The 136,631-nt window shown below is 54.0% G+C and overlaps 6 protein-coding genes and 2 long non-coding RNA genes across 33 annotated transcripts; 7 read left to right on the top strand and 1 right to left on the bottom strand.

Moving 5' to 3' along the window:
* Positions 1 to 3,327: 3,327 nt before the first annotated feature.
* LOC125964867 (uncharacterized) lies at positions 3,328 to 9,505 on the top strand. Its single transcript, XR_007478151.1, has 2 exons — positions 3,328 to 4,346; positions 8,284 to 9,505. It is a non-coding gene; the product is annotated as an uncharacterized LOC125964867 (long non-coding RNA).
* Positions 9,506 to 33,561: 24,056 nt separating this feature from the next.
* EEIG1 (estrogen-induced osteoclastogenesis regulator 1) lies at positions 33,562 to 69,764 on the top strand. Of its 2 annotated transcripts, XM_004269174.4 has the most exons (11): positions 33,568 to 33,827; positions 57,173 to 57,293; positions 57,487 to 57,516; positions 60,143 to 60,259; positions 62,004 to 62,050; positions 62,207 to 62,361; positions 64,457 to 64,561; positions 64,650 to 64,845; positions 65,310 to 65,431; positions 65,527 to 65,596; positions 66,978 to 69,764. In XM_004269174.4, exons 1-11 carry the CDS (start codon positions 33,682 to 33,684, stop codon positions 67,021 to 67,023), a joined length of 1,155 nt encoding a protein of 384 aa, XP_004269222.1. In that variant the 5' UTR covers positions 33,568 to 33,681; the 3' UTR covers positions 67,024 to 69,764. The 2 variants fall into 2 exon arrangements, with proteins under 2 accessions (XP_033283015.1, XP_004269222.1); XM_033427124.2 differs by lacking the exons at positions 57,173 to 57,293; positions 57,487 to 57,516 and having other exon boundaries at positions 33,562 to 33,827.
* On the bottom strand, positions 56,975 to 59,187 carry LOC125964866 (uncharacterized). The gene is made up of 2 exons (XR_007478149.1): positions 58,570 to 59,187; positions 56,975 to 58,382 (listed from the first exon to the last, which is right to left on the bottom strand). It is a non-coding gene; the product is annotated as an uncharacterized LOC125964866 (long non-coding RNA).
* A 154-nt stretch (positions 69,765 to 69,918) lies between the features above and the next one.
* On the top strand, positions 69,919 to 74,737 carry DPM2 (dolichyl-phosphate mannosyltransferase subunit 2, regulatory). Its single transcript, XM_012532835.3, has 4 exons — positions 69,919 to 71,978; positions 72,265 to 72,354; positions 73,166 to 73,268; positions 74,058 to 74,737. The coding sequence occupies exons 1-4, from the start codon at positions 71,976 to 71,978 to the stop codon at positions 74,114 to 74,116; spliced, it is 255 nt and encodes an 84-aa protein (XP_012388289.1). The 5' UTR covers positions 69,919 to 71,975; the 3' UTR covers positions 74,117 to 74,737.
* A 1,907-nt stretch (positions 74,738 to 76,644) lies between these two features.
* Positions 76,645 to 85,628, top strand: PIP5KL1 (phosphatidylinositol-4-phosphate 5-kinase like 1). 2 transcript variants are annotated; one of them, XM_004269175.3, is made up of 10 exons: positions 76,645 to 77,772; positions 78,592 to 78,795; positions 80,017 to 80,067; positions 80,264 to 80,418; positions 80,639 to 80,763; positions 81,280 to 81,314; positions 81,405 to 81,460; positions 82,246 to 82,358; positions 82,871 to 83,024; positions 85,025 to 85,628. In XM_004269175.3, exons 1-10 carry the CDS (start codon positions 77,482 to 77,484, stop codon positions 85,290 to 85,292), a joined length of 1,452 nt encoding a protein of 483 aa, XP_004269223.2. In that variant the 5' UTR covers positions 76,645 to 77,481; the 3' UTR covers positions 85,293 to 85,628. The 2 variants fall into 2 exon arrangements, with proteins under 2 accessions (XP_004269223.2, XP_033283013.1); XM_033427122.2 differs by having other exon boundaries at positions 82,793 to 83,024.
* A 4,922-nt stretch (positions 85,629 to 90,550) lies between these two features.
* ST6GALNAC4 (ST6 N-acetylgalactosaminide alpha-2,6-sialyltransferase 4) lies at positions 90,551 to 100,265 on the top strand. 12 transcript variants are annotated; one of them, XM_049711555.1, is made up of 8 exons: positions 90,654 to 90,688; positions 91,113 to 91,199; positions 91,283 to 91,477; positions 92,775 to 92,960; positions 96,321 to 96,599; positions 96,693 to 96,763; positions 98,551 to 98,658; positions 99,561 to 100,265. In XM_049711555.1, exons 3-8 carry the CDS (start codon positions 91,433 to 91,435, stop codon positions 99,748 to 99,750), a joined length of 879 nt encoding a protein of 292 aa, XP_049567512.1. In that variant the 5' UTR covers positions 90,654 to 90,688; positions 91,113 to 91,199; positions 91,283 to 91,432; the 3' UTR covers positions 99,751 to 100,265. The 12 variants fall into 12 exon arrangements, with proteins under 12 accessions (XP_004269224.1, XP_033283017.1, XP_049567514.1 ...); XM_049711554.1 differs by having other exon boundaries at positions 90,659 to 90,688; positions 96,351 to 96,763; XM_049711553.1 differs by having other exon boundaries at positions 90,661 to 90,688; positions 96,321 to 96,763.
* A 1,396-nt stretch (positions 100,266 to 101,661) lies between these two features.
* On the top strand, positions 101,662 to 122,579 carry ST6GALNAC6 (ST6 N-acetylgalactosaminide alpha-2,6-sialyltransferase 6). Of its 11 annotated transcripts, none has more exons than XM_033427136.2 (7): positions 105,563 to 105,747; positions 106,900 to 106,954; positions 108,630 to 108,720; positions 110,732 to 110,911; positions 112,379 to 112,785; positions 120,299 to 120,406; positions 121,105 to 122,579. In XM_033427136.2, the coding sequence occupies exons 2-7, from the start codon at positions 106,929 to 106,931 to the stop codon at positions 121,427 to 121,429; spliced, it is 1,137 nt and encodes a 378-aa protein (XP_033283027.1). In that variant the 5' UTR covers positions 105,563 to 105,747; positions 106,900 to 106,928; the 3' UTR covers positions 121,430 to 122,579. The 11 variants fall into 11 exon arrangements, with proteins under 11 accessions (XP_049567508.1, XP_033283027.1, XP_033283028.1 ...); XM_033427137.2 differs by having other exon boundaries at positions 105,564 to 105,747; positions 106,900 to 107,084; XM_033427134.2 differs by lacking the exon at positions 105,563 to 105,747 and adding an exon at positions 105,787 to 106,085.
* Positions 122,580 to 127,504: 4,925 nt separating this feature from the next.
* Positions 127,505 to 136,324, top strand: AK1 (adenylate kinase 1). Of its 3 annotated transcripts, none has more exons than XM_004269179.3 (7): positions 127,505 to 127,600; positions 130,546 to 130,584; positions 132,114 to 132,149; positions 132,304 to 132,467; positions 133,272 to 133,388; positions 135,647 to 135,838; positions 136,084 to 136,324. In XM_004269179.3, exons 2-7 carry the CDS (start codon positions 130,578 to 130,580, stop codon positions 136,150 to 136,152), a joined length of 585 nt encoding a protein of 194 aa, XP_004269227.1. In that variant the 5' UTR covers positions 127,505 to 127,600; positions 130,546 to 130,577; the 3' UTR covers positions 136,153 to 136,324. The 3 variants fall into 3 exon arrangements, with proteins under 3 accessions (XP_004269227.1, XP_033283033.1, XP_004269226.1); XM_033427142.2 differs by lacking the exon at positions 127,505 to 127,600 and adding an exon at positions 128,930 to 129,047; XM_004269178.4 differs by lacking the exons at positions 127,505 to 127,600; positions 130,546 to 130,584 and adding an exon at positions 131,751 to 131,808.
* The last annotated feature ends 307 nt before the right edge of the window (positions 136,325 to 136,631 follow it).

The raw sequence follows: 136,631 nt of genomic DNA, 5'->3' as shown, positions 1-136,631 counted from the left end.
GGCAGACAAAAAAGTATCCACACTGTGTGATTCCATTTTATAAAATCCCAGAAAATGCAAACTAATCTATAGTGACAGAAAGTAGATCAGTGTTTGCCTAACAGGGTGGGGCGTCAGGGAGGATGGGAAAAACAGGGTTACCAAGGGGAGTGAGGAACTCATGGGGGTAACAGATCTAGTCACTGTCTGGATTGTGGTGATGATTTCACGGGTGGTCACATAGTGAAACTTGTACCTTTTAAATGTGCAGTTTATTGTTCATCAATTATATCTCAATAAATCTGTAATAAAAAGTAATTTTAAAAATTTATTTATTTTGGCTGCACCGTGTCTTAGTTCCGGCACGTGGGATTTTTTTTTAGTTGCGGCATGCGGACTCTTCGTTGCGGCATGCGAACTCTTAGTTGCGGCAACTCTAACTGTAGTTCCCCGACCTGGAATCAAACCCAGGCCCCCTGCATTGGGAGCACGGAGTCTTAACCACTGGACCACCAGGGAAGTCCCCAAAAGTAATTATTAACTTCAGGAAAAACAGTAAGAAAGTAAAGCAGTGCTTAGCTATGAATAATATTTACAGTAAAAAAATCATGTAAACACTGAAGAGTGATTTTTTTTTTTTTTCGCGGTACGTGGGCCTCTCACTGTGTGGCCTCTTCCGTTGCGGAGCACAGGCTCCGGACGCGCAGGCTCAGCGGCCATGGCTCACGGGCCCAGCTGCTCCGCGGCATGTGGGATCTTCCCGGACCGGGGCACGAACCTGTGTCCCCTGCGTCGGCAGGCAGACTCTCAACCACTGCGCCACCAGGGAAGCCCTGAAGAGTGATTTTTCTAAATTGAGGTATTAAATATGTTAGGTGAGTTGCATATAGAAGTGTATAAATCTGAAGTGTGACTAGTGATTTAACCCCAAATTGCAATGACCTTCCACAGTAGATGAGGGAGGACAGGAAATGGGGTGGTGGTGATGCAGGAGAGCTAATTCCTCCTTTATCATAACAGGTAGTGTAGGTAGTGTAGGGTAGACAGGTAAATGGGGTAGGTAGTAAATAATGGCTAAAAGGTAAGTATCAAAAGACAGCGGTATGTGCTTATTACTTAGAAATATGAGATGTGTAAGTGCTAGGAAAAAAAACGAGCTCAAAGACTCAGAAGTGGTTGCTTCTAGAGTGGGGTGGTGTGGGGAGACGAAGGAGGGGCAGACAGGAAACTGATGCATGTTGTTATCTTCCTTTTAGCACAGGTTGGTTTTGCTTCCCATGCCCAGACAGAATTGCATCAATCCTAAGATGCCTGTTTATTCACATGTTTAAAAATTGAAGTATCGTTGATTTAAAATATCGTGTTAGTTTCAGGTGTACAGCACAGTGATTCAGATATATATATATATCTATATCTTGTATCTATCACTTACTGGCTGGGTGACATTAAGGAAGTCACTTAGCCTCTCTGAGGCCCAAATTCTTCCCTAAAAAATGTGATAATACTCCAGAATTGTTTAGAATACTAAGTAAGCACATGGGCAGGAAACCCAGTTCTTGACCTACAGTAGGAGTGCAATAAACAGCAGCTGTTCCAATTAGCTCTTTTTTTATTTAAAATAATTGTTATTTTATCAAAATAATGCCATACTTCAATGAATCTAAGACATCACCAACTGTAACACGCACCATTACTTATGGACCATCAAGAAAAAAACACTGCCAATTATAGCTGTCAGGTGCACCACTGATTGTGAAAAGATTCATCTTGATTTTAAAGATGTTAAAATGTGAATAAATGAAATTATCATACTAAGTGAAGTAAGCCAGACATAGAAAGATAAATATCATATGATATCGCTTATATGTGGAATCTAAAAAAAAAAAAAAAAAAAAAGCAAATGAACTTATTTCCAAAACAGAAAGAGACTCACAGACACAGAAAACACTTATGGTTACCAAAGGGGAAAGCGGGGGGAGGGATAAATTAGGAGTTTGGGATTAACAGATACACACTACTGTATGTAAAATAGATAAACAACAAGGACCTACTGTATAGCACAGGGAATTATAGTCAATATCTTGTAATAGCCTATAATGGAACAGAATCTGAAAAAGAATACCTATATATCTATCTATATCTATACCTATATGTCTGAATCACTTTGCTGTACACCTGAAGCTAACACAACATTGTAAATCAACTATACTTCAATAAAAAAAAAAAAAATTAGGGGCTGCCTGACTCCTGAGTATGTTACCTCTGTTTTGGTTAGTTTGAAAATGCTCCATCTATGGTCCCTTCAGTTGTAAGACCCAGAGAGAGACAGGGGTTGGCTCAAAATCACACAGCGAGACAAAGCCAAGTTAGGTCTAGACCTGGGCCTTTAACCCCCAGTCCAGTGTCCTTCTCTGGAATCTGGTCTCTCCCTTACTGTTACCCTGATACTCAGGACCCCACTGAGAGCTTGGATTGCAGCTCCTAAATGCAGGCACCATTTAAGGGGCCCAGGGAGATCCCTGGGAGGGCAGAACAGGGCCTGGTACCTGGAGGGGCTCAACAAACTTGTCACATGAACATGGCAGTGAGTTCCTGGATCAGCAGCAGGGCCAGGCTGGCCTCAGGACAAGGCAACCCCACAGGAGGAGCCTCGGGGCACCAACGGGGAGGGACATTGTGGGCGGAGACCAGGGCTTGTCTGGATTCCGTAGCAAGCTCACTCTTTTTGGGCAATGGTGTGCTTGTTCAAGGTCTCCGGGGCACAGGGCTGCTGGTGGTTCTCACGACGGGGAGGGGGATAAAACCGGCCAAGCAGTCCTTCGGCTTTGCCTCCTCTTTTGGCAAAGAAATTGCTCCCACCTCCCAACACCGAAAAGAGCCCTTGTCACTATTTACTGAGTGTCTCACCAGCTCTCCTAACAGAGGCCCAGAGAGGTCAAGCCAGGAGTCTGCAGTCACACAGCCAGGAGCCTGTCTGACTCCAGAGCCCGTGCTCTAACCCTTAGCAGCACTGCCTCTCCCACGGTGTTTCTGTGTATCTGATGGTACAGGTCCATCTGGGGCATCAGCCTCTTAAAGGGCAACGTACATCCTGTTTCCGGTTCTGCCTCAAAGATATGAACTGTCGATAACAGTGCCTCAGGAGCTAATCTCTCATGCGAAGCCCTGCCTCCTCTTTCCTTCCTCTCTCCTCTTGTGCCCTTTGCACAGACCCCCGGCAGCCCCCAGCCTGCACATGGCCATGGCCTGCCTGCAGCTTTTGCAGCGTTTTCACACCTCGTGGCTTGGAGCCTCATTCTCCTCGTCTGTCAAATGGGAGGAAGAGTAAAACTGACCTCATAGTTCTTCTTTAGAGACTGGAGGGGTTGATGTGTGTTCTGTGTGGTGCACGGCACCTGGTGGGAATCTAGGAGGAGGGTCTAGGAGTCCGGGGACATAGGTGTGACCCTTGGGTCTGTCACTGACCAGCTGTGCAGCCGGAGGCAAGTCTCTGCCTCTCTGAGCCTCAGTTTCCTCATCTGTATGATGGGGGTGGCGGCCTTGCTCCCCTCATCATTTATCTACAGCAGGTCGAGGGGTGAGACTGATGTTACTGTGGTTCACGGTCATCTTCACTGTTCAGCTCCATTGACCCTCTTCTCGCATCAAAAGAGCCCATCTAGAAACCTCATCCCAAGACTCTTCTGTTCCCGAGGGTGCTGGGAATCCTCATGGGACCGAGCTGAGGGACCCCTGTGAACATCGGATCCTTCATCTGTGAAATGGGCACAATGACGGTATCTGCCTAACTGCCGTGTGGGGAGAACTTGGTGAGTTAATACGTGTAAATTGCCCAGCGGATCTTACCCGATGGAAAACCTCCCTTCCACAGGCGTGCAAAGGGAAACAAACAAGGAGGTCCGTGGCAGCAGGATTTGGGATGGAGAGAAGGGGGGCATCTCCATGTTCCATCTCCCATATAGCCTCAGAGCGCCTGGATTCCTGGGGTTCCACCTTGGGAAGCCCCTCCCACATGCCAGAGTTGCTCTGAGTGACAGAGGTGGGAGAGTGGCCGGCCCTTGCAATATTATAACCACTTCCGAGGTGAGGTTGTAAAAGACTGTGGCTTCCATCTCGGGCTCTTTCATTACTCACTCGGGGGCAAGCAGCTGTCACATCATGGGGACACTCAGACAGCCTATGGGGAGAACTGAAGTCTCCAGGCACAGCCAGCAAGAAACGGACGTCTGCAGCAATCACAGGAGTGAGCCTGGAAGCCGATTCTCCAGTCCCTACAGAAGACGGCAGCTTGACTCCCCAGCGACCCGGAACCAGAACCATCCAGCTGAGCCACTCCCGGATTCCTGACCCCTAGGACCTCTGAGATAGTAATGTTTGTTTTTTCTTTTTTTTTTTGGCCACACTGGGATCTTAGTTCCCCGACCAGGGATGAACCCGTGTCCCCTGCAGTGGAAATGCAGTCTTAACCACTGGACCGCCAGGGAAGTCCCTAAATATTTGTTTTTCTAAGGTGCTGAGTTTTGGGGTAGTTTGTTATATAGCGGTAAATAACTTGACACAGGGCCCCATTAGATCCATTTTCGTGTACACGTGTTACGGAAGGCTAGACCAATGTTAAAAAGAATGAGGTGGATTCCTGTGTTGAAACATGGAAAGATATCCAAGGTATGCCACTAAGTGAAAGGAAATCTTGCAGAACAATTATGTATCATGTGATGCTTTTTGTATAGAAATATGCTGTCATTGCATAGCCAAAAAATCTGGAGGAATTTATCCAAACTACTAATAGTGGTGTTCTCTCTCACTGCAAAAGCAGGGAGGGTGCACAGGAGACCTTCACTCATTATTTACTTCATGTTTGAACGTTTTATGATGTAACCATCTTAGTTTGGTAAACTGGTGGAAAAACAATATTTTTTTTACAGATTTGCCTAAAATGAGCCTGGTAGGAAAACATATTAGAGTAAATTGGCTTCAACAACAAATAATGCTTGAAATCTCAGTGTTGAACAGATTAGGAGTTAATTTCTTAGTCTTGTAAAGTTCAATCAGCAGCAGTGAGGGGTGGGTGGGAAGGACTTTGCTTCACGGAGCTGTCAGGGGATCTGGCTGGCTCATGGGGCTCTGTGTTTTCACACGTGGCTTCCCAGGCGGCCCTGGGCACAGACATCCAGCTGGCTCACGGGGAAAGAGAGGGTAGAGGATGAAGTGGGAGAAGTTTTCATGGGTCAGATCTGGAAATGATGCTCAGTCACTTCTGCCCACATTCCTTTTAGCCAGAGCTCAGTTATCCTCTGGCTGTGGCTCCGAGTGCGTGACCTCGGGACCATCTACCCTTCGGCCGCCCAAGATGACTGTCAACTTTCATCGTGCTGTCCCATCCGAGAACCTCAGCCACAGGAATAACAGGGCAAGGCCCTCCTGCTGCCCCCAGATGCTACCGGCCACCCAGAGGAAGGAAGTGCCGATGCGCCACATTCTAGAACTTTACCTCTCCTCTGAGGGGGGCCCAGCCTGTCCGGTGTGGTCTGGTCCATCAGCGAGGAGCACAGCCTTCTGACCTGGTGCCCCCTCCTGCCTCCCCTCCCAGGGGCAGGACCCATCACCTAGGGTGGGGCTGTTTGAGCATGAACCCGGGGTCATGGAGCCCCAGGAATTGTTTGCAAACTGCCATGTGCATCCGCACGTATCTGCAAGCCGGCAGCACCAGGCTGACCAAGGTCAAGCAGCATGTGGCTGCTGTTCCCTGTTCCCTGCCCGCACCCCAGGCCCTGTGCTGAGGGCCCGCCCCGCAGGAATGTGCAGGACCCTTCCCGCAAGTCTCTGAGGAGCCCCAGATGGGCAAACTGAGGGTCAGAGAGGGGACATCACTCACCCAAGGTCACACAGCTCCTAAGGGATGAGGCTGAGAAGAGAGTGAAAGCAGGTCTGCTGACTCCAAACCCAGTGTTCCTCATCCTTACTCCACTTCATTCATTCATTCATTCATTCATTCATCCCTCTACTGTGTGCCAGGCTCTGTGTTAAGGATAGAGTAGTGAGCAAAACTCCAAACTGACTAAGTCCTTTCCTTCATAGAGCTTATGCTCAGGGGTGGTAGGAGACAGAGAAGAGTAATAACAATAAAAATAATGGCAAACAAGAGGTTATCAGAAAGTAGAGTGTTCCTATGAAACCTTTCATAAGCTGAAACGGCATAAAGCAAAGAAGCAATTGCTTTAGGACACGTCTTGCTAATGGATGCACAAAATAAACCGAGAAAAAGCACAGATGCTCACAGACACAGTTCAAATCTTTGGTGGCTTGATGCTGAGGTGCTGAGTGTATTTCCCCGGTAAGGAGCTTGGCGGCGCCACTCTTGCTGCATGGGGTGCGCGCTGCCTCTATAGCGGCTTGCTGCAAGGCAAACACTGAATGCTATTTTTAATTTTCTCTTTCGTCTTTTTTGTAAAAACGAAAATCCTCTTCGGATTTCTTTCAGTTAGGGAAAGCAAGTACTAATGTAGGTCTTTTGCCAAAGCAAAGTGGCGTAGAGTGAACTTTCAAAAAGTGAGGGATACCTATATGCAGGGCACTTGCGATGTGCCAGGCACAGGCCAGGCATTTTACATATTCTTTAAATTCGTCCAACAGTCCTTTTATCATTACTCCAATGAGGCAGCTGAGACCCAGAGAGGCTAGATAACTAGTTCCAAGGCAGAGCTTGGTTGTGGTGGAGGCAGGGTTCCAACCAGAGTCCAAGGCTCTTAACCAGCACACTCATGAAAACAAAACAAAAAAACCCACAGAAAACATGCACATAAATAAACAAGATAATTTCAGATAGTGATCAATGCTATGAAGCAAGGAACGTAGGGAGATGTGGTTCAGAGCGCCAGGAGACGCAGGGGACAGAGAGAGAGACGATCATGGTCAGTCTCTCCCAGCTGGTGACATTTGAATGGAGGCCATGGGAAGTTGTGGGGAAAGACATACCAGGCAGAGAACATGGATGTGCAAATGTCCTGAGGCAGGCATGGACAGGGACAGGGAAGCCGGTGATCAGGGGCCTAGGAAGCAAGGGGGAAACATAGAAAGTGAGCTCAGAGAGTGGGTAGGCCCCAAGGGCCTTGCAGGCTACAGTAAGGATTTTGGATTCTGCTTGAAGAACAGTGAGATAATATCGGAGGACTGAAGCAGAGGAGTGGTATTTTTCAAACTGCGGTCCCTGCACATTTTCAAGTTATTAATTTTTATTTCACTAATCCAGTAAAATCGCCAGCCTCCATACTGGACTAGGGGGGAGGCTGGAGCCTGGCCTGTGGTAGCATTTCTGCTTGTGTCTGAGCCAAGTAGAGCTATGTCAAGGACAAGGAGAAAATAACGGAGAAGAGAGGGGAGCTGTATTAGTTACCTACTGTTATGTAACTTATCACCCCCTCCTCAAAATGCAGCACCTTAAAACAAGAAACATTTACTATCCCAGAGTTTCTGCGGGCCAGGAATCTTTGACTCAAGGTCCCTTACAAAACTGCAAACAGCAGGGGCTGGGGGCCCACCTCAAGGCTCAGTTGGAGGAGGATTTGCTTCCGACCTCACTCACCTGCTTATTGGCAACATTCAGTTCCTTGTGTTCTGTTGGTCAGGGCCTCCCTCAGTCCCTTGCCACGTGTGCTTCTCCATAGGGCGGCACAACATGGCAGGTGGTTTCATCAGGGCCAGCAAGTAAGAAAGCAAGAGAGGGCAAACAAGATGGAAGGCTGTGTCTTTCTTTTTCTTTTTTTAAATATTTATTTATTTATTTTATTATTGGCTGCATTGGGTCTTAGTTGCGGCACGCGGGATCCTCTGCTGTGGCATGCAGGCTCCTTGTTTTGTTGCGTGGGCTCCAGAGTGTGTGGGCTCAGTAGTTGCGGAGCACGGGCTTAGTTGCCCCACGGCATGTGGGATCTTAGTTCTCTGACCAGGTATTGAACCCGCGTTCCCTGGACTGGAAGGTGGATTCTTAAGTACTGGACCACCAGGGAAGTCCGCAAGCCTGTGTCTTTCTATAACCTAGTCTCAGAAGTGACATCCCATCACATTTTTTCTTTTCTTTTTTTAACATTTATTTATTTGGCTGTGCCAGGTCTTAGTTGCGGTACTCCTGCTGGAGGAGTATGGTAAATTAGTTGGAATTCTTCTGTAAAGATGATTTGTCCCTTCTCTCCCATTTATTCTTTATTCAATTATTCAATCAATTTCTTATATCAGTATGGACTTGTATACTTATTTTATACTTTGAGTTGTAATCCAATACTGTTATTTATTTTGTTGCTCAAATAGTTCCAGCTTTGGGCTTCCCTGGTGGCACAGTGGTTAAGAATCTGCCTGCCAATGCAGGGGACACGGGTTCGAGCCCTGGGCCGGGAAGATCCTACATGCCGCGGAGCAACTAAGCCTGTGTGCCACAACTACTGAGCCTGCGCTCTAGAGCCCACGAGCGACAACTACTGAAGCCCGCGTGCCACAACTACTGAAGCCCGCAAGCCACAACTACTGAAGCCCGCAAGCCACAACTACTGAAGTCCACGTGCCACAATTACTGAAGCCCGGGTGCCTAGAGCCCATGCTCTGCAACAAGAGAAGCCACCGCAATGTCAAGCCCACGCACCGCAACAAAGAGTAGCCCCCACTCGCCACAACTAGAAAAAGCCTGCGCGCAGCAACGAAGACCCAACGCAGCCAAGAAAAAAAAAAGAAAAAAGTTGCTGTTATGCCGAGTGAAGGACAAAAAGCTGACAATTTCCCTGTGGTTTGGAAAGGAAAATCTAGCGGGCAGGCCAGGGCCCCCGGGGAACACAAGGCCTGAACTCAACACGGTGGAGGGGCAACCTCAGTTCCACAAAACATCATCATCTGTCACACTCAGTTTGTCCAGTAGCTTGAATGCTGATGTTCTTGTAGTTTGTTTTGTGCTTGATTTGTAGCTGTGTGGTGTAGTGGCCAAGAATACAGGACTCAGGACCCTGACTGTGTATGTCCAAAGCCTGGTTCTCCCAGCTGGGTGATTATGGGCAAATGACTGAGGTCTCTCAGCCTCAGTTTTCTCTTCTGTATAATGGGGACAATAACAATCCCTATCTCGCAGGTGGTGGTAAGAACTCGGTGAGTTAATACATGTCAGGGGCACAGAGCAAGGGCGCAATAAACGTGAGCTAGTACAGTTATCAAGTTCATAGATATTTAGGGAAGAGAATTACTGAAGTCATCTGTCACCTCTGGGGCTCTTGAGGTTTTCCCCCTTTAAATGGATGTTTTTAATATTTGAGCTGGAGGAAGTTTGGGCTGCCATGAGTGTACGGCCCATGTCCAGCCCAGCACTGTTCACGTGTGGTCTGGCATTGTGTGCCCCATCCCCGATTCTCTCCCCTCCCCCAATCCAGACTGAGATTGAGCTCTGCAGGGCAGGGAGGGTCTGTTCACCCCACATCCCCTCCGTCCAGCCTGGTGCCTGGCACAAACTAGCCTCCAGTAAGCGCTGGGTGAATAAATGAATGCAAGCAGGCATGAATGAATGGAAAATCCATCAGTGTGCATGTGACTTCGTTACTGAACTTCCTCTCAGGTGATCAGGGAAGACTTCCAGGAGGAAGTGGCGTGGGGTGGGAGTGTGGTGAGGGGGGTATTCTAAGCAGAGGAGTCAGCCTGTACGAAGGTTTGGAGACCAGGCAGCATTTTATTCCTTCTGGGAAGTGAAAGCAGATTAATCTTGGTGGAGGGAGAGGGTGAGGGCGGGAGGTCATGCGGGAGGAGGGGGCAGGCAGGTGAACAGGGCCCAGACCACTCACCGTCAGGAGCGGGTAGACTTTGCCCTGAGCAGGAGGGGAGACAGGGCCTGGGATGGGACATCAGAGGCTAGGTGGGGAGCAAAGAAATCCCAGCTGGGCTGGTGCCCCAACCCCAGGGCTGCATATTGCTGTGTTGGCTTTGGGAAGGCTGCTTCCTCTTTCTGGGTCACAGTTCTTCCATCTGTGAAATGGGCACTGGGTTCTTATGAGGGTGGACACCAGACTGGACCACAATGTACACTCCCCTAGCCTGCTGATGGGCTGGGAGAGTCTGTCTGCTGGTTGGCAGGACAATCTGGCTTAATGTATAATTATATCCTTACAATGTTCCTAACCTTCAACTCAGCAGTTCCTTTTCTTAGAACTTATCCTGAGATAATAATTTAGGACTTGTGAAAAGATTTGGCTCATGGGATGTTCATCAGAATGTGCCTGCGATGGCAGAAAAATTGGAAACAGCCTAAATGTCCTGCATTAGGGAAATGAGCATGATGCTATCAAAACTGGTGCTGAAAATTTTCATCTAATGCAAAGGTTTTCATTGTACATTATGAAAAATTTTTACTGCAAAAATAACACATCTCACTTTTAAAATATTCAAATCCTGGGCTTCCCTGGTGGTGCGGTGGTTGAGAGTCCTCCTGCCGATGCAGGGGACACGGGTTCGTGCCCCGGTCCAGAAAGATCCCACATGCCGCGGAGCGGCTGGGCCCGTGAGCCATGGCCGCTGAGCCTGCGTGCCCGGAGCCTGTGCTCCGCAACGGGAGAGGCCACAACAGTGAGAGGCCCGTGAACCGCAAAAAAAAAAAAAAAAAAAAGAACATGCAGAGTTTCGTAAAATATTATCTAATTACGTATATGGTGCTACATTGTTATTGTAATGGCCCCCAAAGCATCTTGCCTTCCAGCATCCATGCCCTAGTGTAGGCCCCTCTCATGTCGAATTTGGATCTGATCATGTGACATCATGATCAGGTCCAAGGGACATTAGCAAGCAAGGGCTTGATGAGGGCTTGCACTCTGAGGCTTGTCCTTTTGAAATACTCATTCTTGGGATCCAGCCGCCATGCTGCAAGAAAGCTCAGTCTAGACCGCAGAATGATTAGCAGATACGTGGAGAGAGGCCCTGGAGGATGAGAGGCCACCTTGGAAGTTCCAGCCCAGCTAAGCTCCCAGGTGAAGGCATCCACATGAGTGAGCCCTGCTGATGCCTTGTGGGGCTGAAGAACTGCCCTGTTTCGGAGTGGTAACTAAGCAATAGATGACAGAAACATGGATTGTTCTGCAACTTTTAAAAAATCTTAACAATACATATATATATCATGAACATCCTCCTAGGTCGGTTCATATAGATCAGCTCATTCTTTTTTGTGACATTTCTTTATTTTTTTTTCCTTAATTAATTAATTTTTATTTTTGGCTGCGTTGGGTCTTCGTTGCTGTGCACGGGCTTTCTGTAGTTGTGGCGAGCGGGGGCTACTCTTCCTTGCGGTGTGCAGGCTTCTCATTGCGGTGGCTTCTCTTGCTGCAGAGCATGGGCTCTAGGTGCGTGGGCTTCAGTAGTTGTGGCACACGGGCTCAGTAGTTGAGGCTCGCGGGCTCTAGAGCGCAGGCTCAGTAGTTGTGGTGCACGGGCTTGGTTGTTCCACGGCATGTGGGATCTTCCCGGACCAGGGCTCGAGCCCATGTCCCCTGCTTTGACAGGCGGTTTCTTAACCACTGCGCCACCAGGGGTGTCTTTAGGATAAATTCCCAGAAGCAGAATGGCTAGGTCAAATGGTATGCACTTGAAAAGTTTTCACAGATATGGTTAAACTGCCCTCCAGAATGGTTGTACCAGTTTGTGTTCCTACTCACAGTGGGTAAGCGGGCCAGGTCCCCAACCCTTATCCAAGCTTGAAAAGCCACTTAAACAGCATCATTAGGCAGCATGAGTGTGTGAAAGTGTCACAGAAGTGGCGGGGGGAGGGCGGTGATGTGCCGGACCGTGGGGAAGATTCTGTTGCAGCTGCAGGGAGCAGGGTCTGGGGCCCCAGCCCAACCCCACCTCAGTTCCTTCCTCTTCTGCTGGGGCAGCTGTGCTCAGCACATCCTCTTTCAGTGCAGCCCTTGAAGGCGCTTCCCCAGCAGACGGGCTTCACGGGTAGGCTCAAGTTCCTCCAGCCTTGACCCCCTGCTCACTGTGACCCTCTGGCTCAGAAGGGGCCCAGCCCCAGTCCCCACCTCCTGCAAAGAGAGGAGCTTTCCAGGTTTGCTTGTGACTTTGGACAAACCTCTGATCTTTTCGGAGCCCATAACTGCTTTTGAAAAAATGTGGGGACTTCCCTGGTGGTCCAGTGGTTAAGACTCTGCACTCCCAGTGCAGGGGGCCCAGGTTCAATCCTGGTCAGGGAACTAGATCCCACATGCCACAACTAAGAGTCCTCATGCCACAACTAAAGATCCTGCATGCTGCAACTGAAGATCCCTCATGCTGCAACTAAGACCCGGCGAAGCCAAATATATAAATAAATAAATATTAAAAAAACAAAAAAGAAAGAAAAAATGTGGATGATAACAATACCAGTCTTTGGGTACTGTTCTTTATTCCTTCACTAAACATTTCTCTCTCTCTCTCTCTCTCTCTCTCTCTCTCTCTTCCTTCTGAAAACATCCTAAAGAAGCATCCTGGTCTCTTGGTCCCCATGGTCTAATGGGAGGCAGAGCCAGACCAGGTAACTGCATAGGTATCTATTTGTATGTACTTGTATGTGGGGAATATGTCATCTGAAATCAAGTGCAAGTACGCAGGAACCTGATTTAGGTAGAGGGTGGGCAACGAGACAGCCATTGAGTTGAGACCATAGGATGAAGCTGCTAAAAGAGTGGAGAGCAGGGTAACTGCATTCCTGGTGGGTGGAACGCCTTGTGCAAAGGCCCCGAGGTGGGAGGGACATGTCACATTCATTTCTGGGACTGAAAGAACACGAGTGCAGAGAGTGAAGGGGAGAGAGGACTCGGATAAGACCCAAGGGGTTAACAGGATCACACTCTCCTTATGGACCAGTGTTGACCTTTAAACTAAGAACACTAGGGAGCCATTGACTGATGGTGAGAAGATTAAACGAGATAACATCTTGTAAATTTCTTAACCCATGGTTAGGGCACAATAAATGTTGTTATTATTATTATTAGTTTTAACTTTCTCCACCCTCCGGGGTATCAGGCCAGAAAATTCTCTTTGATCCCAAAAGGCCCTGACTAGTCTGGGTCAGCTGTGTCCCTTGACTGGGAAGGACCCCAGAAATAGCCCTAATGTTTTCAGAAATTGGAGTGCAAATCCAGAAAGCATCAGTAACTGGTCCCCAAGGTCACTCAGGGAGGCAACGTTGGGAACCCAGTTCTCGACTCGACGCCCAGTGCTTTTGCCAAAAGCAAGTTCTCATCACCTCCCTGCCCTGCTTGAAACCCTCAAGGGCTCCCCACTGCCTCCAGAAAGCCCACAGCCTGGCACTCAAGGCCCCCTGCTTGGGGTTATCTCTCCCTGGCATGAACCCACACCAAAGTGAAGGGCACTGTTCAGTGTTGCCCAGAGGACGCCCGAGAGCCTGCTGCCCCACATTCACTGGTGCTGTCCCTCCGCCAGGAATTCGGGGAGTGCAGGTGCTCCAATCTCTTCCCCAGTCATTTCTGCAGCCCATGGGGGCCCCCTGTCCTATATTAGTTTCCTACGGCTGCTGTAACAAATTACCACTTAGTAGCTTAAAATAACACAAATTTATTACCTTACAGTTATAGAGGTTAGAAGTCCAAAATGGGTCTCACTGGGCTACAATCAAGGTGTCAGCAAGGCTGAATTCCTTCTGGAGGCTCTAGGAGACAGTTCCAGCTTCTAGAAGTTTCCTGCATTCCTTGGTTCATGGCCCCTTCCTCCATCTTCAAAGTCAGCTGTATAGGTCTGAGTCCTTCTCATGCTGCCATCTCTCTGGTTTTTCCTTCAGTCTCTCTCTTTCTCACTGAAGGATCCTTGTAATTACATTGGATGTAATCACACTCAGATAATCCCGGATAATCTCCCTATTTTAAAGTCAGCTGATTAGCAACTTCAATTCCATTTGCAACCTTAATTCCACTTTGCCAGGTAACCTAATGTATTCACACTAATCACAGGATTGCAATGTGGACATTGTGGAAATTCCCTGGCAGTCCAGTGGTTAGGACTCGGCGTTTTCACTGCTGGGGCCCGGGTTCGATTCCTGGTTGGGGAACTAAGATCCCACAAGCCCCCAAAGCAGTTGCCCCCAGGTAGGAACCCAGGAGGGAGTGGGTGCTCCCTACATTTCTAGAGAGGAAACAAAGGCTCTTAACAGCACACCTTTGTGGAATGTGTTTGAGTTGGTAACTGAGCTTTCACATACTTGGGGGTAAGTCGTATTTGTTTTGCTCCACATCTGAGAAAACTGTGGTTAGAAAGGTCAAGTGCATGACCCAAGGTCACAGGTAAGAAATGAATATTGCAGGGCTCACCCCCAGGCCTGACCCCCAGCTCCTCCCTTCTTCCCCAACCCTCCCTGAATGGTCTCACCCTCCCCAGACCATCTTAGTGATTTTCCAAGTCTGCTCCAAGGGAGTCCTGTGGCCAATTCACCCTTATTTCTGGCTGTTGGCCAAAAGTCAAGGGGTCATACTTGAAAGACTTCCTCAAACCCTGCAAGTCATGGCTCTGGAGGTTTCCGCCTGAACTGGAAGCAGGACTGTTTCCTACACACTGCCAACAGGGCTGTAATGGGTGCAGGTTTCCAGGGGAGCTTTTTGTCAATGTGTTTCAAAAGCTTTAAAAATGTACATTCCGGGGCTTCCCTGGTGGCGCAGTGGTTGAGAGTCCGCCTGCCGATGCAGGGGACACGGGTTCGTGCCCCGGTCTGGGAGGATCCCACGTGCCGCTGAGCGGCTGGGCCCGTGAGCCATGGCCGCGGAGCCTGTGCTCCGCAACAGAAGAGGCCACAACAGTGAGAGGCCCGTGTACTGCAAAAAAAAAAAAAAAAAAAAAAAATGTACATTCCGGGCTTCCCTGGTGGTGCAGTGCTTGAGAGTCCGCCTGCTGATGCAGGGGACACGGGTTCGTGCCCCAGTCCGGGAGGGTCCCACATGCCGTGGAGCGGCTGGGTGCGTGAGCCATGGCCACTGAGCCTGTGCGTCCAGAGCCTGTGCTCCACAACGGGAGAGGCCACAACAGTGAGAGGCCCGCGTACCGCAAAAAAAAAAAAAAAAAAAAAAAGTACATCCCTTTTACCCATGATGTCACACGAAGGAAATGAACAAATGCAGAAGGAAATGAACATCTAGGTTGTGCATCACAGCATTAGGGAGAATAGCGAAAAATCAAAGCCAACCTAGATGTCCATCAATCGTGTCTCGATGAACTAAAAGGATGGATCCAATATTGTGGTCCCACCTGGTGATTAAAAATGACAATGTACTGGGACTTCCCTGGTGGCACAGTGGTTAAGAATCTGCCTGCCAATGCAGGGGACACGGGCTCGAGCCCTGGCCCGCGAAGATCCCACATGCCGCGGAGCAACTAAGCCCGTGCTACTGAGCCTGCGCTCTAGAGCCTGCAAGCTCGTGTGCCACAACAAGGACGCAATGCAGCCAAAAATAAATAAATAAAAATGACAATGTAGGACCCACCAAGGTCATGTGACTTTTCTGTACAGTTAAACTTCATTGTAATAAAATGAGAGGAAAAAAAATGACAATAAAGGTGTACGAAGATGGCCTTGAATAAGCACATGAAAATATGCTCTGCTCCATAGTCACTAGGGAAACACAAATTAAAGCCATGACATGATATTACTACACATCTATTAGAATAGCCAAAACTAAAAAGATTCACCATATCAAATATTGGCAAAGATGTAGAGTCATGGGAAATCACATACACTGCTGGTGGGGGTGTAAAATGGTATAACCATTTTAGAAAACACCCTGGTAGTTTCTTTTTTTAAAAAATAAATTTATTGGGGCTTCCCTGGTGGCGCAGTGGTTAGGAGTCCGCCTGCCGAGGCAGGGGGCGCGGGTTCGTGCCCAGGTCCGGGGGGATCCCACGTGCCGCGGAGCGGCTGGGCCCGTGCGCCATGGCCGCTGAGCCTGCGCGTCCGGAGCCTGTGCTCCGCAACGGGAGAGGCCGCGGCGGTGAGAGGCCCGCGTACCGCAAAAAAAAAAAAAAAAAAAAAATTTATTTATTTTTGGCTGCGTTGGTGTTCGTTGCTGCACGCGGGCTTTTTTCTAGTTGTGGTGCACGGGCTTCTCATTGCGGTGGCTTCTCTTGCTGCAGAGCACAGGCTCTAAGGCTCTAGGGCGCCCAGGCTTCAGTCGTTGTGGCACATGGGCTCAGTAGCTGTGGCACATGGGCTTAGTTGCTCCATGGCATGTGGGATCTTCCTGGGCCAGGGTTCGAACCCATGTCCCCTGCATGCGCAGGTGGGTTCTTAACCACTGCGCCACCAGGGAAGTCCCACCCTGCTAGTTTCTTAAAAAGTTAAACATACACTTATCACATGATTCAGCCATTCCATTCTAAGGTATTTACCCAAGATAAATAATAGTGTAGGTCCATACAAAAACTCATATATAAATGTTTACAACAGCTTTATTTGTCATAGGTCCAAACTGGAAACAACTCAAGTGTCCATCAACAGATGAATGGATAAGCAAACTGTGGGGTAGCCACACAATGGAATATTACTTAGCAATACAAAGAAATGAACTATCAATCCATACAGCATGGATGCATCTGAAGATAATTACGCTAATTATTTAGAAGCCAGATAAACAAGAGTACATACTGTATGATTCCATTTATATAAAATACTACAAAATGCAAATTCATCTGCAATGACAAAAAGCAGGATCAGAGGTTGCTGGAGTGTGTGCTGAGGGGGGCGTCTGGGAAGTGGCCGGAGGAATTACAAAGTGGCACAAGGGAAGTTTTTTGGGGGGGAGTATACGTTCATCATCTTGAATGTGGTGATGGACTCGTATACATATGTTGAAATCTATATCATACACTTTAAATATGTGTAGTTTATTGCATGTCAATTACTCAGTAAAGCTATTTTTTTAGAAAAGATGCCCTCCTCCCGGTTTTAAATGATCACTAGGGACGTAATATACAACATGATAAATATAATTAATACTGCTGTATGGTATATATGAAAGTTAAGAGAGCAAATCCTGAGTTCTCATCACAAGGAAAAAAAATTGTCTATTTCTTTAATTTTGTAACTATAGGGATGCTGGATGTTCACTAAGCTTATTGTGATAATCATTTCTTTTAAAAAAATGTATATTTTATTTTATTTTTTTTGGCCGTGCCCCGTGGCTTGGCTGGGGAGGATCCTAGTTCCCGGACCAGGGATCGGTTTGGAGTCCTAACCACTATACCACCAGGGAATTCCCCAATCATTCCACGATGTATGTAATTCAAATAATTATGCTTTATACCTTAAGCTTATACAATGCTGTATGTCAATTATATAATAAAACTGGAAGAAAAAAAATGCGCTCTTGATACATTGATAAATTTTTTAAAAAGGGGGCGGGCAGGTTCCAACGGTATACATAGTCTGATTTTCTTTCTGGGAGAAAAAAAGGCGTTTGCTTGCTGTGTACATTTCCTGGGTGATGGAATCAGAAGTGGAGTAGACTTTTTTCTTTAAACTTTTCTGCATTTGCGTAACGGTTTTTAACAACCACACGTTTGCATTTATATTTTGTAATAAATAAAACAACTTCCATTTTGCAGGAGGAAAATCGACTAAGCAGGGTCTAGCCCCGCCCACCCCCGGAGGCTCCTCCCCCTGTCCCGTCCGGTACAGCTGGAGGCTGGGAGTTGACCGAGACTCAAGAGCTGCCTGCGAGCTGGTCCCCGCGCGCAGCGGTCCCCAGGGCAGTGACGAGAGCAGCCCTGCAGCTGCTTCCCGGAAAGCCCAAGGGTCAGCCTGGGCTAGACCAGTAAATCACCCCAGGAAGGGGCCCGAGCATTTCCTCTGCAGAGGGAGGGCAGCGAGGCGGGGAAATGTGTACAGGGTTTGGATGAGTAAGGGGCCCCCACACATGCTTGGGTGAGGGATTAAGCTGGTGGGGATTTAGAAAGAAGAGGCAGTGCAGCTCAGCTCCCAAGGAACCAAAACAGGCACCTGGAAAACCAGCAGGACCTTCCTGAGTTTCCGGTGCCAGGGGCTCCCCGCTTCACTCTCTGCTTCCCTGGGCCTGTGGCTGGTGGGTAATTCACCGACCACCGAAGAGTAGTTCTGAGCCAATTTCCCAAGACAGAACTTCATTGGCCCACCTTGGGTCACGTGGCACACAGTCTTGATCCAGCCAATGGGGAAGGGTCAAGTATACTAAGATGCCTTCCAAAGGGTTCTCAGGGAAAGGGCAGGGGCCAGCTGGATGGCTCCTCAAAGGCTGTCCACTACACTCCAAGAGCACACACGAACACAAAAAATCTGACTGGGTGGTTTAGCCTCCAGACAGCATGGTGCCTCCCCATGTGGCAGCTGTCCTGAGGGGCCCAAGTATTAGAAGGACAGCCTGGTCCAAGCCCCCTCCCATGGAGAAGGTCCCCACCCAGGTCTGTGCACATCCCTGGTGACAGCTGCTAAGTCACCTCCCCCAGGGCAGCAATGGCAGAAGTCCTCTGAGGAATCTGAACAAGGCTATGTGGAGAAAGGTCAGCTATGTCAGTAGGAGCAGGTATGAAAAGATACGCACGGGGTGGACAGAGGAGTCAAGATAATGGTGATGGGGCTTCCCTGGTGGTGCAGTGGTTGAGAGTCCGCCTGCCGATGCAGGGGACACGGGTTCGTGCCCCGGTCCGGAAAGATCCCACATGCCGTGGAGCGGCTGGGCCCGTGAGCCATGGCCGCTGAGGCTGCGCGTCTGGCGCCTGTGCTCCGCAACGGGAGAGGCCACAACAGTGAGAGGCCCGCGTACCGCAAAAAAAAAAAAAAAAAAAAAAAGATAATGGTGATGGTTCTTGACCATCACCAGAGCTGCAGTGTCATTGTGGCAACGCTGATGCAGCAACCACCACAACAGAGCACAGCAAGTCATACCTTCGACAGGCTAAGCAGTTTCCGCGCAGGAGGACCCCGAGTAGGAAGCCACCAGTGCCTGCTACACACAGACGATCAGAGCCCCTTGTCTAACTGCTAGCGTTTAATGCTAACATTCACACTGATCCAGCACCTTCAACAGGCCAGGCACTCATTCTAAGCACCTCGTATATTACATCCTCTCGTGCAGCCCTCCTAACAACTCCAAGAGGCAGGTACTATTACCCCCATTTTATTTAGTTATTTGGCTGCGCCATGCAGCATGTGGGATCTTAGTTCCCCAACCAGGGATTGAACCCGTGCCCCCTGCAGTGGAAGCACAGAGTCTTAACCACTGGACCTCCAGGGAAGTCCCCTATCACCCCCATTTTACAGATGGGAGAACTAGGTACAAAGAGATTCAGTAAATTGCCCTGGTTCACAGGGGTGGGATTCAAACCTGGGCAGCCTGGCTTTGATGTCATGCTCGTAACCACTGCCCCTTCAGGTGCTGGCATGTGTCTGACACTGTTCCAGGCACTGGGATACAGACGTCCTCCTTGTGGGCCTGGGGAAAATGATGCAAATAGCAATGACCCACATCAGGAGCTGTCGCTGTTGTTTTAAGAGCTGCAAGCTTGGTACTCTAAGAGAATCTAGAAAGGGACCATCCTTGCTTGGAGGGATCAGGGAGGGCTTCCCTGCAGAACTGATGCTGAAGCTGAGGTCTACAGAGTGACAAGGAGTGAGGGAGGCAAAGCGGAGAGGGCAGAGTCTATGGTAGGAAGAGGTCCAGGTGAGAGGGAACCACATGTACAGCATGCCTGAGATTAGGTAAGAGCTTTGCTGAGGGTCACCCCAGGCAAAGGTGAGAAGGCATGATAATGACCCTGCCCTGGCCTCTAGGTGACTGGCCCTGCCTCTCTGTGAACCTGCCTCACCTCCCCAGTCACCGTCAAATGCCCACAGCTGTCCGAGGTGGCAGCAGGACAAACCCGTGGATGTATTCAATCGCTGTTTGCTAACAAGTGGCCCGGAAGGACGTTAATCACTTTAGTGCCCAGTTTGCGGGAGTCATGATGATTCAGGGAAAAAGCTACTTGCTGGATTCTGGAAGGGTATTCAGCCGATCCGGCTACCCAAGCGTAGAGATGCTAATCAGACGCCAGTCTGGCCACTGGTCACCTCGAGAGTGGGGCCCCAGTGGTCTATGGAGCAGCCCTGGAGTCTTTCCAAGGGCTCACTGTGGTCACTGGGGCTTTCCTAAATGAGTTCAAGAGCAAACGCTGGGGTTTTCGAGAAGCGCTTCAGCCTCAGCATCTGATGACATTCTCGACAAGAATGGTCAATTTCTGGACCCCAACGGCACAGAGGGGCTGTCAACACGGGAGGCTGGGTCACTCTTGAGGGTCAGGCACCACTCAACAGGGCAAGATGATGGCTTGGGCTCATACTAACCAGCTGGGCAGAGGTGGCAGCAATTATGTGAGGGCAGGGAACTCACCGTCTCCTGCTCTTCAGGCAAAGCTGGTTTTGCCTTCTTGGAGGGAATGTTTAAAATGCTCTTGACTGTTGGCCCAGAGATTTCACATCTGGAAATTTCCCCTCCTGGGATCCTCCATCAGCACACAGGGGGCATTTACAAGGGTGCTCACTGCAGTGGCTTGAAGTAGTTAAAAACTGCAAGGACTGCAAACATATCCTGGTGGAACTGGCTAAATCTAGTGTGGATGTCCTCACCGTGGACAACTGTGGTCCCCAAAGAGAGTGTTCCAGCAAGGGGAAACCTCTAAGAGTCACTTTTAAGTAAAACAAACAAAACAACCTAAAAGTGACAAAACAATGTGTATTGTATTATTCCATTTTTCTTTCTTTCTTTCTTTTTAAGATGCCAGTATTACAAGCTTTAAAAAAGCTACCTGAAGCATCTTAATGGAGGTCATCTCTGGGAGGGGGCATCACAGGGGACTGTCACTTTTTAAACTTTCACTTTCTAGAGCATGAAATTGTGCTGCTTGAATTTTTTTTTAACATCTTTATTGGAGTATAGTTGCTTTACAATGGTGTGTTAGTTTCTGCTTTATAACAAAGTGAATCAGCTATACATATACACATATCCCCAGATCTCCTCCCTCTTGCGTCTCCCTCCCACCCTCCCTATCCCACCCCTCTGTGTGGTCACAAAGCATCGAGCTGATCTCCCTGTGCTATGTGGCTGCTTCCCACTGGTTATCTATTTTGTGCTGCTTGAATTTTTCAAAGATGAGCATGTGTTACTTCTGCTTTGAGATCGTTTTTTTTTTTTTGGCCATGCTGTGTGGCTTATAGGATCCTAGTTCCCGACCAGGGATTGAACCTGGGCCCCTACAGTGAAAGCACCGAATCTTAACCACTGGGCCACCAGGGAACTCCCTGAGATCTTTCTTTTTTAATGTAAGCATTGACCACTGTAAACTTGCCTCTTATTACTGCTTTCATTGTAGCCCATAAGTTTCGGTATGTTGTGTTTTTGTTTTCATTTGTTTTCAAGATAGTTTCTCATTTCCCTTGAGATTTCTTCTTTGACCCATTGAGTGCTTAAGAGTGTGCTGTTTAATTTCCACATATTTGTGAATTTTCCAGTTTTCCTCCTGCCACTGATTTCTCGTTTCAGTCTGCTTCAGAGCATGTGCTACATTTGAGATCAGCAGAGCAGTGACTAAAAAGAGAAAGAGAAAGTCTGGATAACACGGTGGTGAAGAGCTCAGGCCCAGGATCCAGACTGCCTGGATTTGAAGTCAGCTCCATCATCGATTACCCGTATGACCTTGGGCATGACATCACCTGTCTGTGCCTCAGTTTCTTTATCTGTGAAATGGGACATACCTCGTGGGACTGTTGTGAGGATTGAAAGAGTTCATCTGCTAAAAACCTTAGATCAGTGCCTGGAGCACATACTAAGGCTCAGGGAAGTGTCAGCTGTGATGATGGGGGGAGGACGGGACAGTGACAACGGCACAGTCTAGAGGATGTTTCCGCTGAGCCTTGTATGGTGGCCACAAGCATGTACAATGGAGCTCCCTGCCCTCCAAGAGCAAGAGGGCTCCTGAGCCCCAGCATGATGCTTACCCCGTGGAAGGATTAGTGTCAGTAGTGTTCTGTGTTCATTTGTTCCTTTCTTCTTTCTTCCACTCACTCACCAGCCCCCTGTTATGTGCTTGGCCTGGGAGGGGCAATGGACATGAACTCTTCTGTGAAATGGGGATAACGACTGTCTTAGTCTGTTCTGGCTGCTATAACAAAAACACCACAGACTGGGTGGTTTACAAACAACAGAAATTTATTTCTCACAGTTCTGAAGTCAGGGAAGTCCAGGATCAAGGTACTGGCAGATTCGGTGACTGGTGAGAGCCTGTCTTCTTGCTGTGTCCTCACATAGCAGAAGGGGCAGGGGAGCTCTCTGGGATCTCTTTTATAAGGGCGCTAATCCTATTCATGGGGACTCCACCTCATGACCCAAGCACCTCCAAAAGGCCCCACTGTCAAATACAATCACGCTGGGGGTTAGAGTTTCAACATATGACTTTGAGGGGGTGGAAACAAACATTTGGTCTATAGCAGTGATGGAATCCCCTGCAGGCTGTTGGCTTTTGAGGAGAACTTGGGAGCACAGGGCTTAGCCTGGGGCATGGGCCCCCAGGGCGAGGTCAATACACAGAAGCTGTTGCTTAGACAAAGAGAAGTGACAGCATCAGAGCATCAGGGCCTCCCTGAAAGCCAACCCCTTGCAGGAGAATGGTCAACACTGCCCTGCCTTGGGGCCGCATCACTGTATCGCCGTGCTGATTTCAACCCTCCCCGCCAACAAAACCTCAGTGAGATCACCACTCTTACCCAATTGTTCACACTTGTACCCCCAGTGCTTACACCACTGCGTGGCACAGAACGGGCACTCAGTTTTTGATCTAGTCGAACAGGCACTATTCTAAGCACTTTACAAAAATCATTACTCATAACATCCCTGGGAAATAGGTACTATATTTCCATTTTAGAGATCAGGAAACAGAGGCATAAAGAGGTTACATAACTTGTCCAAGGTTACACAGCCAAGTAGTGGCAGAGTTGGAATTTGAACCCTGGGAGGTATTTGTTGAAGGAAGGAAGGAAGGAAAGGGTGAGGGGCAGGGTCTGGGGTCTGTAGTTCTGAAACGCAGAATCAGAGAACAGGGCCCTTAGCAAACATCAACCTCTACCCCACTCCCCTGCTGTTCTACAAGTGGGCAGTGGGGACTAAGGTCTGGGAGGGTGGGGCCCTAAAGCCAAGCAGGAGAGTAAAATGCGGGATTCCCAGTTCCCAGTCAGGAGTTTGGGATGCGTTAGAAAATCCCAAGTGTTGAATTCCTCACTGTCACTGGAAAGAGTTTCATGGTGAGTTGAGTGGAAGGGACAGGTTACAAAACACGGTGTGATGTTAATAGCTAACATTTGATGAGTGCTTCCCCTGTGCCAGGTAATTTACAACACCCTTTATGTACATTACTACCTTGTAGAATCCTCAGAAGAATTTCATGAGGTAAGTATGGTCACTAAACCCATTTTACAGCTGTGAAAATTGAGGCTCAGTGTCTCCAAGCGACTGGCTCCAGGTCATGGAGCTAATGAGTGAAGGAGTCTGGGACTCATACCCTGGTCCCTGCTGCAGCCCCTGTCCCCCACTGATCCCCCAGTGCCTCACCACTAAATGGTACCACTGATGATTTTCACATTTAAAAATAATAGCTGTTATTATATATAGAATGGATAAACAACAAGGCTCCACTGTATAGCACAGGGAACTATATTCAATATCTATATCTATATCTATCTATCTATCTATATATATATATGACTGAATCCCTTTGCTGTACCACAGAAATTAACACAACATTGTAAATCAACTATACTTCAATTTAAAAAAAATAGCTGCTGCTGACAGTAACACCAGGCACTGTGACTAAGAAATCATAAAATAAGCAGAGCTCAGCAAGGGCTAAAGGGCTGTGTGTATGCCTAAGAGGTAGGGAGTTACCTAAGAGGACAGGGAGGTGACCTGGGAACACCTCTTCTCAGTAAACACAGCCCTGATCACTGGGTGAAAGGTGTCGGACTCCTGACCAGTTATGTAAGTTCAGGGTCCACCTGCCGACTCCTGGTCTGCTGGGTGGGGGTCTGAAAAGGTTCAGAAGACCAAGCCTAGCTCTGGAGGTCCCCTTCGAGGTCGCCTAGCACACGGTCAGTCTGCCTGAGAAAGGCCTCAGCCAAATCCCTCCCTCTACCCTGGTCGAGGCCAACAGGGCCACAGTGACACTTCCCAGAAATGGGACTTCTGCCTGCCCTTTCAGGAAACGCTCAGAGGCCCCCTCCATGGCTTTCATTTGACTTTGCACAGAAGGAATTCAACTGGACTCTATTTCCAGAGTGGCTCTGTGCCATACACTTTCCCCTCATAACTTGTATAACTGTGCAAAGGTGTCATTATCTCCATTTTATGGGTGAGGACACTGAAAGAGGCTAATAACTTGCTTGAAGCGATAGGTCTGGGATTTTTCTTTTCTTTTTTTTTTTTTAGGGCTGGGATTTGAACCCAGCTTGCTTTAAACAAAAGGAAGGCCCCGGGAACTGTGTGTTCATGATGTATCTTGAGATACAGGTGGCAGGCAGAGAAGGGAAAGTTAAAGAGGCTAAACTCCCTTTTTTTTTGGCCACACGCTGCTTGTGGGATCTTAATTCCCCGACCAGGGATTGAACCCGGGCCCCTGGCAGTGAGAGCACCAAGTCCTAACCACTAGGCTGCCAGGGGATTCCCGAAATTCCTGAATCTTCCAGGCCACGTAGGGAGCTGGCCTGGAATAATCACATCATCCTCTCTCTAAAACCTTCCATGGCTCCCCTTTACCTTTAGCATAAAGCACAACCTCATTAACACGGCCTGCAAGGCCCTCCTGTAGGATGGGGCCTGCCTACCTTTCTAGGCCTGCCCTCGCCTCTCACAGATCCTGGGCTCCTATATTCTCTCAGCTTAGTCTTTCCTCTCCACCAACTCCCCTCTCTCCTGGCTGACTACTACCCATTGCTCAGGCTCAGGCTTACATGCTACTTCCTCAGAAAAGTCTGCCCTGACCACACACACCAGGCCAGGCCTCTTCTGTGTTCTCACTTCCCCCTGAGCTCCTCCTGACCTCCAGGTGTATCACAGCTCTCATCACTTGGGCCACATCTACATGCCTGCCACTATAGCCCCAGTCCCAGAGCAGATGGCGTGATAAACATCTGTGAATGAAAAATGAATGAATGAAGTGCTTGGCAGACCTTGGAAGGCCGGGGTAGGCAACAGACAGAGGGGGAAGGTGGTGAGGTGGCTGGGCTGACCTGCAGGTTGTATTAATGACAATACTGCAAGGGTAGGGCCAGCGCTCAGAGGTGGGAACACAGGCTGAAGTTTGGACTTTGTCCCATCAGTGATCTGGAATCCTGGGCTGAAGACATGCTGGAGCCGAAGCCCTGGTTCAAGAAAATAAGTCTGGCCTTGAAGCTGTAGGGGAAGACGGGCAGCTCTGGGGAAAGCCACCCATGGGTCTCTGGACACGATGAAAATGGGGTAAACACACTCTCATGTTTCAACCTGGGAATCTGGCCTGATTTTACACAGTGTCGGGTCAGGCATTGGGCCTTGGCCTTCACCCACTCACTAATCAAATCTGTCCAACAACCCCAGGAGATAGGGACTGCTGTGGCCCCACTGGACAGATGGGAAAACTGAGGCTCAGAGAGGCTGAATGACCTTCCCCAAGTCAAACAGGGACTCTCCATTGCTGCCTTAATTAAACTGTATTACAGCATACTCAGAGGTGGGGCATCTAGACCGTCCGGACTTGCACTGTGTAATACGGTAGTCATTAGCCACCTGTGGCTATCTAAGTTTTTTATTTAAATTCAATGGAGTTTAAAATTCAGTTTCTCAGTCACACTAGTCACTTTTTTTTTTTTTTTGTGGTACGTGGGCCTCTCACTGTTGTGGCCTCTCCTGTTGCGGAGCACAGGCTCCAGACGCGCAGGCTCAGCGGCCATGGCTCACGGGCCCAGCCGCTCCGCAGCATGTGGGATCTTCCCGGACCGGGGCACGAACCCGCGTCCCCTGCATCGGCAGGCGGACTCTCAACCACTGCACCACCAGGGAAGCCCTGGTCACATTTTTAAGTGCTCAATAGCCACATGTGGCTAGTGGTTACCATATTGAACAGTGCAGAGATGGAACATTTCCATCATTGCAGAAATTTCTATTAATAGTGCTTGTCTAGACCACAGAGGTGGACAGGTCTACAGAGACCACTCAATTCAATGCCCTTACTTAGCAGATAGTGAAAGAGAGGTCAGGGACTGGTTCAAAGTCACACAGTGAATCAATGACAGAGGTAGAACTCAAAACCCAGGTTCCTGACTCCCAATCCAGTGCTCTCTCCACTGAAGTAGGTGGATTCCTATCTCTTAGCTGGGGTTTGGTAAGAGCTGCTGTGAGGCAAATGGACACCATAAACAAAGTCCAGTGACCACTGATTAAGTGGAAATAATACTTTAACATTTATAACAGAGGTTGATATCCAAATATGTAATAAGCTACTACAAATAAATAACAAAAAGATGACAACTCAAATTTTTAAAAATGGACAAAGGATACGGCCAGGCAATTTACAGAAATTCAAATTGCCAAAACAAGATGAAAAGATGCTAGTGCAAGAAATGCAAGCATGGTAGTAGAGGGTGTTTTGTTTTTTTTGTTTTGAAACAGATTGGTAAAGATGGAGAAAGTATGGGAACGGGCACTGTCTTATACTGCTGGTGGGAGTATAAATGGGTCCAACTTTTTGGAAGGCAGTTTGGCAGCATCTCTCAACAGTAAATATGTAAATACCCTTTGACTCAGTAAGCCTTGGGCTGGAACCCAGGCTGCCTGACTCCAGATCCCGTGTTCTGAACCATGACTACTCTCCGCGAGTGATGGTCAGGCTTGGGTTGGAAAGGGCAGAGTTGGCTGATCAATGGGGAGACTTGTGGACTTGGCCGTGGGAGGTTTAAGCAGGACAGATCACCGTGGGTGGGTTCTTTGGAGCCTTTATCTTCATGTGTGACTGGCTCAGATATTCGCAAGGAGCCTAGCACAAATTGATACGCCCTTGGTCAGCTGCTGGGGTGGCTCAGCTGTCATTCCAGTTCTGCAAATAATTGGAGCCGAGTCACCACTGAATCAGCACTGAGCGCCTGTGGCAAGCAGCGCTGGGAAAACGGCTTGGCGTGGCGCTCTGTGCTGGCTGTCAGGTGACTGAGAGAGCAGGCCAGCTGGGTAGCTGCCTGCCCTCAGGGTGATTTGGGCAAGTGGCATTTTCCATCCCAACCTCAATTTCCCCTTTCTTTCTTCCTTTCATTTTCTCTTCCTTTCTTCCGTTTATTCCTCCCGCCCTCCCACCTCCCTTCCAATGAATGCCAAGTACACACCAGTTATTGTGACAGAAAACAGAAGGCCGAGCCCTCATTTCTCTGCACACAGATGGTTGGTAACTTGGGGACACAGAGCAGGGAGTGAGCATTGTGCCTGATGTGGGGGAATGGGGTGGGAGAGGATGCTTGAGCTGAAGCCTGACACTGAGTAGGTGTCACCAGGTGGGCAAGAGGACAAGGCCAGGACCTTTGAGCAGGGCTGCAGGGGTCCGAGCAGGGCAGGCAGGGAGAGGCTGAGCAGTTGATTCCAGAGGGGACTGAATGCCTGGCTAAGAACTTTTTTTTTTTTTTCTCTAAGAAACTTTGACTTTCTCTCACCTTCTGAGATGGCCCACACTCTGTCTGTGAAGTGTGTTTCTCCCAAGGCCGTTCTCACCTTTTGAGATGGACCGCATTCTGTCTATGAAATGTGTATCTCTCTAAAGAAATCCACTTCTTACCTAAAAAAAAAAAAAAAAGAAAGAAAAAAGAAAAGAAACTTTTACTTTATCCAGAGGGTGCTGGACAAGCATGGAAGGCCTTTTGTTAATAATATCCTTATAATTATATATTATTAAATTATAAAATAAATCTAACATATTACAAAAACCAAACAATATCCCAGAATATTCATTAAAATAATAAACATTTCCCCCCCAAACCCCCTCCTTAGTTGAAAGCCTCCGGTAACAATTTAGTGTATCCTTCAAGATTCTCTTCTATGCACACATAGGTCTATTTTTCTTGACAAAAATAAGCTCATCCTAAAAAAAATAAAAACAAACAAAAAAATAAGCTCATCCTTTATATATTGTCTGTGCTTGCTTTGCCATGATAGGGTGGACATCTTCCACCTTGGCACACACATCTCCAGCATCCTTCTCAATAGCTGGATAGCATCTCACTGATGATGCTTCCCTTCATTCCACAAATATGTATTTATTTAACCCTGTTGGGTACTGGGTATTATCCCAGGTGCTGAGGATGGAGCAAGGCACAAAACACAGTCCTTCCCCTCAAAGACCCCCTCTTCCTACTGTCAGACATCAGGCTGCTGCCAATATTTTCATATAATATATAATGGTGCAGGGCTATCTTGCACATAACTTTGTACACATGTGTGAGTATTGCTATTGGGTAACTTACTTTTTTTTTTTTTTTTGCGGTACGCGGGCCTTTCACTGTTGTGGCCTCTCCCGTTGCGGAGCACAGGTTCCGGACGTGCAGGCTCAGCGGCCATGGCTCACGGGCCCAGCTGCTCCGCGGCATGTGGGATCCTCCCGGACTGGGGCACGAACCCGTGTCGCCTGCATTGGCAGGCGGACTCTCAACCACTGCGCCACCAGGGAAGCCCTGGGTAACTTACTTTAAATGGACTTGTGCATATTGAATTTTGATAGTTATTGGCAACACCAAGGAGTTTTAAAATAGGAGGTGACAAGGTTAAATCTACAGTCATCCGTCCACCCACCCATCCGTCCATCCACACATCTATCCATTCATATATACATCCATACATATGTATGGTATATGCATATGCATGATATATATGCATCCATCCCTTGGACAGCCATTTATTGACTGTCTATCATGTGACAGGCCATGAACTGGATGTGGGGACACCATGGGTGAGGTGTCTGATCCTGTGAAGCTCATGCTGTAACGAGAGAGAAGAAGATAGCATCACAGGAGTTTGTCTAGGGCCAGATAAAGGTAAGGATTCTCTAAGGGTACCCCCACTTTCTCCAGCTGTGATTCTGTTCTACAGGCTGATGTCCCACGCAGTTCCTCCATTCCCCTCTACTCCTCCCTCACTCCTATTCCAGTGCTTAGTGCTCACTTACCTCCTGACTAGGAGAACCTGGTGCCATTCAGTCAAATTCAAAATCCTGGGAATATTCAAAAGTTCTAGTGGGTAACTATTATCACTTCTCCACAAGTGTTCCCTCTCTCTTCCCATTGTTCTGGCTCCACCGTGGTCTGAGCCACCAGTTTCCCGTTGGAATGGCTGTAATAGCCTCCTCACCTGTCTGCCTGCCTCTGTTCTCGCCTGCTGTCGATCAATCCGTTCTCCAAAGAACGGAAAGAACCGGAAACAACCTTCCAAACAACTGGAAAGCACTTTCATAAAGGTATTTTGGATCTTGTCACCAACCTGGTTACATCCTCCCATGGTGTCCTTTTGGGCTTCGACTAAAACCTAAACTCCTCCCAGGCCCAGAGGGTCCACGTGAGCCGGCTCCTGCCTGACTCCACGCCTCTCTCTCCTCCCTCCACACACTCCCCTCCAGGCACACAGAGTCCTGGAAACATGCCAGCTCCTGCCTCTGCTCCCAGAGCTTCCTGTGCTTGGGGCCCCCTTCTTATGTAGGTCTGGGCTGAGATAACGCCTTGCAGAGGCCTTCCTTGATCATCTAAATCAGGACTCCCAATCCGATCATCCTCTCTCAAATTCTCCTGGGATTCCTTTTCCAGACCACTTACTTGTCTGAATTATCTTATTAGGTACTGGTTTCCTCATATGTCCGGTCAGGGCCTCAGGGAGGAAGGACAGGCTATGCTTGGGAATTTAGGGGGCTGGGGAAGTAAGGAAGTACCAGCCTGGAGCTCCCTGCTGACTTCTCACTCAGATCCCCGCGTCCCTCCAGGCCTGAGCCTTTTGCAGGCACAGCCTCTTCTGGAAAGGTTGATATTCTTTTTTTTTTTTTTTAAATATTTATTTATTCTCTTTCTTTATTTTCTTTATATTTTTGGCTGCATCGGGTCTTCGTTGTGGCACGCAGGGTCTTCGTTGCGGCGCGGGCTTCTCTCTGTTTGTGGCGTGGACTTCTCTCTAGTTGTGGTGTGTGGGTTTTTATTCTCTCTCTAGTTGTGGCAGGCGGGGTCCAGAGTGCATGGGCCCCGTTGTTTGCGGCACGCGGGTTCTAGTTGTGGAGCACGAGCTCAGTAGTTGTGGCACCAGGGCTTAGTTGTCCCGTGGCATGTGGGATCTTAGTTTCCTGACCAGGGATCGAACCCCTGTCCCCTGCATTGGAAGGTGGATTCTTTACCCCTGGACCACCAGGGAAGTCCCAAAGGTTGATATTCTTATTCCTAATTTACAGACGAAGAAACTGTGGCTCAGAGATGGGAAAGTTTAGAGTGTCTCCTTCAAGATTCCTTCCTATGCATGCAAAACTATACCCAAAGTGTGTGTGACACAGGTGTCGGTGTTGTGTCAGCCAGATTTCGGATTCCAGTTCTGTTGGCTCCAGGGCAAGCGATCCTAGCCAGACCATACTGAACCCCCTCTCGGTTTGGAGTCCCTGAGCCTTGGTGTTTCAAACCAAGGCCATACTACCAATATGCAGCAGAACCAGGATCCTAACTCAGGCTTGTCTCACCCCAAATGCGGCATCCTGTCCTGGCACCTAGCTCTCTCCCTTAACCAGGACCCATCTTGGAAATGAGGGAAGGGAAACTTCCTGGGTTCCCAGCCCAGAGGCTCAGAGAGATAAATACCCCACCAGAGCTAAGTCTGGCAGCCAGGCCCACCCTGCTTCCTGTTGGAGAGGCCTGGGGTTACTCACGGTCACAGCTGAGAAGTCAGCCGGGCCTTGGGACATCCTTGGCTGGCTCCCTCCTCTGAAATCCCCTTCTGGGGTCAGATAGCCACAGGCCTTTCCCCTGTGGAGCAGGTCCAGCCAGGATTAGTGAGAACCCCCACTCCTACCCCAGCGTGAGCAGCACAGCTTAGCACTCTAATGCCTGTGCTCCAGGGTCAGGACCCTAGTCAAGTAATTTAAACTCTCCAGGCCTCAACTTCCCTGGCTGTACATGGGGATACATAAAAGTACTGGGAGCTGCTATTATCATTCTTCTCCTATCTGGCTAACTGTGTTTTTCAAATTATGGGACAAACTGGAGAGAAGTACAGGTAGCCACCCATTTTATGGCTGGGAATCAGGAGGGAATCAGAAATCTGAGTCCTCAGATACATGTCCCAACCTAACTCATCCCCAAGTGCACTTGATTCTGTCTTTCAAGTGCTTCTCGGACTCCAGTTTTCCTGCAGTGCTGTGGTTCTGCTGTCATCATCTCTGGCCTGGATCACCACAACAGGCCCCTCACCCCTGTTTCCCATCTTCTCTCTTCCACACTACCTGTAGTCAGAGCAACCTTCTTCTAACAAAAAGCAAATCTGTCTGGGTCACTCTCCCGCTGAAAACGTGTGCGTAGCTCCCCTCCTTCCTCTGATCTACAAGACTCTGCAAGATCCAGCCATTACAGGCCTTCCAGCCATACCTCTCGCCTCCTGCATCTCTCAAAGAGCCATAGTGCAGGAGCATGGAGGTACTCACAGCTTTCTGTGGGCATTGCACTCTCTGGTTGCCAGGCCTCTTGAGGCTCCCTCTGCCTAGACCCTGCATGACTCAGGGTATGCATCCTGCCAGTGGCTTGGATAACTTTGTGAGGCATTCTCTCTGAGTCCCCTCCCCTCCACCCCTGCCTCCACTGAGCTCCCTGTTAAGTCCCCCATTACAGTCCTCATCCACCAGATTTGTCTCTGCCTGTGTCCCTGTCTGCTTCTCCACCTGATCTTGAGCTTGGCGAGGTTGGAGATGGCAGGCCCACCAGTCTCACTCCTAAATCCAAGCCTGGCTCAGGGGCACCTAAACATTTGGGGACTGAATCAATGAACTGCAATATGTTGAAGGCCTGGGAAATAAAAAGCTCCTGAATTGGTCTCTGTGTCCAGGGCAGTTAATGCAGTCAGGGAGACCAGCCATAACTAGGTAAGAAGCTAATCAACAACAAAAGGCTTTGATAGAAGCTTGGAAAGGGAGAAGATGGTTCTATCACAGGTTGCGTGATGAACTGCTTTAACTCAAGCCCTGGCGAAGCCTTTGCAGGCACTTTCCTCCTCAGTGCTGAGAAATAGAGATTCGAAACCAAACACCTGCATGGTCTAGTTCCGGCCACCTCTCTTGGGTGTGTTTTCTGAAAAATGGGACTCGCTACCTTCCGGGCCTGATCTACTCGTCAATGAACTCAAATCTGGAAGGACACTGGCGGGCCACTTCAGCCATAGTGCTCATATTGTTTCTTCTCGTCATTGTTTCTCCTTTTCTTTTGCTCGCGCCCTCCTCTTTGCCGGCCTGCCGGCCCCGGCTTTCCGCCCCGCGACCTCCCACTGCCTCCCCAGGGCCCCTAGCCTTTTCTCTCCGCTCCGCCCGGACCGAGGAGGCGGGCCCAGATGGACGACGCACCAATCCGAACGCCTCGAGCTGCCGCGGCCTCCCGCGAGTCCCGCCCCACGCCGCCCTCCGCCAATCGCACTCCGCTCCCGCCCCGCCGGGCCGCCCAATCGTGGGCGGGCTGAGCCCCCGGCGCCCCGCCCCTCCCGCGCTCAGCGGCGGCTCCGCGGGCGGCCGCGCTGGGCCTCGGCGTTCTCCGAGCTGGGCCGCGCAGCGTCTGGCGGGCGGTGGCGTCGGGATCGCAGGCGGCGGCGCTGCTGCTCGCGGGGGTGCTGGCCAGAGGCGGCGGGTGAGGCGGGTGAGGTGGGCGCCACCGGCCGGCCGGAGGGGCGCCTCAGCTCCGCCGGGGCCCGCGGAGCGGGACCCGCGGAGCGGGACCCGCGACCGAGGAGGAGGCGGCGCCCCTGCTGCCTGGAGCCCGGCCCGGTGCCCGCCGGGAGGGGGCAGTGGCCTGACGTTCCTGGCCCGGAGCGTCCCCGACGCGCCTCCCGGAGAGGCCCCCAGAGCTCCCGGCCGCCCCCTGGGGGTGCCCTCAGCCTCCCCGGACTTACCTGTGCGGCTGCCTGGCACCCAGGAGCGGGAGCGTGGGCGCGGCGTGGGCGCGGCGTGGGCGCCTACCCCCGGCCGCCAGCGGGGCGGGGGCGGGGCCGCCCTCGGCCTCACCGGGCCGCCCATCGCTCTCAGTCTCACCGGTCCGCCCGCCGCGCGGCGTGAGCTCCCCAGGGACCGCGGCTCGGGATGCTGTCCGCCAGCGCGGCCGCTTGCGCGCCGCCTGCCACCCCTTCCCTTGACTCCTGGGCCATGCCCCAGTGTTTACATGCCGGTGAAGCCCCCGGCCACTCCGAACCCCTCCAAGCCCCAGCTCCCCGAGGGTGAAGCCAGCCGGCCTGCGAACTGGACTGGTAGTTCAGACCAGGGCCCTCTGGACTCAGATCCCCATCCGCTCTGCCGCCTCAGCTACCATCTGGGCGGGATCCGGCTCTGGTGTTTTGAGGAGGGGGTGTGGTGTAGGGAAAGGAATCCTGGGGATTTCTGGCTCCCCCCCTTTTTTTGGCCTTCGGGGCTTCAGACTCAGGGAACTCGCTCATGGCTTTTTTGATGAAGAAGAAGAAATTCAAATTCCAAACCACTTTCACCCTGGAGGAGCTGACTGCGGTCCCCTTCGTGAACGGGGTCCTCTTCTGCAAGGTCCGGCTGCTGGATGGCGGGGATTTTGTCAGCTTGTCGTCAAGGTAGGAGCTGGGGCAGGCCTGCCTCCAGGGAAGGGGGATAATGAGCCAGATCTAGTCACTTGGCGAGTGTGGAAGTGCCTCTTGGGGTCCAGAGAGTCCTGGAGATTATGTGTGTCTGGGGCAGGTTTGCACAAGGCAGGACTGAGTGATCTGAGAGGTCTGAGGCCTGAGGAAGCTGGCAGGGTGCTGGGCACCCATCTGCAGGTGACCAGCCGGATACCTGGGGGTCTGTTGTTTCAGCCCCCTCATGGGGCCTTGCACACAGCCCACAGTAGGCCCATTCTGCAGACTTGTATGAAGAGCCCAGTGGGGTTTGGCCTCGAAGGGCTGAGAAGGGGAGGAGTGTTCCAGGGCATCCTGCACCCAGCTGGCCACTCGGGCTGTCATATGATTTAGACCCCGGGCCAGCCACAGCTTCCCTGGCACTCCCTGGCTCCTGGGAAGGTCCAGTCCCAGGCACTCCTGGTCTGGCTGGAGGGTGGTGGCTGGATTTTGGCCTGCCCAGCCCCCTCTGAGTCACTGCCCTCTTCTGGCTGGAGCTGGACTGCTTTGCATTGCAAATGCCCTTGTCAAGGAGGCTGCTGCCCTCTCTGAAAGAAAGAGGCTCGGTCAAGTTTAGTTTTTGTGTTCTTCCCCATCCTGCAGGTCCAGCTGCCCGGCTCATTGCTGAGGGCGGCTGAGTTCCCAAGCTGTGCCCACTGCCTGGGCCCATCTGGGGTCACATAGTCCTGGAGTGTGACAGATGGGAGTTTGAGTCCTAGCTCAGCCACTTTGTGGGCCCAATACAGGTCTCTCTGTCACAGTTGTGAAGAAGTTTCAGCAGAGAGAATGCGGTACAGGGCCTGGCCCAGTGCCTGTGACCCACTGGCTCCCTTCCTTGGTCTGTCCCTTTGCTCCTCAGGCCTCCTTGTGGGCCCAGTTAGCTGGAGCTGCCTCACAGTTCTGAGATGGGGTGCCTGTTACAGATGGAGAAACTGAGGCCCAGAAAGAGGGAGTAAGTGGCTTGCAGTTGTCAACTGAACTTGGCCTGTTTGGAGACCTGTTGGATGAATCTGGTGGTCGAATGTTCTGCTGGGAGGAGGGAGAGGAGGCATACAGCCTAACCCAGATTTAGGAATCTCCAGTGTGGGACAGGGTGGGGTGTCTTTTCTGTGCACTTGGGTCCGCTCAGGCTGGGAGCTGCTTATCTGAGGAATTCAGACAAGGGCTGCCCTTTGCTGTGGGGGTGGGAGGCTGTCCTCGTTGCCTGGGAAGCCTGTGATCCCGTGGCCACCCACAGAGTAGCCCAGCCTTTCTGGGAAAGGGCTGTGGTGCTCAGAGCTAGGGCCTGGGGTCAGCCAGTGAGTGGCCGGGTGACCTAGGGCAAGTTACCTAACCTCTTTGATTCCAAGAACCAGCAATTACTGGTGCTTTGCTCCCTGTTTTACTGGCACCTCTCACTTAACCTGTTGACTATGCCATGGAGCAGAGTGGAGGTTGGGGGAGGCCTGTAGTGTTGTTATTCCCATTTTATAAAGGGGGCTCAGTGGCTCAAGGAGGGAGTGATTTCTCTGCGTTAATACAGCAGAGCCCAGATTCAAACTCAGGATGTGCTTTTAGCCTGTTCTGCCTTTGAGCCTTAGTTTCTTCTTCTGTGAAATGGGAGAAGTCATACCCACCCCTAGAGTTGTGATGGGGAATGGGTACTGTGTATACCATGTCTGACCAGGCAGACTGTTGCAGCAGCTGTTGTTACTATGGTAGAGGGGCCCAGGCCCCAGCCCCTCCTAGGTCTTGGGCGGACCAGGTGGAGTCAGCAGAGGGCCTACATCTGACCTGAGGGCTGGGGGCAGGGTCTTGGATCCTACTGAAGAATTAGTATTCAGCCCCAGGCTGAGGTCTCAGCTGGCTTCCCAGGCCCTGGGGCCACTGTCACCCTACCTGTCAGCCTTTCAATTGCCCTAAACCTGCCCCCTCATCCGGGAAAGTCTGGAAATTTCCAGGTCTCAGCCCACAGTGTCTGGATTTCACCTCTCTCTCCCCTTCTTCCCTCTTGGCAAGGGGCCATGGATTCCCTGAACCCGGCTGAGCCTGCCTAAACAGGCTTTCCCAGCCCTCATCCTGGATGAAACCTGAGTGGCATGAGGAGGGAAGAGCTGACATTGAACCCCACACAACTTGGCACTTATGGGCTCTGGGTACCTGTTTGCTGCTGGGCATGTGTGTCTGGAGGGAACACACACGTTGGGACCTGAGGCTGCTTTACAGCTGCTTTGGCTTTTGCCCAGCAGAGGGGGGTTCCTGGGTTCCTACCCTTCCACTCCCATGCCACACACCCTGGTCTGCAGCCTGGGAGCCCCTCCTCACAGCCCACCTCTCCAGAGGGCCAAGGCCCTATTGTTTTGGAGGTGGGGTAGGGTCAGGGGTGACGAGACCTGCTTAGTTTATTAGCACACTGTCCATAACCCCAGAGACCCCTGACATGTCCCAGGGAGTGGGGGTGGTGGCAGCATGGGTGGTGTCTGAGCAAAGCAGGCCCAAGCCTCCACTCCTGCAGCAGCCACCCTCCTAGCTAGAGTGTTTCCCTGTGTGTTGGGTGCCATGGCAACAGCTGGGTACACAGCTCCAGCCTGACCCAATTTGAGCAGGTAGAACAGGTGGTACATTGCACTGTTCCCCAGCCTCATCTTTCTGAGGCCTCCTTATGAACCATAATCCTCACAGCTACCATGTTCAGTGCTACGTGCCAGGTGCCGTGCTGAGTGTTTTTGCACGTGCTGTGTCTGTTCATCCTCTCGGCCATCCGGCGAGGTCATCTGGCTAGAAATGCAATTGGGAAAATAACCATTTTATCATTAGGGTTTAAGCTGCCTTTGATTGTGCATAATTAGATGCCAGGGACCTGCTGAGCACCTCGAATGCATGATCAGCTGAGTCCTTGAACCACCCCGTGAGCTGAAGAGGAAATTGGGGTCAAGAGACCTAAAGTGATGGACCCGTGTCACTCAACAAGAGAGTGGCAGAGCTGTGATTTAAATGTGGGCAGGTCCGGCTCCAAGGCCCTGCCTTGCCTTGGTGGCAGAGGGCTTGAAGCAGCTACAGCCTCATATCATGTCCTCAGACCTTTGAAGGAGGTTCTTTTTAGTGGGTTGGGTGGTACAGGGTAATCCAGATTTGGATCATTTCAAGGCACTGGGCTACATCCTGTGAGATCTGAGGAAAAGGGGCCTCTGGGCCACAGGTGGGGGTGGGGCTAAAGTCCACTGCTGTGGAGTTGGTGCCAGGCACGGGCTGGCACTGGGGCACAATGGGCATTTGTCAATGTCTCTGCCTAGAGGCCTTCCAGCAGACGCATCCAAATGGCATCTGGGAGGCTTTCCTAGGGGTCCCAGGAGGGATGCGTCCCAGCCAAGTCTAGTGAGTCGGGAAGCAGTGGACCAGGCTGTGGTCTCCCTAGGGCAGGCTGGGCACAGGCTTCCAGCCTTGAGCCAATCTGTCTTTCAGGCAGGAGGAATCCCAAACATCCTGAGAGGTCTCTGTGCCCAGCTGGCACTGGTCCTGTGGCCTGCCCCATGCACGTGGCTGGTGGCGGGAGGGAGCGAGAGGGAGGCGTTGATTTACCTTACAGCAAGTCCTCTCTGGAGGAGACAGGCAGAGCGAGCCTCCTTGGCCAATGGATGGGGAAACTGAGGCTGGGGGCAGAGAAGTCACTTGTTCAGGGTCACTTCGTAGGAGGAGCTAATGGCACAGCCGGATGGGCTCTGGTTGGCCCCGACTTCTGCCCGCTGTGCAGTACCCCTCTTTGCTGGGCCAGAAAGAGAAGAGGGGCCCCTCCGATGGCTCTTGCTGCTCTGCACTTGGGTGCCAGGCTGTCTAAGAAGCAGACTGTGTGACTGGGGCAGGCTCCCACCCGTCCTTTCTTTTTGGCAGCTTTGAATTCTCAACTGTCTCTTCAGTGGGGTTTTTATTTGGGCAACCTTTTGAAAGAGGGCATGCCTGCTCAGAATACAGGTACTGACTTCTCTCTGTGGGCCTGGCCTTGAGCAGGCCGGGACGGGAGACTTCCGAGGGATGTTTGGGATTTGTGGGGGGCATGAAGAAGACCTTGGACAGGTCAGCTCTGCAGCTGGAGGCCCTGTGCCCGGGCCTGGGGAGGCCAGGTCTTTGCACACACACACCACAGGCTTGGCTGGGCCTCTACTTCCCCGAGGCCCTCTCCCTCCCTCCTTGGAAAAGGATGCAGCTGCCACTTGAATCTGCTGCCCTGCGAGGCCTGCTGTCATGCACATCTTAATGTGGAGGGAGGGTCGTGTGGAGATGGACACACAGTTCTGTCTCTTGGGCCCGAGGGTGCAGGGAGGTGGAGGTGCAGTGGGACCCTAAGGCAGGCAGGGCATCCACTTCCCTTCACAGATCGGGCGCTCTGGAGGCCGAGTGGGGAGGGGGCAGGAGGAGGAGGGGGAGGAGGCTGGCAGGCGCAGGTCCCTTTTCCACATTTACCGAGCACCCTCTTGGCCCTGGGCTTTCAGAGGTGACCGGGACCAGACAGCCTTGCTCCCATGGAGCTCCCCATGGGGTGGGGGCAGTGTGCCTGTGGGCATCACAGAGGAAGGGCTTCCCTGAGGAAGGGACTCTTCATGGGAGCCTTGTGGGCCAAAGGGAAAGCCCTCCCTATCACAGTGACGTGCCCCATCCTGAAAACATAAGCTCCATGAGTTTGGGAAGAGGTCAGGCAGAGGCCCCCAGCTGGAAGGCACTTGGTCAGTGATCTAGGCAAGGGGCTGGCGTGGTTGGGGTATGGAGAGGGGCAGCATGGGGCTGGCTGCAGTAGATGAAGATGGGGGTAGCTGGGCTGGACAGTTCCTGGCTTTGGGGGTCCAGCCGACGGGCAGGGGGTCAGTGTGCCCGGTTTGCCGATTAGGATGCTGGCTCTTGGCTGCCAGGTGGAGAAGATGCCAGGGTGCCTCACCGGTACTCAGTAAGGGAAGTTGGAGTTGTGGCCTGGCTGGGCCGTGGCAGGCAGAGGGAGAAGAGTGGGCACACTGGCGAGAAGGTGGGCGGGTAGAGCCGGCAGGTGGGTTTCCTTGTCCTCAAGTTCCTGGCAGCACACCCAGCACTTAGTAGGTGCCGGAAGATGGAAGTTCAGAGAGTGCACAGTGGCCAAATGCGGCTGGGGTTTTGTTGCCCTATACAGTGCTCTAAGAGTTTTTGACAGCATAAACAAAAATCTTTTAAATAAGAAGATCGAGCAACGGTGTCACATGGCAGCATGTGGCCCAAGGGGCTTTGTGCTGCCTCCTCCGTGGGCTGCCTGCTCTGGGCTCCTCCTGACCCCCTGCATGCCCTTGGATCCCTGACGGTGGTCTGCCTCCCTCATTGCTCGGGCCAGCCTGCTCCCCGGGGCCCCTGTGGAAGGCCTTCCGTGCACAGGCTGGGGCCTGAGGAGGCGGGTGCTTGTGGAGAGAAATCTTGCTGGCAGGCTGCAGAGACCACCCATGGCAGCCAGGCTGTGGCACCAGGCCAGCTGCGGGCTCCCTCGGGGTCAGCCTGTGCATGGCCTTGGTGTCTGCTCCTTGAGCCCAGCCTTTGCCGCCAGCTGGCCACACCATTGGCAGGTGCCACCCTGGCAGCCCCTGCCACCTGCCTGCCAGCCTGGCATTGGCAGAGCCCTGACCCGAGGTGATCTGGCCCTGTGGAGCCAGGGCTGTTCCCCGAGGCCTGTTCCCTGAGGCGTGTTCCTCACTTTGATCTCTGTTCTGGGAGCTGCTCTGGCCAGGGGTTCTCAGTAGCAACCACACCGTGTGTCGGAGGGCCCCGAATGCTTTTGAGCTCTGCTTCTTCAGTACCTGGGAGTCCTGACTTGCATTCGCGAAGCCCTGCCTGGACCTCGTGATAGCTGCTAGCATGTCTGCTCACGGGCCTCGCGAGCCTGGGGACTCAGTATGTGGAGTCTGGTGACTGCTGGGTGGTGACCCTGCGGTCACTTGCCCACTGCTGGGAGGAGCAGTATAGCACCCGTGGCAACCGATATAGATTTATCCTCATCTCATCAGACAGACACAGAAAGGTTTGAGCAGGGGAGAGACATCAGATTTGCTTAGAACGAGACCTGGAACTAATTTGGGGCGAGGGCGAGGGCTGTCTCTCTTCATTATCCACTTGGCCTGGCAAGTGCTTTGGGTTCTGGGGCTACCAGACCTGCCCCCAGGGCCTCAGATGTGCTCTGTGAGGTCTGTCTCCCTTGGGCCTTCTGGCTCTCCACGAGGTCACACTGTGCCGTTGGTGGCCTTGGTGAGGCCTGAAGCTGCCCAGCCTGTGCCTGACCTTGGTGTCTGCTTAGGACTGTCGTTGCAAACCCTCTGTCTCTGCTGTGAGCTTCTTTTGGTGGCCTGGGCTTGGAATGGCTCTCAAATGCAGGCCTGGAACCACCCAACCCCCCATCTGCCCAGATGTCAACTGGGAGTGGCCAGCCCACAGTTGGGAGGAAAGAGCCCCGATGGAGGACGTGCTGCCTCTTTGGTCAGGCTGGTGGCTTGCCCTGCACAGGCCTGGGGAGGACATTCCCGTCCTCTGCCTCTTGTCACCTGTTTGACCTTGGGCAAGGGGCTCAGTCTCTAAGCCTCAGGGGCGGCTGGTGTCTGCCTCGCAGTGTTCTGGGGAGGACCAAGTGAGATAATGCCTGTCAAACGTCTAGCTCGGCTCCTGGCACGTGGTCGAGGCACTGGATGTGCTGCCGCCCATCCTTCCATCCCTGGCTGAGTCAGGGTGGTGGGCTGGATGGCGCACCTCAGTTGCCCTTCTGTGGCAGCTGGAACTTCCCTGTGGGCCAGGACTGACTGGGGTGCTGTCTCTGTCTCATGATTCTAGGGGTGCTGTGGGGAGAGGCTACTTCCGAAGGGGTGGGAAGCAGGTGAGGAGCACACCTAGTGTCTAAGGAGCTGGGCCTCACGCTGGAGCTCAGGGTCCCCAGTGGGGCCTGTGCACTTTCTTGCCTCTGTTGGCTTGAACCTGCCCTGTCTTGGGGCGCTTGGCTCCGAGCCAGTGAGAGCTGGAGTGCTCCCGGGGTGGGGCGGGACTAGGGTGTAGGGGGCTTCTGCCTGCGGGAAGGGGCCCTCTGCACAGCCAGTTCTGGGACCCACTCTGGCAGGCGGAAGACCGCCCCCCCACGTGAGGCAGAGGGCAGACTGCTGGGGGATGGGGGAGCAGGGGAGAAAGCCAGGGGCCCTCGGTGGGTGGCAGGCCCCTGGTGCTCCCTGACTTTTACCACACCTTACTTTTCTAGTTGTTTGCTTCTGCAGTTGCCTTGTCCTCAAGCTCCCTTCCCCCGCTTCTTCACCTGGCTGACCTCCTGCTCGGCCTGAGAGCCACCTCCTCTGGGAGGCCTTCCCTGGCCTCTTTTGGCCTTGTACACCCCTGTGGGCCAAGTGTCTTAGCACGGAGTGGCCTCTGTTGCATCACGCTCCTGGGGCTTCCTGCTGAGGGTTGGCGCTGGCGCAGGGCTGGAACTTTTCTCCCTTGGACCTGAACCAGTGTGGGCGCTGATGGTGCCGGACCAAGTGCCAGTCACCACCAGTTGCTTGGGCCCAGCCCCTCCCCACCCTGGTGCGGGAGGTATCAGCGCGTGTCAGGAGCAGCCCTCGCCTGCATACCATGCAGCTGGGCACTGCCTTGGGCTCAGAGGCTGCGATTGAGAGGCAGCTGGCCGCACCGATGGGTTGTGTCAGGTGGACCCTGTGTGTGGAGTGGGGATGCTCCTAGGGGGATGGGGTGGGGGCAGGGGCTGGTGCCTGCCCCGGGAGGCACCTCGGCTGCTACTCACTGGCTCTGTGACCATGGCCAACAGCCTTGTCCTCTCAGCCTGGGCTTGCTCCTCCATCAAATGGGGTGCGGGTGCCTACGTGGAGGCGGGAGGGCTCCCTAGATCAGGGCGACCTGCTCGCACAGGGCCCTGCACCCGGCAGCTGAAACCAGACTAAACCTGCTGGGGAGGGCGCTGGGGAAGGCAGAAGTCTGCGCCCTTTTTGCACGCAAGGCGCCCTTACTTCCCACCACTTCCTCTGAGCGAGTGCTGGACTCTCTGCAGACCCACAGAGGCAGCACACCTGCGGCTCCCCAACCCCCAGTCCCTCAGGGACAAGTTCCTGCGCACCTTCTGTGTGTGGGGCCCCCGTGCAGCTTCCCGGGGTTCCAGCCCCGCCCCGCAGTGCCCTGCCCTGCAGTGCCGCGCCCAGGAATGGATGCTGGGCTCTGTCCCAGGGACAGTAGGTGATTAGGCTGGGGGAGAGGGGAGAGAAGAGCAGCACAGGGCAGAGGGAGGCAAGGGCAAGAGTGCTGAGCAGGGAAGAGCTCGTGGCCTGGGGGCTCGGGGTCGGGGGAGGCCACGGGGAGGGGCTTGGACTTCTCTGACCAGGGATCCACAGAAGGGTGTGAATCAGAGTCGGAGTTGTATTTTAGAACCCCCAAGGGCAGCCATGGGGTTGACCACTTGGGACTCCACATTGTAGGAGGGGAGGTGGCTGTCAGCTGAGAGGAGCGGTTTCCCACCTCTGTCATCATGGAATGATTAAAAACAAAACTCGAGCCTGCTACGCAGCAGCCGTTGCTACTCACGACAAGGACAGTGTCACAAACAACCTCGAGGGAAGGAAGCCAGACACAAGAGCATGCTGTGCGGTGCCGTTTATATGAAGTTCAAAAGCATTCTGATTAAAAAAAAACCCATCCTGATACGAGTCAGGATGATGTTGTCTTTATTGGGGTGGCAGTCATGTCTGGAGGGGACTTCTGGGACCTGTAAAGTCCTGCTTCTAGGAGGCTGGTTACACAGGACTGCTCTGAGAGCCAGCCAGCCGAGCACTGACGTGCGCGCGTGTCTGTGTGAGAAAGGCCTTGAGACACCCACACCTTTGGTCGTGCTGGGCACCTGAGACTGGAGGAGGTCCTCAGGTCTCTCCAGGGTCTTTCTGGCAGGGCAGCCTGAACCGTCGCTACACAATAAGCATCACTTATGAGCCTTAACTCAGCAGTTGCCAGCAGTCTTCTCTGGCTGGGGATTTTCCTTCTGCCTCTTGCAAACCCTGGCAGGGGCTGCTGGGTGTGGGGCTTGGCGGTTCAGAAGGAGGGCAGGCTCCCAAGGCTGCCAGACCACCGGATCTCTCTGAGCCTCGCTTTCCTCTTCTGTGAAATGGGGTGATAAGCTCCTTCTTGGTGCTTGGATTAAGTGGGTTACCACCCCCCTGCCCCCACGCCCCCGTTAGGTACCCAGCATAGCCCCCGGCACAGAGTAAGTGCTCAGGAAAGGCTAGTAGTGGTTGGTATTAATGCAGGGCAATCATTGGAGAGGATCCAGGGGTGGGAGCAGGAAGGAAAGGTTCACCTTCCTCCTGCTCTCCCCTTAATTGTTTCTCTTCTCTCTTCCTGTGTTTCACCCATTCAGCAAACATTTGTGATTCGAGCCAGGCTGCTGCCCTGGTCCTGCACTGGGCACTGGGTCCAGCATTGGCCGAGACAGCCATGGCCCCTGACCTTGGGCGCATGAGCCAGGGGAGACCATTAGACACGTCAGCTCTCCAAGAAGTGCTGAGCACGGTGCGGGAGGGGAGGCATCAGCCACTCCTGCCTGCTCTGGCCCTGACCACTGTCTTTGGGGATGGGCCTTTGACTGGGTACTCTCCCTGAATGCAACAGAAGGCCTGACCCAGGGCTCCAGCACCTCCTAAGGGTTTTCTGTCGGCTAAAGAGGAATCACATGGACCTGGGTGAGAATGGCCATGCCCCTTTTGGATGCAGACAAGACCAAGACCCAGGTTTGTTTCCCAGTGTCCCACTCAGGCCTGGCTCGTAGTAGGTGCTCAGTTAATGTGTGTGGACTAAGTGAATGGCAGGGGCAGCGATTAGCCCAGGGTCAGTCCATGAGTCTGCAGGAGAATCAGCTGTCTGGGCAGGACGTGGAGATTGGTGAGTCAGGGCCTCCTGGTTCCACCTGACCCCGAGCCCTTTGTCTTGTGGTTGGAATCTCAGAGAGCTGCTGAAGATGGCCAGCAAAGCAGGTCTTAGTCTTTGCTGGTTTTGTGAGGAGACGTGACTCTGGCTGAGTGGTCCCTGATTATTCCTCGGTCACCTCAGAAGTCCAGGGAGCCGTGGGGAATGCGGTGTGGAGCAGTGGGAACACGTGGGGGCAGATCCAGAGATGGTGATGACCTCTGACCCCTCAGTGACTACAGAGACCTGGAGAACGTGACCTGACCACAGCTGGAGGCCCCTTTCCTGGAGGTGGAAATATCAGTGCAAGAAGGTCTAGGGTGGCCCTTATTGGGAGCAGTGCTGTGAATATCACTAATTTAGTCATCAGAGGCTTACTGAGCACCTCCCATGTACCAGGTGCCATCCTTAGGACATGGGAAGCAGCAGTGAGTGAAACAAAGGCCCTGCCTCCAGGACCCCTGCGCTCTGGGACATGGAAGCCTCCTTCCATTTTCACCATTAATAAGACCCATGTCCAGAAGAGGAAGTAATTTGTCTGCAGTCGTTGTGGTGAGGGTGCTTTCGGGAAAGGCTATGGGGGTTGGGTAGGGGTTCAGAGGATAGGGACATCCCTGTGACTCACTTGAGTCCAGCTATTCAAGGAACTGGGCTCCGGGGATGGGGATACCTCCCTCCTGTTTCTTCCCTTCCTTGGGTGATTCAAACACCACCCAGGCGTGAGTCAGCCAGGAGCGGCCTGAGTATGCCTGGGCTACCTGCCCGTCCACCTCCCAGGACATCCCAGCCAGGTTCAAGGTCTGGGGAAGTGTCCTGATCCATGGTCCTGGGGTGGGGAAGTGGGACCTGCATCAGGGCCCTGGCTTCCTGCTGGACCGTCTATCTCAGAGTTACTTTCGATGGTAGCGGCCATGTCCCCCTTTCAGTGTGAGTGTCCTCTGGGTATGTGCCAGGCCCTGTTCTCTCATTAGGCCTTTTAGCAAACCCGTGAGACAGGGCAGGGCAGTGACTGAGGCCCAGAGAGGTCCTGTCCAGTGAGTGGCAGATCCTGGCCTTGGTCCCCAGCCTATCTGCCTCCTGTACCCTTGCCTTGTGAGTGAGTGGTCCCGCTGGGGATCTCAGGGGCTCAGGAAGGGAAACTCCCTGTGCACAGCCAACCCCACAGTTCCGTGTTTTACAGTTGTGGGTTCTGGAACGGAGGAGGGAACGTAGCTACTATAGCCCAGCTGTGGCTTCTTGCTTTGAATTTCTAGGGCCTGGGCCCAGTTTAAGATTCTGAGGTCAGACAGCTATGGGTTCAGATCAGATCACGGCCCTCTCCCAGCCAGACCTGGGGTCGGTGGCTTCTGTGCTCTGAATCTCAGTTTCCCTGCCTGCGACGTGGGGATGATGGTAGCTACCTCCCAGGCTTGGGGTGTGGACTCCAGGAGGTCAGGCAGGGAGAGCTCTCAGTTCAGTGCCCGATAAGTAGGAAATGCTCAGGAGGCAGGAAGCTGACCTTATGGACTTTTATAGGAACATTTCCCCACTCTCCCTTCGACCCTGGATTGACCAGGCTTGGTCCCCAACACCAGCAGGTCTTGACGAGTTTGGCCCAGTGCCATGCCCCACTGACCGTACACTTTGACCTCATGACCACCCCTCCTTTAGGACAAGACTGTTCTCAAGGCCGCCTCTTCCCTGGTATTGAGACTCGTGAAGGTTCAGCCCACAAGGCGCAGGGACACTGACGGCTGCTGCTGTCCCCTGAGAACAGCTTTTCTATCTTAGAGCATCTTCCCAGCGGTCCTGCAGGGCGGGGGTGGGCAGTGGGCTCCTGAGGTAGGGCTTGGAGGTGCAGTTCACCCCTCACCTCTTGAGTGACCTGCGGACTCCCTGAGTGTCCATCTGCTCATCTGCGAAGTGGGTGCTGACCGTGTCTGCGGAGGGTACGTGCTTGAGCAGCACCTGGCGCACAGAAGGGTACCCGGGAAACAGGAGCCAGGCTGGGCCACATTTGGTGATGGGGCACCTTCGCCCAGGTGCCTGGGTTTGGACCAGCACTTGGTCAAAGCCAGCAGTTCACTCCGGATTCCTTTCGATGGCCTGCCCTCCTCTTGGGCTGTGTGCCTCAGTTGAGAATAGCATGCCCACACGTTCGCCTGGGTGATAGGGAAGCTCGAGCTGCCTGCAGAGCCTGCCTCTGGGTGCAGGCACCTCTGCGAAGGCAGAGCCAGGGAGGCAGCGTGCCTGTGTCTGTAAAATGGGGAAGCCAGCGTCTGCCCACTTTGGGTTATTTGATGCAGTTCCAGGTTACTGGGCTGGTGAGTAGCAGGAGTGGAACGCAGGTGCCTCTGACTCCAGAGTCCTCACTCCTAACACTGATGCCCCTCCACCAAGCCCGAGTGGCTTGACTTCTAGGAACTTCTTGCTGCCTCGTCGTGTCACAGGAGGAGGGGCTGGCTGTGTCAGAACTGCAACAAGCTGCTTCCCCTGCGTGCAGCCCTGAGTTCCTGGCAGGGGCCAGATGCTGCTGGGCGGCCACGTTGGCCACGTCACTGGAATGGAGGCTCTACCGCCCTGCAGCCCCTGGACAGATGCCTTGCCTGGTCCCCGGGGTGGGCCCCTCCCCAGGCGGCTGTACTCTCTTCTCTTCAGGGAAGCACAGGCAGATGTTGTCAATTTAAATTGTTTCCTTATTAGACTCTCGGCTTTCCCAGGCTGGGCTGGGTTTCATCAGCCGGGAACTTTGATTGCATCACTGTGACTGCATCACTGTGACTGCTCGTCCTTCCAGGGACCCGGCCAAGGACCAAGGTCGGGGAGATCACGGAGTGGGTGTGGCTGAGGAGGTGCAGGCTGGATGTTGTGACTGCCAGCCCAGCGGGGAGGGATTCGTGCGATGGAGCCTTGCTCTGGTTATCTCTCATCATGGGGGCAGAAGGGGAGGAATCCGGGGACCAGCCCTTTCAGGAACACAGGAGGGCAGTGGGGCTGGGAGTCCCTGGGGTCCTACTCAGTGCTCATGGATATGCCCTCGCTTAGCCAGGTGCCCAGCTCCTGCCTCAGAATCACCTGGGAGCTTGTTTAAAAAGTCCGGTCCAAGGCCTGCAGCAGTGGTTCTCAACCAGGGGTGACTTTGCCCCCGGACAGCTGGCAATATCTGGAGACATTTTGGGTTGTCACAGATGGAGTTGTGCTACTGGCAGGATGCTGCCAAACATCCCGTAATGCACAGGACACCCCCCATAAAGTCCAGAATGGCTTAAAATGTCAGTAGTGCCGGGGTTGAGAAACCCTGCCATAACGGAGTCTAGTTCTGGCAGGGCCTGGGAATCTTCATTTGTGACAAGCCACGGAATTTTCAGTGTTGACTTGAGGCTGAGAAGCTCTGTCCTCCCAGGCCTCATCACCCCCACCCGTAGGTAGTGGCCACAGTTGAGCTGCCCCCTGCCAGGCAAGCTCTGTGCTGGGTGTACGGTGGTGACCAGACAGGTGTGCAGACGAGTGCTTGCAGCCAGGCTGCTGGGGAGGTGAGGGGCTGAGGGTGGAGCCCCTTCCGTGGCTCCCCACTGATAGCCCGGTTTCCCTTCTCTCAACTTCCTGCTCTGAGACCACTGCTGGCTGTGCCTTCACTCCGACTCCGGGGAGGGGCCCCAGATGGTCTCTGTCTGTGAGGACCCTGCGGGCCGTGGGCAGCCTGTGGCCAGGAGGTGGCTCCCATGGAATTGCCCCTCATCACCTGCGTGATGGAGACTGGGGGGTGCTAAAGCTCTGAGATCTTGCTGCATTTCCTGGGCAGTGAGGCTGGTCTGGGCCAGGTGATAGGGATGTGGCAGTGAGCCACCCTCGGGGAACCATGGAACCTGGACTCTGGGGTGGCCTTTTGCTGGGAGTCCCAAACCTCCCCATCTGAGAGACCGAGGATGGTGGCTCACTTCAACCTGGTCTGCTGCTCTTCACAGCCTTTGAGGCATCTTGAGTTGTTGGGGCCCTGAGAAGAAGCATTCCCTCCTCCCAGGTGTCCACTTACCTTCCTGCTTCTGAAGGGAACCAACATGGGGAAGAGGTGAAGGTGTGGCTTTGGGTCAGCATCCAGCCCTATTGTTCTGTCCAACCTTGCTTGGGCTTGTTCTGCCCTTCTCTGGACCTCAGTTTCTTCATCTGTAAAATGGGAATGATAATGGCACATACCTCCTAGGATTGTGGTAGTTGCTCATGTCTATAAAACACATGTTCTGTAGAACAAGCTCAATGAACAGGACTGGGTTTTACTGTTGATTAATTGAAGATGAACCTGGGAGGCAGGAGTGAGTGTTCTAGAGCGAGGGTCCCGCTCTGTGCAGCTCTGTCTTGAGCTGTGGGGAGGCAGTGGTGGCAGATAGGTGCCATCTGTGTGGGGCCCCGACGGCGGCCAGCTGCCTTTCTGAGTCACTGACACATGGTAGGGCAGGTGCTAGAAAGATGTGGCTACTACACACCCATCGTGCCGGTAGAATTCTTTACATTGCCTCTCTGGGTGAGCAGTGGAGAAAGGAGCTGGACACGGCACCGCAGGGTCATGCGACAGCCCCACGCGGTGGGCAGTGTCACCCTTTCACAGATGAAGTCCAGGCTCCCGGTGGTGGGCCTCCGGGTCACTCATGCAGCCCTACCCTCACCTGCCTGATTACCCCCCTCCCCCCGGCCTTCTCTTGCCTCTTCCTGAGAGCCACCTCCTTCCTTCTGGGTCTTCCCACCACCCGGGCCATCTCCCCGCGTCTTCACCCAGCCAACCGCAGCCTAGAGGTCCCAGCTATGGCGTCACTGCCCTGACCAAGTCAGGCCCCCAGTCTGTTCTGCTTCCTCGCAGCCCCTTCCACTTCCTTGGAGGCTGGCGGCAGTTGTCAGTTGCTTTTTGTGTGAGTCTGTCTCCCCACTCAGCCGGGGGCTCCTGAGGAGGTCTGCTCCCGTTGTGTCCCCACACCCACGTGGGCCTGGCACCGAGCCGGCATCCACAGTGAGGCTTTGTGGATGCATCACAGAGGCCCTGGTCGGGATCTGGGGCCAGGGGAGCTCCGAGGGAGACACCAGCCTGGTAGGATGCTTTGCTCTATTTCAGGACAACCCAGAAAGAGCCGAATTCTGCCAGCGGGCTGTGGTGGGTGGAGAGGGCTCGCCCTGCCTCTCTGGGATTTGGACATCTAATTGTGTATCTTAAAGCTAAAAACGAAACTCCCCTGAAAACCCAGTCTCTGTAATTACCTATCCCTGGCAGCATGGAGCTGGGGACTCAAGCCCTGAAACCCCAGGCTAGGGAGGCCATCTTCATCTCTTACCAAGGGGCGCCCGGTCCTGCCGGGAGGGTGAGTGTGGGCCCAGGCCTTGAATCAGGCAGATGGGCATTCAAACCCCTTTGCTTTTGACCAGCTCTTCTAACCTCACACCCTTTTCTCATTTTTCAGTTTCACGTTCAATTACAGAAACAGTTCTTGGACAGACACAAAGACAGTGGCCCTGCGAACGGTTCTTCACCCTACCTTAGCCAGACCCGCTCCGAGCTCCCTCCTTCCTTCAGCCATTGTCTGCTCCTGCCCCTTTGCAGGTGGAGGAAGCCGCTCGGCTTGGGAGCCCGGAGTCCAGGGCTCTGGACGGTGTCCTCTTTGGGCTTGGTGCCATCGTCTTTACATTTCAGTTCTCAGCGCATCCTGAGCCACATTAGCAGGGCAAGCGGGGGCTGGGGTGGGGGGCGGATGCACAGTCCTGTGTGTTCTTAATGAACATCTTCTTTATGATTTTTCGTCAGAGATGCTCATTCGTTGTAATTTTTTCACGCTCTTCCTCTTTCTGGCTCACTGCACCTGGGGAGTTGGGGAATGTACGCAGAGATCCACATGTCCCACACAGGCCCTGTCCCTGCCCCCGGGGCCACAGTCCGTCGAGGTCACGGCTGGTGCCAAGCGGTGCTCAGCTTTCAGGATCCCGGTCACCCTTCAGGGCTCTTGGCAGCGCTGCAGTGGGCCTTTGCTGTTCCTGGGGTGGCTTTTTGGCCTCTAGCCTCCTCGTGCCTTCTTTTTTTAATAAATTTATTTATTTATATATATTTTTGGCCGCTTTGGGTCTTCGTTGCTGCGCGCGGGCTTTCTCTAGTTGCGGTGAGCGGGGGCTATTCTTTGTTGTGGTGCGCGGGCTTTTCATTGCGGTGGCTTCTCTTGTTGCGGAGCACGGGCTCTAGGCGCACAGACTTCGGTAGTTGTGGCGCGCGGGCTCAGTAGTTGTGGCTCGTGAGCTCTAGACCGTAGGCTCAGTAGTCGTGGTGCACGGGCTTAGTTGCCCCGCGGCATGTGGGATCTTCCCGGACTAGGGCTCGAACCCTGCATTGGCAGGCGGATTCTTAATGACTGCGCCACCAGGGAAGCCCCTCCTAAGCCTCTCCTCGTGCCTTCTTAAACATGTCAGGCATATTCCCACCTCAGGGCCTTTGCACTGACTGTTCCTCATGCCTGGACTGCTCTTCCCCCAGGTGTCTGTGTGGGTCACTCTCTCACCCCCTTGGGCTCTTTGCTCAGATATCACCTTCCCATTAACACCTTCCCTGGCCATCTTTCCCTCAGGCACCCCCAACCCAGGCACTGCCTGCCTCCTTCCCTGTTCCTTTTTCCTCCATAGCACTTACCACCATCTTGTGTTTTTGCTTTATTTTGTCTGTCTCCTTCCTGCTGCCAGACTATAAGCCCCTTGAAGGCAGGAATTTCTGTTTTGTTCACTATTTATGTCCCTAGGGCCTTCAGTAGTACCTGGCACCTAATAAGTGCTTAGTAAAAGGTTTTTGAATGAATCAATCCCCTGAGATTCCCTCAAACCTGGCCCGGCAAGCTCCCACCTGGGGCTTGTGGTCCCCTGCTTGGCATCTTAATTTCTGTCTTTTTTTTTTTTAATGAATGCCCCCTCACCCCGACCCCTGAGCCTGTGCTCATCTTTCATCTCCCCCCATTATCCCTGCCCTGTGCCTGAGACCCCATACCACCTGACTGAGGGTGCCCAGCTCCCTCTCTTCCGAGGGCTCTGGAGGCGGCTGCAGGGCTGAGTCCTGGCTGTGCCATCTCTGGCTCTGGACACAGATGGGCCTGGAGTCAAGACCGGCCTCTTCTCCTCACCACCCTGTAGCTGTGAGTGAGTTTCTCAGCCTTTCTGAGCCTCATTTTCCTCATCTGTAAAGTGGGCCATAATAACACCCAACTTGCAGCATTCAGGAGTTCCAGGCAGCACACAGTAGGCCCACAGGGAATGGCCACTGCTGGGGTGTTTGTTTTTATCCTTGCTGTGACCTCCTGGGTGGGCCAGGGCGAGGCTCTGAGCTTCTTCCCATGGGAGTGGTGGTATTTAAGAGCGTGTGTTTAGAGCCCTGTGGAAACATGAGGGAGGCCCAGGGCTGATCCCGTGAGCCCTGCCCTTGCCCACCTTCCCACAGCGGGAGAGGAAACAGCCTGTTACCTGAGCCTGGGAGGGCTCCGCATGGCTTTCTCTGGCCAGGCCTGCAGGAACCACGGTCAAGCAGGCTTCCTGGCCGGGTGTTCCCATGGCAGACTCACAAAGGGGAAGGGAGAGAGCCCACAATTCGATATCGGCTTTTGTTCCCAGACACTAATCCTAATTCTTCTGGGTGTTTCAACACGCCCAGCACTGTGAGCTTCCTCCTCAGGCTCCAGCAGCTGCTTCCAACTCCTGGCTGGCTCGAGCAAGTGGAGGGGGTGGGCGGAGATCTGAGGGTCCACATGGGAGCCCTGGCCGGCCCCTAGCTTTCCCTGCTTTCAGGCTTGGTCCTTCGGCTGCTTGGGAAGCATTCTGCTCGTTTCACCCTTCCATTCACCTCCTCAGGGCTGCTTTCAGCCTCTGCCTAAAACCGGAATCCATAATGGCGAGACAGACGCACTGTCAGAGGAAGATTCAAAGTTCTCACCATGGTCCAGCATGACCTACCCCTGTTCCCTCGACAACCTCGTCCCCTCTGCTCCCCTCCCCAGCCCCATTCAGCCGCTGGCCCCCATGCTGCTTCTCCACTTGCCAAGCTTGTTTCTACCTCAGGGCCTTTGCACTTGCTGTTCGTGCATCAGGACAGCTCTTCCCCCAGTCTTTGCTCAGCCCACATCCTCACTTCACTCCAGACCTTGCTCAGACGTCACTGCCAAAGGGCTTTCCCTAACCACCTGCCCAAAGTAGCAGCCCCCACCTTCTCATCTCTATCCAGTACTCCCTACCCACCTTCCTTGTTCTGTTTTCTCCATTTTTCTCTCTTTATTTGAACTACCATGTTTTCGTTTTGGTAACAGCTTTATTAAGACGTAATTCACAGACCACACAATTCACCCATTTAAAGTGTACAATTTGGGGGCTTCCGTGGTGGCACAGTAGTTAAGAATCCGCCTGCCAACGCAGGGGACATGAGTTCAAGCCCTGGTCCAGAAAGATCCCACATACCGCAGAGCAACTAAGCCCGTACGCCACAACTACTGAACCTGCGCTCTAGAGCCCACGAGCCACAACTACTGAGCCTGCACGCCACAACTACTGAAGCCCGCGCGCCTAGAGCCCGTGCTCCACAACAAGAGAAGCCACTGCAATGAGAAGCCCGTGCACTGCGACGAAGAGTAGTCCCCGCTCGCCGCAACTAGAGAAAGCCCGTGTGCAGCAGCAAAGACCCAACAAAAATAAATAAAATAAATTAAAAAAAAAAAAGTGTACAGTTTGGGAGTTTTTAGTGTATTCACAGAGTTGTGTGACCATCACCACAGTCAATTTTAGAACATTTTCATCACCCCAAAAAGAAACTCCATACCCATTAGCAGTCGTTCCCATTTTTTCCCAGCTCCCCATCCCCTGGCAGTCATCAGTCTTTCTCTTATGGGTTTGCCTATTCTGGGCATTTCATAGAAATGGAGTCGTACAATGTATAGTTCTTTGTGACTGGCTTCTTTCACTTAGCGTAATGTTCTCAAGGTTAATTCACATTGTAGCATGTTTAGGTGCTCACTTTCTTTTGATGGCTGAATACTATTCCACTGTATGGATATACCACATTTTATTTATCCATTCACCCGTTGATGGACATCTGGGTTGCTTTCACTTTTTGGCTGTTATGAATAATGCTGCTGCGTACATTTGTGTACAAGGTTTTGTGTGGGCATATGCTTCATTTCTGTTGGGTATATACCTGGGAGTAGAATTGCTGAGTCATATGGTAACTCTATGGTTAACCTCTTGAGGAACTGCTAGACTGTTTTCCAAAGCAGCTGCACCAGTTTACGTTCCTACCGGCAGTGCGCGAGGGTTCCAATTTCTCCCCATCCTCATCAACACTTATTATCTGTCTTGATTATAGCCATTTTAGTGGGTGTGAAGTGGTAACTTGTTATATAGTTTTGATTTGTGTTTCCCTGATAGTTAATGATGTTGAGCATCTTCTCATGTGCTTATTGGCCATTTATATATCTTTTTTGGAGAAATGTCTGTTCAGATCATTTACCAATTTTTAAATTGGGTTGTTTGTCTTTATTATTGAGTTGTAAGTGCTCTATATATTCTAGCTACAAGTCTCATATATATGATTTGCAAATATTTTCTTTCATTCTGTGGGTTGTCTTCACTGTTTACTTATTTATTTATTTATTTATTTTGCGGTACGCGGGCCTCTCACTGCTGTGGCCTCTCCCGTTGCGGAGCACAGGCTCCAGACGTGCAGGCTCAGCGGCCATGGCTCACGGTCCCAGCCGCTCCGCGGCATGTGGGATCTTCCCGGACCGGGGCACGAACCCGTGTCCCCTGCATCGGCAGGCGGATTCTCAACCACTGCGCCACCAGGGAAGCCCGTCTTCACTATTTTGATGGTGTTCTTTGAATCACAAAATTTAAAATTTTTTATGAAGTTCAAAATATCTATATTTTTCTTTTGTTGCTTGTACTTTTGGTGTCGTATCTAAGAAACTGTTGCCTAATACCGGATCATGAAGAGTTACCCCTATGTTTTCTTCTAAGAATTTAATAGTTTCAGCTCTTAAACTTATGAATTACTTATTGTATACGGCATGAGAAATGAGTCCTGCTTTATTCTTTTGCACGTGAATATCTAGTTGTCCCAGCAACGTTTGTTAAAAAGGCTGTTCCTTCCCCCATTGGCACCCTTGTTGAAAATTAACTGACCATAAATGTGAAGGTTTACTTCTGGACTCTCAATTCTATTCTATTGATCTATGTGTCTATCCTTATGCCAGAACCACTCTTTCTTGATTATTGTAGCTTTGTAGAAGTTCTGCATTCAAGACATGTGAATCCCTTATTTTATTCTACTTTCTCTAGATTGTTTTGATTATTCTGGTCCTTTGAACTTCTAAGATTTAGGATCAACTTGTCAAGTTTCTGCAGAGGAGCCAGCCGAGATTTTGATAGGGATCATATTGAATTTTTAGATCAATTTGGGTGTATTATCATCTTTTTTTTTTCTTGTGGCTGTGTTGGATCTTCGTTGCTGCATGCAGGCTTTCTCTAGTTGCAGCAAGCAGGGGCTATTCTTCGTTGCTGTGCATGGGCTTCTCATTGCGGTGGCTTCTCTTGTTGCGGAGCACGGGCTCTAGGCGCGCGGGCTTCAGTAGTTGTAGCACGCGGGCTCAGTAGCTGTGGCTCGCAGGCTCTAGAGCGCAGGCTCGGTAGTTGGGACGCACGGGCTTAGTTGCTCCGCGGCATGTGGGATCTTCCCGGACCGGGGCTCGAACCCGTGTCCCCTGCATTGGCAGGCGGATTCTTAACCACTGCGCCACGGGGGAAGCCCGGGAGTATTATCATCTTAACAATATTAAATATTTCAGTCCGCGACTGTGGGATGTCTTTCCATTTATTTAGATCTTCTTGAATTTCTTTCAGCAATGTAGTTTGTAGTTTTCCAGAGTATACGTTTTGTACTTCTTTTGTTAAATTTATTCTTTTTGATACTCTTGTAAATGAAATTGTTTTCTTCATTTCATTGTGGATGTTCACTAGTACTGTATATAGAAATAACTGATTTTTGTATATTGCAACCTGGCTGAACTCATGTATTCTAATAGTTTTTTTACTGGATTCCTTAGGATTTTCTACATACAAGATTAAGTCATCTGCCAAAAGAGGTAGTTTTCGTTCTTCCTTCCCACTCCCAGCAAAATGTAAGCTAGTCATTGCTGTGGCCCCAGTGCATAGAACAGGGACTGGCACACGACTGGTGCTCAATTATTTGAATGAATGAATGAGGCTGGGTCAGATGATGCTCCAGCCCAGCGTTCCCACTCCTCCTTTGGCACCTGCTTCCTGAGGGTCCCTGCCCATGTCCACTGGCGGGTTGGGAGCTCTCTCTTCCTCCCCCTCATCTCTAGCCCTGACCTTTTCTGTTTGTCCCCAGTCTGCGGGGGTTGCTGGAGCTCACCTTCCTAACAAGGTCAGAGCATTTTGGTGATTGGCCCCAGCCCAAGTTGCACAGTGAGTGTGAGGCTGCGAGCCCAGGTCTGCCCGACGGAGTCCTGTTGCTTCTTGTCACAGCCCTGGCAGGATGTGGGGAAGCCTTGGTCCCATCCTCAAAGACCTGTGGGGCTAGGAGGGAGCTCCTCATAGAGGCTTGGCTCCGGCGCTTTCATTGGCCGAGAAACCAAGAGTATGTTTGCTCCTCACTCATGCGATCCCCTCTGCCAGGAACCGTCTCCCCAGCTTGCTACTCCCCCCTCTTCATTCGGGTCTGAGCCTGAATGCCACCTCCCTGCAGCCAGTCACCTTCCCTGACTCACCCCTTCCCCCACCCTGTCCTGGTGACACTGAGTCATCAGTGGGGTGACTGTCAGATGTCAGTCTGTGAATCAGGTCCACCACAGCATCCAGCACCTGGCACATACTTGGGACTCAGAGACATGGGTAGACGCCTGGGTGCAGATTAGGGCGCTGCTGGCTCCACAACCCCAGGGGGTTCTGTCTGCCAGGCTTTCCCGAGCCCCTGACCCGTGAACCACGGTGATGGCTGAGCGCTCTGACTCTGCAGTTGGACCGTCCTGAGTTCAGATCCTGCTTCGTCCATCCCTGGGGGTGTGACCTTGCATGGTCTCCGGGAGCCTCAGTGCCCTCAGCTGTAGAAGGGGTGGCACAGAGTCTCCTTCCAGGGTTGCCGTGGGAAGCAGGCCAGCCCGTGTTCAGGAGATGCTCAACCTGTGCTGACCCTCCGCCCACCGGCCCCCGTCTGGCCATTAACCCGAGCCCCTCCGGTCTCCAGGGTGTGGAGCGGTCACTTCCTCAGCTGTCCACTCGCTGTTCCTGTTAGGTGGGATGAGGCTGGAGATCATGTCTTGTACGCCTGCCCCTCCCTTCCTGAGCGCATCCTGCCGTGGCAGGGGGGCTCATTTCCACCACGTGCCGCTGCCACCCCCGGGGCCCACCGGCCCCTGAGGCAGCTGGAGAGGCTCGATGGACTGCTCGCACTGGCTCCCACTCACCCCCAGGGCACAGGGCGCCTCCCCAGTGGGGGAGGGGGTGCTGAATTGGTGGGCTTGGTCGTGCTCCTCAGGTCCAGGAGGCGCTCCAGGGGCTGGAAAGCCAGCACCCCCTCCCCAACCCTGCCCTGACCCAGCGGGGAGGGTTGAGCACGTGGCACCAGAGCCAGGCTGCCTGGGTTCAAGTCCCTGTTCTGCTCTGCCAGTGGTGGGCCTCGGGCCGGGGTCTTAGCCCTAGAGCTCCCGGTTTCTTTGAACGTGGGCTTGGACTACGGGTAGCAGCTGCCCCAGACGGTGCGTGACCTTGGATCGCCAGCACTTGGAGAAGGCTCCTGTGGCAGCTGGTTTTGTGAAGTGCTTTGGGTGGTGCCTGGCGCACAGAAGTACCGTATGAGCGTTAGCTGTTCTTGTTGTTGTTATTATTATCATTGTTATTATTGCTGGTGAAGAAGGGGGCTCTGGAGCCAGGCGGCACTGGGCTGAGGGCCAGCTGTTTCTTGGCTGGGCAGGACTGGGCAGTTTATCTAGCCTCAGTTTCTTCATCTGTAAAAAGGGCCGGGAGTCCATCTTGGGAGCACCGTTGTGAGGCTCACTTGAGATGGCCAGTGGCAGTCCAGCTGGAGGGAGGTAATGGCAGCCGAAGGAGCTACCCGAGACCCCAGAGCAAGGTTGGGGGTGGGACAGGCAGTGCTGGAAACAGACAGCTGCCCCCAGCCTGATCTCACCCTCGCCTTGTGTTTTTTCATTTTAATGTTTTTGTTGTTTTTTTAATAACACGTACACAAGCAGATTCTTGTTATGAAAATACAGTCACTTTGTGATACAAAGTGAAAAGTGAGAGTTTCCCTCCCCGTCCCAAAGGTAGCAGGGCCCTCACGTCCCTAAAAGTGGACCCTGCACCCTTGCACTCACTGTCCCTCTGACCTGCAGGGAGGAGGTGCAAGAGAACTGTGTGCGGTGGCGGAAGAGGTTCACCTTCGTGTGTAAGATGAGTGCCAACCCGGCCACCGGCCTGCTGGACCCCTGCATCTTCCGTGTGTCGGTGCGCAAGGTGAGAGGCCAGGGGGCGCTGGTAGGGCCACTGGGCTGCTGGCTTTAGGCCCATGCCCTGAGTGAGTCAGTCAACCCCTTTTCTTGTCCCCGTTCCCTGGGAGTCAGATTGGGGGATGGGGTGGACTGGGGAGACCCATGAGGTCCCTGGGATCCCCTAGTCATCCTGCTGCCTTTGTCTGTTTCCCATGCAGGAGCTGAAAGGTGGGAAGGCTTACTCCAAGGTAAGCGGGGCCATGTGAAGGGGCGGCGGGGTGGGACGGGATGGGTGGATGGGACAGGCATGAGAGAAGCTCCTAGACTAACCTCCAGCCGCGTCTCTTGCCCCAAACAGAAGACGCCGTGCCCTCCATGAGATGTATTATTTTTTTGAAATATCTTTTTTTTTTTTAAATTTATTTTTGGCTGTGTTGGGTCTTCGTTGCTGCACGCGGGCATTCTTTAGTTGCGGTGAGCGGGGGCTACTCTTCGTTGCAGTGCGCAGGCTTCTCGTTGCGGTGGCTTCTCTTGTTGCGGAGCACGGGCTGTAGGCGCGCGGGCTCAGGAGCTGTGGCTCATGGGCTCTAGAGGGCAGGCTCAGTAGTTGTGGTGCACAGGCTTAGTTGCTCCTCGGCATGTGTGATCTTCCCGGACCGGGGCTCGAACCTGTGTCCCCTTCATTGGCAGGCGGATTCTTAACCTCTACACCACCAGGGAAGTCCCTATTTTTTTGAAATATCTTTATTGATAGTCTTTTCACTTAACATAAAGGCAGTGGATGTTTGTTGCAGCACAAATGGGACAGAGGTTTTCAGAGTGAAAGGGTGGTTTCCACCCTAGTTCTCTCTAGGCCTCCTCCTCAGACTCCACCATTTTGATTTGTTAGGGTCTTTCCAGACCTTTTTTTTTTTTTGTGGTACGCGGCCTCTCACTGTTGTGGTCTCTCCCGTTGTGGAGCACAGGCTCCGGACGCACAGGTCCAGTGGCCATGGCTCACGGGCCCAGCTGCTCCGCGGCATGTGGGATCTTCCCGGACCGGGGCATGAACCCGTGTCCCCTGCATCGGCAGGCGGACTCTCAACCACTGCGCCACCAGGGAAGCCCTCCAGACCTTTTAAGAAAAAAAAAAATGCATGAAATATATGTCCAGAGCCTTGAATAAAACGTGTGCATATGGTTTAGAGGATCCTACAAGGCTCACCCTATGTGTGTACTTGCACACATGCAGGTGATATGATATTTAAATTCACAAGAGGGACTTGTTCTAAACAGATTCTGCAACTTGGTTTTTTACTTACCAATACATCATGGGCATGTTTTTCTGTCATCACAAATTTCCTTTTGCTATCTAACAGCGGCGGGGCCCATCGTTTGGCTGGGTGAAGAGGGCTCGGCCAGGCCCCGCTGTTGCACATCTGTGTGGTTGCCGGGCTTTCCCTGTGCCCACAGACAGTTCAGGCCTACGCATTAAAACCTTTTCCACTGGGGAAGGTGGGGGAAGACGGCTCTGGAAGGGTTACCTCTGGCTTTGAGTCAGCCTGCTCTGCCCTAAGCCCCCTTCTCGTGGGGACTCTCGCCCACCCTCTGCGGCCTGGGGAGGCGCCCGGCAGCAGGGGATGGGCTCAGTCAGTCCAGAGGGGACATGCCTCTGCCTCACCTCACTCTGCGTGGAGAGCCCGAGGGAGGTGCTGCGCAGGGCGTGTTCCTTCCCACCGACCAGAGCCCAGGAAGCTCAGTGGACCAGGCCTTGTACTCCGCCTTGGCCGGGGCGCTGATGCCCTCTCCAGAAGCAGAGGGCAGGGTGGCTAGAACCGGGCTGTGGAAGATGCTTCCGGAGTGGAGATTTCTCCTCCTGTTGATGCATGTGGGTGAAGGACAGCCAGGAAAGAGACTGCCAGCCAACAGCCGGAACTCCCACCTCCTCCCCCTCCCCCCACACACCTGCTATGTCACATGTCAGACCTGCCAGGCCCTTCCCTTCCGTTCTTTAATCAAACCTCCACCACAGGCTCAGCTCCCCTTAATCAGAGGAGGAAGCTGAGGCCCAGAAAGGTGGTGAGACTTGACGCTGATCAGGCCTAATGTCAGCTCTGGCTCTGCCGGTTAAGGTGTGTGAGCCCCTGAGCAAGTCACTTCCCCGCTCTGAACCTTAGTTTCCTTGTCTGAAGCATGCACCCTAAGCTCTGCAGTAGAGACTTGCATGCAGCAGGTGCTCAATAAATGTCCCTGATTGGCTTGGTTCGTCTTCCAGGTCGCCAAGCCCAGCATCCCTCCAACCTCAACCTCCAGGTCTGGCAGACTTGGCTTCCACCCAGGAGGCCTTCTCAGCTCATACACCATGTTCTCACACTTTCTCGCTTCCCTCCGCATCCCTTGCTCCCTTCTGCATTGCAGGAGCAGCTGGGAGTTCCCACCAGCCCCTCACTCCAGCTCCCGCCAGGGTCTCCTGCTCACCCTGCAGTGCCCTCCATGCTTGCAGCCCAACGCCAAGTTCCCACGGGCCTTCCCTCCCCTCCTGTCCGCTGGCCTGGTGGCTCCCACAGCACGGCCTTGTTTCCCAGGGAACAATGCGTCTGTGTCACAGACAACAATGTCCTTTCATCTCGGGCGCTGCCCTGGTGCACGCTGGGACACGGCACAAAGGGTGCTTTGTGCAGCTCAGGGATGTGAGCTCCTGGCTTTGCCACGTTGGAGCCGCCAGCCTGGGCCTCTGTCCTTGGGTGCCGGTTATGCAACAGTCATTCTGGGCCGTGGGGCGGGCCCGAGGGCTCTGCCTCCCCTCCCCATCCCACCTTGCCAAGCTAACCCTTGGGCTGCCAGCCATGCGCCCGCACTCCCCTCAGCCTCCCACCCTCTCCTCTGTCCCCACAGCTGGGCTTTGCCGACTTGAACCTGGCGGAGTTTGCAGGCTCGGGCTCCACAGTGCGCTGCTGCCTGCTGGAGGGATACGACACGAAGAACACCCGACAGGACAACTCCATCCTCAAGGTACCAGGGCTCTACTGCCCCACCCACCCCCTCCCACCAAGGGGCGGGGGCAAACGTGCTCCTTGTCAGAGTCCCCTGAACGGTTGTTAAGAATACAGGTTCTCACCCCAGACAGGCAGTGAGAGACACTGGGAAAGACGTGGGCCCTGGGGTCAGGAAAGCACCATCGAAGGCCTGACTCAGGCACTGGCCTCAGTTTCCCCATCCATAATCAGGGTCGGGGGGGACCCAATAGTCTCTTTAACGCCTTGGTGAGCACGTGCGGTGAGCTCATCGTGGCTGAGTGCTTACCACCCGTTATCTCGTGGTTTCTGACAACAGCCCCGTGGGGTGTGGTATCTATTATTGGCCCCAGTTTTGCACCGCAGGGGGCTGAGACGCAGAGGTTAGATCATCCGCCTGGGTCACAAGCAGAGCTGCCACTTGAGCCTGCGGTCCAGCTCCTAACCACTGCCCACACGTTATGAGGCAGCCTGAGCTCCCAGAGCATCAGTGAGCAGATGGACTGCCATCCCCGGACCTGGCAGAGCCGGGCAGCTGCTCAGAGGGCCCAGCCACGGGAAGGCTTCCAGCCGGGGCATCACTCTCCCCCCAGGCAGCTGCCTCTTTGGCCTCTTGGGACAGAGATATCTGGGCATCCACTGCCAGCATGCCTCTCTTCCTCGTCCCCACACCCTTCCACCTGGCTGAGAAAACAGTCTTGTTGTAACCACACCTCTGCGAGCTGGCCCAGCGGGAGCGTGTTATGCCTGGCAGAGCCGGGCAAGAGGTGGCAGGCAAGGGCTCTGGGGCGTCCTGGGCCTTTTGCCAAAGAAACCAGAGGCACCTGAAAAGGTCCAGGCTAGTTGTTGTGAGAGCCAAGCCCTTTCAGCCTTGCCCCAGTGGCCCAGTGCATACTCAGGCCAGATCAAGGCCCCAGGGGCAGGTGGCCTCCAGTTCAAGGCCATCTCCCCCACATCCTGTCTGCAGGGCCTTGAGCAGTCCCTTCCCCTGAGTCTGAGTCTCAGTTCCCTCGTCTACAGCTTGGGGCCATCACGTACTTTGTGAGTTGCTATCATGGCCAAATGAAACAATCCATTAAAAACAAAGCCTCACCCCAGTGGTCAGCATTTTTGTCAGAGGTGTCCCTGTGATCTGAGCACCTCTTTCCCACCCCATCACCCCTCTGCCTGTCGCTCTGCCCCAGCCCAGATCTGGGGACCCAAACCTTGCCCTGTTTAGACCATTGCCAAAATCTTTGCCCGAGTGGATGTTACATTTCTAATGGCTTCTTGCTTTACTTTATTCAACAAACTTTCACAAGCCCCTGCCCTCTGTGTTGGAATCTGTGAACCCCTCCCCACCGCGTAGGCATCGAGAGCTTCCCTCCCACCTGCTCACCTGCTCTGAGGGCTGCGAGGGGCGCAGAGGATAGAGAGTGTCTGCGGCTCCTCCCTTGAGGGCCTCACAGTCTGTTTGTGGTTTTGCAATGACAGTAGCTGACATTCCCTCCTCACTCACCCCGTGCCAGGTGCCCAGCATCCTCTCCACTATTCCACGAGGTAGGCGTTAGGATCAGTTTTGTCCTCTGCACGAGGAAGCTGGGCTTCACTGAAGTTTGGTGGCTTCGCCAGGGCCAGCAAGGGACAGAGATAGGATCAGAGTCCAAGCGCATCTGAAGCCAGAGCAGGGAGGCCACAGGGAGGCCAGGCGCCTGGGTGGGGGGGTGGATGGGGCGTGGCTGATTCCTCCGGCTTTTGCACAGGTCACCATTGGAATGTTCCTGCTCTCTGGAGACCCCTGCTTCAAGACGTGAGTGCTGGTACAGGGCGCCGGAGTGGTGGGGGCTCTGTCCTGGACACGGGGAGGGGGGACAAGGGACTGTCCCCTCCTCCAGGCTCTTGGGTTCCCCTGTCTTCTCCAACCCCAAAGTGGGGCACTCCGGTCACACCCATCTGTCTTCCCAAGGCCGCCGTCCACTGCCAAGTCCATCTCCATCCCAGGCCAGGATTCCTCCCTGCAGCTGACGTGTAAGGGTGGCGGGACCAGCAGCGGTGGCAGTGGCACCAACTCCCTGACAGGGTCCCGGCCACCCAAGGCGCGGCCCACCATCCTCAGCTCAGGTACTGTTCCTCACCTGCCCTCCCTACCCCTCCCACGGCCGAAGGCTTTTACCTCCCCATATCGCTAGGTCCCAAGGGGGATGCTTGCTGAGAAGGGAAGGCTAGTGGGATGGCGTGTACCCACCCATGCTTCCATTAGGCAGGCGTCTGAGCCCCTCCTGTGATCTGGGCTCTGTGCGTGGCCCCAGGACAACAGCAGCGCCCTGGACCGAGACTAACCGGGTCCCTGGCCTAGCAGGAGAGACGGGTGTCAATGAGACAATAAATATGTCAAATGCATGTCCACCTACAGCTGTGACGAGAGGTGTCAGAGAGACACAGAAGGTGTCCGCCTGGGGACGACCGGGGAAAGCTCCCTGAAGGGGTGTCATTTGAGCTGAATCTGGGGTGTAGTGTGCAGTGTTCCTGGCAGAGGGATGTCCTGTGAGCTCCTGCTCTGCGACTGGCTGCGTGACCTTGACTGGCCGTTTTGCCTCTCCAGGTCTCAGCGTCCTCCTCTGCAAAATGGGATCAGCAGTAGCAATCACATCTTGGGTTGCTCTGGGGATGAACTGAGCAAACGTACGTGCGCGCCTTGCCTGGCCCATAGTGTGTCCTCTATTTCCCAGCACGTGTTTTGTTAAATTATCATTATTACTAATATTATGAAAAACGCAAATGAGCTTGAATCCCCAGAGGAATCAGTGTGGCAATTAAGAGGGGGAAGTGATACCAGGAGAGAAGGCTCCAGCCTGCACCACCCCCCAACCCTGGGTGCTGTGCGGGGTGAAGCAGGCGCCTCCGAGCATGAGCCTTGGCCTCTGCACCCCTTCCCTGGGGGTGAGCTCAGGGCTGGGAGGAGGACTGCCCCTTAGCTGATCAGTAAGCAAGGCGGCACGCGGCGGCCCTGATTGGTGCCGCAAGAGCAATTAGGGCACAGGGCCTCAGGCCCTGTTTGCTGGGTGATTCTGCCCCCAGGGGATGGGAGCTGTGAGGGACCCTCTGACCCCAAGGGCCAGCTTCCCTCCACTCCCGTTTTTCCTGCACACCCAGCCTAGTGTGGCCCAGAGCTGGGGGCTGCATGCAGGAATGGGGGCTCGCCAGCTCCATTGCTCTCTCCAGCTTCAGGGTGGGGGTCCCCAGAGGAGAGATCTGGGGACCAGGCCACTCCAGCAAATGTGGGGCCTTTTGTGCAAGGTAGAAGAGGTGCCTCTCCCACGGGGGGTGGGATTTGAGCCCCCACAGGCCTCTATAGCTGGTTTTCTGCCTCTCGCTCTCCCTCTTCTGCAACCCCTCAGATGCGGAGAACCTGCTGACTTGAAAAGCCATGTGGCTTTGGGTGGGGACACAGGCAGGCCTGGGGTCCATCCTATGGCCTGGGTGTGCTCATCTCCAAAGAGAGGATGGATGAGTCCTTGCTTCCTTTGTGGGTGGGGGGAGGGGTTACTCATGGAGCGCTGGGCAGACCCCGCCTGGTTCTCTGGAATCTCCTGCTGTCACTGCCTGAAAGTGTGTTCCCCGCCTTCTGCACCCCCTTATTCACTCCACTCCAGCTACACAGACCCAAGCCCATTCAAGCCTCAGGGCCTTTGCTTATGCCGTTCCCTCTGTCTAGAAGGCCCTTCCCCTGATGCTGCTTCCTTCTGGCTTGCTCCCTTCCACGCATCCTGAAGGTTTCGCATTAAGGCCACCTCCTCAGAGAAGCCTTCCCTGATGCCAGACTGGGTCAGAGCCCCCCCCCCATACGCTCCCTACTCTGCGCCATTAGCCAGTTGTGGTTAATCGTGGGTCATTTTTGTTCAACATTCTTCTTTCCCACCACTGGTGCCTGTGACACCACATCTCCTGTTCCCAGCACCCGGTAGAGCGCCCAGCGTGGAGGACGTCCCCAACAGATATTTGTGGAATGAACGCATGACCCGGGGTTCGAGTGGTGACCTGCAGCCCGGGGCAGGTTGCTGCTTCCCTGGACCTCAGCTTTTCAGTCTCTCAAATGGAAATACATAATGTGCTCTCCACCCCCCCCACCCCCCACCCACCCCCCCACACTCAGTGAGAGGAGGAGCAAGGGCGAGGGCGGGCACACTGGTAACCCCTGCCCCTACCCGGCTTCCAGGGGTGCCAGAGGAGCCGGACCAGAACCTCTCCAGCCCCGAGGAGGTGTTCCACTCCGGCCACTCCCGCAACTCCAGCTACGCCAGCCAGCAGTCCAAGATCTCTGGTGAGTGCCCGCCCGGCCCCTTGCCCTTGGCCTTCCATCTTCCCCGGCCCCCGGCTCCCCGTAATCAGCGTCCCCGACCGCCCCCCAGGCTACAGCACCGAGCACTCGCGCTCCTCCAGCCTCTCGGACCTGACGCACCGCCGGAACACGTCCACCAGCAGCAGCGCCTCGGGCGGCCTCAGCATAGCTGTGGAGGGTCCCGAGGGCAGCGAGCGTGAGCACCGGCCCCCCGAGAAGCCACCGCGGCCACCCCGGCCCCCACATCTGTCGGACCGCTCGTTTCGGTAAGTCTCACCATACGTGCTCCTGGAGAGCAGACCCCGCCGGTGGCTCCCTGAGCCTCTGCTTCTCTACCTGTAACAGGGGGACAAGGGGGCCCCTGCCGCAGTGGTGTGGGCGTGGCTACTCAACCAGCTGATGCTCACAGGTGCGGCGCCCCGGCCTGGCACGCATGCTCAGTGAGCGGTTGCTGCGTGCGGTTTAGTGTCCCCTCTGTCCCCGCCTGCTCCCTTGCTCTGCAGCCTCTCAGAGGCTGGTACTTAACGTCTCAAGGCCTCCGTGGCCTCCTCTGTAAAGCCAGGTCGTGGCAGCATCTGCACGTAGGGTTTGACGTGAGGGTTAAATGAATACAGTCTGGAACAGCTCTCACATGCACTTTGAGCATCCTGAGTGCTGCGGGTGCTTGGTCCTCTCGTCGTCGTGCCTGTTGCTGCCCTGACTGTCGTGACTCTGCCCCGCCCCGCCCCAGGAGGAAGAAGGACTCCGTGGAGAGCCACCCGACCTGGGTGGATGACACGCGGATTGACGCTGATGACATCGTGGAGAAGATCATGCAGAGCCAGGACTTCACGGACGGCAGCAACACTGAGGGTGAGCTGCCCGCGCCGGCGGGCCAGGGACGATGCCCAGGGGCTCCCTGGCGGCGCCGCTCCGCTCAGCCCCCACCCTTCCCTGTGTCCCCACAGACAGCAACCTCCGGCTGTTCGTGAGCCGCGATGGCTCCACCACCCTGAGTGGCATCCAGCTGGCCAACAGGTAGGGCTGAAGGTTCTGGGTGGGTCACAAGTGTGGCTCTGGGGCATAGTGGTGAGAGGATATGGCCTCTGCAGCCCACTGACCTAGCTTTGAATGCCAGCTCTTGTCAGTGTGACCTTGAACCAGTCACTTCTCTCTGAGCCTCAGTTTCCCATCTGTCAAATGATGTGGACCACACCACCTTACCTGGAAACCTGGGACAAAGGCCCTGGGTTTGGTTTTGGGGGTTCTGAGGAAGCTTGGTAAGTGCCTAGCACAAGGCTTGGCACATAGTAGGGGCTTAATACATCTTTACTTTGGATTCTACTTTTCTTTCCCTTCCTCCTGGATCTGGGAACTCCTAAAAAAATGATGATGATGACTCGTTTATTTATTGAACAAATATTTATTGCACACCAGCTACACACCAGGTACTGAGCTATCCCTAGGTGCTGGGGCTACGGCAGTGAGCAACACAGATTTCTGCTGCATGGTGTTGAGACGAGGAGGTGGTAGGATCAAACTTGGACTTGAACTCTACAGTTTTAGAGTGCCCTCCCATGATCATTCACTTACAGCATGCTTGCTGTGTGCCTGGCTCACTGAATGAATGAATGAATGAGTGGTAGAGATTCCCACCTGCGGGGCTGTGCTGAAGCCTTTTCCCCTGGTTCCTGTGGGCCCCATCTCCAAGGGGTCTTTGCTGGGCCATGCAGGGTCTCCAGACCTGCCCTCTGGTGCTGCTCTGCTGACCCCTACTGGCTGAGGCTTGATATTGCAACTGCCATCTTTCCATGGTCGCCTCAGCTGCCCCGGGTGGGGTGGGCAAGAAGGAAACAGAGGGCACCTCCTTGGGGCTTTGTGACATCCCTCTCTAGCCCCCTCTGAGGATGAGGAAACTGAGATGCAGGACGGGAAGAACCGATCTATTTGGCAGCAAGATCATTGCAGAGCTGTATGCTGAGCCCTGAATGTCCACAATCCCAGGGGTGGCCCTGGCCTCCCTCAGTGGGGAGAAGGGCCGATCAAGCTGCCCAGCCTTCTGCTGCGCTTTTAGCAAGCCTCGTAATCCCTCTGAGCTTCAGTTTCTTCACCTGTCAAGTGGGGCTAGCTGCAGGCCCTCCCTGCCAGAGTTGTCGTGAGGATGGGCGCAGCACACCCCAGCGTGAGAGCTGCCGGTGCTCAGGAGGGCTTGAGGCATGGTCTGTGCCAGCTCTGCACTCCTACAGACTCCGGTACTTAACATCTGTGTTGCCCTGGGCAAGTGATTCAACTTCTCTGAGCCTCAGTTTCTTTCTCTGCAAAATGGGGCCTGCTTGTGAAGCACTCCCAAGGGCCTGGCCCAAAGGACCTGGCGCAGAGGACCATCAAGGATGACAAGCTGACCTGTCTCTCCCCGCAGGGTCTCCTCTGGGGTCTATGAGCCAGTCGTGATTGAAAGCCATTGAGGAGCAGGCGTCCAGGCTGGAGAAGGACCCTGCCTTCACAGGCGTCCAGACCCAAGTCATTCCACAAGGGACCTTCCCCTTCGGATCACCATCCGTGCCGCATTTCATCTGTGCCTGCTCCATGCACTCCAGCCCCAAAGCATCATTCCATTGACCTCCCATCATTGCTGGGACGCTCATGGTCCGCCAGGGCCCCGGGCACCACTGTGAATATTCTCCTCTGAACCACTAGAGGGCTGGACACATGGGCCCGTGAAGCAGGTGGGCCAGACAAACGCGGCGGGGACTGCCCCTCTGGACACCCACCTGGCCCCTCGGCGAGGACATGCAGCAGCTCCTGCACATGCAAGGATGCTTGTGGCTGAGGGGCCTCTTGTTCTGTGTCCCTGCTCACTCCAGGAGCACTGGCCCAGCCAGTGGCCCTGGCAGGGCCTTGCTCCATTGTTCCCTTGCCCTTGGGGGGCCAGTCCACCCCTGGAATCCTGCCACCATGGCCCTCTGACTGCTCAGTGCTTCAGCTGTCCCTTCCCTGTGTCCCAGGGGACCTGCTGGCGGCCTCCTCCTGGGAACCAAGACCTCAAACCCCACCCACACTCCAGATTGAGACCCCACCTCCCCCTGCAACGAATGTTCTCCTGCTGCCCTGGCAGCCTGCACTTTGCACACGCTTGTCTCCAGCACAGCGCCCTGGCCCTCACCTGCCTGTGCTCTGAGCCCTTCCCAAGGATTCCTGGGCGCTGCCTGCTGTGCAGTCAGCAGCCCAGCCCTAGCAGCCCGGCTGGAACGTGGCACTGCCCCTCCCCACTCCAGTTAACTCCAGCTCAGGCCCGAGCCCCATGCTGAGAAAGGTCTGAGCGCGGACGGTGGTTCCCCTCTGCCCGGGACTGGGTCCTGAGCAGCTGGCTTCCAGTAGGAAGCCAGGGCAGGTGCCTCCCAAGCCCTTGGAGGTCAGTGGCCTGGCTGGGCTGGGCTTGGCAGGCAAAGCGCCCTTTCTCTCCCTCAGGGTCAGCTGGCCCAGGCCGGGGCCAGTGCTGGAGAGGCAGGTGGGCTGTGACTGGACTGGCCTGGAGCTGGCTTCCTGGCCAGAAAAGCCTCAGCCATCCTCTGAAAGCATCCCCTCTCTGGGCAAGGGCGAGGTGGGGTCCATTAATGGGGTTTTCCCAGCGGGGGGCAGTCTGGCCCCGCCCCCCTCCCTAAATCCTCTGCTCTCAGCACTTTCCCGTCCTAGTCCTCGTTACTTGCTTGAAGGTGGGTTCTGACTGCCAGCCAGTCCCTGGACAGACCCCCTGCCGCTCTTAAATTTCACTCATTTTGTATAAACCCAGCAGGCTGGTGTTTACTTAGCCCTATACCTTTTTCCTTTTCTTGCCTCTTTTTTTCCTCTTTTTTCCTTCTTTCCTTCCTTCCTTTCTTTTTCTTTTCGTTTTTAGAGTTCACAGTTTGGTATCTTCTCCTCCCCCAGGTGAGGGGAGGTGGTTCTGTTCTCTCCCTACCCGCTGGCTGGGTCCCAGCAGGGCTGGGGATCTGGGTGGGGGCAGATGGGGGTGTCTCCTCCCCAGGCTGGGAGGGGTCCTTGCCCTTCTGCCCCACTGGCAAGAATTGGAGTCTTGGTGTTGGAACCTCCTGGCGTTGGGACCAGAGCATTTCTAGGATTTTTGTTGTTGTTTTTAATTACCTAACTTTTAGAAAATGAATGTTCGAAGGTGCCTGCTGAGGCAGGACGGAGCATTTGCTCTGGCTGGAGAAGGCTCTGGTCAGCTCTGCGGGTCCCTTCCTGCCCCACAGACACCTGGCACTTTAAAAGGGAGCTGGCCGCACTGTCTCCAGTTGAAGTGACCCCCAGAAGATGGGGGAATGCTGTCCTTCCCTTCTGTATCTTCATGACCTCAGCCCAGTGAGGAGATGCATTCAGGGTATATTTGGGGTCTGATTCAAAGTTCTGGGGCTTTAGACATAAAATAGCTGGCTTTGGTGCTGTTGGGGAGAATTCCCCAAACCAGGAACCCCAGCCCCACCCTATGCGAGGTCTGAACTTGACAGTCACCCCAGAAGGAGACAGAGCCTGCCACACCCTCCCACGCTAGGCCCTGGGCCAGGGTAATTGGACTAACAGAATTCGGCCACAACCAAATTAATGCTGGCTGGAGCCGGAGGCCTGGAGCCCCTGGCCTCATCCCCACGTGGGAGCTCATTCTTCGGCCCTATGGTCCCCTCAAGCTCAGTGAATTCCCATTAGGTGCCCACAGCTCTGGACTTAAAATCCTATATAGAGAGAGATAGAAAGAGTATATTAGAGATATTTTTGGAAAGGAATTGGTCTATGCAATGCCAGTTTGGAATCTTCTTGAAAGACAGTTTAACGTTTTTACTAGGAGATTTAAAGAAAAGAAATAAAGGTCTACAATATTTTTAGGTGTTTTTTTTTTGTTTTTTTTTTTTTCTGGTCACCCCACAAACTGACCACATGGCATGACCTGCCAGGACGGAGAATGTCCACGGCTTCCTCTCTTTAGGGAGGTGAGCAGGGAGATGGGGGGAGGGGAGGTCTTTTTTTTTTTTTTAACACCCCTCCTTTCTAACAGAATGTTATACCACCACCCCCTGATTCAGTGGGCTGTGTTTGTATCTCTGTCCCAGCTTCTATTGTAGAAAATAACATTGTAAAGGGAAATCAGCCTAGTGTCAGTGTCTTGGTTTGGGGGGGAAAAAATTAAATGTTGCAGTTTTTGTTTGTTATGGCATGTTGGCTTTTGTTTGTTTTACTGAGTTGAAGTCGGGGTCACAGACGGCATCAGAAGGAAGCAGGATGTATAAGGTGACATGCTGGGGGTGGGGGAGATGTCAGTGGCCAGGTTCTCAAAGTCCTGACTGTAGTTATCAGAATTACCACCAGTTATTACTCCAGATTCCTGGGGAGGAAACGGATGCCCAGAAGGGCAGTTTCCTGCCAGTCTCACACCTACGAGGTGGCAGCTCTGACCTCAGAGCCCAAGTTCTAACCTCCCTAGAGTCAGGTAGCCTCTAACAGGCATGCCTGAGGACAAACAACTGTGCCTCAGTTTTCTCAGCTGCAAATGGGGTTGTGAATCAAATGAGAAAGTGGGTATACAGGCCTTCCTAGGGAGCTAGACACTGGGAGGTGCCGAGCGTTTCCGCAGCCTCTCTAAAGCCACAGGCCAGCACCGTCTCCAGGCCGGGACCACCCCTCACTCTGCCCCTGACTCAGAAGAGCTGACTTAGCCAGGCTCTGGGAAAGGCAAGTCACCCTGGGCCTTTAATGAACTCAGAGGAGGCAGGAATCCTCAGGGCTTTGGACAAGCCAGAAGGGACCAGACTACGAGGCCTTGTCCCTGCCACAGCACCGCATTGTCCCCACCCTTTCTTAGTGCTGATGCCCACTCATGGCCCCTGTAAACCCTGGAGGCTGATTCTCAGTCCCTTCCTCTGTTCTGTGCACACATGGGGAGGGAAAAGGTGGCTCCTGGCTGAGCTCAAATTCTCCTGAGATAGAGAGGGAAGGAATTGGGCTGTAGGCTAAAAAAAGGTTGCTCCTTTGGAACAGTAATGCTTAGTGAAAAATCAGTATACAGAGTGGTAGGGGGAAAAAAGTCCCTCTCAGCTTTGTGATGGGCTTGGACGACCCAAGGAGACAGATGCTGCCAGCAAGAGCATGTCATGCCCGGTTCAGACCTGATCTCTGTGTGCCCCCGCCCCCCAAGTGAAGATAACACACGGAGAGCCTCCACACAACCCCTCAGGAGGCCTGGAGTCTCCACATGCTGTCCTCTGTAGCATTCCAGAAGTCACCAAAATTTCAAAGCTGGTTGACTGATTCAAAGCTCTTACTTGTGCCAAGCCTCACTCTGGGCACTGGGGATACAGCAGTGACCACAGATGCTAATCTCAGGGAGCTCACAGTCACGTGGGCCAGATCAACAAGTAAATCAGCTAATTAAAACGCAGTGATAAGTGTCATCCTGGAGCCACACTTGGGGCTATGGTGCACGGAGGAGGGAACCCTGCCCAGCTGTGAAGGTCACTTCCCTGGCACGTGTGGCATCCCAGTGAGACCTGATGCGGGAGAAGCAGCCAGCCCTATGAGCTGTGAGGAGACAGTGTTCCGGACCTCGGAGCTGGAGGAGACACTGAAGATGATCTGGCCTCCAAGCCTAGGGAGGGGCCTACACACCGGCCCAGTCCAAAGACCTGTCTGGGCTGCGGGACACCCAGGGCCCGAGAGGCAGACGGTGAAGGAAGGGAGGGTCACCCTAGCCTCATTCATGCAGTGAAGAGAGGACACCCGAAGGGTCGCCAGGGAAGCCTGGCATGGTAAGGGGGTGCCCTCTCACAGCCAGTCGAAATCCTCCCCATCCCTGGGGGCCCCAGCCAGCCCCTCCTCCCACCCCAGGCCGGTCGGTGAACTTTTTCTGCACCCTACCCTCAACAGACAAGTTAGGGCCTCGGGACCAGGAAGTAGTGCCCTCGGGTTCTGAAGTCGGCTATACCACTGACTCAGACTGTGATCTCCTGCAAGAGCGCGCCCCTCTCTGAGCCTCATTTTCCCCGTCGGAAATATGGGACTTCCGGCCACCCACCCCCATCCCGCTCTGGCTATGGGACTCTGGGACATCGAGAGACGGGCTTTTGTTCTCGGGCGAGTTCGACAGGACTGAGACCACAAATGCCAGCTAGACTGGGTTCCCCCCCGCCCCCCCCCGCCCCCCCCCCCCCGTCCCATTCCCTAGAGATTCCGGAACGCGGCCCACAATGCCCTTGAGAAACTACATTTCCCGATATGCAAAGGGAAGGCGGTGCCTGCCTGTCTCGGGCGACGTGGTCCTGAACCGGCCTAAGGACTACGACTCCCGGCGTACCCCGCGGCCCAAGGCCAGAAGGGCCCGGATCCGGAACCGGATGAGCCTTGCTGCTCCAGTGCCCGCAGCGCTGGGGAAATGGTGAGCTTGGGCCCGAGTGCGGGGAACGGGGGCGTCTGGGGGTGGGGTCCTGGGTCTGCTCAGGAGCTGGGACTTGAGTACTCGGATCCGGCATCGCTCTCCTGCCGGTCCGTCGTACGGGTGATAGGCCTTGGCCCGGCGGTCTCTCTCGGCCTAAAATTGACCTAGTCCTCCACGTCAGATACGTCCGCTGAGTGAATGGGCGTAACCAGGCTGCAACGCCCCCCTTCTTTAGTGCACCTAAATGGAGCATCACTGCCTCAGTTGAGTTCTCCCTTTTCTGCAGGCCACGGGAACAGACCAGGTGGTGGGACTCGGCCTCGTCGCCGTTAGCCTGATCATCTTCACCTATTACACCGTCTGGGTGATTCTCTTGGTATGTGTGCTGCCCCGTCCTCTCTCACCTCCCATCCCTGGATCTTGAGGCCAACTCCTAACATCATTTAAGCAGCTGCAGTGTGACAGGTGCCATGCTGGGTGCTTTACCTGCATACCTCACAAAAGCTCCAGAACAGCACTATGGGGAAGATGCTAGCGCTGTCCCCCATTTTATACACGAGGAAGCGGAAGCTCAGGGGGAAGCCTCAGGCCCAAGGTGGAAAACTTAACCACTACACTGTAAAGTCCTGTCCTTGATTTGCTCTGCCTTTGATGGGAGTTCTAGTTCTTCTCGTTATCCTGCGGGCCCCTGGGCATGACAGGTGCCAGTGGATTTTGTGAGAGTCTTTAGGATTTTTCTTTTCCCTGTGGGGAAATGTCTTGGTTACTGCTTTAAAAGTGTAGTGTTTGGAAGGCAAAATCTTGCAGAACTTGGTATCCTTTGGAGAAAAATGTTGGTAAAGAAGACTTTGGAGCCCAGGTTGGGAATCATTCGAGGATTCCTCATGTACCCTTTGCCCCTGCTAAGCTGTGGGGGCCTTAGGGCAAGTCCTTTTTCTTCTGTTCCCTGTCAGGTCCCCAGCCCCAGCTTAGGGCAGGCACCAGGCAAGTGCCCAGTACACAACTATTAGATAAATGAAGGAAGGGAACAAACCAAGGCACCCCAAATGCCATCATCTTAAAGAAAAGCAAATGCAGTCTCAGTGCTTTGATGGGGTCAGCCCCAGAGATGGAGGAGGTGGGATGTTTGGGCTTGGGGAGCTGAGCAGGGCGGGGAGTGCTCACCAGAGCTTTGCCCTCGATGCCAGCCATTCATCGACAGTCAGCATGTCATCCACAAGTATTTCCTGCCCCAAGCCTATGCCGTTGCCATCCCACTGGCTGCTGGCCTCCTGCTGCTCCTGTTTGTGGGTAAGTTCCCCCAACCCTGGGCAGTGTGTCTGAGGGACCCCATGACCCTCTCCCAGCCCTGAACATGCTGCTACACTTTGTCACTGGCCGTATGTCTCCATGAGGCTCCTTGCCCCCAACTCATCCCCTGGGGTTTCCCGGTTCATCCTTCAGGGCTTTAAGTCAGTCTTCCCGATGCCCCAGGCTCACTGGACTCTAGTGGGATGTCTCCCTTTTTCCTGCTCCCTCCACCACCACCATCACTCTGCTCACACCTCCATCACCTCTCACCCGCTGGTCACCCCGGTTCAAGATCCCTGCACCTGTCTGTCTCCCAGGGTCTAGTCCTTAAGGGGCAAGGACTGTTGCTTTATCATTGCTGTTTACTCAGCCCCCGGCACAAGCTGTGGCACTGAGTCGGTGCTCAAGAAAGTGGTTTGGATGCGTCAACAATCAGGTGTCTGGATGATGGGATGGGCGGATGATGGATGCTGAGTGGGTCAGTGTGTAGGTGGGTGGGTAGGTGGTTGACTGGGTGAGTAGATGCATAGTTGGGTGGATCTTATTCCCTGTAGGATTGGAAGCGCTAAACTCAGCAAATTGCCTGTAGTAGGCACCCGGCTGATATTTTTTGAATGAATGGGTGGATGTGTGGCTTGATGAACAGCTGGGGAGATGACCAGGTGGCCTGGAGTGTGGTTGGGTAGGTGCTTGGCCCCCTGTGTGGGTCACTCTCCCATGCTGTGTCCTGCTCTGGCCCCCAGCAGCCCTGCGCTTTCTTTCCTGACCTTTCTGGTCTGTGTATTCCAGGCGTGTTCATCACCTACGTGATGCTGAAGAATCAGAAGGTGACCAAAAAGGCCCAGTGAAGGCCCAGCACGGATGAGGCTGCCGGCCCCTTCTCTGCTTCTTCTCCAGCGCAGACCAAGGGTGGGGGCCCAGAGGACCCATCCAGGCACTGAGGGCCCCTCAAGCCTGGCTACCCTGCAGACACCCTTGTGGGATGGAGCTGCTCAGGACTCACCCCTGACTGACCAGAGCCCCTGCTCACCCTTCCAGAAGCCAGGAGGGAGGAGTCCCTGGAAGTCTCGCTCTCACCCTCTTCAGGTTCAGGGCCTGGAAAACGCCGGTCCTCCCCACCTCACTTTTCAGACTCCCTGTCGCTTTTTCCTCTGGCTTCTACACTCTTGCCTCAGTTTCCCTCATGTCACATGCTGTTGCTGGACTTGGCAGGTTCTGGGGCGTCACGAGACCTCTCCCCCCATGTCCTGCTCCTCTACAAAGGCAGCTTTCCCGGGTCTGACATACCCCAGACCCCACAAGGATTTCTGGACCTGGAAAGCCTAGGGGGAGGCCTGACAGGCCCCAGAGCCCATTAGGGTGGCCACACGGGGGGCCCCTGGATTGACCGCTTCTCACGGAGGCCCAGCCCCCCAGCCTCAGTGCTGGCCTGTTGGGGAGAGCTGAACAATAAACGGTGGTGGTGTGTTTGTCTCAGTGCCATCCCTGACCAGGGGGCTGGGCCGCTCAGGGGCTGGAGAGGGGCTGGGCGCTGGCCTCTGCGTTGGTCTCAGGTCAGGAGACCCTGGTTTGTGCAATTGGTGCCTCAGATGCCTCCTGGATCATCTGTGTGCTGGACACAGGATAAAGCAGGGACCGGGACCGGGACCGATACGGGTCTGGCCTGGCGCAGCTGATGGCTGGGGAGTCTGTGGAGGCATGGCAATCTGCCAGACGCCACATCAGCCTCTACCAGGTCTCCCCCGTGCCAGCCTAGCCAGCTGGCACTGGTATTTTACGGACCCTCAGGCTAGTCCCCGAAAAGGCAAGCCTGTCATCTGTCTCCTGTACCCAGCAGCCCAACTTAGCGTGGCTCTGAGCAGAGGGCTGTTATGAGCCAGAGCAGGGCTGGTTCCACTGTGTTCAGGTTAACCGGCACAGGCCCCAGCCTTAGTCCCTGGCATCCCACCATGCCCCACTGGGCAGCCAGCTCTCCCGTTCACAGTGTGAGCCTCCACCCCTCACACCTTGGACATTCATTCTTCCTCCGGTTAGCAAAGGTGTCCCCCTCATCAGAGAAGAGAGACCAACTGCAGGCGCACCTGCCCTGTCCTTACCTGTTTCTCTCCATCTTCCAGTCCAGGCAGAGCTGCCCACCTGGACTCTGGGTCCTGTCCTCTCACACTGCTATAGCAGGAGCCTCCTGTCTGATGATCTCTCTCAAGGGAACAGCCTCTGCCTTTCAACAAGGTCCCCCAGTGTTAAATGAACATGTTACGGGCTCCGTATAAGGGACCCTCCATCAACCCAGTAATTCCCTCCGGGTCTCTCCCGCGCCTTCCCCTCCACTGCCAAACTTCCCAAAAGGGTATCCACACCTGCTTCCTGCATTTCCTCACCCCTGCTGTGCTTGGCAGCATTCCAGGGGGGCTGCACTCAGACCACCCGTGACGTCCAGTCTTTAAATCCAAAGCACATTTCCTTGACCCCTCTGCTACATTTGGTTGGTGACCTCCCCCCTGGGACACCCTCAGATGCTGGATGACCCGTTCTCCTACTTTATGTTCTCTCTGGCACTCATGCTCCTCTGCCCCGAGAGGGTGGGTTCCTCGGGACTCATCACAGGCTGTTTCACCTTCTGGGTGACCTCATCCTTACCCAGGCTCACCTCTAGCCCAGCTTTCTTCTGAGCCCCAAAGTATTTCACGTGCACCAGCTGCCCACCTGAGATCCCCATCGGCTGTTGTAGTGACACCTCAAATCCATCCTGTCATGATCTGAATTCTCAGACTTACCCACTCTCCCCCCGCACAAATCTGGCGCTTCTGTCCTGCCCTGCCTTAGCATCATCATCCTGTATCCCTGACCCACAGCCAGAAGCCTGGCAGACATCACTGACCTTGGCTTTCCTCTTCCACGCCCCCATCCACATGACCCCAAATCCTGTCAATTCTCCCCTTCCCCCGTCACCTTCCAGATGCAAAGCCACTGTCCCCTGCCCTAAATCACCAAAGGCTTCCTCACTGCTCTCCCCTGCCCACAATGGCCCCCTCCAATCTGACTGCACTACAACCAGTGGCCTTTTGAAAACATCTGAGCATCTTTTCTTTTTTTAATTTTTAGCCGCACCACGCTGCATGCGGGATCTTATTTCCCCAACCAGGGATCGAACACGCACCCCCTGCAGTGGAAGTGCAGACTCTTAACCACTGGACTGCCAGGGAAGTCCCTGAGCTTTTTTTTTTTTTTTTCTTTTTCTGAGACTCTTTCTCACACACTTACAATGCTTCTCTGGGTTCCTGTCCCTCTCCCTCCCGTGGCCGGCCGACAAGAGCCTGCATGCTTGCTTGAGCTCTCCTCACTCCAGTCACGCTGGCCTTTCATTTCCTGGGACTCACTGAGGTTCTCTGCACATCCTACTCACATTGGTTCAGCATGTACTTCTCAAACACTGGTTTGTGCAAGGTACTGAGCCAGGGAAGGAGCCTGGCATGGTTCCTGCCCTCCTGGCACTCCCACTCTGGGTGGGGGAGGGGAGATATAATAAACAAATAAATGAACAAGACAGTCTCTGACAGTGTTAAGTGTGATGAAGAAAAATAAAGCGATGTGATCATGACCGAAGGGAGGGGACACTTAGAGTCGGGCAAGGTGATGAGGAATAAAGCAAATCAAGTCGAGCGTGGAGGTGGGGGAGGATTTCAGGCAGAGGGAACAGCACCTGCAAAAGCCCGGAGGTGTGAGAGTTCGGTGGCCAAGGGCCAGCCGGGAGCCCCTGTGACCGTGTGCTGGGTGCAGGGACAGTGATTTGAGATGGGGCTGGAGAGTGGGCAGATGGGCCTGGGGCCACGCCGAGATGTTTGGACTTTGTTCCAGTGCCGTGGGAAGCCACTGGAGGCTTAGAGCGTGCGAGTGACATCATGCGATTTATGCTTTTAAAAGCTCACGCTGGCAGCTGTGTTCCTCTCTCTCACTCACCACTAAAATCCGCCACGCCACCCCGGCCTACACTGCTCCTGGCCCATAGTGAATGTTCAAAATAAGTGTTGAATGAATGCACGCCCCTGACTTCCTGTGTGACCTGGAGGTAGTCACTTCTCTCTCTGGACCTTAGTTTCCTCACCCGAAATACAGTCGGTGGGAATTTCACGCCAGGGTGTGTGGGCGGGACTGGATTTAGGTTACCCGCCTCCCCGAGCGCCCCGAGACCTGAGTCTCCCACCCCAGGAAGGGAATGTGGGGCGTTCCCCCGGTGGGGACCTTAACCAACGCGCGGCGGCCCTGCCCAAGCCCTGGACCGCGGTCCGAAGGGTGCTGCAGCCCCAGGGGCGGGACCCGCAGGCGATCCCCCGCGCCCCGGCTCGGATTGGGTGCAGCCGTGACCGGCACCACGCGATTGGTCGGTCCAGAAGCAGGGGCGGGGCCTAGCTCCTGCAGCGGGGCGGCCCGGCAGCTGGGGACGCGGCCAGAGCCCGGGGAAGCTGCTGCGGGGGCGATGGCCGCGCCGAGCCCGGGGCCCCACGAGGTAGGTGCAGACCCGAGAGAGGACAGGAAAGGAAAGGGTTGGAGGGCAGGGGCAGGACCTCCCCTCCCCGTGCAGGGCGAACACACCCCCATCCAAGCCCAGAAGGGGTCCTGCACTGGGCGGGACTGGGACACGCCCCACATGGGGCCGCAGGTCTGAAGCGGGGAGTCCGGCGGGTATCCCCCGAGAACTTCCTCAGTTTCCTCATCGGGAAAATGGAGACAATGATAAAAGCTTCTCCTTCATAGGGCTGTTAGGAGGTCAAGCTCTCAGACAGTGCTGGGCACATGGTGGGCGCCCAATGCGAAGGGGTCAGCAGCTATGATCTCAGCTTCGTGCTGACCCTCCGCGCTGGCCTGGAGGAACTCGACATGGACGAGTGGAATAGATGACTGAATCACTGACATCACAGCTCCTACTATAAGGAGTTCCTGTGCAGGATGCTCAAACTCAACAGTAACAACAGTTAATACCTGCCACGAAGGAGTTATTATAGTTCTCATTTTACAGAGGAGAAAACGAGGTGCAGAAAGGTTAGGTGATCTACCTAAGCTAGTGACAGGTTGCAGAACAAATGCTCTGCCTACTGATAATAAACATCACTATTGTGGGTGCTGACTGCATGCCAGGTACTGTCCCCTCACAACACCCAGTGAGGTGGGTACCGGCCTTATCTGCATTTTACAACTGAGGAAACTGAGGCAGAGAGGGATTGAGGGGTGAGCTGACAAGCAGTGGATGTGGGACTCAGACCAGGGTCTCTCACCTGTGGGATGCTTGCTGCCTCAGGCTCATTGCTTCTGGTGCCTCCCACCCCAGGTCCTGACCCCCTCCCCAGAGGCTGGACACAGAGCTGCCACCTCGAGCTCTGGCCGCCGTGGCCTCCTCTGGCGTCTACGAGACAAGCAGTCTCGCTTAGGCCTGTTTGAGATTGGCCCAGGGCATGAGCTGCACCAGCTGACGTGTATGATGCAGGCAGGGCTGTGGGCTGCCACTCAAGTGTCCATGGACCACCCACCCACGGTGAGTGGCCAGTCTGTCCCGTGCACCTCCACAGCACCGACAGCAAGACCAGGCTGATGCCCTGTCCTGCTAATACTGCAGGGCTGGGGAACAGAGCGGACTAGATAGAAGGAGAGGAAGGCAGGGGCTTGGTGCAGGGAGGGAGGGACATTCTGGGGTGGGGGCTGAGGCCAGGAAGCCAGAAAGCCCAGGGTGTGTGGGGAGTGCGAGGAAGCCCCTGACCCGGGTGGTTGATGTGTGATCTAGGTGGGTCTCTGCCTCTCTTTGGGCTTCAGTGTCACCTCTGTATAATGGATGGCAGGGATTGTACTCCTTGGTCTCTGAGGCCCTCCCGGTTCTGCCAGGGTGTGTGGTTAAGGGACCCCGCCCCCACCCCACTAGCCCAGCCCATCCTCCCCGGAGCTTAGGCTGGGGCCAGGCTGGCTCAGCAGAAAGGGTCGCCCACTGCAAGCTCAGCAGCTGGACGGCCCGGGTGAGCATGTGTGTTGTTTGTGTGTGTGCATACATGTGCACAGTGTGACCACATCCTGTGAGCCAGGTCCTAGCACAGGACCTGGAGGTCCAGGGAGAGAGTAGCAGTCCTCTAAATCTCATCACCTGCTGAAAATCTTCCATGGCTCCCCAATACTCAGCCTGGCCCCATGGTCCTGCTGGCTCAACCCCAAGGGCCAACTGTCCAGCCTCCTCCCCAGTCCATCCTTACTCGCTTCAGTCACTCAGGCTCTCTTTCCCTTCCTGGGGGCCACCACTGCTGTTCCCGCTCCTGTGAGCACCCTGCTCCTCCTCGCCACTGCCCTTGAGATTTCAGCTTAGGGGCCACCTCCTCCAGGAAGCTTTCTCTGATCCTGCTTCTCCCAGGCTGAGTCAGACAGTCCGAGGCTTCTAGGCCATCCCCTTTGACTGGGAAGGCATCTGGCGACACTTTGGCCAACGTGTGTCTGGGCACATGCGTCAGGCTCTAGCTCAGAGACTGGTGCTGGGGACCCAGCAGTGAATGAGACACACCTAGGACCTGCCTTGGGTTACTCTCCTCCTCCCTCCAGCTCTGGGAGGGCTGGCAGTCTATCTGCCCAATTCAGGCACACCCAGAGTGGTCCCCACTGGCTGGAGGAATCAAATTGGGGGGAACGGGGGTGAGGCCAGGTACAGGATGCTTGGGAGACCCTGGGCTGGCACTGGGGGGTTGAGACTTGCCCTGAGCCCCTCTGCTCCTTGCTACAGGGGCTGCCCACAGAGGAGGATTTCTCCGAGGTCCTGACCCAGGTTCACGAGGTAGAAAGCCCGAGTGCTGCATGGGAGGGGGTGTGTTCTGCTCCTCTCCTCAGTTTCCCCATCTGTGCAATGGGAATGACGGCTTGCCCCAGGGCTTTGCAGGAAGGGTGTGCTTACCCTGACCCTCCCGCGCCAGAGCCAACTGCACACACCTGGGCCCCAGGGACACTCTTGGGGCTGCTCTTCCTTTCCGCAGGGCTTCGAGCTGGGCACCCTGGCTGGCCCCGCCTTCGCCCGACTGCGGCGCTCCCTAGGGCTGGCAGAGGAGGACTATCAGGCTGCGCTGGGTCCCGGCGGCCCCTACCTGCAGTTCCTCAGCACCTCCAAGAGCAAGGCCAGCTTCTTCCTGTCGTGAGCTGGTGGCTGGGGTGGGGAAAGGGTGCGAGAGGTGTCCGGGGCGGAGGGGGGGCTCTTGAGGAGAGAGACAGCATGGCCAGGTCAGGGTGGGTCAGGGCCGGATAGCGGTCAGATGGAGGAGGAGAGACTGGGGGCGAGGGCAGGAGGCGAGAGGGGCGGTGCGGACGCGGCTCCTGCCCCACCTGGTCAGTGACCTCTCCGTCCCGCCCCCCAGCCACGACCAGCGCTTCTTCCTGAAGACCCTGCGGCGCCGGGAGGTGCGGGCGCTGCTCGCCCACCTGCCCCGCTACGTGCAGCACCTGCAGCGGCACCCACACTCGCTGCTTGCGCGGTTGCTGGGTATGACCGGCCAGGGACCCGGGACTGCGGGGCGAGGGGAGGGTGAAGAGAGAGAGCGAGAAGGGGAGGGGGTCAGGGAGTGGGCGGTTCCAGGACGGGGGGCGTAGGGTACCTGAGCCCGAGCAGGGTGGAGGGGACTGGACAGGAGGCGGGGCCGGCTGGGGGCAGAGTTCAGGGGCGGGGCGGGTCCTAGACAGCAACGTAGGAGGGCGGGGTAGGTGGGCGGGGCCAAGACCTCGGGCGGGGCCCAAAGGGGGCGGGGTTGGGATTGAATAGTCCCGAGAGGAGGGTATATGGGCAGGGCTAGGCCTGGGGGACACGGCATCTTTGGGGCTAAATTTAGAAGCGGGTCGACTTGGGACACCACCTCAAGCTGGGGAAGGGGTCTGGGGGCGTGGCCTGAAGGCTCGGGATGCGGCGGATCGCGAGAAGGAGGCATGGCCTGGAACTGGGGCAGGATGCACCCGGCGTTGCCGAGTTTGGGGCCTCTCTACCTGACGCCCTCTCCCTTTCCAGGAGTGCACAGTCTGCGGGTGGCCCGGGGAAAGAAGGTGGGTGAGGCCAAGGTGAGGGGGCCGGGCCGGAGGGGGCGGCTGGAGGGTGAGATCCTGTCCTCCCTCACTCCCTACCCCCGTCTCCAGAAATACTTCATCATCATGCAGAGCGTCTTCTATCCCACCGGCCGCATCTCCGAGAGGTGAGTCGGCCTCCCCGCCCCACCCAGAATGTGCCACCTGAAGCACCCACACTCACTAGACAGACAGCGAAACTGAGGCGCAGGGAGGAGAAGGGACGTTACCAAGATCTCCTGACGGGTCGGAGACAGTGATTCCCAGGACCAGCATCTCTTGAGCACTCAGTATGCCATGGGCGCTGTGTTGAGACATTTGCATTCATCATTTTCCTTATTCCCAGAACAACTCTTGAGGGGTAGCTGTCCTTATCATCCCCATTTTGTCGATGAGAAACTGAGGAGGGGAAAGCCACACAGCTACTAGGTGAGGAGCAGGGATTCAAACTAGCCTCTGATTGCAGGTGGCCCTCTGAGCCTCCTAGCCCTGCCTCTGCCTGCGAGCTCCACGCTGGTGCTCTCCCAGGGCGCGGACTTCACTCATGCCCTCTGTTGCTGCGTCTAGGGTTGGGCCCCTCTGTCCGGGATACCCCAGGGATGACAAGGTGCCAAGAGGCAGTCACAGGCAGGGGTAAAGTCTGGACTGGACGTTCAAAGGCCTGAGTTGGAATCCCTGCTCTGCCCTTTACTCACTGTGTGGTCTTGGGCAAATTAAAAACAAAACAAAACAGAAAACCTCTCTGAGGCTTTTTCTTCATCTCTAACATGGGGACAGTAACGGACTGGGGTTGTGCTGAGAATCTGGACAGTCACCCAGTGGAAGCTCTTGTTTCTTATTACCTCGTGAGTTCCCTGTATGTCTCAAGTCTGTATAAGGTTGAATTCTGTCTCCCCCACCCCTCACTTCCCAGGTATGACATCAAGGGCTGCGAGGTGAGCCGCTGGGTGGAGCCCGCCCCTGAGGGCAGCCCCCTTGTCCTGGTGCTGAAAGACCTCAATTTTCAGGGCAAGATCATCAACCTGGGTGAGCCACGGGGGCGGTCACTGCCTGCTCTTCCTCCATTTAGAGTGAAGTTAGAAGGGTGTCCCTGGCACTGCTCTCTGCCTGAGTCTTTTTTTTTTGTGGTACGCGGGCCTCTCACTGTTGTGGCCTCTCCTGCTGCAGAGCACAGGCTCCGGACGTGCAGGCTCAGCGGCCACGGCTCACGGGCTCAGCCGCTCCGTGGCATGTGGGATCTTCCCAGACCGGGGCACGAACCCGTGTCCCCTGCATCGGCAGGTGGACTCTCAACCACTGTGCCACCAGGGAAGCCCCTCTGCCTGGGTCTTTAATAGCCCAGATTCTGGAGTCAGGCAGAGAATCCTAACTCCACAGCTTTCTAGCTAGGTGACCAAGGCAAATTACAGATGAGTTCCCTCATCTGTGAAATGGGACAGTAATGACATCTGCCCTTCTAGGGCAGATGTGTGTGGAGCCCTCAGAAACTTGCCTGGCACACAACGAGCACTCAGGTGGGGGCACTGATGCTCCGGCAGGGCCCCAGCGGAGCTGGCTCCTCCACCAGATGGAACTGGACACCGCCTTCCTCCGGGAGCTCAACGTGCTGGATTACAGCCTCCTGATGGCCTTTCAGCGTCTCCATGAGGATGAGCAGGGCCCAGGCAGTAGCCTCATCTTCCGCACAGCCAGGTGGGCCCCCCAGAGGCAACAGCAAGAATGAGGTGATGAGAACATGGAAAAGACAGACAGTGTAGTGGGGGAACAGCACAGGCAAAGGCTCGAAGACTGGAAAGTGCAGTGTTTGTGTGTATGTGTGTACGTGTGTGTGTGTGTCTGTGTGTGTGTGTGTGTGTGTGTGTGTGTAGCGTGGAGGGCTGGAGAAGCCTGGCCGGCAGGGGTAGCAGGCACAGATGGATCACAGCAGAGGAAAGACCAGGTGAGATCCAGTTGGGCTTTTGAAGAATCTGCCCATTTTCCAGAAGGAGATGTGGAGCCATTGAAGGTTTCAGACGTATTTAATTTTGGCCTTAGAAAGAGCCCTTGCCCCTTAACTCGGTCATTTCACTTTGAGGACCCCGAAGTCATCACCACTGGCACCATCATCTTGTTGCCTTCCTCTTGCATGCAGCCAATCTTTGCATGCTGACTATGAGCCTCATTGAGAGGATGGGCTCTTTCCCATTTTAGAGATGTGGAAACTGAGCCTCAGAGAGAGGAAGTGAAGTTGTAGAATGACTTTTGAGGATTCATGTTAGTACTTGGTTAGTGACTTGCATTTCAGTCCTCCAAGGCCCACATCTGTGGTTGAACCGAATTACTCAGGGTTTAAGACAGGCACTTCAAGGAAATAAGTTCATTGATCCAGTGGGTGGACAAGACAAGTGAAAAATGATGTCCACTCACTAGCCCCCATCCCCACCCCTTGGAGGAAGACCTTGGGGTGGGTGAGTCTTGGGCACAACCCAAGGTAATGGCTTGGTGGGCACATCCTGACCAGATGGTGGAATGCCTGCCACGGGGCACAGAATCCACCAAGTCTGCCCATCCAACCTAGGTCAGCTTCTCCCTTGCCCTCTACCCCCAGATAGTGCTCATATTACAGCCGTCATTCAGCAGGTAAACCCCAGTGTGCATACGACGGTTGTTTCTCCATGCTGCCTGGTAAAAGGTCACAGCTACAGCCCCACCCCCACCCAGTTCCCAGCCCCTCATTCAGAACCCACCACACCCAGGTTAAGCCTGGCACTGCAGAGAGTACCAGCGCTCTGTTCTGGCTCCCAGACCACTCGGTTCTGATTGGTTGGTGCTTGGGTGGGACTTTCTTTGATTGGTTTCTTTCCCCCAAGACCTGGGCAGGGCAGGGATAAAGCCCTCAGCGACCCCCCCCCGCGACCCCCACTCCCAAACTCCCACCATCACAAGGGGACAACGTTAGGGGACTGAGCCTGCTTCTGGTTGGGATTGGGGGCCCAGCCAGAGGCACCTTCTGATTTGGAATACAATTTGAGGCAAAAAGACACACCATCTGCGAACTTGGGTTGGACTTTGTCTGCAAGGTTTCAACTCTGCCACCCTGAAACTTCCAGGGTTGGGTAACCCCAAACAGCAGTTTAGGAAGTACCCAAATATGGGACTTACCCAAAGTGACGTGGCACATAAGTGCAGAGCCAGAGTCTGTGTGACCCAAATGCTCTAGACCAGCGCTACCCAGTAGAAATTTAATGCGAGCCACACATGTAGTTTTAAATTTTCTAGTAGCCTCATTTTTAAAAGTAAAAAAGAAATAGGTAAAAATAATTTTAATAACATATTTCACTTACTTCGTACATCCAAACTTTTATCATTTCATCATCTAATCAATATAAACATTTATGAGATATTTTACATTCTTTTTCTCACACTGCTTTGGAAATCCAGTATGTATTTTATACTTACTGCGCATCTCATTTGGGACTGGCCACATTTAAGTGCTCAGGGCCACATATGGCTGGCTGGTGGCTGCATGATGGACAGCTCAGCTTTAGACCGTCAACTGCACTTTACTCAGCCACCCAGTTTATCTGACATCACGGGTCTGGGCACACGGGAGGTGTGGGAATGACCCAGGGGCAGCATGGCCATGCTGACAGGGTCCATTGGCTGGGGCTCCCTGGAGGAGGTGGTAACCTCACCCTCCTGTCTGCCCCCAGGTCTATGAGAGGGGTACAGAGCCTGGAGGAGCCGGAAGCCCAGAACCGCCGGCTGCTGCCCGACACCCCCAACGCCCTACACATCCTGGACGGGCCAGAGCAACGCTATTTCCTGGGCCTCGTGGACCTCACCACAGTCTACGGGCTCCGCAAGCGGCTGGAGCACCTGTGGAAGACGCTGCGCTACCCAGGCCGGACCTTCTCCACCGTCAGCCCAACTCGCTACGCCCGTCGCCTCTGCCAGTGGGTGGAGGCGCACACCGAGTGACCTGCGCCCAGCCGCGCTCTCCCCACCTGGACAATGGTCGCCCGCTGGGGACGCGGGTTCCAGCTTGGCCCGGGCAGCGGGTCGGGCTCTCCTCGCCTGTTGTTCCTCCTATTGGCCTCCAGAGGGCAGCATCCCCTAATTAATATTATGAACTCATTTTGCTGGGGATGCTGTGCCTGGCATTGTATCAGGGACTCCCTTACATTAGCTCATTTAATCCTCAAAAAAAAAAAAATGCTATTATTCTTTTTTTTTTACAGACCATGAAATGAAGGCTCAGGGGGTGAAGGGACTGAGCTAGATCATTCAGCAATAAATGCTGGAACCAGGACTCAACTATGCCTTTTGGACTCAGGAGCCTATATTCTTACTCACCAGCTCCCACAGCCCTGTCCTCACTGGGGAAGGGGGGAGGCTGAAGCCACCAAGCCCAGCCCCCTTGTCGTCCAGATGGGGAAACTGAGGCCCAAAGACTTTAAGGGGCTTAGTACGGGTAAGTGGCAAGGCCAGCCCAAGAACCCGGGCCTCCCAACCCCCCGCCCTGGCTCAAGCAGGGCCCACTGGCCTCCCTCTGGGGTGGCCCCCCTCACTCCTGCTCTTCTAGGATGCAGGTGGGAGGAGGTGGGGGAGTGGGGGGGCTTCAGCTCTGGGAAACATTAGACTGAGGTCCACTATGGGTCTTGAGTAAGCTCTGCCCTCCTCTGGGAGTCACTTTTATCATCTGTGAAATGGGAGCAGGGGTTGGTGGTCAGATGGAGGGACCTGGACACACAGACATCACTGGGAGCAGAGAAGAAAATTGCCTGCATAGCCTGTGATCTTTCCTTCTCCCTCCTCCAGGAAACTCCAACTCTGCCTTTGGCCCCAGTCCAATCCGACCATGCCCAAGTTTCCCTTTCCTCTAGAGCTTCTCTGGGGCCTGGCTGTGTGACCAGGACAATGTGCTAAACCTCTCTGTGCCTCAGTGGTCTAATCGTTAAAATGGAAACATTTAACTCATTAAATATTTATTGATCACCTGCTATGTGACAGGCCCTCTGCTGGGAAATGGGGACGTGGGGTGGAGCAAGATGCATAGATTCCACCGCCACAGAACTCACAGTCGGGGGGGGGGGGGGGGGGGGACAGTGACAAAAGCAACCTGTGTGACAAAGCCTTGTGAAGGAACATGGGGCTGTGGAGCTCAGGGAAGGAGCCTCTATCTAATTATTTGACGGGTGGGTGTGCTCTAACCCCTTCACTGAGACCAGAAGAATCAGATGCAGCTCTGGGAGGGTCCCAAGCCAAGGACACAGCAAAGACCTGGAGTAAGAGAGAGCCTGGCACTAGAGAGAAAAACATGACACTGTGGTTGGAGTTCAGGGCTGGGGGGACAGTGTGGTCGTGTGGGGGGCTTTGTGGGCCAATGGCTGATCCCTGGACTGGATGACTCCAGACCTTGGGAAATTCACTCACCCACCACTCCCATTCCATTGGCCTTGAGAGAAAAGGAGGAAAAATGGCTGGTGGGGGAAGGGAGAGGAAAGGGAAATCTTATGCCGCAGGGCTGGAGTGCGGGTTCCTGGAATATATATACATACATATAATTGACCTCACCCCTAGCTGCCTGGGTGAGTCTGGGTGATTACCTTTCTGAGCTGGCACAAGCCACAGGGCATTTCTTGTTCTGGCTCAGCAGGAAGCTGAGACATAGAGTGCATTAAGGTCATCACTAAGGAGGTGGGTGGGTCGTGGAGACTCTGTGGTGGGAGGGCAGCACAGCAGGAAACTGGGGTTTGGCCCTACATTTCCCTGGGATCTGGATCCTTCAGGGCTGAGTCAGGGCCCGAGTCCTACGCTCATAGATGGGGATGGCTCAGCCCCTACCCACTTTGGGTCTCTGGCAATGGGCTGAGGCAGGGCCTGTGGCTGGAAAGGAAGTGGCTTGTCCAAGGTCTCACGAGGCCCAGGACTCCTGGCTCTTCTAACTGGCTCATTCAACAGACTTTATCTAGCACTGAGTGTGTGCCAGACACTGTGCTGGTGTTAGAAATGCCCTAAGAACATGACTGGCCTGACTGCCCGCAGGGAGCTTAGAAGCTGGTGGGCAGATGGACCATAAACCAGTTAATACACTGCATGATTTCAGAGTGTGACAAGCACTGTGAAAAAAATAAATCAGGTTGGGACAAGAGGGATGGTGGTGCGGTGTTGGATAGAAAAGTTGGCAAGGGCCTTTCTGAGGAGGTGATATTTGAGCTGAATGACAAGAAAGAGCTGGCCATCTGAATAGAGAAGTCCAGGTAGAGGATATAGCAAGTGCAAAAGTCCTGAAGTAGGAACGAGCTCAATGCAACTGGAGATTGGAACGGCGGCCAGGGTGGGTGGACGGTGATTAAGAAGGAAGCAGGAGGGCCTCCTTATTCTATGAAGAGTAAGGAGAGGACTTTTGCCAAAACCAAATTGAAGAGCTTCATCTGAGGCTGTGGGACTTCCCAGTGTCAGTTCCACTGTGGATGTATGACCCTCATCTATCCTGGGAGCCCAGGACATTTGGGCATGTCTGGGCTTGTCAAGACAGGAACTTGACCATGTCTCCATGCGGCCTTAGCAAGGAAGGATTTGCCTCTCTGGGGAAGGAATCGTCACCAGCCATTGTGGGTGATCAATGAATCCATAGGGGACATCTCATCATTTTCCCCTTGGGGTTGGGGCCACGGAGAGAGACTGAACTGAAGTGTGCCCAGGCTGGAGTGGGGGATACAAGGAAGGCTTGTGCTCAACGGAGGCCCCGGGGGCAGGGCTGCTTCAACAGAGCCCCCAACAGGATGGGGAGAAGCATGGAGGCCTAGATCACCGGCTTGGGGGAATTTGGCTTTGCCTATGGAGTGCTAGCCCTGGAAAGCTGCTGATCTGGGTGCAGATACCCAACACAGATACCCTGCTGTTGTGCCCACACCGGAACCTCTTAGAAAAAGGAAAATGGAGTTTGAAATGGGACCAGAGCCGGAGTCCAGGCTGGTTCCCAGGCCAGGGCCCTGCAGAAGGGGGTACGTGTGGTAAGATGAGCTTCCTTTCAATGCTCAGGAAGCATTTTGTAAAAAAGAAAAACAGTTTAGATGGGAAGTATGCTCTCCACTTCACCCCAGGCCCGCCTCTCCCAGTTGCCTCCTATTTGCCCCTTCAATCCTATCTGGCCCCGGAAAGCACTTGACTTTGAATCCCTGAGGGACCCCAGGTGAGCCTTCGAATGGGACACATTTCAGCACCTGCAGGGGCCCTACACTGCGTTGGCTTCGAATTGGAGGACACTTTGAGAAGGGGGGTGTTATAGTGTGACTTCTTTTGTACCATGATTCTTCCTCATCTTGTGTGAAACTCATAGGATTTAACCTCAGTAATTCGAGATGGAGTCACAGTGGCCAATGTGAACTTCCATATTAGCTGTTGTGAACTGTCCAGTACAGGACTGCAAGTGTCTGAGTGTCATAAATTAATAGTGTTGCTTAAGGGACTTCCCTGGCGGTCCAGTGGTTAAGACTGCACTTCCACTGCAGGGGGCATGGCTTCCATCCCTGGTTGGGAACTAAGATCCCACATGCCGCCTGGCGTAGCCAAAAAAAAAAAAAAAAAAATTAACAGCGTTTATTTATTTGGCTGCACTGGGTCTTAGTTTTGGCACGTGGGATCTTCGTTGCCGCGTGCAGTGGCATGCAGGATCTAGTTCCCTGACCAGGGATCGAACCCGGGGTCCCTGCATTGGGAGCGTGGAGTATTAACCACTGGACCACCAGGGAAGTCCCAGTAGTTTTGCTTTAGATAAGGAATTTGTTTGGTTCCTCAGGAAGACTCTACTGGCACAGAGACTGATAGAGACAAGATTCTTTGGGGCATAACTGTTACACCCTACAGGCAGATCCTTTAAAACGAGACCACAAGACTGAGCAACTTGAAGGCTCTTTGCTGGAGGACTCCACGCTGCTGAGAGCTGTTCCAGACGGATGCTCTGTTGGAGCAGAAGGCGACTTCCCACTCACATTTGTCATGAGATTCTGGTTCAGCTGGACCAAAGCCCGCCGCTCACTCGTGCTGAGACGTGACCTTCCCAGTCTTCTCCTTGGAGTTGTTTGTTACCCCCTTTTCTATTTTCCCACTAACCTGTGTTGTGTGCAATAAACCAAGTGACTCGTGAATTGAACACTGGTTGTGGTTTTTGTTTTGGTTTTTTTTAAATGTTTATTTATTTATTTGCTGTATCAGGTCTTAGTTGCAGTGCGCGGGCTCTAGAGTACCCAGGCTCATTAGTTGCGGCACAGGCTTAGTTGTCCTGCAGCATGTGGGATCTCAGTTCCCTGACCAGGGATCGAACCGGCATCCCCTGCATTGCAAGACCAATTCTTAACCACTGGACCACCAGGGAAGTCCCATGGTTACGTTTTGTATATCCCCAGTCCTGTGATTCTAACCTGGTCTTACCGCTGGATCTTGCAGCAAAACGGGGGTGTTTGGGAGATGAAAGTAGGTTGTCAGAGCCCTGGCTCTGCAGTGACTGCCCAGGGTTTGAATCTTGGCTCTGCCACAAGATGCCTCTGCACCATCTCACTGGGAGATGCTATCATCAGGTAGGTGCTATCATCATCCCCACTCCACAGAGGAGAAAAACTGAGGCTCAGGTGAACTCACCCGAGGTAGTCCAGGTAAGGTTGCCAGAGAAAATACAGGACGCCCAATGACACTGGAATTTCATATTTCTAATATAATTATTGGTTGTTGCTGAAATTCCAATAAAAGTGGGCATCCTGTATTTTACTTGCTAAACCTAGCAACCCTACCAAGCTTGAAACCCGGAGCTGCCTGAGCCTAAAACCCCGTTTAATTACCGTCCCGCACCGCCCCCCTCCCGGCCCCCGCCGCCCAACTTCATAAATGGAGAAACTCCAGTCCGGACGACAAGAGAGCCACGGCACATTGGCTCCGACACCCTCTAGCCCTTTCCTAGGCGGACCGCCCAACCCACCTCCCGCAGGAGCTTGGGAGACGTGCGGGAGGGCAGAAGAGGGGAGACGCTGGAGCTCAGACTCCGCCCCCAGCTGCCGAGGCCCGGCCCCCACTCCCGGAGGCCTCTCCGCCACTGCCAGCCGCGTACTTCCCACCCACGCCGCGCAAGCCGCGCTCGTAAGCCCCGCCGCCGCCGTTCAGCCCCGCCCCCAGCGCCCCTGTCTCCTCCCCGTCCCGGCAAACCCCGCCCCTGCCGCCGGCAGCGACCGCCCTTTCAGTTTCTAGTCTCCAGAAGCTGCGGCGACGGCACCGCCTCCGCCCAGGTTCTCCGGCTTCCTGCCCGGCTCGTCCGGCCCGCGGGTCATGGAGCTCGGAGCTGCGGATCGGGAGCAGCCGGCGCGTCCCAACCTGTCCTCCAGGTTAGCGCCTGGCCGGGTGAGCGGGTGGTGGAATCTGGGAGTGGGGTCGAAATCCCTTGTGCTGTCCCGCCCCAGGCCTCTCCATTAGTGAGGTAGGAGAGATAGGATGGGAGTCGAGGCTCCAGGCTCCTGATTCTGTCCAACCCAGAGTCGAGGGATGACCTTGAGCCGAGGGCTCCTCTCGTCTGCCTCTCCTTCCCCATCTGTGCAATGGGGACTGGGTTGGCTGGAGGTTTCCCAAGGGTCACTGATTCCAGCTCCTTTAGGATGGGGACAGTGCTTCCCCGTGTTTGGAGACTTTAAGGCGTTTGATTCCCAGAAGCCATCTGCCCTGACCCCGGCCTGTACCCTCCCCTGCCTCAGTTTCCCTGGGCAGTTTCCTCAGAGGCCTGGGACCCAGCTCTGAGTGTCTGGGTTTTGGCAGGTCCCCGGCTCCCATCCCTTCCCAGCCTGATCCCTGGAGGCAGCAGCCACCCGGCTGCTGAGCGGCAGTGACAGCATGAAGGCTCCGGTAAGTGGCGGAAGGAGGAAGGCTCACAGGGGACTTGGAGGTGGCTTCTGGCACGGCAGCCTCAGTAGCCTCTCCCACCCCAGGGCTGACTGTCACTTCCGACTTCACTGCTTCTGAGCTGAGGAGAAGGCCAGACTGGCCTCAAAGGCCAGCCCTGAGCTGGCAGGCTGTGTGGCCCCAGGCAAGTGGCATTCCATCTCTGGTTTCCGGGCCTTGCCCCTCTTCCTTGTAGAATGGAGATCATAGCACTACCTCCTGTGAGCATCCGAGGTCACCAGGTGAGGCATCTGTCTACCTGGGAGCGGGATATGTTGTGAAAGTTCAGTTTAGCTGCTCTTGATTTTATTCAGGAGCCCCTGGTGAGAGCCTTGGATGTTGTGGGAAGTCAGCCACGGCTGCCTGGATCAAGGTCTCTGGGTCCCTTGTGGGCAGGAGACCAGGTGCCAGGCACAGCCTGAGGCCTCAGGGGCTGAACCCCCTCCTCCGCACAGCTGGCCACACAGAGATTTATTTTTAGAAGCTGAAGTGGCTTGTGGGCAGAATAGCGAGGGCCTCTGGCAGGATATGCCTGGGGGAGCTGGGGGGCTGCTTTTTCACCTCTGGTTTTCACAGAGCCCCAGCCAGCCACTCAGTGGTTTCTGAGGGGTGGCAGAGGGACCTGGGCCTTGGGTAGGCTGGGAGAAAGTTAACACCCAGAGAGACACAGGTGGTGACCAAGGTGGCCCAGCACACAATGGCATGTCCGGGTTGTGTCCCCCACTAGGCGACTCCGCCTGGAAGGCTTGGTGGGGGGTACTCATTAAGTCTGCCTGCTGGGCAGTGGGCCAGGAGGGCTTCCTGGTTCAGGTGGCCTTTGGCACGTGGTTTCTGGAGGCAGGAGCCTCTGGGCTGCAGCTTTCAGTTGTTGAAACCATTCGTTGAATCATGCTGCCCTCACATCCCTTTCTACCATCCCTTTCCTCACCCGGTCTGCTGACCCAAATCGCATTCATCAGCTAGGTGGATGGCCACTGAGTCAGCTGGGGGAGGGGATGGGCTATGGGCATGCAGACAGCCTCATCCCAGGGTCTGAAGGGGGCTGGTTGCCCTTCTGATGGGCCACTCTCCTGTCCTCACGTGCACAGCACTTCAGGGTAGTGCTTTGGCCACTGACCTCACAGTAAGTTCACGCTGTGGGCATTATCTATTTCAAAGAGGAAGCAGGCCCAGAGAGGTGGAGAGTTATACCCAAGGCTGCACAGTACACCTCAGCTTCTGGTTAAGAGCACGGTTTCTGGTTTTGAGGCCCCACCCTGCTACTTTCGTACTGTGTGGCCTTGAGCTACCCATTTCACCCCAAGTTGTTTCCCTTATCCTAGAATATAGGAATAATAATAGGGCTCATCTCAGGGTCATGTGCTCTGAGCCTGGCAGCCCAGAGGAAGGCCTGGTTAACAGAGATGGTGGCCTCTGCTGATGTTCTGGGAACTACTGAGCTGGGGTTTGGACCCATGAGGCTGGGGTACAGCACCCCTGCAGAAGCTTCTAGGAGCCCCAGCGACCCCCACTCCCACCCCATGACGACTGTCTCCCCAGGGTCGGCTCCTCCTCATCACCCTGTGCTCCTTGGGCTTTTCCGCTGCCTACATCCTGCTGTGCTGCTGGGCCTGCCTGCCCTTCTGCCTGGCCTCCTGCCTGGACTCCCACCTCTCTATCAACTCCAGGCCCACTGTGCGAGGGCCCCAGCACTTCAGTGGCTACAGCAGCGTGCCAGATGGCAAGGTGAGTTGGCTGAGCAACATGTGGGGGGCAGGCCCGGCCAAGGCTACCAGGGTGCCCCCAACTCTCTGGGGTTGTGAGAAATGGGCTCATGTCAGGCCAGCCTGGACCCTGGGCTTGGCTCCTGTCCACAAGCTGACCTGTCACTTTACCTCTCTGAGCCTCAAGTTCTAAGAGGAAATGTCTTTTTTTTTTTTTTTGGCCGCACCGCGCATCTTGCAGGATCTTAGTTCCCCGACCAGGGATTGAACGCGGGCCATGGCAGTGAACGTGCCGAGCTCTATCCATTGGACCATCAGGGAATTCCCACATGTCTTTTTTTTTTTTTTTTTTTTTACTTCAACAAATAATTGCCTGGCTGCTCTCAGCTGGGTGCTGGGGATAAAAAAAGGTGAATCAGACAGGGTGGCCCCCTGGAACTCCCAGCCCAGCGAGGGGAGCCAGACATCATCACATCACGGTGCTGCGTGCACCTTTAGATTGACCTGTCTACGCACAATCCGTTTGTTCAGCAAGTGTGTATTTGGTGCCTTGGATGTGTCCTGCCTTGTGCTGATGGCTGCTGGGGATACAGATGACACAGGTAAAAGTCATATCAGCCCCAGAGCTCTCCCTCTGGGGGAGACAGGGACAGTGGGGCCCGGGGGTGACGAGGCAGCTGAGGCCCCTTGCCCCACGGCACACACCTCCCCATGCTTGCTCTGCTGGGCGAGGTTTGGAGCACTTTACCCGCTTCACCCTGATTTCAGCGGCCCCATCTGGTATGTCTCTCAAAGGCATCCCCCAACGACACCTGGTGCAGGAAGCTCCCAGTTCGGAGTTTGACAGCTCTCTGAACGTTGGTCAGAGGGAGGCGCGCTCAGGGACCCTGGCTTGGAGGAGACCAATTTCAGACCTTCACCCCTCTGAGTCACAGTTGCCTTATCTGTAAAAGGCTGTCATTACAGTTCCTACCTCGGTAGGGTCACTGTGCAGGTCCAAGTGGATGATTCATGGACAGTGTTTAGAACGGGTGCTGTGTAAATCTTTGATCAAGATGCAAAAACAGGGCTTCCCTGGTGGGAAGTGGTTGAGAGTGGTTGAGAGTCCACCTGCCGATGCAGGGGACGTGGGTTCGTGCCCCGGTCCGGGAGGATCCCACATGCCGCGGAGCGGCTGGGCCCGTGAGCCATGGCTGCTGAGCCTGCGCGTCCGGAGCCTGTGCTCCGCAATGGGAGAGGCCACAACAGCGAGAGGCCCGTGTACCGCAAAAAAACAACAACAAAAAAAGATGCAAAAACAGCTGGGGTCGGGGGGACAAATTAAAGCGCCATACAGGTTTGGCCAGGTGGGCTGGGTGGACGCTGTCCCAGCTCCACGGTCATGGCCAGTGTTCATTTCAGATGCTCAGAGCTCATGGTGACATGGGCCCAGGGTGGCCAGATCCTCTGAATTTTTTTGTTGTTGTTGTTTGTTTGTTTTTTATTTATTTTTGGCTGCGTTGGGTCTTTGTTGCTGCGCGCGGGCTTTCTCTAGTTGTGACGAGCGGGGTCTACTCTTCGTTGCGGTGCGCGGGCTTCTCACTGCGGTGGCTTCTCTTGTTGCGGAGCACGGGCTCTAGGCGGGCGGGCTTCAGTAGTTGCAGCACGTGGGCTCTGTAGTTGTGGCTTGCAGGCCCTAGAGCGCAGGCTCAGTAGTTGTGGCACACGGGCTTAGTTGCTCCGTGGCACGTGGGATCTTCCCGGACCAGGAATTGAACCTGTGTCTCCTGCATTGGCAGGTGGATTCATAGCCACTGCACCACCAGGCAAGTCCCCCAAGTTTGTTAACAGAGCATGAAATCTAAGTTTGGAATGTCAAAAGGGCTGATTTTTATAAATTAAGTATTAATTGTCTTAAAGACCCTGTGTAGGACAAGCAGAACACCTCCTGGGGCTGATGGTGACCTTGGATCTGACCAGACCCCAGTTGTCAGGTCAGGCTCAAACTGAGGGCAGAATAAGGAAGTCTTGTTTATTGCTGGGGCGTGGAAACTGGGGCTACGAGTTCTTAAATCAACATTATGTCAGACATGAAATGTCCCTGAGTGGGCTACAACACTGTGTCTTTTATTGACTAGAATCCATGTTCCCATATCCTTTACACGCCTCCATAAACCTGGTTCCCCCAGGAGGGAATGGAGGCCTGGGGTAGGCAGCAAGTCCTTTGCTGGGAGCCCTGACCCCTGACACCCAGTGAATGTTTGCAGGCTTGTTGGCTCAGCTTCCGCCTCTTGGGGGATAATGAGGTGAGGGTTGGACCCTTACTGTGCCCTTGGTCTGTGCTGATCACTCTCCAGGCATTTTCAATTGAATCCTTCCTTACAGCCTGGTCCAGTAGATGCTATTTTCATCCCCATTTTACAGATGAGGGAATTGAGGCTCAGAGAGGCAAAGTGACTTGTGTAAGCCCACACAGCTAGGAAGGGGCAGAGCCAGGATTGAGGCTCAGAACCAGAGGTTCCCAATGTTGTCGTGGGCACTAAAGACTGCTTTTACTTATAAACTGGAACAATGAGAATGGGACTGGGGCAGAGGAGGGAGTGACCTAAGAGTGATTCCGAAGAGCTGAGGTTCATATTTACCTAACAAACACATACATGACACCCAGTCTGTGCCAGGCACTGCTCTGAGTGCTTTATAAATATTTGCTTATGTAACCTTAATGAGGAAATGCAATGTAGGGCCCCTTAGGGCCTCAGCAGTAAAGACCAGGGTCAGGAATGTGGCTGATGAGGAAGCATGAAGATTCCCTGAACACAGAATCTTAGCTCTGCCACTTGTCATCGGTCTGACCTTGAGAAGGTCACTCCAGCTGCCCAGCCTCAGTTTCCTCATCTGCAAAATGGGTTGATAAAGGGACTTACATCCCTTTACTGATACATCTTACTGATATAGATGTCAAGTGTGGTCAGGGGGTGTTCCTGGGTGGAGTAGCAGGCAGGTGGAAGCTGTGTGCCCAGGACTTTCTTTTTTTTTTTAAAGAATTGTTTTAGTTTTCATTCTTTTTTTATATAAATTTATTTTATTTCATTTATTTTTGGCTGTGTTGGGTCTTCGTTGCTTCGAGCAGGCTTTCTCTAGTTGCAGTGAGCAGGGCCTGCTCTTTGTTGCGGTGCACGGGCTTCTCATTGCAGTGGCTTCTCCTGTTGCGGAGCACGGGCTCTTGGCGCGTGGGCTTCGGCAGTTGTGGCTCACGGGCTCTAGAGCACAGGCTCAGCAGTTGTGGCACATGGGCTTAGTGGCTCCGCGGCATGTGGGATCTTCCCGGACCAGGGCTCGAACCCATGTCCCCTGCATTGGCAGGCAGATTCTTCATCACTGAGCCACCAGGGAAGCCCCCCAGGACTTTCTTTCTCTCTACCTCCCCCTGCAGCCGCTGGTCCGAGAGCCGTGCCGCAGCTGTGCCGTGGTATCCAGCTCGGGCCAGATGCTGGGCTCGGGCCTGGGTGCGAAGATCGACGGTGCTGAGTGTGTGCTGCGCATGAACCAGGCGCCCACTGTGGGCTTCGAGGCGGACGTGGGCCGGCGCAGCACCCTGCGGGTCATCTCCCACACGAGCGTGCCGCTGCTGCTGCGGAACTACTCGCACTACTTCCAGCAGGCCCGTGACACCGTCTACGTGGTGTGGGGCCAGGGGAGACACATGGACCGGGCGCTGGGCGGCCGCACCTACCGCATGCTGCTGCAGCTCACCAGGGTGTACCCGGGCCTGCAGGTGTACACCTTCACCGAGCGCATGATGGCCTACTGCGACCAGGTCTTCCAGGACGAGACGGGCAAGAACCGGTGAGCCAGGGGCCTGCCTGCTGGGGTCTCCCTGGCGGCTGGGGGCCTTCCTTCTCCAGCAGCCTCTGGTCCATCGAGGGTCTGCTCTGTCAGGTGCTGGGGCTCAGCAGTGGTACAGGCGGACGTGGTCCTGCCCTCTGATGGGGGCTGGGAATCAGAGGGCTGTCATTCATCGAGTTCTCTTAGAGATGAAGAATTCCAAATGGTGGTAAGGGGCGTTCGGCCTCGCCAGCACGCATTGTGGGGTGACTGGTGTGGGCCCGCGTCAGGGAGCTCTTCTCTCTGGAGGGGGTGCTCTGAGACCTGAACTGGTCTTTGATGTCCCTTCCCGATAAGGAAAGCAACAGTGACAGTTCTAACAGCCCTTTTCACGCACCAGGCGCTGCCCTCAAGATCTCATTCTACCGACTCCTGTGGCCCCCTCCTCCACGCACGGGCTCCTCCCTGCCACCTCCCCACCTCAGAAAATACGGCCGCCAGCCTCCAGTTTTTCAGACAAACACTTGGGCTTTGCCCTTGACTCCCCTTGTTTCATCACCCGCCACGTACGATGGGCTCTCGAATCTCCTTCCGTGCCCACGGGTGCCACCTTGACCTAAGCTACCATCCCCTCCTGCTCTCGCAGCACCCCCTGCAGCCTGAGCTCCAACTGCCCCAGGGAATTCATCCCATCAGTCACTTGCCCTCACCTTACAGCAGCTTCGCATAACGGGGAGAGTAGAGTCCAGACTCCCACCTCCTCCCTCCCCTGGCCTACAAGCCCCGCATGATCTGGCCCCTGCCTGCTTCTGTGACCTCATCCTCCTTCGCTTACTCTGTTCCAGCCACCCTGGCCGTCTGGGCCTCCTCAGACATCCACGCTGCTCTCACCTGCAGTCCCGTGCACGTGCCGTTCCTTCCCCCAGGTCCTCCCACAAATGACTGTTTGCTTCCAGATGTGGATGGAGTGTCATGTTGATCCCAAATGAAGGAGCATCTGCCACCTGACATCCTTCATCCCATTCTTTTGTTTCTTCCCAGCAGTTCTCTCCCAGCTGCCCACTCCCTTGAGAATGTTAGCAATGGGCGGGGCCGGTTCAGGCCAGCACAGGGCTTGGGAGGTGTTCAGTTTGAATGACTGAATCACCCCACAACCCCTCGGTAGAGGTGGAGGTGAGTGGCCCTCGGCTGGGAGAGTAACCAGTGCTGGTGCTTTGAGAGAGTCGAGGCCTGGGGTAGCCACACAGTTCCTTGCTCTGAGTTGGGTGTTGGGCCTGGAGGAGGAGCTAGGCTGAAAGTGTTCCCTCTCCATAGCCACCCATAATTATCCCCATTTCACGGATGGGTCACTGAGGCTCAGAGAAGTTCACGAGCAAACCTGATGACGCAGAGCAGATTCAAATGGAAGACCACTTGACTCCAGACGACCCTCTTCCCCACTTTCAACGACGGTGCTCTGCTGCCTCCTGCCGTCTCCCCAAGCTTGGTCCCTTAGCTGTGGGCGGGATGTGATCAGGGCTGCCGCACCACCGCTGGGAGAGGGGTGGTTTGCTCAAGTCCTCTGTGGGTGGGAAGAGTTGAACGGACCCGGCTTTGCACCCCACCCCCAGCTGTTGCCCATTGCTGGCCTTGGGCTGGGGCTGCCCCGTCCTTAGGCACCCCCAGAGCCCCACTGTGGGCGTCAAGGTGAGAGGCCCTCGGCTGGGAGGGGAACCAGTGCTGTGCCTTGAGAGAGCTGAGGTTGGGGCCACCTTGCTCCCAGTTGAGTTGGGGTCGCGGCTGGCTGACTGCTTCCCTCCCTCTGCCAGGAGGCAGTCGGGCTCCTTTCTCAGCACCGGCTGGTTCACCATGATTCTCGCCCTGGAGCTGTGTGAGGAGATCGTGGTCTATGGAATGGTCAGCGACAGCTACTGCAGGTCAGGCTAGCCAGGCGCCAGGCGGGAGGGCACCATGCGTGGGCCCTGTCCATGCTGGAGGGTGCATGGGCTTCCCGATGGGTGGCCGAGGCACAGGGTGGGAAGGAGCTCGGCCTCTGGAACAGGTTGGATACCAGCCTCCGCTCTGCCCGTGTGGCCTTTGGGCCTGGCCGCCACCTCCCAGAGCCTCTATTTTCTCATGTCCAAGAGAGAAAATAATCACACTTTCCTCAGAAGGTTATGGAAAGGTTTAGAGAGAGAATAATCTACCAAAGTGCCTACCACAACATCAGGGCTGATGGTGTCAGTGATCTATTACACCTAAGTGCTGACTTGTGATATTATATAGCTCAACGTTATCATAACTAACATGACTAATTGAACTGAAAGGGTGCCACGTCTTCACCCTCTGTTCCTCTTGGAACTTCTTTGCTGAGCACGTGGGTGAGATGGTAGTAGCCTGTGTGCCCTCTGCCATGGCACCTGGCCAGACAGCCAGTGAGTAGCTGGGTGTGCAGGGCTGGCAGCTCCATGCTGCGGGGAATGAGGGCTCCCTCACCAAGAGCCCAGCACCAGGCGCTTTGCATATTTTGACCTGTGGTTTCAGGCGAGAAGGTAGGTAACCACCATCCCCATTTTACAGATGGGTCATTGAAGCTCACGGCGTACGTCTCTGGCCTAGAGTCAGCCAGCTTGCAAGAGGCAGAGCCAGGGCTTGAACCCTGGCCTTTGGGATCCTCAGGGGCTGCCCTTTTCCTCCTTTGTTCTGGCCTCCCCTGGGACCACGCATGGGGCTCTGTGGCCTGTAGTACCTGGCGAGAGGGGGTCCGGCAGGTGGCAGGGTCTGGTGGGAGGCGGGCGAGCTCTGGTGTCTCACGCTCATCCCCGTTCCCCACCCACAGGGAGGAGAGCCGCCCCTCGGTGCCTTACCACTACTTCGAGAAGGGCCGGCTGGACGAGTGTCAGATGTACCTGGCACACGAGCGGGCACCCCGCAGCGCTCACCGCTTCATCACCGAGAAGGCTGTGTTCTCCCGCTGGGCCAAGAAGAGGCCCATTGTGTTCGCCCACCCGTCCTGGAGGACCCAGTAGCCCCATCGCCCAGCCAGCCACGACGCCTTCCCCAGGCCTCTGTTCCGACCACACTCCACCAGAAACAGTTAATTTATGGATCCTGCCTCCTGTCGTGTGCCGAGCAGACCGAAGTTCTCTTCCTGCCCTACCCTGGGGACACCTGGGCCATCTCAGGCCTCTAGACTTACGGGGAGAAGAGGAGGGCCGTGGTGACCTTTGCACCCTCCTCCCTACCCCTGCTCCCTGAGTAATCTGAGTCGGATTCGTCCCACCTCTGAGTCTGTCCGGTGGCCTTTGCTCCCGGGGCTGGCGACCCCCCTATTCACCAGCACCATGAATTTCAACCGAGCACCAGCCCTGGCCCTTCCTCTCTGCACTCCCTCTCCACCTGCCTTGGGTGCCACACTTCCCAGGCTTGTTGCCCTAGTCAGGGCAACCCAGAACTTGGGGTTTGTTGGGCGAAGGGGCCTTTGAACTGTGACTGCCAGGGCCACCTCTGGAGTGTATGGGTAAACATGTTTTCTGGAAGCCTGTCCTGGCTGTTGTCACGTGTCTGGGGGTGGGGATCGGGGCTCCTCTCGCCACCACAATGCCATGACCTGTTGTCTTGGGGGCAGACCTACAGCCGGCTGGGCTTCTGGCCATTTAATGTGCCTGCATGTTTCCAGGAACCTACCCGCTTCCCCACCAGGTCAGGGAGTCTAACCCCATGACTGCACTTGACCCAGGGAACACCCCAGCTCAGAGGCTTCCATGGGATCCCCACCCTGTACCCAGTGGGAGGAGAGTCAGTGTGGGAGGAAATTCTTCCATGTCATGTTGCCTTCCTGGTCCAGGGTCAGATTCCACTGGCCTTGCCAGTTAAATTCCCAGTTAACTCTGGGGTTGGTTACACTGCTAGAAAGGAAGGAGGGCAGGCTTGGGGCTTTCCTTCTCTGAGTATCAGTTTGGTCACCTGTAAAGTGGAAAAGCACATCCACCAGTGAACAGGTAGCAAGGGTGTACAGCCACGCTGGGGTGGGTTAGAGTTAGAGCCCATTTTACAGGTGAGATGAAGCTGCCTGGCTGAGTCAGGGTGCGATCCAAGGTCTGAGAGCTGCGCCTGAGCGTCTGGGCCCTGCACCAGGGGGCTGGAAAAAGCCCACGGAGGCTTCACCCCCCTCCTCCCTCCTTCCCTCCTAACTTCCTCCCTCCCTCCCTCCCTCTTCTGGACACCAGGAGACTAATGGAGGGCCGGGACCCCAGGCTGGGATGGAGCCTAGGGTTCTAGCTTCCAGCTCCGGGGCTTGGCCACTTCATTGGCTGGTGACCTGTGCAGAAACTGCCCCGGGGCACCACGCTTAGCTCAATGTTCTGCTGTTGCCACTTGAAATTCTTTTTTTTTTTTTTTTTTTTTAACAAAGGGCTGTGCCTTTTCATTTTGCACTAGACCTCACAAATCATGTAGCCATCTGTGCCAGGGAGTCTGGGTGACCCAGGACAGTCCCTTTCCCACCCCCAGCCTTCTCAGGAGAGACTGGAGACCTGGCACCTGGCCCACCTGCCTTTTGTGTCCTGCCTCCCCCTACTGGGTGCCAGGTGTGCCCAGAAGCCTCTGCAGGCATGGGAGGAGAGCCCCGGGCTGGGGGGCAGCACGCCCGTGGGAGGGAGCAGGCTGGCAGCTGAGCCACAGCTGCTGGCCCGGCAGCCGGCAAGTGTTTGTGAGTAGGCGTTGGGCAGAGGTAAGGGGGGAATGTAACCTGGCAGGCAGAGGGCTTGGTGGGGGAACTTCCGGGCCCAGAGGGAGGGCTCTGGAGTCAGACCTGGCCTCGTTCTGGCTCTACTTCCTGCCGCGGGACCCTGGCAGGTTAGTGCCTCCCTCGTGTGTAAAAGGTACTAAAGTAGTCCCTACCTCACGGGATGGCACAGACTGGGAGAGATGGCATCCGTCAAGTGCCTGTCCCCAGCGCTGGCTCTTGACATGTGGGAGCCACCGTCTTCAACGGGGTCACCCTTGCTCAGCCAGCCCTGCCCTCCTCGGAGGTGGTGGTTGGGCAGGAAGACTTCCCACTCCCATCAGCTGTGTCTGCTCACCACGTCATCCTCTGTCTGCAAGGCCCAGGGTCTGCTGGGTTTGCTAGGACTCCAACTCCACCCCCTCCCAGCAGGTTGCCTCCTCCTCCTGTTCCATTGCCTGGGAGATGCTGGCCCAGCCCTTGGGGCGTAGTGTGCACAGGCGTCTCTGTCCTGGCCCTGTCCTTGGGTGGGTGGGATGTTTATTGCTGTGTTGGCCCAGATATTGTCCTTCTGGGGTGGTGACCCGGCAGGGACGATCCACCAGCTACTTCCTCCAGGCAGATGAAGATGACTGGTGACTGGATCTGGGCCTGCTGACAGCTCTCTGGACCCCCATCTCTGCCACTGCAGTTCCTGCAGCTTCCGGGAGGTGAGTTGGGGGACAGGAGCCTCCTCCCAGCCCTGAGGAGTGTGTCAGGGGTTGGGGCACCTTCGTGTGCAGTCCCTCGTTGGGCCTCTGTTTTCCTGTCACACCCAGGCTCCTTTGTCTCCTCAGCAGGCCTGCTGGGGACGGCCCCTACTTCCTCCTGAGGACAGAGGGGGAGCTGGGTGAGTCTCATAGCCTGGAGGTATCTTAAGGAGCCTCTCCTCAGAAGGAACTTCGGGCCAGGTCAGGAACTCATCTAGCCAGAAGAGGACAGGAACCTTGGTTCTCCTAGGTACTGGTGGGCACCCATGTCCAGCGTCACCTGGGCCAGCCTGACCACTCCAGCCTCTGTCTGAGAAGAACCAGGTACTTCCTGGTTTTTTCCAGTATCCCGTAGAAGGGAAGAATCCTAACAGTGCAAAGATTGCTAAGGGGAGAGTCACACCCTGGACCCCCATCCTGGGGCAGGAAGGACTGAAGCATAGGCCACCTCCATCAGACCATGGGGGAGCGACTCCGGGGCCGGGGACGGCTGCCCAGCTGCAGGCGGGGTCGGGGAGCAGCGCCAGGATTGGCCGCAACCTGCCGTCCGTGAAGGCCCTGGCGTACCTGTGAGGCAGGCCTGGGGCTTCCAGGGGGCAGAAAGGCTTGTGGTTATTCAGCAGACAGGTCTGCTGGAATCCCAGCTCGGGCACCTCTGTACTCTCTGTGCCTCACTTTCTCCCTCTGGAAAGTGGGAGTAACAGCAGTGCCCATAGGTTATTTTAAGGATTCAGCGAGGTATGTTTGCAAAGTGCTTATTAGCACAGGAGAAAGCACCCGACACACATGGAGCTGTGTGGGTTTTCGTATCCTTGTTTTTGCTGTTGTTATTATTATTATTTTGGCCGTGCCGCGAGACATGGAGGATCTTAGTTCCCCGACCAGGGATCAAACCTGTGCCCCCTGCGGTGGAAGTGCAGAGTCTTAACGACTGGACCGCCAGGGAAGTCCCCCTTGTTCTTGGGGCCCAGGAAAGGGAAGCTAGCCCTAGAGCAGAGCCTCCTGGAGCAAGCCTGGCCCCAGAGACACGGCAGGCCTGACGGGGGAGCTCCAGGTCCGGATTTGGTCCAGGAGCTGGGCTGCGGCACCCTTTTATTTCCGGAGTCTAGGTCATTGGCCTGGAGCTGGGAGAAGGGCGAGGGGCGGATTGGGTGCCTCCACCCCTCGCCTCTAACCTGCCTGTGACCTCAGGCAAGGGGCTCCTGTTCTCTGAGCTCCCAGCAGTTCCGTTCATCAGGTGTCCTGCCTGACTGCCTGGCCTGCTGCTCCGTGGTTTTCTGTCCCGTGGCCAGCAGGGTGGGTCAGGCGCCGAGGAGGGCTGGGGTGAGGATGGGGCTGAGGCTCAGGAAGCGGATGGAGCTGGACACCAGCGGGGCAGGAAGCCTTACATGCACCCCTGGCTGTTTGCACTCCCCCCGCACTGCCTGCTGGGCAGTGCCTCCATGGCCCGGAGGCTGGACCTCGGGGGCCCCCTGACTTTTGTTTAAATTAAAAACAAAGTGGTATTAACTTCCCAAATTAGTCCAATGCAAACCACCTGGAATTTTATGAAGCAGAAAGTGAAAATAGCACCTACCCCACTCTCCCCACATCCACTCTCCAGGGGAAACTACTGCCAGTAGTCCTGAGTGGATTCTTCCAGAAGCCTTTTGTGTGCATTTACAAACATATATGCATAGATAGTTGTATAAAAAAAAGGAATCATGTTATACATGCAGTTCATTTTTTATATTAAAAATAAATTTTTAAATATAAAAACATTGACCATTATCTCAAAAATTTTGGAAAATACAGTTAAGCCAAAAGAAGACAGCAGCCCATAATCTTATCATTAGAAAAATAACCACTGTTGACACTTTAATCACTATGATAGGCAAAAGTATCTATTTTCATTTGACTTATCTTTCTTCTTTTTTTCACCTTTTAAAATACTGTGTTAGGGCTTCCCTGGTGGCGCAGCGGTTGGGAGTCTGCCTGCCGAAGCAGGGGACACGGGTTCGTGCCCTGGTCTGGGAGGATTCCACATGCCGCGGAGCGGCTGGGCCCGTGAGTCATGGCCGTTGAGCCTGCGCATCCGCAACGGGAGAAGCCACAACAGTGAGAGGCCCACGTACCGCAAAAAAAAAAAAAAAAAAAAAAATACTGTGTTACACCCGAATGAAGGCATGCATTATACTTGTAAAAATAAAACACATATAATGAACCTCTTGAACACATGTCCCACTTAAAGACCAGACCTTCATTATTATAACTTGCACACCCCTGCCTTTCTTCTCCTCTCCCTCATCCCTCCCCACAGAGACTGCTGTACTCTTGACTTTTGCTTTTAAAACTTTAATCAGTCTGATAGGCAAAACTATCTCCTGTCCTATGACAGGCAGCCTACTGCCTGCTGTATGCTTAAACAGTATATTGTGTAGTTTCATTTGTCTTCCAGGACCTGGCTTTTTCACTCCTCATGTCTGTAAGATTCATCCATGTCATTCCCCCCCACCCCCGCTATATAATATTTCACCATGTGAACGTATCATAATGTAATTAAAAACTTCCATTCTCCTTGATAGCTATATGAGTTGTTTCCAGTTTTGTATTATTTCAAGCATTGCTGCTATGAACTTTGTTACATACATTTGCAAGAATTTCTCCAGGGTATATACCTAGGAGCAGAATGCAAAATTTTCCAACTTTGTTTTCCAAAGTGATTATAGAGGAACATTTTAAAACCTCGCTTTCTTCACGTATTACGTATCCTGTAATATCCTGGACATTCCTTCCTGTCGGTGCCTATTGACCTGCGTCATTCATTTTAGCGGGGCTGTGTCTTTGTTCATTTAACCAGGTGTCCAGGCTACTTAAGTTATTTTTCACTATCGCATAAAATGATGTAATGAATACCACAATTATTATAAGAAGTAATGTAACATTTTTAATCCTAACAACACCCTGTGAGGTTGTTCTCCCTATTTCCGGGAAGCAGGGGAAGTGTAAGTAAGTGCCAAGGCCGCACGGCTAGCAGACGGCAGGGTCGAACTTGAATCCAAGAGTGGATCCCTGAGTTCACTCAGGGTGACTACCGGGTGCAGGGCTCTGGAGGCCCGAGGTAGGGATGCCCAGGGAGAAACTCAGCTGATTCCAAGCGCAGTGTGCTCTGGGACTCAGTTTCCCCATCCCCGTCGTGGTAACAATAAAGCGAGGTAGAAGTGGGCCTGACCCACACTAAATGTTCTCCGGAAGACTGTTGTTATTGTCGTTGTCACTACAGGCTGCCCAGAGGAGTAAGCGAGGCGCTCGGCTGCCCCGGGCCGGGGCTCGTCCGCCCCTCACCCATCCCCGCCTGCACCGCCCAGGGGCGGGGCCACCCGCGGCCCCCGAAGGCTCCGCCCACCTCCCAGGCCTGAACCGGAGAGCGGCGAGCGGCGGCGCTAGGACCCGGCGGGCCTGGGCTGCAGCGGGGCCTGGGCGGCCAGAGTGGCGCGGACCCTGGCTCGTGGCTCCCGGCGCCATGTGAGGGGGCTCGGGGGTCGCGGGGAGCCGGGCGCTCCCCGGGGGAGGTGAGCTGGCGCCGCGCGGGGGCGGGCAGCGGGAGGGGGGCGCTGCCTGCGCCCCTGGTGGTGGTGGGGCCGCCAGGAGCCGCTGGGGATGGAGATTGATATGGGGGCCCCTGGGGCTCCCCTAGACCCACTCACTCTTGGCAACCGCGCCTGGAGATCCCGGTCCCCGCGCCCAAGGGCTGTCGCGGTGTTAGCGGGGCCTCCTGCCGCTGACTACCCCATTAGAGCTCGGGGACCCTGCCGCCGTCCTGCCTCCCTTCTCTTCCCAGCTGAGGCTAGAGCTCCGTACCCCCCGGAGTGCTGGAGTTGGGGGGTTCAGCGCAAGCGGGGCGCAGAGGGTGAGTCGTCCCCCTCCTAGGTGCACCCACGGTTTCGGCGCCCCCTATTTGGAATTAGGAGCCCCCCTCCCCCTTCTCCCGGGAGCTCTCCTCCCACGCGGCTCGTGGGGGCGTCCCGAGCCTGCAGGAGGACTCCCCGAGCTGGGAGAAGCAAAGCCCCCAAACAGAGGGCAGGGTGTGGCCCCATAGCCTGAGCTCATGGTTTCAGCCCTCCGGCTCGGCCCACCTTGGGGCTGAGTCCACGATCCTGGCTCAGAGCTCTGGGCTGCTGCCTCCCTAGCCTGAGCAAGTCGCTCCCAACAGTCCTGCTCTCCGGTGCTGGGCCAGGTGCTGGGAACGCACTCAGTGGCCTCTGGTCAATTCCAGCCCTGGGGGATCCTTGAGAGAGATCCAGTCAGGCTCAGCCCTGGGCTGCTCCCTGGAAACAAGCATGGAAATAAGGCACCCCAGCAGGCTCTGGACAGCTCTGCAAGGCACTTTGCCTCTCTGAACCTCAGTCTCCTCGTCTGTGAAATGGGGATAAGAGCCCCTGCTGTGCAGAATTGCCAGGAAGATTCAGTGAGTGGGTGATGCTTAGCAAGGGCTCCACATTTATTGATATTAGAGGGAAGTTGCGGGGCCATGCATCAGAGGGCAGGGGAGTGTTTCTCTGGCAAGTTCTTGGAGAGGCAGGCCTTGAACAATGAATAACCACAAAACTAACAGCTGCTGGCACTGATCAAGCACTTTCAAATCCTGTGCTTCCGTTGCCACATCTGCTTGAATCCTCCTAACAACATTGTGAGTTACCTACTCTTATTATTCCATTTCACAGATGAGGAAACTGAGGCTCAGAGAGGTCACATGGCTTGCCCGAGGCCCCTCAGCCAGTAAGTGGTGGAACCGGGATTCGCACTTGAACATGAGTTGCTGTACTGACCATGGTCTTCTCAGAGCAGGATTGTGACGGGCCTGACCAGGGGGACAGTGGTCCTGGCTGAGGGCACTGCTCAGGCAAAGGTGGGAAAGTGGGGGGTGGGCCTGGGAACTGGAGTGCTCTAGTGTGTCTGGAGCTTGGGGCATCCAAAGGAAAGGGTAGTGAGAGGGGAGGCTCAGCTCAGAGAGGCAGCTGGAATGCTAGAGGCGTCAGGGTAGATGGGGATCTGCATTCCAGCTCAGAGAGGCAGCTGGAATGCTAGGGCGTCAGGGATCTGGATGACTTTTGCCTTAATGGGCTATGAATCTAAGAACAAGCCGCTCTTCCCTTCTGATGAGCCGCAGTTTCCTGATCTGTGCCGCAGGGACTGGACCCTGTGAGAGTCCGGATGAGTGTCCTAGGGGCCTCCCTGCATAGCTTTGAAGGCTGGCGGCGAAGGCTGGCTGCGGAGAAATCTGAAGCTGGATTTGGGAGGAGGGGGCTCCCGAGGAGAGGGGGCGGGGTTGGGTGGTGGGCGGAGTTAAGACCCAACCAATCAGGAGCGGCGTGGGGGCACCTCCTTTAGCCTGGGGTTCTCTGGCTATTCCTGGTGGCGGTGTAGGAGTAAACAGCTGCTAGGTCAGGGGGCGGAGATAGTGGCGGGAGATGGGAGGCCCCTGGAGGGAAGGACGGAGCTGGGAAGCTCCTGGGCCCCAGTTTCTCTCTCTGCGCACTCTCCTTCCCTTAGTGCCTTCTGGCCTCGAATCGGCTGGAGGTGGCTGGACACAAGTACTTACTCACTTTTGACAGGTGGGGAAATTGAGATCTGCAGAGAAGCTGCGTCGTGCGTGGATGGGCGGGGGGCGTTGGGGAGTGAGGAGCAGAGCTGAGCTTGTATGGTCCCGGACCCCACTGCGCCCCAGGGTGGGGCTGTGATTATAACCATTGGACAGATGAGTCTGAGCCCTTAACCCCCAAGATCTTATTAATGAACAAAGTCAAAGGGGAAAAAAAAGATAAGAATGAAGTCATTCAGCAGTCCTCCTGCACCCATCTCCAGGGCTCTGGAGACACAGCAGAGAATGTGAGGCCCTGTGCCAGCTGCGACCTCAGAGAGCTCTCAGCGGGGAGGTGGCACGCAGGGCACATTCCTGGCCTACCTCAGGCTGGGAGGATGAGTGGGCGTGAACAACATTGTGGAGGGTGTCCTAGTCAGAGGGGCCAGTTTATGCAAGACCTGGAAGGGTATGAGTTTAGAGGAGTTTGGGGACCTACAAGGAATGTTATTCCCAGGCCTCAGGAACATAAGACAGGGTTTAGAGTAGGCGTGTGAATGGGGCTCCTGCTGGGTGGGGGGCAGGCCCCCCCAGCAAGGGAGCCAGTTTTAGGCCTGCCAGCTGCCTTCGAGCAGAGTGGGAGAGTGCACGGGCAGAGACAGAGGCAGGGCTCTGCCACCACCTGGCTGTATGACATCAGGCCGGTTCCTGCCCTTTCTGGGCCTCAGTGTCTCCACCTGCAAAGTGGGTACAGCCCTGAGCCTTGAAGTCATGGGTGGGTAGGAGGGCTGGCAGGGGTGGGGAGGGTGTAGCCTAGGACCAGCTGGACTTGGGGGAAGGCACCCAGGCCATAACTCTTTCTGTGACTTGCAGGTGTGACCCCACACCCCTGCCCCCTGGGCCACCTGCAGGACGCTGGCCCCTGCCCCTCAGCAGACGCCGGAGAGAGATGAGTAGCAACAAAGTAAGTCTCCCTTCATTTCTTGTCCCCATCTCAGCTTCTTATTTCCCTCCGTGAAATGGGCTCCTTTGGACCTGCCTCAGACCCAGGCGCTACAAGTCTCTCTTCCCTGCCGAGAAGCTGCTGATGCCTGGGAGACCCTGGTGTGAGCCCTGCTGTGGCCACTGATCTGTGTGGCCTGGGCAAGCTCCTGCCTCTCTCTGGGCCCAGGTCCACCTCTGTCCTCCTAGACTTGACTGGTCTATCTGTGGTAAAGGGCTGGCCGAGAAGGTGACTGTGGAGTGCTGTGCAGGGGGTGGGGGTGGGGAGTGAAGGTGAACGGGAGGTTGGGAGAGGGGGCAGTGGTTAGAGTCAAAAATGACATGATATTGTGAGCATCACTCTGAGGGTTTCAGGGTTCCCATGATCCATTCATTTATGCTTTCCTGAGCACCTACTATGTGCCTGGCCCTGCACACCCCTTTCCTAGCTGCACTACAGCTTTGGTAGAGCCTGGGGGTTGGGGGTGGGGTGATCTGAGTGTGTCTGGGTCTAATCCAGAAAGAGAAACCACTCAGTAATTTGAATAGAGAAAGTTTAATATAAAGAATTACTCATTTTAATTGGGCATTGGAGTAACAGGGGATTAGAACTCTACAGAATACAGGGATAGCAGGTATAAGGAGCAGCTACTGGGAATTTCCAGTCGTTAGGACTTGGTGCTTCCACTTCTGGGACCCAGGTTCGATCTCTGGTTGGGGAACTAAGATCCTGAAAGCCGTGTGGCACGGCCCAAAGAAAAGGAGCTGCTACCACACCCAGGGTTGAGACCCAGGCCTTGCTGGGCTGGAGAGGGTACAGCTCTGGCCCACTGGATGGCAGAGAACTCACTGTGGGGCTGTGCTGTGGAAGTTGTCATAAATCCACCTGCTAGGCTACAGGGAAGGCTGTTCACAGGAGATAACTCCCAAGAGACACTTCAAGCATCAGATAAAACTGCTCCGGGGAAAAAAAAAAAAAAAAAAAAAAAAAACTGCTCCGGGGAGGGGAAGCTTACGTTTTTTTGGGTGTTACTGGTGTCGAGTGTGCCACATGAGCGCAACTCTGGAGAAGCTGTGATCGCAGCAGGAATCAGAGGCACTCTGCTTCGAAACTGCCTGAGGCTGGATGCTGGAGGAAGCTGCTGGCCACTGGGAGAAGCCATGCGCACTGTAGAAGCAAGTGCACCAGCACCAGGCCCAAAGCCCCCAGAACCAGGAAGCAAACTCCCTTCCTCCTGACATGTCTCTCCAGCGCCCTCTACTGACAAAGTTTATTATGCAGTTCGCTGGCAAGGAAAAACCTGTAAAGGGCCCAGATCCGTTTTCACAGAGCAGGCAAAAAGAGTAAACCTGGAGCTGAGAAGCAGTACATTAATAACCAGCCCAGGGGGCTCAGCACAAGAAGCCAGGACTCCCGGGTCCCACCTAGCCTTGCAGACCCCAGGCAAATAAATACCAGTGGACACTTCGGATATCACTTTCCTGCCCTTTGCCATATGTTGGTGTACTGACTACCCATGCATCCTGATTCCTGACCAGATCCTTTCCCTTCAGGTTTAAATGAATGGTAAACATTTATAAAGAGTTACTGTTTGGGGGAAGACCTAGACCCTCGCGTTGGAATGTCCCACCTGTCTCCAAGCATCCTTCCAGCTGCAACTGGAAGGATCCTTCTGACCCACACTTCCAATCTCATCCAACAAACCCCGAGAACCTTCTGTGCTCTGGGCCCAGCCCTGGGAGCTGAGATACAGTGGGGATCAAAGCTGACTCAGTCCCAGCCCTCAGAACTCATGGTTTAATTGAGGGGGATGGCTCTTTGAATGCAGCGTGATTGGTGCTGTGATAGGCGGTGCTCAGGGGGCTGGAGGAGGCCTTCCTGGGGGAGGTAGTGCCTGAACTGGTCTGGAATAAAGAGCAGGAATCAGCAGGCATGGTAGGTGGCAAGGAGCCTGCCGGGCAGCTGGGCCCTCACTGGCCTCTCCCCTCTCCAGGAGCAGCGCTCAGCGGTGTTCGTGATCCTTTTTGCCCTCATCACCATCCTCATCCTCTACACCTCCAACAGTGCCAACGAAGTCTTTCATTATGGCTCCCTGCGGGGCCGTACCCGCCGGCCCGTCAACCTCAAGAAGTGGAGCATCACCGATGGCTACATCCCCATTCTCGGCAACAAGGTAGGGCAGCTGCTTTGGGAAGCTCCCTGGGAGCTGCCTGGAGACTTATCCTCCCCATTGCCCACCATCGCTGCTCCCACCTCCTTCTTCTCCTCCACCTCTTCTCTCTGCTTCCACCATCCCTCCTAAAGGAAAGGGTGAATCCCAAGAGTCCAGTGCCTTCAGCCCCTTGTTGGCTGTGTGACCTCAGACAAGTACCATGTCTCTCTCTGGGCCTCAGTTTTCTCCAAGGTCCCAGCCTTAGCGCTAATATCCTATCATCTCCTGAGTCAGAATCCCTTTGGAAAAGTCTCTCTGGTTTTCACTGATCTCTGTCTCTGTGTGGGAGTCTACATAGGCTTTTGGAGTAGGACACTAGGGTACTTGACACAACAACACAACAATAGTAACAGTAACGGCTGCCCATTGTCAGTTGCCTGCTGTGCACTGAACACTGTGATCAGCAGTAATCCTCATACCAGCCCGGTGAGGTTAGCATTATCTCCCTTGTGAGGCTCAGAGAGGTGAAGTCACTTGCCCAAGGCCACACAGCAAGGGAGGGGAGGAGCCAGGGTATTGCCCCAATGCCTGATGAGCTACAGCTGTGTCAAGAGGCCAACAGTCATTCTGGGGCTTCTGTTGGCCTTGGGTAACCATGAAACTCAGGTTGTGTTTCTGGAGTTCATCCTGTGGTCCTCTGAGCCCTAATGTTTTCCCTGGGGTCAGGGAGAAAATTATTGGCCTCAAGCGTGGACTCCGTCTTCTAGGAGGAGGTCTCCCCAGGCCCTGCCTACCTCTCTCTCCTCCCTCACTAAAACCCTCATAAATCTCTCGGGGTCTTTGCATACAGTGTGTTTGTCCTGGGGCTCTGTGGCCATATAGACCTGGGTTCAAATCCTAGCCCTGCACTCCTCTGCTGTATGACTTTGGGGACATCCCTGCATGGCTGTTCTGTTCTTTTGTTCCTTAACTCTGCCCCCACTGAGCAGCCTTCTTTTGCTTCTCAACACACCATGGTCATCCCACATCAGAGCCTCTGGTTTTGCTGTTTCTCCTGCTTGAATACTTTCCCCTGCATGGTTCCTTTTCATCCTTCAGGTGTCAGCTCAGAGAGGCCTCCCCAGGTGACTTTTCTAGGGCAGCTCTCACTCCTGCCACTCTTGATCCCCTGCCCCTATTTTATTTCCTTCCCAGCGTGTTTAACTTACCACCTGGCATTATTTTATCGTTTACTTGTACACCGTGTCTCCCCAACCGTGAGCTTCTTGAAGCCAGGAGTGGGGTCTCTTTTGTTCATTGTTCTGTCCCTTGTACTTGGCCATTAGCCAGCTTGCTATAAAGATTTGTTGAATGTTGCATGAATGGGCCTCAGTCTCCCTGTCTTTAAAATGAACATCATAATTCCTGCTTCCTGGAGGCCTGGATGTACGGAGCACAGTGCCTGGCACTGAGTGGTCATAACAGTGTTGGCTTTCCTTACCCCCCCAGACTCTGCCCTCCCGGTGCCACCAGTGTGTGATTGTCACCAGCTCCAGCCACCTACTGGGCACCAAGCTGGGCCCTGAGATCGAGCGGGCCGAGTGCACAATCCGCATGAATGACGCACCCACCACGGGCTACTCAGCCGACGTGGGCAACAAGACCACCTTCCGCGTAGTGGCTCATTCCAGCGTATTCCGTGTGCTGCGGAGGCCCCAGGAGTTCGTCAACCGGACCCCTGAAACCGTGTTCATCTTCTGGGGTCCCCCAAACAAGATGCAGAAGCCCCAGGGCAGCCTCGTGCGCGTCATCCAGCGGGCAGGCCTGGCGTTCCCCAATATGGAGGCTTACGCCGTCTCTCTTGGCCGCATGCGCCAGTTTGATGACCTCTTCCGGAGTGAGACAGGCAAGGACAGGTACCAACCTCCTGCCCGCTCCCTCTGGCCAGTCCTGTGCTCCCTCTCAACACGCTCTGCCCAGAGGGCCTTTTGCTCCCAGCATGCACTGCTGTGAGGGTGTGGTCACTTCTTGCCACCTTGTGGTCAGGTTTCCTAGGGGAGTTGGCTTCATGTCCAGCTCTTAGCATGAGTCATTTCCAACACGCTCTGCATGGCCTCGTCTCCCCCGGGATGCGTGAATGGCTCTGAGAGACTAGGGCTCCCAGCATGCTCTACTCTAAGGTTGCACAGTCACTCCTAGCATCTTTCTAGGAGAGCTGCCCCATAGCATGCCTCATGGAAAGTGTTGACCATACCCAGCACATGTTACTTTAAGCACACTGTTGTTCTCAGCATGCTCTATTCTAAGGCTACATCACCCTCAGTATGCCCTTCTCTGACTAATCTCCCTAGAAAAGCTAAGCCAGTGCTATCCAATAGAAACATCATGCAGGCCACACACGTAATTAAAATTTTTATAGTAGCCACATTTAAAAAGTAAAAAGAAACAGGTGAAATTAAATTCAATATATTTTTACTTAACTCAATATGTCCAACATATAGATGCTGTAAGTATTTTGTTTGATTTATATCTAAATATTTTTAAATTTTTGGAGATATTGTAAATAGCATTAAAAAATTTTTTTTTTCGTTTCCCATTATTCATTGCTAGTATATAGAAATATGATAGATTTTTGTGTGTTGACCTTATATCCTGTAATCCTACTAAACTTACTTATTGGTTCTGGGAGACTTTTGTAGATTCTTTGGGATTTTCTGTGCAAATGATCATGATGTAAGGACATGCAAATAAGGACAGTTATTTTTTCCTTTCCAATCTACATGCCTCATTTCTTTTTCTTGCCTTATTGCACTGACTAGTACTTTCAGTATAACATTGAATTGTATTGGAAGTGGTGAGAGTAGACATCCTTGCCTTGGTTTCAGGCTTAGGGCGAAAGTGTTCAGTCTTTCATCATTGAATATGATGTTGGCTGTAGGTTTTTGAAGCTATGGGTTGAGGAAGTTATTAGGTTGAGGAAGTTCCCTTCTCTCGCTGGTTTGCTAAGAGTTTTTTATATTGTTCCTGGATATTGAATTTATCAAATGTTTTTCTGCATCAGTTGATATTGCATGGTTTTTCTTTTTGAATTTTATTTTTTATACAGTAGGTTCTTATTAGTTATATATTTTATACATATTAGTGTATATGTGTCAATCCCAATCTCCCAGTTCATCCCACCACCCCTGCCGCTTTCCCCCTTTGGTGTCCATATGTTTGTTCTCTACATCTGTGTCTCTATTTCTGCCCTGCAAACCGGTTCATCTGTACCATTTTTCTAGGTTCTACATATATGCATTAATATACAATATTTGTTTTTCTCTGTCTGACTTACTTCACTCTGTATGACAGTCTCTAGATCCATGCACATCTCTACAAATGACCCAATTTCGTTCCTTTATATGGCTGAGTAATATTCCATTGTATATATATACCACATCTTCTTTATCCATTTGTCTGTTGATGAGCATTTAGGTTGCTTCCTTGACCTGGCTATTGTAAATAGTGTTGCTATGAACATTGGGGTGCATGTGTCTTTTTGAATTATGGTTTTCTCTGGGTATATGCCCAGTAGTGGGGTTGCTGGGTCATATGGTAATTCTATTTTTAGTTTTTTAAGGAACCTCCATACCGTTCCCCATAGTGGCTGTATCAATTTACATTCCCACCAACAGTGCAAGAGGGTTCCCTTTTCTCCACACCCTCTTCAGCATTTGTTGTTTGTAGATTTTCTGATGAAGCCCATTCTAACTGGTGTGAGGTGATACCTCATTGTAGTTTTGATTTGCATTTCTCTAATAATTAGTGATGTTGAACAGCTTTTCATGTGCTTCTTGGCCATCTGTATGTCTTCTTTGGAGAAATGTCTATTTAGGTCTTCTGCCCATTTTTTGATGGGGTTGTTTGTTTTTTAATATTGAGCTGCATGAGCTGTTTATATACTTTGGAGATTAATCCTTTGTCTGTTGATTCGTTTGCAAATATTTTCTCCCATTCTGAGGGTTGTCTTTTCATCTCGATTGTAGTTTCCTTTGCAAAAGCTTTTACGTTTCATTAGGTCCCATTTGTTTATTTTTGTTTTTATTTCCATTACTCTAGGAGGTGGATCAAAAAAGATCTTGCTGTGATTTATGACAAAAAGTGTTCTTCCTATGTTTTCTTCTAAGAGTTTTATAGTGTCCGGTCTTACATTTAGGTCTCTAATCCATTTTGAGTTTATTTTTGTGTATGGTGTTAGGTAGTGTTCTAATTTCATTCTTTTACATGTAGCTGTCCAGTTTTCCCAGCACCACTTATTGAAGAGGCTGTCTTTTCTCCATTGTATATCCTTGCTCCTTTATCAAAGATAAGGTGACCATATGTGCGTGGGTTTATCTCTGAGCTTTCTATCCTGTTCCACTGATCTATATTTCTCGTTTTGTGCCAGTGCCATATTGTCTGGATTACTGTAGCTTTGTAGTATAGTCTGAAGTCAGGGAGTCTGATTCCTCTAGCTCCGTTTTTTTCCCTCAAGACTGCTTTGGCTATTCGGGGTCTTTTGTGTCTCCATACAAATTTTAAGATTTTTTTGTTCTAGTTCAGTAAAAAATGCCACTGGTAATTTGATAGGGATTGCATTGAATCTGTAGATTGCTTTGGGTAGTAGAGTCATTTTCACAATATTGATTCTTCCAATCCAAGAACATGGTATATCTCTCCATCTGTTTGTATTATCTCTGATTTCTTTCATCAGAGTCTTATAGTTTTCTGAGTACAGGTCTTTTACCTCCTTAGGTAGGTTTATTCCTCGTATTTATTCTTTTTGTTGCAATGGTGAATGGAATTGTTTCCTTAATTTCTCTTTCTGATCTTTTGTTGTTAATGTATAGGAATGCAAGAGATTTCTGTGCATTAATTTTGTATCCTGCAACTTTACCAAATTCATTGATTAGCTCTAGTAGATTTCTGGTGGCATTTTTAGGATTCTCTATGTATAGTATCATGTCATCTGCAAACAGTGACAGTTTTACTTCTTTTCCAATTTGTATTCCTTTTATTTCTTTTTCTTCTCTGATTGCCGTGGCTAGGACTTCCAAAACTATGTTGAATAATAGTGGTGAGAGTGGACATCCTTGTCTCATTCCTGATCTTAGAGGAAATGCTTTCAGTTTTTCACCATTGAGGATGATGTTTGCTGTGGGTTTGTCGTCTATGGCCTTTATTATGTTGAGGTAGATTCCCTCTATGCCCACCTTCTGGAGAGTTTTTATCATAAATGGGTGTTGGATTTTTGTCAAAAGCTTTTTCTGCATCTATTGAGATGATCATATGGTTTGTATTCTTCAATTTGTTAATATGGTGCATCACATTGATTAATTTGTGTATACTGAAGAATCCTTGCATCCCTGGGATAAATCCCACTTGATCATGGTGGATGATCCTTTTAATGTGTCGTTGGATTCTGTTTGCTAGTGTTTTGTTGAGGATTTTTGCACATATATTCCTCAGTGATATTGGTCTGTAATTTCCTTTTTTTGTAGCATCTTTGTCTGGTTTTGGTATCAGGGTGATGGTGGCCTCATAGAATGAGTTTGGGAGTGTTCCTTCCTCTGCAGTATTTTGGAAGACTTTGAGAAGGATGGGTGTCAGCTCTTCTGTAAATGTTTGATAGAATTCACCTGTGAAGCCATCTGGTCCTGGACTTTTGTTTGACGGAAGATTTTTAATCACAGTTTCAATTTCATTACTTGTGATTGGTCTGTTCGTATTTTCTATTTCTTCCCGGTTCAGTCTTGGCAGGTTGTGCATTTCTAAGAATTTGTCCATTTCTTCCAGGTTGTCCATTTCATTAGCACAGAGTTGCTTGTAGTAGTCTTTTAGGATGTCTTGTATTTCTGCGTTGTCTGTTGTAACTTCTCCTTTTTCATTTCTAATTTTATTGATTTGAGTCCTCTGCCTCTTTTTCTTGATGAGTCTGGCTAAAGGTTTATCAATTTTGTTTATCCTCTCAGAGAACCAGCTTTTAGTTTTATTGATCTTTGCTACTGTTTTCCTTGTTTCTATTTCATTTATTTCTGCTCTGATCTTTATTATTTCTTTCCTTCTACTAACTTTGGGTTTTGTTTGTTCCTCTTTCTCTAGTTCCTTTAGGTGTAAGTTTAGATTGTTTATTTGAGGTTTTTCTTGTTTCTTGAGGTAGGCTTGTATCACTATAAACTTCCCTCTTAGAACTGCTTTTGCTGCATTCCGTAGGTTTTCGATCGTCATGTTTTCATTGTAATTTGTCTCTAGGTATTTTTTGATTTCCTCTTTGATTTCTTCAGCGATCTCTTGGTTATTTAATAACATATTTTTTAGCCTCCATGTGTTTGTGTTTTTTACGTTTTTTTCCCTGTAATTGGTCTCTAATCTCATACCGTTGTGGTTAGAAAAGATGCTTGATATGATTTCAATTTTCTTAAATTTACTGAGGCTTGATTTGTGACCCAAGATGTGATTTATCCTGGAGAATCTTCCATGGGCACTTGAGAAGAAAGTGTAATCTGTTGTTTTTGGATGGAATGACCTATAAATATCAATTAAATCTGTCTGGTCTATTGTGTCATTTAAAGCTTCTGTTTCCTTATTTATTTTCATTTTGGATGATCTGTCCATTGGTGTAAGTGAGGTGTTAAAGTCCCCCACTATTATTGTGTTACTGTTGATTTCCTCTTTTATAGCTGTTAGCAGTTGCCTTATGTATTGAGGTGCTCCTATGTTGGGTGCATATATATTTAGAATTATTATATCTTCTTCTTGGATTGAGCCCTTGATCATTATGTAGTGTCCTTCCTTGTCTCTTGTAACATTCTTTATTTTAAAGTCTATTTTATCTGATATTAGTATTGCTACTCCAGCTTTCTTTTGATTTCCATTTGCATGGAATATCTTTTTCCATCCCCTCACTTTCAGTCTTTATGTGTCCCTAGGTCTGAAGTGGGTCTCTTGTAGACAGTATATGTATGGATCTTGTTTTTGTATCCATTCAGCGAGCCTGTGTCTTTTGGTTGGAGCATTTAATCCATTCACGTCTAAAGTAATTATCGATATGTATGTTCCTATTACCATTTTCTTAATTGTTATGGGTTTGTTTTTGTAGGTCCTTTTCTTCTCTTGTGTTTCCCACTTAGAGAAGTTCCTTTAGCATTTGTTGTACAGCTCTGGTTTGGTGGTGCTGAATTCTCTTAGCTTTTGCTTGTCTGTAAGGCTTTTGATTTCTCCATCGAATCTGAATGAGATCCTTGCCGGGTAGAGTAATCTTGGTTGTAGGTTCTTCCCTTTCATCACTTTAAATATATCGTGCCACCCCCTTCTGGCTTGTATAGTTTCTGATGAGAAATCAGCTGTTAACCTTATGGGAGTTCCCTCGTATGTTGTCATTTTTCCCTTGTTGCTTTCAATAATTTTTCTTTGTCTTTAATTTTTGTCAATTTGATTACTATGTGTCTCAGCGTGTTTCTCCTTGGGTTTATCCTGCTTGGGACTCCCTGCGCTTCCTGGACTTGGGTGGCTATTTCCTTTCCCATGTTAAGGAAGTTTTTGACTATAATCTCTTCAAATATTTTCTTGGGTCCTTTCTCTCTCTCTTCTCCTTCTGGGACCCCTATAATGCGAACGTTGTTGCGTTTAATGTTGTCCCAGAGGTCTCTTAGGCTGTCTTCATTTCTTTTCATTCTTTTTTCTTTATTCTGTTCCATGGCAGTGAATTCCACCATTCTGTCTTCCAGGTCACTTATCCGTTCTTCCACCTCAGTTATTCTGCTATTGATTCCTTCTAGTGTATTTTTCATTTCAGTTATTGTATTGTTCATCTCGGTTTGCTTGTTCTTTAATTCTTCTAGGTGTTCATTCTTTAATTCTTCTAGGTCTTTGTTAAACGTTTCTTGCATCTTCTCGATCTTTGCCTCCATTCTTTTTCCGAGGTAGTGGATCATCTTCACTACCATTATTCTGAATTCTTTTGCTGGAAGGTTGCCTGTCTCCACTTCATTTAGTTGTTTTTCTGGGATTTTATCTTGTTCCTTCATCTGGTATAAAGTCCTCTGCCTTTTCATTTTGTCTGTCTTTCTGTGAATGGGTTTTCCTTCCACAGGCTGGAGAATTGTCTCACATGGTTTTTCTTAAGATTATTAATCTGATGGATTATATTGATTGATTTTTGTATGTTGAATCAGCTTTGCATTTCTGGAATAAACTCCACTTGGTTGTGGGTGTCTTATTCTTTTTATATATTGCTAGACATGATTTGCAGTATTTTGTTGAGATTTTTGTATCTATGTTCATGAGAGATACTGGTCTGTAGTTTATTTTGTACTGTCTTTGCCTGGTTTTGGTATCATGGTAATGTTGGCCTCAGAAAGTGAATTGGGAAATATTTTCTCTTCTATTTTCTGGAAGAGATTGTATAGAATTGGTTTTATTTCTTCTTTAAATGTTTGGTAGAATTCACCAGTGAAACTGTTGGCCTGGAGAGTTCTTTTTCAGAAGATTTTAAACTATGAATTCAATTTCTTTAAGAGTTATAGGATATTCAGGTTATCTACTTCACCTTGAGTGAGTTTTGGTAGTTTGTGGTTTTCAAGGAATTGGCCCATTTCATCTAAATTGTCAAATTCATGTATGTCTTTTTTTGCGGTTTTCTTATTATTCTTTTAATGTTTTCAGGGTCTATGATGATATCCTCTTTTTTTATTCTTGATATTGGTAATTTGTGTCTTTTCTCCCTTCTTTGTCAGTCTTGTGAGAGGTTTATTTTCTTTTAAACTTTTCAAAGAACCACGCTCAATCAAATATATCCAAAATATTTTCAGTTCAACATGTAATCAGTATCAAAAACGATCAGTGACATATTCTACATTCTTCTTTTCATACCATCTAAGGAATCAAGTGTGTATTTTACACTGACTGTACGTCTTAACCACATGTCAAGTGTTCACGTGTGCCCGCACATGGCTAGTGACTGCTGTAGTGGGCACACAGCCTGAGGTTCTTGGTTACTTTTTCCATGCCTTGCTCTGAACTTGTGGTCACTTCCGGCATCACCTTCTCTGTTTAGTCTCCCCTTAGGAGTTTTCTCCTAGCATGTACATAACTGCTTCTACCTACCATGCTCTGTGATCATGGTTACTCCCAGCCTGCCCAGGTGTGACCAGTCTCCCCAGGAGTTAATTCCCAGCATGCTGTGTTCCTATTCCTCCCCTCAAAGGAGCAGACCCCACACCCCTCATCTCTGTCCAGACAGCTTGCCCTCTGCCAGCTTGCCCGTGCTGCCACAGCAGGGCTGGACAGGGGGTGACTGAAGTGGGGGGAAGGCCCCATGAGTGGGTGGGAGGAGTTCTGGAAAACCCTGTGTGGGTTGACCCTTCCTCCCTGCCTGCATGCCCCCTCATCGTGACCCCTCTCTGCCCCCAGGGAAAAGTCCCACTCGTGGTTGAGCACAGGCTGGTTCACCATGGTGATTGCGGTGGAGTTGTGTGACCATGTGCACGTCTATGGCATGGTCCCCCCCGACTACTGCAGGTGAGCACCCCCAGGGCGATGCCCAGCCATTGGCCGCAGGGTGGAGCTGGGGTCCCAGAAACCTTGGCTGGGGTGCCTTCAAGGGCCTCTATTTTATAGAATTCAAACTGCTCTGCCGAGATCTAGGCTCTTTAGAGCCACCCCAGGAGCCTCAATCCCAAGCTTAGCCAGAGTCCAGAATTTGTATATTAATAATAACCATTTTCGTTATTACTATATGAAAAGCCCAGCAGGGGACGGCTGTTTTTTACCAAGTGCTGACCATGTACCAAGCATGGCTTTTTATTATCTCATTTACTCCTTATAGTGACCCTAAGGGATAAGTGCACTATTCCTCCCATTTCATAGATAGAAAAACTGAGCAGGATGTTTTGTGAGTGCCCTCAGTTCCCACGAACAGTAAGGGGTGGGGGCCAGGCTCCAGAGCCCACAGTCCTTACCACTACCCCCTATTGCCACCCTCTTGGGAAAAGGAAAAGTTTCCACTGCATTTAAAAAAAAAAAAAAAGGAAAAAGAAAGTTTGAGAGTCACACACCTAGTCCATCCTACACCCATTTCACAGATGGGGAAACTGAGGCCCAGGGAGGGGCAGGGATTTCCCCCAGTGAGGCCCTATAGCAGGTCAGGGGCTGGAAAGGGCAGGGTCCTGCTGGTGCCCACCTTGCCCTTATGGCCCCATCTGCTCTGCCCCAGCCAGCGGCCCCGCCTGCAGCGCATGCCCTACCACTACTATGAGCCCAAGGGACCGGACGAGTGTGTCACCTACATCCAGAATGAGCACAGCCGCAAGGGCAACCACCACCGCTTCATCACGGAAAAGAGGGTCTTCTCGTCCTGGGCCCAGCTGTACGGAATCACCTTCTCCCACCCCTCCTGGACCTAGGCCACCCTGCCTGTGGGACTCTCACAAGGGACACAGGAGAAGTGGGTCTCCGCCCAGCCGCTCGACCAAGGGCCATCGTCTGGCTAATCAAGGCTGGTCAGAGTGTCTTCTGGCCATTCCGGCCTTGAAGAGGATATAATCTCCAGCCGTTCAGGGCCTGGGGGTATCTCTTGGCCAATCAGGGATTTGGGCTTCTATGTGGTTAATCGGGTGTCGAGGGTATTTCTTGTCCAGTCAGGGTCTGAGCATAGTCAATCAGGGTATTTCTGAGTCATCCGAGGCTAATGTCGTGTCGTTTCCCATGAGGCCTTGGTTCAGAGTCTCAGGATGGACTCTAAATGACTTCCTATTGGTTGGGGCAGTGGGGTTCTGTCCCAAGGAGCTGGGAACTCGTGTCGTCCCCTCACTCCCCAGAGCCAGAAAGAGGTTGTGTGGCGGTGGAAGCTGTCTGGAGCCCAGGCAGGGGCATCTGTGGGATTCGGGGGGTTCCAGGCGTGGGAGGCAGGTGTCCGGGTCTTGGCTCTGCCGTGAGTGGCCTTGGACAGACCCCTTGCCCCCTCTCTGGGCATCCTTCTGCCTGTGTCAGGTTCTAGAGTCTGAGAACCCTCCCACCTCCTCCAACGACCACCTTGGGTCTGTCCTCCGTCAAGATTGGACCCCACCAGCCACCACCCCTTGCCGGGGGGCTCAGCTCTCTGAGGTCTGGGGTTCCCTTCCCCACCTCCTCCTGGAAACTTGAGGATGTTTTTGCGCAAACTCTCCCAGGCTTTGGGGAACTCTGAAAAGAAGGGACAAGCCTTCAGCTGTTTTCCTAGCCCTTCCACCCAGCTGCCATTAGCGTGGCTCTTAAAGAGCCAGGCCCCCTTTTCTGCCATCCAGCAGTGAGGTTTTCCACCTGTTGGAGGAGCCCTTGGGGCTGAGAGAGGGGGGATCCCAGCCCAACTGAGGTTTCCTGCAGCCCCTTTGTCTGCAGCTGCTGGAGTAGTCCAAGGGTCTCCCCCGGCTGGGCCTGGGAAGGCCCTAGGGGGCTGGGAGCTGTTGCCTGTGTTCTGTCCCCTGTCTCTCCATCAGGCACTTTATTGCTGGACTTCAGTGGGGTGGGTTTAATCCCTGCTCTTCTGGAGTCTTGAAGAGAAGACTGGAGGAGGCTGTGCAATGGGTCGAGTCAGGTGGAGGAGACGGAGGCCCGCAGTGAGCCATTGCACACTGGGGCAAGGGGTGGGGGCCGGTGACTACCCTAGACTTGGTTTTGTAATGATTTGTACAGGAATAAACACACCTAAGCTCCGGCTGCGTTTCCTGTGTTCTGGATTCGAGCTCCGCTTTCTCTGGCCCTGCACTTCGGGCCCCGTCGGGACGGTGCCCACACTGTCCGGGCTGGATGCCCACACACAAGCAGGATGTCCAGCTTTGTCAGCTGGCCAGTGAGTCATGCATTTCACAGCTTGGGTGGAGACGTGGCAGCCCTGGGGGCTGGAGGTACATGGGCTTCCGGAGCCAAGCCCACCTGGCTCTTCCAGTCTGGCCTCCCGTTGCCTGTGTGACCTTGAGCAAGTCACTGCCCCTCTCAGAGCCCCAGTTCCCTCTTGGTTGAGACAAGACACTGCTCTCAAGGAGCTCAGGATAGAGGGAGGGGAGGGGCCCCACGACAGGTTCAGGGCAGTAAGGGCCACACAGAGCAACACAGGGCGCCGCGAGCATAGCTTTGGAGGAGGTGACGTTCTTCCAGAGGAAGATTCCTGCAGAGGTTTTGGGGAAGAGCTTCCGGCAGGAAGAGAAGGGGGCCGGGAGAGGACATTTCTGTCACAGAAGCATCTGCGGGGGACGGGATGGAGGAGCCCAGAGCAGAGGGTTGAAGGGGAGAGGCAGGTGATGGGGTCAGAGGTTGGCTGCAGGGGGGTGTTGCTGAGGGCAGGGAGCTGAAGTACCCTTCAGGCCCTGGCAGGAGGGAGCCAGGCAGGGCTGCAGCCCTGGGCCAGGCGGCGTGTGAACTGTGGATCCCTCACTGCTGCCTCTGTCCTCTCAGCTAAAGGGCTTGTTCACTCCAGGTTGGCAAGAGCAAGCGGGTCCGTGACTCGGGGAGATTACAACCTGTTTAGGAAGATAAGATGCCCTTGGGAGCGGAGACCTAACAAAGGGTGACTGTGAGACAAGGGCAGGTGGCCTGCTGGAGATGGAAAAGAGCTCTCCTGGGCACTGGGCCAGCGGGATGGGGGCCACGGAGCTGGCCAGCGGGAATGGCCCCTGCATTTGTCTCAGTTCATGTATACATTGGCTCAATAGGTGGCCACGTGCCATGCGCTGTGTTAGGTGCAACTGATGAGGGAGCGGATGTCAGGTGGGAAGAAGGGCCTGAATGGAAGCCTAGTGGGAGGACCCATGGCCTCGCTCAGTAGGCAGCGGGGCCGCAGGAGGGAACAGTGGAAGATGAGACCACCTAGAGCCAGATGGCAGAAGGCCGTGAATGCCAGTCCGAGGCGGGGCAAAGCCTCGATCTTTCCTGCTAGGAGAGGCCATCCTTGCTCCGACAGCAGCACGATAGGCAGGAGGCTGGGAGGTGGCAGGGTCTAGGCCTGGGGCAACCAGACAGTATCCGAGGGATGAGACTCCTGACCAAGTCATTATGTGGGGAGCCTAGGGCCCTGCATGGGAAGGGGATATGGGGATACGACACACTTCCAGCCCCACGCAAAGGCTTCTGGGAATCTGGGTCCAGGCAGAGGTTTCTAGGGGGAATTTCTCCCAGAATGCTGTGGCTCTCCTGTCTCCCCACTGGTGGGCATGAAGGGGAGGTCAGCAGGAGGGAGTCAAGAGGGGCCGGTTGCTGGGGGTGGACCCTAGGAAAGCTCGGTTCAGCGTCAGCAGGTAGGACTTTGATGGAGGATGATGAGGGCAGGAGGTCCAGGGTCTAGTCCTCAACTCCACATGCTCTCACGGCCTCAGATGGGACCCAGCCGAGACCGCTCCACTCATGGCCAAAGTTAACTTCCTGAAGACACCTCATCACGGCCAGCTTTGCTCTGAAAACTTCACTGGCTTCCCACTGTGGTCAGGACCAAATCCACCTCCTAGTTTGGGGTTCAGGGCCCTCCCATGAACTCTTTTACCCAGTTACCCCTGTGAGGCCCCTACCCCCCACTCCTCCTTGGGCGAGGGGGCATCTCCCACCAGCTGCAAACCCCACATGTGCTGCCCGAGGCAGCCACTCCAGCTGTTTCCTGCGGATGCTTTGCGGTCCAGCCAGGCCCGCCCAGGGCAGCCCCACACCTGCGCCCCATGTGCTGGACACATGGATCCAGCTGTGCACCTCAGAGAGTGGCCACCCCAGATATATCCCCCGATGCTGGCTCATTGGAATTCTTTATTAGCTAGAATATTTTAAAATGTTTTTTAAGACTTGGTTTCATTTTGTATGGTTATGTTTTAGGTATTTTTTTATATTTTAAAATAACTTGAACTATACAAACACTGTAAGATGGAAAACGATGGTATCACCCAGTCCTATTCCCTGTTGACAGTTTAGGGTTCAATCTTCCAGATTTTTCTTCCGTGTACTTTTTTTTCTTTCCCTTTCTCCCTTCCTTGCTTTTCTCCTTCCCTACTTCTCTCCTTCCTTCCTCCCTCCCTACCTCCCTTCCCCTCTCCCTTTTTTTCTTTCTTAAGATTGTAGCCGGGAAAAAAATCCTGAAACTTTAATATCCCAGTCTTGGTGGAAAATCCATAGGTCATGTGTAAATGAAATAATTAAAACAGGTACTTAAAATATTTTTTGTTCGGTTTGTAAGATTTTTAAGGTTTTTTTTATTGTGGAAAAAAAGCACATAAGATTTACCACTTACCCATTTTTAAGTGTACAGTTCAGTAGTATTAAGTTTTTCTACACTGTTGTGAAACAGACCCCCAGAAATTTTTCATCTTGCCTCTCTGAAATTCTCCCTTTCCCCTCAGCACGTGGTAACTATCATTCTACTTTCTGTTTCTATGAATTTGACTGCTTTAGATACTTTGTGTAAGTAGAATCATACAATATTTGTCTTTTTGTGACTGGCTCATTTCCCTTAGCATCATGTCCTCAAGGTACATCTATAGATGCTTGTTGTATTTAAAAAAAAAAAAAAAAAGCATGGAGAAGCCTTTAAGTAAGAAGTGAAAGTCCTACCCCCACCCAGGCGATCCTGTGCACACAACTGCTCTCTCAGTTCTGCTGTAGTTCATCAACTTTAAGATACCATTGATTTGATTATAAGACAAAACGATTTCAGAGATTTTTGTTTTGTTTTATAAATTTATTTATTTGTTTGTTTTTATTTTTGGCCGTGTTGGGTCTTCATTGTGGTGCGCGGGCTTCTCATTGTCGTGGCTTCTCTTGTTGCGGAGCACGGGCTCTAGGCACACGGGCTTCAGTAGTTGTGGCAGACGGGCTCAGTAGTTGTGGCCATGGGCTTAGTTGCTCTGCGGCACGTGGGATCTTCCCGGACCAGGGCTCGAACCCTTGTCCCCTGCATTGGCAGGTGGATTCTTAACCACTGCACCACCAGGGAAGCCTGATTTCAGAGATGTTAAAATGCAAAAAAAAAAAATTTAGGGATGCGCACATACACATCCGCATGTTTAGAATTGTTTTCATGAAGGTGGGATAAGATCAGGGCTATTGGGCCTTTTGCCTCTTTCTCTTGCCCCACCAGCTATACAGACCTCCAGCTTCCTTTCTCCAGCTGACTCTAGGGCAGTTGCCATCTCCCCAGCCTGACTGTCTGTGCCACTGTCCCTCCCATCAGTCAGTCTCCACTGGCACTAGAGAGCATCCTGTACACGTTTTGCACCCACTTGTGGGATTCCTAAGAATAGAAAGACACATTTGAAAGTTTGATTGACATCATCAATTTGCTTTCCCCATCATCAATTTGCCAGTTCACACAACCACCTACAGCTTTCGAGAGGGCCTTTCAAACAATTTCTAAGGCAGAGCCTCTGACCCACTACTCACCCCTCCCACAAATGGCGAAACTAAAATCCCAACGAATAAGAACCTTGTCTGACGTCACAGGTGGCCGTGCTGGGATCAGGCCCAGGCCTCCTGGAGTCCAGGTTGCTGTTGTTGCTAAGAAACCACCCATCTAAGGTGGTCTCACCCTTCTGATAGTCTCATCCTCTTGCTTAAACACCTTCCATGGCTCTTTTGTGCCTGCAAGACAAATTCCAAATTCAACCCACTCCATCTGGGGCTGCTGCCTTCAAGGTCGTGATGTGGTCTAGTGGTCAAGTGCCTGAGTTCTGAAGATGCAGGGTCCTAGGCTCTCATCTCTGTTCTGCTACATCACTGGGCACCTATTGCTGTGTCCCGGTCTCAAGCAAAATGCTGGGTAAATACATCACTCTCTACCTGGGAACCCCAGGCAAGTTCTTTTACACCTGTGACCCTCACTTTCCTTCTCTGTGTTTAAGGATTGACAGACATGGTCTGAGTCCAGTGCTCTGCCCGGCACCTGGTGCCCACTGAGTCTCATTAATGGGAGCTGTTCTTTTTTATCAGGATTGTCAGTCCCCCATCTGGGTGCCCTCAGCATTCTGAATGACCCACATCCTCACACAGCCTCACTGGGAGCTGCCTGGCAGCCGCATGGGAGCAGGGCTGGGTTTTATTTTATAATCTACACGGCCACCGCCTCGGAGATGGGTATGTGGGTGGTCTTTGGAGTCCCGGGAAGTTACTGTCCCAGAGGAGCTCTTGGGTCCCTTCCAACAGAGGAGTTCCAGGTGGGTCTTGGCCCAGGGACCTCTGGGCAGGATCCGAGGAGGGGCTGGGGGACGTTGTCCAGCCAGCAAAGCCCCCAGAATCCATGCCTCGGTGCCCTCCATCCCTGGTCCTGGCCTCTCTCTGCCACCAATTTGCTTTGGGATTTTGTGCAGAGAGCCTCTCCTCTCTGGGTATGTTTCCCCAGCTGTCATACAGGAAGCCTGGTCCCGTCCCCCTGGAGTGATGCGGGCACAGTGGGGGTGACGAAGGAATGAAAAACCCTGGGGAAGCTGTAAAGTACCCTACGCGTGTGCAGGCACAGCCACCCGCAGGTGCACGGCGAGGGCGCTGGCCTGGCTTCCCATCAGGGCTCCGCTCTGGTCCAGTGCCCGCTCCCTTCCCGGTCCGCTCTCCCTCCCTCTGTCCCTCCCTCCCTGCCATCAAGGAGCGCTGGCTCCCGGCATGCCGTGCGCCGCTGACAACCTTATAAATAGTCGCCTTTGCGGGCGGGCGGCCGGCGAGGACGGGCAGGGCACACGCTGTCCCCGGTGCCCACCCGCACCCCTCCCTCAGGTCAGTGTGTGCCCGTGTGCGTGCCTGTGCACGTGGGGGGGGGGGTGCCCCTGCGGGGAGTGGGGGGTGCGTGTTTGTGTGTGGCAGGGCGTCCTCCGGGTTTGTGTGGCTGTGTTTGTATCCATGGTTGCGATCTGTGTGCGTCTGCTTGCCCGTTCCCCAGGCTCTGCTCTGGGTATTAGTGCCACACTGTGTGTGCCATTGTGGATGTGTGTGTGTGTGTTGCTCTCCCTCCCAGCCTCCGCGACAGTCACCCCTTTGTCCTGCCGGCACTCTTGGGGCTCCAGGTCCCTGCCCTTGGCACATCCCACCTGGGGACTGGGGAGGGGGAGCTGTGGCTGGACTGCCTGCCCCGAGGACCTGGGCAGGGGCAGCCTAGGTGATGGGAGGAGCTATCCTGTCATGTCATTTTGAGTGCTGGGGGGACGGGAAGCCCCCTGGATGTTTGGCCCCCTGCCCCCGCCTCCTGAAAAGCAGGGGCCCTGTGGAAGCCCTGGGACAGCCCATGGGGCCTTTCCTGCGTGTTGCTCAGTTACCTACCTAGGACTCTCCAGCAGCAGCAGGACTAGGCCTGGGGGTACAAGCCCAGAGAGGGTACAGCAGCTGCCCAAGGTCACACAGCTGAGTGATAGAGTTGGGATTTGAACCCTAGCCAGTTGCCAACCACTGGAAATGCTGCTCTTGGTCAGAAGCTGGGAGACCTGGGTCTTGCCCTGGCCTTGCCTTGTGATTGAGAAGAAGTCGCTGTCCCATCGGGCCTCAGCTCCCCAGGCCCCTCAGCAGACCACCCAGTCATATTAGGAGTTGCCATGGCCCTGATTTGGGGACCTTATAAGGCCTGGGTGCGGAGCCCGTAACCCAACTCTGTCCTGGACCCCTGGCTTCTGTGAGGACTCCTCACAACCCAAGTTATTTTGGACCAAGAAGAGGCAGGTGCCAGCAAGACAGAGGGGCTTAGGTTACCAGGAGGGGGCAGGGCAGGGTGGGGTCAGGAACACCCCTCAGGGTGTCTTCGTGGCAGGCTGTCCCTGGCCTGGGGGCCTCTCCCTCCCCCACCAGCTGCAGAGGGGCACTGGCAGCTGTTACTCTTCCTTAAGCACACTCAGCAGGAAAGAGGTTATAACTCACAGCCCATGAGCAGCGGGACGGTCAGCAAAGCTGCTAAAGGACCTAGTGGGTGCCAGGCCCGGGGCAGCAGAAAACGTAGCCTCAAGTGTGACCCCAGCCAGGCCCTGTAGCAAGTCTCTCCTTCCCTCCCGAGGTGACTGTGAGGATGGAGTGAGGCTCCCGGGGCTATGCTCAGCCGGGGCCAGGCCCAGCGTGGTGGACACAGGCCTGCGGTATACAGCAGAGAGGCCCAGTACAGTGTGGTGTGTGTGATGCTGGGTGACGGTCACCTGCCAGTATGGGAGTGGAGAGCAGAGTCCAGGAAGGCTTCCTGAAGGAGGTGACACCTGAACTGAGTTCTAAACAGTAGCACCTTGGGGAAGGGCATCCAGGTGTTGGGTGCAACATTAGCCGGGCCCTGGAGTGGGACACGGTCGTGGTGGGTGAGGGAGATCGGAGCAGTTCAAGCAGTGGCTGATAAGGCTGCAGAAGGTGCTGGAGGCCAGCTCGCTGGGCCCGGTCAGCTACATTAGGGTTTATTTTGGGGACTGAGGGGGCCATACATGGAAAGGTTTTAAGCAGGTAAAGACGTGGTTTGATGCTTGTCAGAGAAAACCCTGCAGTTGGCCCGGTGGGGTACGGAGGTAAGGAGGCCCACGGGAGGCTGGAGCAGTGGCCAGGTCCCCTGCTTGGAACACGGCAGCGGTGGTGAGGACACGGACTGGAGGGACGTTCAGGAGGGGAGGGCTGGGGCTCGCGTGTGTGGGGTGGATGTGAGTGGGGAGAAGGGCGTCCGCTCTGACTGCAGCCTCTGGCTGGGTGATAGGGCGCAATGCTGGGGACGTGGGAGGGACTGTTTAGAGGCTCGGGGTCTGCGGGATCTCTGGGCCTGTCCAGGGGCTGTAGATGTTTGGGGCTGGGAGAGGAGGCCTGGGCTGGCTGAGCAGGGATGGGGGTCCTGGGAACCTGACGCCAAAAGTGAGAGGGTGGAGTAGGGGCCCCGGGTGGGGATGTCCCCGGCAGGAGGGATGCTGGCCAAGGGTTGAGGGTCAAAGGCCAAGGCAAGAGTATCTCTGATGTTTGCTGGCGGCCTTGGGGAGGGCTGGTGGGTGGGGAGTAAAGAAGTGGGGGCCAAAGATGTGTTGCAGTCACTCTGAAGGCACTGATGGGAAGGGAAGGTGGAGGGAGACCCCTGGGGCTGTGGATGCAGAGCGGGGGGGGGGGGGGGTCCCAGGAGGCACTGGGCCTGATTTGCACACTGAGGGAAGGTGTGGGCAGGGGCCACATCAAGGGTGGAAGTTGGGCCTGTGCAAGGGTGAGAGCCTGGGGACCCCCTCAGCTGAGGACCGTACAGGCTGTGGTCACGTGAGCAGCCCCGCAAATTTCTCTCCCACCCTGGGCCTCTGTGTCCCTTTGAGCATCCTAGTCCAAACCTCATCCCAGATGAGGACACGTGCAGCTCCCCTCCCACCTGCCTGCCTCCAGGCCTTCCTCCCGGCCCTGGGGCGCGTTGTCAAGTTGTCGGGCAGATGCAGGACCCAGGGCCTGTTTTCCGGGAATCGCAAGGGGAGCAGCTCAGCAGTTGTTGGTGTGGCTGTTTATGCCCCTCGGTGCTGCCCCCGCTGTCTGGCCCCAGAGGGAGGAGGCAGGGACAGGACAGTGGAGGCATCCAGAGGAAAGGGGACTTTGCGAAGTCCTCCCAGCCTCCTGGGCCTTCCCTGCCCCCACCAGCCCCTCCACCCTCAGAGGACGTCAGGGCCTGGCACACCATGTGGCTGGGTGGGAGCAGAGGCAGGAGAATCCCCCTCCCCCTCCCCACCTGTGCCCTTGTCTTGCAGAGTGCTGACTCGGCTCCCCAGACCTCGGCAGGATGGAAGGTACGGAAGCTCCCCTCTTTTCCTGCTCACAGCCTGGGCCTCAGTGTGCCCATCTGTTTAGGGGGTGTGCTTTCGGGAGACATTCGGGGAGGGTTTGGACGTGGCTCTGGGGTTGCTAGAAGGGGCCTATCTGGGGGCCTCCAGCATCTTCCTCAGGCCTCTCACAGGATATACCAGCTCCAGGATTACTTTTAGAAGGGAAGAGGCCTCCCTGAGGCTCCTGAGGGCCCCACAGCTCACCTCCTACACTGGTATTTATAGAGCTGAATCTCTGGCTCTTTCTGGAGAGGGGGCGGCGCTGGTGAGGGAAAGCCTGCCCTGTGGAGAGGCCCCAAGAGTGCAAATGCCAAGGCAAACACTGACACATTCCTGCCCCTCTCCCAGACCAGCAGGGGTGGGTCTTGAGGATGTCTTGGGCCCTCCTGGCTCCTATAGGCTGGGACCTGGAGGCAGACGTGGGCCAAGAGCCCGGCTGGCCCGCCTCCTGGCAGCACCACCCATCCCTCCCTGGCGCTGGGCCTTGGCCTGGGCGGCTCTTAAAGGAACCCAGCTGTCCTGGCTGCTGCTGCGGCCTGAGGCCGGCGGTCATCCTTCCACCCCCGGGCCTCTGAACATCCGCTGCCACTGGGCTGTGGCCTCCCCCCACGCCCAGGCTTGTGCCCATCACACGGCAGCAGACGATGGGAACCCACAGAAGTCGTTCTTCGGCAGCTCCTCTAGACCTCCAGCCCCGTGGCTGGGAGGACCCCGGGGAACTGCCGAGCTCACCTCCCCACTGGGGCAGGGACTTCTTTCCTAAGTGCACACAGCGAGCTTCCCTGAGAAGCAGGGAAGGCCTGGCAGCCTGGGAAGAGGCCCCGGCCGCAGCCCTAGCTCTGGCATCCCTGGAGCAGGCCCCTGCCTCTAGGCCTAGGTTCCCCACTCTCTGGTGGGGCTACGGTCTTGCTGAGTTCTGAGATAGAGGTTGAAACGTAAGCTCCCTCCCTCTCCGGGCAAGGGTTCCACGTACCCACCAGAGCCCCCTCCCCCCCCCACCCCGGCAACCGTCTCCAGGGCAACGTGTGTTGTGGTTGCCAACTCCACACTGGTACTGCCCAGGGAAGGCAGGCGGCAGGCTGGCCCAGGGCCCGGGAGGGGAAGGGCAGGGGACACAGCAGAGCAGGACCATGTGGGCCTGCTGCTCGGCACCAGACACCCGCAGTGTGGAAGACGCTAACGCCCGAGGTGACCAGGTGTCTCGGCCAACGCGAGGGTTGGCGTCCGAGCCCCTGAGGGTCGCCGTCACAGCGTGTGCTGAGTCCGTAGCCTTCAGGCCTGGAACACCCTCTTCTCCCTGACCTGTCCCGGTCTCTGAGTTTTCCTCGCCCCATTATCCCTCACTCTGGGCTGACTCATCTGCCTCTCTGACAGGACCATGAGCTGTGTGTGTGCAACTGCCTGGGGCCCAGCACAGGCCTGGGATCCCAGAGGTACCTCTGGTTCTCTGTCCAGTGACTCACTGAGCTCTGCTTCCCTTTTCTCTCCCACAGAGAAACTGAAGAAAACCAGGATCATCTTTGTGGTGGGTGAGTCCAAGGCAGCAGGCAGGGAGGGGCTTTGCAGGCCCTGGTGGGAGCCTGGGCCTGGGGCTGCACCCTGGGCTCTGCCCCCGCTTCACTGGGTGACCCGAGCAGACCCTGTCCCATTTCTCGGGGCTTCTGAATGGGCGGGCGCTTGCAGGCGGGCCTGGTTCGGGGAAGGGCACCCAGTGTGAGAAGATTGTCCAGAAGTACGGCTACACCCACCTCTCCACCGGGGACCTCCTGCGGGCTGAGGTCAGCTCAGGCTCAGCCAGGGGAAAGATGCTGTCGGAAATCATGGAGAAGGGGCAGCTGGTGCCACTGGTGAGTGGGCCCCGGCAGGGTGAGGGTTGGGGGGTGATGGTGGCCCTGAGTGGACACCAGCCAGCAAAGCCCATGACACACTAGCAAGGCGGACCATGACCTTCCCTGTTTCTGAACCCTCCTGAGGGTCCCCACTGCCCTTGGCAGAAAGTTCCTTCCGGAAGCTCCCAGGAGCCTCCAGGACCTGCCCTGCCAACCCCTCCCACCACCAACCCCTCCCACCACCAACCCCTCCCACCACCAACCCCTCCGGACTCCCACCACCCTGGCCTTTCTGTCCCCTCACACTGATCACACTCTTTCCTGCCTGGAATGTTCTTTCCTCCTCATCTTTCATACCTTGCTGACTCCTCAGACTTAGGCTAAGACCACCCCCTCCCGCCAACTTTATACTCCAGTAGCCTCCCTTCTTTGTCCGTATAACCCATGTCATGCTTGGAAACTATAAATCAACGGTGTAATTGTCTGTCCCCTCAGCAGACTGTGAGTTTGCGGAGGGCAGGGAAGGTCTGCTTTGTTCACAGCTGTGTCCTCAGGGCCCAGACAGGAGGCTGGGAGGAGGGGCTCAGTCATATTATTGAGTGGATGAAGAAATGAATGAATGAATGAACGAATGAATGAATGATTCAATCAATCAATCAAGTCGTCACAGTTCACAGAAGGCTTCCTGGAGAGGGAGGCTTGTTTGGGAAATCTGTGTTAGGGCAGAGGGCATTTCTGGCTGTGGGGCAATGCGTGCAGAGGCCCGAGGAGGGGGTGGAGAATAGGGGGTCATGACCCCGCCTTCTTTTGCCACGCCTCCAGGACACAGTGTTGGACATGCTCCGAGACGCCATGCTGGCCAAGGTAGATACTTCCAAAGGCTTCCTGATCGACGGCTACCCCCGGGAGGTGAAGCAGGGGGAAGAGTTTGAGCGGAGGGTAAGTGCAACCTCTTGGAGCTGTGACATGGGATGAGCCGGCGAAGGCTGCTGTGATGGGCAGTTCTGAGCAGAGGGAGAGAGAGACTGATTGTGGGCGGGTGGGAGGGTGGGCAAGGAGGGAGACCAGGGAGACTTTCTGGAAGTCTTTCTAGAAGTCTAGAAGAAAATGAATGGAAGGAGAGAAGGCACCAGGCTGGGGAATTCACGAACATGGCCGCAGGTTCCAGCTCAGCTGCTTGAGGCCTTGGGCCAGTCAGGCTGCCTCCCTGAACCTCGGTGTCCCCAACTGCAAAATGGGGACAGACAGTTCACAGCTGCCTTGAGGGGCAGCGTGGGGATTAGAGAGAATGCATCCTTCAAAAGTGGGGCTTGGCACCCCATAAACACACGATCAGAGGGGCAGGGAACAGCATGGATAGGGCTGGAAGGGTCACGCTGGTGTGGGGAGAACAGAATCTGTTGGGCAGGGCAACCGGCAGTGATGTGGGTGGGGACGTTCAGGCCGGGCTGAGGCCTTGCATGCCACAGAGGGGCGTCTAGTCTCCTTCCAGGTGCCATGGGGAGTCTGGCTGGAAAGAGTGAGCCTTGAGGATGAGGGCTCTGGGCTGCCTAGCACGGGTGTCCCCCAGGAAGACTTTCCACAGTGGGGGAGAACCTCACTCAAACACACACATCTGCAGGCATATGCGCCCACAGGCATACAAGCACACGTACATGTGCACACAGGTACAGGCACTTACACATGCACAAGGCCAGAGGCATATGCACACATGTACACAAGCATCTAATGTACACACACACACACTCATGCAACGTGTGCGCACAGATGCAGTACATCCAGATACAGGGATGCACAGAGATGCACACACATGTGCACACACAGATACACACACCAATACCTCTGATGTCACAGGCCATATGGGGGAAACATGAAACTGCAAGTGCCCAGGAGGAGGGAGAGGTCTGCTGACCTCTAAGGGCGGGTGTGGGCTCAGGGAGGGCTTCTCGGCAGCGGGAATGTCTGCGGGGAGGACCGGGCATCTTAGGGGGCTGGGGCAGGACAGACCTCCATCCCCATTGCCTGTCTCTGTGAGGCTGGGCCATCTTTGGGCTTCCATAGCTTTGAGCCTCATCCAGAGGGAGGATATTATATTCCTTGACATCGAAATGACTGCAAGACCTCAAGAAAGTGTCTGTCCTTGTCTGGGCCTCAGTTTCCCTATCTATGCAATGGGGATTGGCTGGGTTTCCTTCAGACTAGGAGGCCATGGACCCTGAGGTCAGATGCCAGGCAGCCCTGAGGCACGTCCTGATGTACCAGATGCATGATGTCGCCTCAGGCCCTCAGGGTCACATCTAGAAAATGTGGTTAATGAAAGTTAACCCATCCCTCCTGGGGCCGTTGTGGGTGCTACTGGGCTACAGGGCTGGGCACCCGGTCTTCTCGGCTCTGGACAGCAGGGGGCGCCTGGGCCTCACCGAAGGAGGACAGGTCGGCCTCCTGGCCCTTCCAAATCTTCCCCGCGGATGAAATGCTTATTGCAATGACAGGGACATTGTTCAGAACCCCCAGAGCTCAGCAGGCCCTCGCCCCTTCACTCAGCCCTCCTTATTCCTTTGTCAAGTTCATATCCAGCCTTGCAGGTATAAGACCACCTACCTGCCCTCGGGGGCTCCAGGCCTGGCTGGGGGAGGGACCTTAAGTAAATAACCAGAGGTCCTCCTGAGACAAGCTCGAGGCAGAAGTAAAGGGGAACTGGAAGCGTGTGTCACAGAGAGCTGGGATGGTGGGGGGTGGGGGTGGGCATCTGCAAAGACTGTCCTAGAGGAATGAGATTTTAGCTCAAATCCGAAGGCGAGCACTTGGTATTGAGGGAAAGGGTTCCTGGCCAAGGTTTCCGGCATGAGCAAAGGCCTGGCAAGGGAGGAGGTGGATGAGAGCCCAGACCACAGACAGTCCGTGTGGCTGAAGCCAGGAGAGCAAAGGACTGAGAAGCACGAGATGAGGAGGTGGGGGGAAGGGTAGGTCAGGTAAGGAGTTAGAACTTTCTCCCGAGGGCACTGGGGAGCCATGGAAGACGTTTGAGCAGGGGAGGGGCAGGGCAGATTGGTTTTAGGAAGGTCCCTCAGGCTGCCTTGCGGGAAGGGCTTGAAGGTCTGAGTGGGTCTCAGTGGGGCCTCAGAAGTGGGAAGATGGGGAGGAGATGGCCCCAGGGGGCAGGAATGAGGCCCCTGTAAATAGTGCCCCGCCTGCAGATCGGACATCCCACGCTGCTGCTGTATGTGGACGCAGGCCCTGAGACCATGACCAAGCGGCTCCTGAAGCGTGGAGAGACCAGCGGACGTGTGGACGACAATGAAGAGACCATCAAGAAGCGCCTGGAGACCTACTACAAGGCCACGGAGCCCGTGATCGCCTTCTACGAGAAACGTGGCATCATCCGCAAGGTGAGGGCCCGAGGTTGCCCTAGGCAACCTGGGTCTTTGCCTGGCTTGGCCTCAAATTGCTGTGACCTTGGGCCAGCCCTCCTGTCTGGGCCTTGGTTTCCCCACTGGTTGGATGAGGGGCTGCTGCCCACTGTGGCTGGGCTCGGGGAGCCTGGCCTGGCTTCCGGGAGAGGTCAGCCCCCTTCCTCGGTGGGGCCCACCCAGCCTTCCCCGGCATCCTGCCCTCATGGCCCATCTCCCCACAGGTCAATGCCGAAGGCTCCGTGGACAGTGTCTTCTCCCAGGTCTGCACCCACCTGGATGCCCTCAAGTAGCAAAGCTGGAGCCTCTTCTCCAGCTCAGAGCCCGGCCCCACCCTCGTCCTGACTCAAGGCCTTCCCAGCCTGAGCTCAGCGCTTCCACCCTGCCCGGCTGGAGCACAGGCAGAGGAAGCCACTTTATCCTGTTTTCATGGACAGCCGAGCACTAAAGGAATTTCCAAGGACATTCAGTTTTACTCCTTTTTCTTTGATTCCATCAGGGATGATTCACATGGCGTGGCCGCCCCAGCCTTGAGTCCTCAGCCCCTCCCCTTCCCGTTCCTCTCTGGGCCCCTCAGCCCACCTCAGCCAGCGCCCCTCTCCTAGCTCCGTTGGAAGATGCAGGGCCCTTCTTCACACATGGCGTGCTGGGCCTGGGCTGTGCCAGGCCTGGGGACGCTGGGTGGCTGAGGAGTGGTCCTGGCTCTCGGGGACTCGTGGTCAGGCAGAGCTGGGCCCTGGCCCGGGTTCCTCTGCATCCTTGTCGTGTGGCC

Source organism: Orcinus orca, chromosome 6 (genome assembly GCF_937001465.1).
Source record: "Orcinus orca chromosome 6, mOrcOrc1.1, whole genome shotgun sequence".
In the NCBI taxonomy this organism is placed as follows: Eukaryota; Metazoa; Chordata; class Mammalia; order Artiodactyla; family Delphinidae; genus Orcinus; species Orcinus orca.
This window is presented reverse-complemented; position numbering and strand designations above follow the sequence as displayed.

What these genes read in the sequence shown, in the direction of transcription:
- PIP5KL1 (XM_033427122.2), top strand. Translation starts at nt 77,482, where the DNA reads ATGTGGGGCGTTCCCCCGGTGGGGACCTTAACCAACGCGCGGCGGCCC. An exon ending in GCTGCTTGCGCGGTTGCTGG is followed by an intron (nt 80,764 to 81,279) that starts GTATGACCGGCC and finishes CTCCCTTTCCAG; the next exon opens with GAGTGCACAGTCTGCGGGTG. An exon ending in GGGTGGCCCGGGGAAAGAAG is followed by an intron (nt 81,315 to 81,404) that starts GTGGGTGAGGCC and finishes CCCCGTCTCCAG; the next exon opens with AAATACTTCATCATCATGCA.
- ST6GALNAC6 (XM_033427134.2), top strand. Translation starts at nt 105,836, where the DNA reads ATGGAGATTGATATGGGGGCCCCTGGGGCTCCCCTAGACCCACTCACT. An exon ending in TCCCCATTCTCGGCAACAAG is followed by an intron (nt 110,912 to 112,378) that starts GTAGGGCAGCTG and finishes TTACCCCCCCAG; the next exon opens with ACTCTGCCCTCCCGGTGCCA. An exon ending in AGTGAGACAGGCAAGGACAG is followed by an intron (nt 112,786 to 120,298) that starts GTACCAACCTCC and finishes CTCTGCCCCCAG; the next exon opens with GGAAAAGTCCCACTCGTGGT.
- ST6GALNAC4 (XM_049711553.1), top strand. Translation starts at nt 91,433, where the DNA reads ATGGAGATCATAGCACTACCTCCTGTGAGCATCCGAGGTCACCAG. An exon ending in GCAGCGTGCCAGATGGCAAG is followed by an intron (nt 92,961 to 96,320) that starts GTGAGTTGGCTG and finishes GAAGCCCCCCAG; the next exon opens with GACTTTCTTTCTCTCTACCT. An exon ending in GACGAGACGGGCAAGAACCG is followed by an intron (nt 96,764 to 98,550) that starts GTGAGCCAGGGG and finishes TCCCTCTGCCAG; the next exon opens with GAGGCAGTCGGGCTCCTTTC.
- EEIG1 (XM_004269174.4), top strand. Translation starts at nt 33,682, where the DNA reads ATGGCTTTTTTGATGAAGAAGAAGAAATTCAAATTCCAAACCACTTTC. An exon ending in AGGACAACTCCATCCTCAAG is followed by an intron (nt 60,260 to 62,003) that starts GTACCAGGGCTC and finishes GCTTTTGCACAG; the next exon opens with GTCACCATTGGAATGTTCCT. An exon ending in GGAGACCCCTGCTTCAAGAC is followed by an intron (nt 62,051 to 62,206) that starts GTGAGTGCTGGT and finishes TGTCTTCCCAAG; the next exon opens with GCCGCCGTCCACTGCCAAGT.
- DPM2 (XM_012532835.3), top strand. An exon ending in CCGTCTGGGTGATTCTCTTG is followed by an intron (nt 72,355 to 73,165) that starts GTATGTGTGCTG and finishes CCTCGATGCCAG; the next exon opens with CCATTCATCGACAGTCAGCA. An exon ending in CCTGCTGCTCCTGTTTGTGG is followed by an intron (nt 73,269 to 74,057) that starts GTAAGTTCCCCC and finishes TGTGTATTCCAG; the next exon opens with GCGTGTTCATCACCTACGTG.
- AK1 (XM_004269178.4), top strand. Translation starts at nt 131,751, where the DNA reads ATGTGGGCCTGCTGCTCGGCACCAGACACCCGCAGTGTGGAAGACGCT. An exon ending in CAGGATCATCTTTGTGGTGG is followed by an intron (nt 132,150 to 132,303) that starts GTGAGTCCAAGG and finishes GGGCGCTTGCAG; the next exon opens with GCGGGCCTGGTTCGGGGAAG. An exon ending in AGGGGCAGCTGGTGCCACTG is followed by an intron (nt 132,468 to 133,271) that starts GTGAGTGGGCCC and finishes CCACGCCTCCAG; the next exon opens with GACACAGTGTTGGACATGCT.